The sequence below is a fragment of the Oenanthe melanoleuca genome, chromosome 7 (genome assembly GCF_029582105.1).
Source record: "Oenanthe melanoleuca isolate GR-GAL-2019-014 chromosome 7, OMel1.0, whole genome shotgun sequence".
Lineage (NCBI taxonomy): Eukaryota > Metazoa > Chordata > Aves > Passeriformes > Muscicapidae > Oenanthe > Oenanthe melanoleuca.
The window spans coordinates 28219207-28358671 of record NC_079341.1 but is presented as its reverse complement, the minus strand read 5'-3'; the positions used below and the strand labels follow the sequence as shown (position 1 = coordinate 28358671).

Here is a 139465-nt window from a genome sequence, read left to right as displayed (position 1 = left end):
GCTGTCATTATCCAAAAGTTTGTTGGTTGTACACCAAAACAGAACCATGAAGTATTATATAATTCCTGCTGTTTCAGATGTCCCTAATAGTGATCAATAAATTGTTTGTTCCAAATAAAATATTTATTCCTTTTGATTTCCTTGGTTTAAAATTGTGACTTGTTTCCAAAGAATAAAAATGCAGAGTATTTTTCATAATTTTCTTTTAAATTCAGAGCATATTTATAATTATTTCTGCTAAAGTAAAAATGATTAGTTTTTTGCTATGGAAGGTTTTACTAAATGTACAGTTGGCATTCTTAACTGACCTCTTATATTATAAAGTGTTTTGTGGTTTTTTGTATCCTTTTATTCTACAGAAGCTGATAAATATTTCTACCAATGCAGTAAACCTTCACATAATACCACCCCAGACAATGTATTTTCAGATCAAATACAACAAAACAGTAAGTGTCAGAAAGTCTTCACACTGCTCTTTGCATGCAGCACATATTTTGTGCCATATAGGCAGTTTTTACATGGCTTCTGTCTTGTTTTGGGTCATTTTCTAGCACCGGCTTGTCCCTGGTTTGTCCCTTGTGGTTACTGTTGATTTTTGCCCTGATGAATGGAGGTATTACTATGACTGCATCCGAATTCACTGTGAGGTGAGGATTCATTGCAAAACATAGTTAGAGTTGTAATGGAATTAAATAAGTATTAGAGCATGATGATAATGATAAAAGTATAGTTAGTCTTCTAAAGACACATTTATTCTCAGTGAGTCTTAATTAGAGTATTTAAATTAAAGCATTAAAAATTTTCTCTGTAAACATCCCAGAGCAGTAAGCAACATTATATAACTTATCCTGCTATTCTTTGCCAGTAGATCAGTCTTTGTGACAAATTCATGTAATTAATGTCTTAGCTGAGCAGCTCAGAGGAGCTCTTAAGAGTTGCATAAAGTATGGAAAGACAGAAGCATACTGAAAGCAGGTAGAATATTAATGTTCTGAGGTACAACACAGTGAAAATCTTGAAGAGGTTTTATGGCCATTTAGTGGCCAACTACTAGAGAAACTTTTTACTTCCACAGTAGGCTGAGAGAGTTGGAGCTGGAGAAGAGAAGGTTGCGAGAAGGCCTCATAGCAGCCTTCCAGTATCTGAAAGGGACTCCAAGGAAGCTGGATAGGGATTCCTCATCAGGAGCTGTAGTGATAGAACAAGGAGTAATGGGTACAAATTGAAAGACAGGAAATGTAGGTTAGTTATTAGGAAGAAATTCTTTACTGTGAGGGTGGTGCACTGAATATTTGCCCAGGGGAGTTGTGGATGCCCCAACCCTGTCAGTGTTCCAGGCCAGGTTGGATAAGGCCTTGGTCAGCCCAGTCTATGGGAGATGTCCCTGCCAATGGCAAGGGGTTGGGACTGGATGACCTTTAGGGTTCCTTCCAACCCTTCACATTATATGATTCTATGTTTTACAAATTGTAAGATATAAATATTTGCACTTTGTTTGCTTGTTTGTTTGTTTGTTTGCAGGTAGATGATACCTTAGTTGTTCCCATGCATGCTTACCCTACCACGAATGTTGTAGAATTTCCATCATTTATAAATCTGTCTGATGTATCGATAGGTCAGAGGTGAGTTAAGAACACACATTTGTCTACATTTTGCAAGACATGCCCAAACCCTGAAAAATCTAATTTTCCTCTATTCATACAACATAATGTCTTGAGAGGCTTAAGACACTCAGCTACCATCTGGACTGCAAAATAATTCTGTATATGAACTGTTTCAGGTGCATATTCACCGTAAAGTAAATGCTGTGCAAGCCAAACATATATAAACATGGGGCTGGGTTTATTTGCTTATTGTATTTAAAAGTATTTAATGAGCTAGACTTCATCTTACTTTGTCTGTTGCATGGATGTAGCACTGACTGTTCTCATGAAGTAATCAGTAATAGTTGTTAATAGAAACTGGGAAGGGGAAAAGGAGGAGGCAGATTCTGTTTATTAGGACATAGTTGTGCAGTATATTTGCTACATTAGTTGTAATTATGGTGATTTGTGTTAGTGTAAATGTTTGAGTAAATTCTAGGAAGTGAAAATCTTAGCAGGTGGTTTTGTCTTAGCCTATGAGTTGAAAGCACAGAAATATGAGTTAGGAAGTCACATGCAAGAAACATGCAAAATTCTGCAGTAAAAATGAGCCCAGCATTGCAGAATAACATTTGTGTCTTTTTCTTTGTTTTCTTTAGTCTGTTAAACTTCACTGTATCATAACATTGTGAGTTTTTCAGAGGACTGAAAATAACTCCTGATATTCTGGGGCCTCTAGGCATGATGTGATTCTGTTATTTGCTCCATTTTAGTGCTGGAGTATACAGTGCTGGAGATTTTTCATATTATTAGTACACAGAGAAGATATCAGAAAGAGCACGAAATATAATTTTAAATAATGGGAATTTTCCTTTCAACACATCAGGAATGTAGAAGATACACCTGAGGAAATTTGGAAGAACTCCTGAAGACAAAATTGTGGTTTCAAACCTTAATTTTTACCAGTATTTTTCAGCATTAAACTATTAAAAAGTTTCTTAAAAGGATAGCTTTCTGAGATAGCTAGTACTTTACAGAACCTAAGAGAATTTGGGCTCAATCCATAGCCCATGAAGTCAATGGAAAATTGCCTTTTACTTCCATAAATGCAGGATAAAATCTGTATTCTACCACCCATCATTCTCCTTAGGTACAGAAGGTCCATTAGGTGACAGGTAGCATATTTGGCTTGTTTTTAAGGCACTTTGGTTATTGTTCAAGCTGCACTGTACCCTAAAACCAATTGCCTGCCCAGTCTGCTATTGTATCTTCTTTGTGAACAGGCAGAGAAAAAAGAACATGGCTATTATTGCTTATTTCTTTAGGCATTTTAAAATGTGCTTTCCAGAGGAACACTGTCTGTAACATTCATTTTTTGCTAATCAGCAGGGTAGAATTTCAGTCAGAGAACTGATAAAAAACAGAAATAAGCCTGTGTAAATGGATCTTGATTTGCAGGGTGATGAATGGTGGAGCACCAGTGCTTTTGTGTTTCATTTGGTCTGTGAAAACACTTGTATTAAAAGGGAAGACAGGTTCAAAAGATGTGTGCTAATACTCCTCACACAACCTGCATGAGACACAAAGGGCTATTCTGAAAATTAGGCCCCAGCACCATTATTTCTAGAGTGGTTAAAGTTCAGTCATTCTGATGTGTTGGAGTTTTCAACACTTTCTTTTCTCGTTTCATGGGAAAAGACTGATTTCTGGTTCTGTACTCATTGTGGCTCCAGTTTGCATTGTTTGTACTTGCTAGATATTACAGTGTAAGAATTTGAGGATGGGCATAAATAACTTCAAAAAAGTAATTTTAAATTTTTTTCCATAATTAAATTCTGTATGTGTAGGAGAAAGTAATGTCTAGCATTTAAAACAAGATTTAGCTTTTATTTCCTGGAGGGATGAAAGATCTGAAATATTTTTCTATTTTGGAACAGTGAGAAATTATGATTTTCACATTAATAGCCCACTCCTCTAATGCAGGTAGTTTAGTGCATGGTGTGTATAATACAATTTCTTAGCTTGTAATTGATGAACAACTATACTGTGATTAATTTAATTTTTCCTTTATCTCTTTTCAGTAAGGAGTATGTTATCCCATTGCAGTGCAGCTGTCCCATAGATTTTGAATTCCACATTGATATCATTCAGCCTCACAGAGCCTTCACTGTCCAGCCAACATTTGGTAGACTGACTTCTTTAAAATTATAAATGTTAAATCTGTATTTATTAAGTGTAGTTACTTCTAACAGTGTATTCAGTGCTGTACAGAAAAAACCTTTGCCTCAGGCAAAGCTTTTGCAGGTAAATGCTGCCAGTCATTTGCAGCCTCGTGGCACATAGCCATCGTGGCTGTAAATTTCTTTAGGCAATGTCCAGCTGTGACAAAATTCCAGCTCTGACAAAATACAGGATGTTCCAAATGGTCCGTGTAGCCTTTGTCTTCACAGAAGAATATCCCTGATAAAAGGGTCATCCCAGTAAAACTTAAGTCAGAAATTTTGATAGCCTGAAACTATGGTTGAAGGCCATCTGAAAAGCACTAAAAGGTTTCAGCTCCTACTCAAAGCCATTGTGCTCAGAGTAGTCATAGTATCATAGAATCACTTAAGTTGGGAAAGGCACTGAATGTTTAGGGATATGAATGGTGGTTAAGGTGGTTGAGAAAATAGTGCAATAGGCAGTAAGGAGATAAGGTCAAGCAGAGATAGGTAATGTATCAAATTCAGATGAGTCCCTAAGCTTGGAAAAGCACAGAGGAATATGTTTATAAATGCTTTGCCTATGAAAGCAGAAAGTGCCAAAGACTTAAGACTAGCAGATGCAAGAATTTCTGCATGTAAACAGGCAGTTATTTTCACAGCAGTATGAAATATTATAGCCCTACTGTCAAATTTCTCTGCTATTTCAAAATATCTTCTATTATCTGGCAGCAGACAATCTTTCAAAAACTTCATTTCAAAAATGGACTCTTACTGTTTTTCTTCCCCAATCACAGGAATCATTCCAGGCAATGGAAAAGTCAAAGTAACTGTGAAGTATTCCCCATTTGAGTATGGAACAGCACAAATGGCAATGCAGTTACGGATTTCAGAGTTTCACTCAAAACCCTATGTGTGTGTATTCACAGGAACATCAATACCACATCTGGCTCTGATGTATGTGTGGTCTTTGTTTTTGCCCAGTTCTAGAAGATATTCGTGTAATAGGATTTCATACTATTTTGCTATGATCATTTTAAAGATTAGTTTCTTTGGAGACTTACAATGCACTGATGTAATTCTACCGTTGATACATGTATCTGCTTTTTTACACTGTTTGTTTAGAACATCCTTAATCTATATGAAATAAAACAAACAAAATAAATATAATGAGAAGTTGCATATCCTTAAAGAAATGTTGAGCATCCTCAGCTTCTAGCATTCCCACTCATTATTCTTTTTGTTGAGGCCTTGCAACATGCAGGTGGTTTTGAGCCTTTTGGGCTGTATTTAATTTTTTTTTTTAAATATTGGACTTATATGCCATTTAGAGAGTACTTATGAAAGGAATATATGTTTTTTTTCTGATATCTAGAAAAGACTATTTTGATGAACAACAAAGTCATCCAGAGAAAAAAGCTATGCCTGGAAAACCCATGTTGTGGAGAAGAGACCGGTTCAGCCAACTACAGTCAAAGCCTATTCAAAAATTAAAGGTGTGAAAAGATAATAATTGCAAGTACTTTTCTGGGCTGGAAATCTTCCATGTTTCTGTTGCTTCCTATTAATTTATATCTCATAGGAAATTGAATACCAGAACCTCAAATTCCCCACAGACTTGTCAAATCCGTATGCTGTAGCTACTGTTTTGATTCAGGAACCAGGCAAATTGAAGTTAAAGGACATAAAAGAAGGTAAAGTAATTAAGCAGCATAAACTTGGTTTTAGCATTATTTTTAGCTCTGATGAGGAGCTTGGCTTTAGAATCACTGATGAGACTGTTGTTTCTGTGAGAACCCTCACCTTAGCTTTATGTATTAATGGGTACAGTTATCTTAATGGATGGTTTTCACAATTAAAAGTCAAATCTAGACTGAGGTGTGATATGTCTTTCTGATGTTCCTGCAGCCCTGTCCCAAGGCAAAGAAGGGAAAAAAACCAGACAGATGAAGGATGCTATATTTCAACAAAAAGTCAAACAAAATGTTCAGGAAGAAGAAGCAAATCATCTAAAGTGGTAAGTATTAGTTAACCATGTTAGTTAACCATGTTAACAAGACTGGGATTTGCTTAACCAAGGCCTCTATGAATGATGTATGCAATATCCAGTAGTGCAGAATGCTGCCATTTCACATCCTGATATGTTTAAGCCTGAATTGCTGTTGTTTTATTTGGGTTTTTTTCTCTCCTGCTAAGAGCAGACTCAGTAACCATAGTAATACCTAATGAGGACTTTGATTGCCCTATTGTTCCACTCAAAAAGGAACCTGCTGAAAACCTGGTTTGCCTAACCTTGTTCTCAGGCATCTCCTCTTGTGCCCTTAAGGGCAAAGGAAGATTTTGTGATGGCTGTCAATAAATCCAGGATAAAATGAATAATGGAGTAAGAGCAGCATTACACTTGGAAGTATTCAAAAACATGTAGATGTAGTGCTGATGAATGTGGATATCATTTAGTGGGGTGTTAGGCAGTGTTAGGTTAATGGCTGGGCTCAATGATTTTAAAAGAGTTTTCCAACCTTAATGATTTAATTATTATATTGTACATCAAAGGGTGCAAAGCAGAACACAGTTGAATCTGTAAGCACATCATGGTTTCATTTGAAATCCATAGATCAACTCATATACTGAATGTCATGGACACATAGGCACCACAGGAAGAGGGGATTAAGTCTGTTAGCCTTTGACTCAAACAAACTGTGCATTAAGAAAAGCATTTTTCTTGTCTCCACTGTAAATGCAGGCAAGTTCATAAGGGAAGTGATCCAATCTCTGTGGAGTTCAAAAAAGAGATTATTGAAAGCCGGCAAAGAGAAGAAGAGCAATACAAGGTTAGTCTTTGGTGTTTTTTCTGTAAATTTAAAATCAAACTTACACTTTCAGATTATGCAGTGCATTGTGAATTGTATCAAGCTCTCTACATGTTCAGTTTTTCTTTTTTAATCAGTGCAAACCTGTGCTAGTTGTTACTGCAGTCATATCTTTATTGTACTTGTGCATCACTGTTTCAGGGGTGTTTTTATCTTGATGATAGACAGAGAGAAGGGTAAGGTATTACCAGAAATGTGACAGTATTTGCCCAAATGAACAGATTTGCATCCAGCCACCCAATCTCATCAGAGTGCCACATTTCAGCATAATCCTGTCAGCACCAAGGCCACATCCAACATTCTGTTTGTACTGTACCTCTGAGGAGCTGCTGTCCTGGATGGCTTCTATTCCAAGAGCTAGATCCAGTCAGTACTCCCACACAGAGCCATGGGGACATAATTCATCATGTTGCACTTCTGCATTTTCAACCTCTCTCTTTTTGGTTTCTCCCAGTCACTGTGGACTGCAGATCCTCCTCCACACAAGTGACAACACCAATAAGCAATACTTGGTGGCAGGAAATATTTTTCCCAGCGTGGCACAGCCCTCAGGGATATGTAGAGCCTGTCCCTCTTATCCTGCCTCCTGCGTAGCTTCTGGCATCCCACTGACTTCCAGCTGTTTGTGGGAGTGAAATTATTTATACATAGGGTAAAGGCTTGATTTATACACTGAATTAGGCAATACAAAACATAACATTTTATTTTATACTAAGAAGAAGAAATTGAGTGAAAAAGGGATCTAAATTGTGAGATTGATGTATCACTGAATTAGATGTAGGTTAACTTTGTTTAAAAGCACCTATTTCCTTATTGATATGGCTATGCAAAGCAAACCATGTTTCATTAGGACAGAGATTTGATTGAAACTCAGACCTGAAAAGAAATTTTTTCATTTGTTTGGCTTGCTGAAGGGTTGCAATAATCACACCCTAAAAGGGAATGAAGTCTGTGTTTTGTTAAACACCTCTGGAGTGTTATATTGTGAGTTTCCCTAATTATTGCGGAGGAAAGAATTCACTGCATGCTTTGTGCTGATGTGATTTTTCTTTCAATTAGCTCCAAAGAGGAGATCCTATCATAGAACAGGAGTTTCAGAGGAGTGAAGTAGAAGTTTCCTTCAGACGTGTTACCCGCCATGTTGACCAGGTTTGTTCATATGTTTTTGTAGCCTTCTATATGCATGCTAAATAATCACCTCCCAAGCTAACAAATATCCATAGATGTTTGACACTGAATACTTTTCCTCCTGATATTCCTATTTCTGTGTCAGTGCCTTATTTCACATTTTACTTTTAGGTAGGGCAAGCACCATGCTACATGCACAACTCATCTTGTAATGTTCTGGTCTGAGAGTCCAGTGGAAATCTGCAGGCCTAACATGAGATTTATATTGCTTGTTTCTGAAAGATCTCTTAGGAGAAGTTTTCTCATGCCTCATTGTAAGGTTAAGCATATACAAGATTTCCAACCTTTACATGCAGGTCAGATTGACAGGAACCTTTCTGGTACTTAGATTTTTTTTGCCCTTCTTCTTTGGGTATGTGCAATTATTGGAGAAAGGATGCTGGTCTTGCTGAGTGCCTGATTTGAGTCCTTACAGCTGTTTCAGCTTCATGTCTGTGCAAGATAAAGTGTGTGTTTGGTAGAGAGCCCCTGTCCATTCTCTCTGCTGTAAAACTGAGCATTGAAGTCATAGTCTATGTTGGTCATTTGTGTGGATGCAGACCATGCCACATTATCTCTGCATTCCCCGTGCTCCATCTGCAAATCCTTGGTGATTACCTCCCATTAAGCCCTACAGTGAAGTCTTCTGGTTAACTGCCAATGCTGCAAATATTTTCACTGGACCTAATTTCAGTATTCAGAAATAACACACGGATTCAGGCCAAAGAATGGCTTGGGATGGAGAAAATTTCTCCCTTATCTTGTTGTTAAAAAGGTTGTCCTTTTTCTTTTCTGTTTCCTTTTTTAAAAATATACTGTGCAGCAACCAAGTGTCCATCCCACCTTTAACTTGCTCCACAATAACCCTTGGGACAGCAGAAAGAGGATGTTCAGGAAATTCCAGCAAGCAGCATACAAGGTAAAGTGAACCAGAATGAAGTGTGAGGGCATGACACCTGGGAAGCAGCACAAAAGAATGTGCAACCAGCAGGTAAGGAGTGTTCATAGCTAGCTAGGGATTTGGTAGTTTGATAAATATGCCCCTGCCTCACCAGGAAATAAGGATCTGGAGTAAGTTTTGTATTTAACTTATCTTTCATATTGAAATTGATACTAAATAATGCAGATAAATTCAGACTTTTTAAAATAAAAAATACTGCTGTACAAAAAAGAAGATTTGAAAATGCATATAGAATATTGCACCCAGTTTTGTACCCCTAGTACAAGAAAGACTTCAATAAGCTAGAGTGAGTTCAGTGTAAAACCACCAAGATGTTCAGGACTCAGAGTACTTACTCTGTAATAAGACACTTAATCTGGAGAGGGAAAGCAGAGGGAGAGGACAGCACCTTCCAACTCCTCTGAGATTACTGATATTGGAGGATCTTTCCAATGGGAACAAGGGAAACAACAGGTTGAAATTCAAATAAGAGAGGTGTAGACTCAGAAACTAAAGACCAATCAGTAAAATCCCTTATTTCATTTGGTTTAAATATTGTCTTGCATCACCACTGCTCTTTCCCTAGTAAATCTTAATGTAGCAAGCAAGGTGGAAATGGCCAGTTTGGATATTCTTCAATCTATTAATAATATTAATTATTAAGTGTTCTTTTCTGTATTGTACAAATAAAGAGGTGACCAAATATCCCCATCTGGTATTAGCACCTAGGATTCTTCATTTTTACCCTGTAGGGTATGGACTAAAACACAGTGAAGATTGTTGTTTCCTCATTCTCAAAGCCACATATATACATATGGCCCAGGTTAAATGACTGTTCACCCTCTATTTAATCTGTATATGCCAGTAAACACAGCTGAAGGATTAGGACCTAGCAAAAAGAAAAGTCTGATTAACCTGTAAGACTAGAATAAAAATTTTAACTGTATTCATTGTGTCATGTCATGACAGAGTTGAGATCCATTCTACAGCTTTCCTTCCCATTGTCTCCTGATCAGAAAACTATATTAAAAATTATTAAACAGAGATGTCTAAGTGAGCTCTGGGGAATAAGTACAGGTGTAACATACACAGTATTTCTATGGCTGTAAATCTTAGGGTGTTTGACTTAAATTTAAAAATCATTCTCTCAGATTTTGGTTCAGATTCGCCTAAATCGTTTATTGCTTCTGTTCCGTGGACTGACCAGGGAGGCCAGAGGTCTGGAGGAAGGGTCTGTGTCTGGTAAGGATTAGAGGAATAAGTTGATATTTTGGCCATGGGCTATGATAATTCAGGCTGAGCTGCAGTGTGTCAGGTGCATTACATATAAAGACAGAGTCTTTAAAAAGGAGTCTTCCAGAAAAAATAGAAGTGTGACAAGGTAGAGGCATAGAGTGATTTGGATTGGATGGCCTTTAAAGGCCGTGCACATTATTTACCACGTTTAAGCAATGTGTTTAACTATTCTTAGGAACCTTGCAGTTTATCTACTTAATAACAGGGCAGAAGCTGTAGATACTCCATCACTGGAACTGTTCAAGGCCAGGTTGGGTGGGGCTTTGGGCAGCCTGATTTAGTGATAGATGTCCCTGCCCCTGGCAGAAGGGTTGGACTGGGTGATCTTTAAAGGTCCCTTCTAACCCAAACCATTTTGTGGTTCTACATGTAGGCCTGAGGAGCAGTGAAAGGGCAGACAGGACTGTGTGAGAGACAGTGAAATCAACCGATCAGGTGGAGCCCAGGAGGTGAAAATCATAGGATGAGAGGAGCTTACTGCAGGGGGATGGAAGGGGGAAAGACATCTGAATGTGATGAAGGCAAGATGTGTGAACTCAGTGAAATGAGACAGTAGGAACCATGAGATACATTGTCAGGTGACCAGTACTGGGTTCAATTTTTGTCCTCACTGTTTTCTCATAGAGGTGTTTTTATCAATCACTTTTGTTTTTTCACACTGAAATGAAAATGCTGGTCTGGAAAACTTACTTGTTATTTAACATTATAGAAGAAAACTGGCTGTGGATGGGAGTCACAGTTGGGAAATGGGAGACAGAGAAGAATTTGAGTCTCTTTATTTCCCAATCCCTTGTGGACACACAGTTTGACAACTTCTGAGACACACTGTTCGCTATTAGGCCTTTTCCTGCTTCTGCAGAGAGGCCTCTGACTTGTCAGTGAAATGACTATTTGAGAAAGGGAAAATTAAATCTGTCTGCTATTCAAGGTACTGTGCTTGTACCTTGTAGATGTGACATTTAAAGTCTTTAGGAAGTATTAACTTACTTTTTATATTAAAATTACTAGACATCCTGCTTTAGGAAAAAGGTAAATACATTTTGTGGCTTGATTCTATTTCTGAAACAGTGTATTAAGATATATTACAAAATCTTAATATTTGGTTTCCACTTATGACAGAAAGCAGGAGTTTCAGCAAAGCAGAGAAGACTGAAGAACATAAGGACTTTTCTTTCAGCATGTCTGAAGATCGTATTTTGCCTTTTGAATTCCCCTTTTTCAGTTCCAGTAAACTAGACAGTTATTTGGTAAGTACAGTAATTCAAATGTTAGTCAGTCCTCTAGATAGAATTTTGTTGAAGACATTGGCCCTGGGGCTGGTAGTTCTTTTATTAAAATTTCACAGTTTAACTGGTGCTCTGGGGTTCTGACAAATTAATTCAGGGCTTCAGATTTACTAAGGGTTCTACCGAAAACAGTAAAAAAATCTTTTAATTCTCTTAATTGTACCCTAATACTGTGATCAGTTAATTAATGTTCAGAGATAGTTAACATCCATTTTTCAGAAGAAAAGAAAAAAAATAACTGAAATGCTGGAGTCTAAGAAAGAACAGCAGAAATATCAAACTATATAAAATAAACATTTGCATAATTATTTCCATATGTTTTCTATTAGCTGTGCTCATGGATTGCTGCCAATACAAAACAAAATGCCTACCATATTACTGATTTTAAATACTGTTCTGTTTCAGGCACCTGATGCTCTTGGCCAAGTTCCTATTGAATCTGTAGATGTGAAAGTTGAACACATTCTTCCTTTTTACGACTTGAAGGTGCGTCAGTGCAGCTCCCTCACGTTTCTCTTACCTGTCCAGTTAAATGTTTCCAGCCTGATTCAGTGGCCTCTGCACAGCCCAGTAAAAGTGTTGCCTTGATAAGGCTGTATGATTAGCATGCTTTTATTAAAACCAAATTTCACCAGTTTCCATAAGTAACCAACTTACAGCCAGCAATGGCCCCCTCTCTCCAGACAGACATGAATCACCTCAGCTGAAATTATTGTGTCTCAAAGAAAACTGATTATTGTCATTTCCTGCAGCGCGTCTTTTTTCTTTGCACTTAGGTTCCTCAGCACTGCAACATTATGAAGTATCAACCCTTTTGTACACACTATGCAGCTACAAGTTACAAACCTGTAAAACTTTCCCGACCACTGAGGCAGGGAGCCAAGGTAACAAAGTCACTCAACCCTAAATTTCCACAATTATTTGATTAATTTTGTCTCAACATTTTATACTGAAATATTTACTATACTCTGAAAATCTTTGATATCTGTGTTTCTCAAGGATGAATTGATTCAAGCAGTTCCTTTTCCTGAGGACCAGGTCTCTCAGAGTACGGAGTTTGACAAAAAAGCAGCAGAAGGGGATATTAGCCTGCTAAACCTGGTTCCTCCCCAGGCTTTAGTCCAGCCAACAGAGAGCAACCCACTTCGCATTTTTGTAAGTAGGATTTGACTTCTATAAAGAGCCTAAGAAAGGAGCAGAAGTGTGCTTGTTTCATCAGAAACCTGATGTGGAATTTGTGGGCAGTTTTCTTACTCACATTGGTTATAAAACTATCCAGAGTGAGAGTAATCCTTCATGGTGCAAGCTGTGGTAGACAGGAGTCACAGAGCTCATCCCACTGGCACCATTTCAGTTCAGGGTGAGTTTTGATCAGTTCAGGGGAGGGATGGTAAGACAAAATTGCAGTGATAGCAGAGAAGTGGAAACTCTTCCAGTGTGACACTCCACAAATGATCAATAATCATGGGATTTCTGGGAACACCATGGAACCGCTCCCTCTTCTCCATTTGTTTCCCCATTTGGATGTTAGAGGAAAAGCATGATCTTGGCATCTCAGTCCATCTGTAACCTCACTTTCTTGCACTGGTAGGCAGGACAGGTGCAGTCTTTTCCTGCTGTTCAGCTGGGTGACTACAGATCTGCCTAATCCTTGGGTAAACTGAAAAAAGTGAAGTCAAACTCTGCTCACATTGCATCCTGCTGCCTTACAGCACAGTGCAGCATAGCCTGGAGGTCCCCCAGGTGCCTGTGAGGCAGAGACAGCTGTAGGGCTCAGTGCAGGGCTGTGCACGGGCACAGGCAGATGTCCCAGCCAGCATGGCACTGTGCCTGCCTTGAGTGGCTCTGGCTCCCAGCCCTCCCTAGCTGCGAGGGGCCAGAGCCCACTGTGCCAGTCTGGTGACCTTGGCATAGTGTCTATGATGTAGACTTGTCCTCCTCGCCCGCAGCCAGGACTCCAGTGCTGATGAGATCCTCTGTGCATCTCTTCCATCCCTCTGTCACATCAGTGTAAGAGCCAGGCACAGCTTGATCCCACACTACCCAGCACTGGGCTTTATCCAGAAACAGATGCTAGTGCAGGGAAATGGATGGCAAAATGTTCACTGGTTTCCACCATAGCAAGTCAATTTTCCTTTCTTGGATTCTGAACTATTCAGAGAATCAGCAATAGATTTCAGAGTAATTAGGCAATATTTTTTTTCTTCCAGACTTGGAGACAACAGTTAAATTGCTGTATTTTAGACAGTAGGGATCATGAATAAATCAGACAATATTGTAGGGGAAGATACAGAAAATAAAGGATCATACCAAACAGAACAGTCACAGTGAGACAAAGTTGTGAATCTGGGGAGACTATAAGAACTTAATTTTCATTAATTTGATTTGTTATGATACTCAGAACAATTTTACAAAATAATGTCTTGTTTTTAGAACCCCATTCCAGGATTAGTTCCATTTTTATTTCCTTTGGCCTATTGTGAATCAAATATGGAATACCATCTTTGTCCTCATCCCAAATATACCTTTACCAAGGAATGTCCCAAAGGATCCAGTATTCCAGTCACACAAAAGAAATTTCTGGATCACAAGGTATGGCCTTTTGGGTTTCTTCTATGAGTGCCTGTCTTGGGTATGCTCTTCCTGAGAATGTGCTGTAAGGAAACAAAATGGAAGGTGGAGTCTTTCTATATAGAAGATATTTCCAAATATAAATTATGCATGCACCTAAATAGTCACTACATGGGTCAGAATAACTAGTTCTAGTTAGGCTTTATCCATGTCTCTTATTCATGCCTAAGTGTTTCTTTACTCTTTCCATGTGTTCACTGTTGTATTTTCACATCCTTACAGTGATGGAAGGATCTTTGAAATATTCAGCCCCCCAAATTCAATTCTCAGCCAAGATGCTCTGTTCTGCAAGCCTCCCTCCCCACAGCATTATATATGAGATAATGATGTAAGTGTATTACTTATCTTTTCAGGAAGTGATTTCTGGAGTAATGGAATGGAGAAAATTCTCACCACTGGAGTATTCTACTTTTTCTAATATTCCCACATTGACAAATACAGGACTTGGGTAAGAAACAATTTGTTGAATATAACAAAGAACTGAATATACAATGCCTCTATCCTACACTAATTTCTGCTGTCTGTAACTATATTGATCAGCCACAAATGAAAGTGGGCCTACAGGTGGAACTAATGGCTGCTCAGAAATCCAAAACCAATAGAAAAAACTCCTACTGGATTCCTAGAAGGGTGGGTTAAGAACAGTATCATTAGAAGAAACGACTAGCCCAGGAAGGAGAATTCCAGTCTGGGCTTTCAATAACATCTCTCTTGAGAGCTTGGACTCAGTCCTAGAAGACCTCAGGAGGTACAAACTCTGCCTGTCTGTATATTTAACTTCTGGACACTTGCACCCAGTGGTAGCCAACAACTCTCAGCTCACATTCCCTCATATCACAGCAGTTTCTAGTGCAGACAGATTTTCCACGGATATTTAAAAATACATAATCTTCATTGTAACTGCAACTGCTGTAAAACTTCAAAATCTGAAAATACCATTAGTATTAATACATTAATCCATACCATTTCCATCACAGGGATCCTTACAGTTTAGATATGCTTCCAAGAGATGTACCACCAGTGCTGAATGACTTACCTGAAAGAGACAAAGAGAATGTAATTGACCAGTAAGTTTCTTCTCTATTCTGTATATGGTGTTATTGAGTATGTCTAAACTACTTCTATGGATGTTTCAAAACCTGTCCCAAGAGATCCTCAAAGGCAAAAGCACAAAGTCTCTTTTGCATAAACCATAATTTTGTTCTTATGGGCTAAAAAAATTCTTTCAAAAGGACAAAGGCAAATTGTTCATCATCTTACTACTTTTTAGAGAGACAGATGAAGCTGAGTTCAACATGATTCTTACTCCAGAGATGGTGAAAGCTGAATTTCCCCAGATTGAGGGGGAAAAAGATGAAGAAGAACCAGCAAAAAAAGAAAGGTAGGTATTTTTTGAAATTAGGAGAGAGGAATGAAATCTGAAGTCAAGCGTCCCTTTCAGAATTGCATGGAAAGTCATAATGAGGATGCTCCAGGGGCTCCATCATAAGTGGGATGCAGATCTAGCACTTTGAGCAAATTTGCACTGCAAATTCAGTGGATTTGCACTGCAAATCACTGGATTTTACTTCAGAAAGAAGCTGTGAATGTGATGCATTGGCCTGGATCTCTCTCACTATGGTTATATCAGTATGATCTAACACTTGAGACAGTTTGCTTGCTTTCTCAGAAATGTTCAATGTTCTTGGACCATTCTTTTGCTTTTCATTGACCCTTTTGGTTGCATATTTATTAATGCTGGCAGAGAAAAGGGCCCTTAGAATTTCCCCCTGGCATGGTGCTTTTTTCTCTGGCTTTTCTTAGGAGTGTTTCATGTTTGCTCTGCCTGAGCTTCACGATCCCCCAACACACATCACAGCAGGCAGTGTGGGTGACAAGTGACTGCAGAGCAACCCAGGTGAAAGTGCTGAGTCTAACCTTGGAGCAAGTGAATTCACTTCTGTCCAACAGTTGTCCCCTCTTTAAAGTGGTCATGATGTGGCTTAGATAGCAGGATGTGCAAGATAACCTGAAGCTTTCAGAGCTATCAAGATATTTGAATGTCTGCTTTACTTTTAGGGGGAATAATTTGATTGGCATTTGAAATCCCATTCAGCTGTCAGCCATTAAACTTTAAAACAGTGCTGCATATTGTGAGGTCTCTGACAAAACACTGATTGCTGTCTAGTGATTACTACAGCACTGATTTTTCTGTAAAAGTGTAGATGTGTTGCACTCAGTGCTGTTTTTTACATTTTGTGACACTGGTTGTCACAACATGGGGATTTGGGACAGCTTCTGTAACTAATGAGTGACCTTTTTCCTCCACAGTGATGCAGTGCTTGATGGAGCTTTTCCTGGGTGAGTCATTTTATAACCTTAAGTTTCTTCCTTAAATCTTAGATGTTTTCAGAAAAAAAAAAAATTCAATGTTAGACAACTCTGAATAGTGATATTTACTTGTTGAAATCTTCCCTATTATTTTGGGATAGTAAAAAGGGAAGAAAAAATTTCTTAGCAAACAATGAAGTCCCAATCCTTTATGTTGTCACTGAAAGGTTCTTTGTTGTTATTGGATTGGTGTTTCACTAGATGACAGAGAACATATTGCTCCTCTACAGCAGTTTTATTTTTGTTCTTAAGGCAAATCAGGTTTTCATATGGCTGCTCTTGTTCTGGCAATCACAGCATGTGTTCTTACACGGATAAAATGTAATACTCAGTCAGTTGTGTTTACCTGTCAGGTGGTTAACTTTTCTAACTGGCCAAGCCAAGAGTTAAGTGTTCTTTCCACAGTTTCACTACTTTTCCAGTTCTGTATAAGTAATTGAATACCCTTTGTGTTCTTTATGAAAAAAGAAATCATGAGTGCCTCTTTCTTTGGATTTTGAAGACATTCCTAAGTAGTTTCCCTGATTATTATAAATACAAATGATGTTTTAAATTTCTTGCAGAGACCCACACAATGGTCCAGATGGACGTTTTCAACTCCAGAACAACACGATTGGAGAGAAAGTTCAAAAACATCTGGAGACATTGAAGCTGAAAGCAATTAATAAAACCCTTATTCTGGGATAAAACTAATTTTAAAAAGTGCATGGCCTTGCTCTGCTTATCCTGTTCATGTATGAAGCCTTCCCTGTCCCAGCTACATTTAATTTTGTTCAGTGTTTTGTTCAGCAACTTCACATGCAATGAGAAGAGAACCACCAGTAATGCCACCTCTGTCAAGGACTCTCACTCTGCCTCCTACCCCAAACACAATTATTGCTCCAGTGAGAAACCTCAGCCTTGCACCTGCTTATTTTGTTGTGGTGTGAAGGACCTGAAAACCTCAGTACTACAATGTAAATAGTTCAGTAATTAATTTACAGCCCACAGTTTTCAAATAAAATGTGAAAAGACCTCATGACCAAAATCTTCTGATTTTGTATTTTTTAATTATGACCTGTCCTTGAATTTTTGCAGGTAAGTTGCTAAATCTCTGACTTGACAGTAACCATAAATTTGATGCTTTTAAGGAAAAAGAAGCTTTGAACACCATTATTTTCTGCAAAGACAATGCCCAAACAAGTCTCATTAGATATTCAGGGATTTAATTCAGTGCACAGGTCTTGGCAAAAGTGTGCATGGGTTGAATGAATGAACTACAGAGCTTCATGAGAAACCTATAATGTTCTGGGTGTATTTCCTAGGAAAGGAGATTTCTCAGCATATCATCTTGCAGCTGAGATGTCTCCTATTTTCCAGCAAGCTGGACTTCAGACAAAATTGTTTTTATCCATAGTGAATTGATTGCTCATTTTACAGTGGTCCAGGCTGTTTGTGCTGAAAAGCACAAATCTTCTGTACTAAAAGGCATAGAAATTGCAGCAACACACACTACATTCCTAGGAGCCATGCTTCTTTCCAGGCATACTTAAAACTCCTAAGAAAAGAAGTTTATTTCAGAGAGTGATCCGTGTAGACAAGCTGTAAAATGCCCAGGGAGATAGAAAATGGGAAAGCAGGTTGAAAAAGCTGCAGAATAGCCTGTATTATACTAGCTGCAAAGTATCTCTGCTCTCTTCAAAGAAATAAAAAGCTGTTAAGTTTCTGCTAACTGTCTAATTGACAAGGGATTGTTCAGAATGCAGGTCTGGTTATCTGCAGATTTCTCTGACTACAAACAACTGCTTGAACTTGTACACATTGCTTTTTTTCTGCTACAAGTCCTGAGGGAAGCAGTTGATCTTTTAAGAGATGAGCTAAGAGTTGAGTATGTTTGTTAACATGACTGTGACAAAAATATTATCACAGTTTACAGTGAAAGCATTCACAGTTCATAATTCACTGTGTAGGTAAATCAAGCATAGATAATTCTTTGGAACTGTTATCTATCAGCTAAATATCTAGTTTAGTAAAGATGGAATAAATGTCCAGAAACAATAATGATTAAACAAAGTTAATTTTTTTTTTTCCTTAACAGCAGTATTACCCTGTCTCCCTTCTCCAGAACAGTTTCCTGGTCATCCCAATGGAAATTAATCATGCTTTTCCATTCTCCAGCAGTAGACACCAACCTTCAAAGAAATGAACCCCCTTTCTGTAAAAGTCATCATCCTTTCTGGTTTTTAAGGTTTTTAGGGCCCAGGTTTCAGTGTGCAGAGAAGGTAAGAAAATACTATTGCACTCTACCTTGCACTAAAATCTTCCTAAAATTCAAAGGCTGTGATGGTACTGTGCTGATGTTTGTGCTTTATATCCCTCCAGGATATGGAGGTGATAAGCCATCAGAGCAGGTTCAGCTGTGTCTAAGAACTTGAAATTTGGCTAAATAATCTGAAGTCTTAGGTTTCCATGAGACCACTTAAGTCAACCCCTGGCTAATTACTGAACACTTTCAGAAATGGGACATAAATCTTAAGAATGAAAATCTGCAGTTGCTGGCTTTTCTGTGTTCAGTGTTTGATGAAAAGGACTGAGATGTTACAGAAAATTAATGGGTAGAAAAAGGAGTGATATAATGGCAAATGTGCCTTATTTGGGGAATTGAAGGGTTGCATTTTACTGATGCAAGTGGGAAAGTCAGAAAGTGTAAATTGATGTGCAGAATGTGCAGACAAGTTTATTTCCATTCACTGCAAGTAAAATTGCTACTGCTTCCTTTGTTTGGAAAGGATTAATTAGCTAAATGACAGTGCAACTGTTTTACTAATTAAGATATATCCATTTTGCCTGGAAAAGCCTGTCCTGTTAGCAAGGTTAATAAACTCTGACTCACTCTTCAGCTTTTCTCCCTCTTGTTACATAAATTAGCATTAATCTCTAAATCAAATAAAAGGTACATTTTAAAAATTAAGAAAATGTTACTGTGTGAATGATCCATGAGCTTGAGTGCTCAGTAACAGGATTATTAATCTCACTTACTCTTTCATGATGAGAATACCCATCAAGGTCTTTAAAATGTAAATTAATTATATTTTATAAGAAGGCTGGGAGAAAAACAGCAGTATGTCTGATGTAAAGAAATGGGTGAAATTGTATTTTCAGCTCATAAGAATATTTCATAAACTAAAGAAACCTTGTTACCTTTGAATTTGTAATGCATGGTTCAGTTATTCCAAGGTCCTGTTGAAGGGTTTTTTCATCTGGTCTTTTTTCTGCACAGGTTTTCTTCTGTCTATGCTCACATTGCATACTTTGCCTTATGGAAGCACCTCAAATGCTTCTCTCCAGCTATTTAACCATGAAGAATTTTAGCTCTTGCTGAGGCCTCTCCTGCTCTTTCCATTTAGTTGAAAACAGCACGCAGGTTTATAATTTACTGGATGCCATGCAAATGGTGTCATTTCCTTAGGAGGCTGAATAAAGGTAGAGAATAAGGACTTCTCTGTGTACAAGTGTGGGTAAATTTCTTTGCTAATTTCTATGGGTAATGTAATTGTAAAGTACTGCTATGCAATCTGTGGTTGCATAATTCTTGTGGTTCCTTTAGAGACACCAAACAGCCCATATGAGGGCTTCTATGATCTTTGAAAATCACAGCTGTCACTGATGTACCTAGCTTTTGTATAGAAGTTATTTTAAGGCAGAATTGGTGTAAAAATTGGGGTTTTTCTCCTCTGTTTTCTGCTTCTGCTGTCAGTCTGTGTGCACTGGGTATCAGCACTGTTTGCTTGGAATAAGTCCTTTCCTTCAAGCAAGTGCAGCTTGTTAAGACAGTCTTCTCAAAATATTTTTGTTGTTTTTTGGGAATTTTTTCCTGAAGTATAAAAAGCCTTCAGAGAGGAATTCTAAGCAGTGACCAGTGTCTGCAACTGTTTGGTGTGGTATGGAATCAGCTCTTCCAGCCTGAACAGCCTCCTTGGCATCCTCCAGCTCTGCCTGCTGCCAGTGTGGTCAGTGGTAGCTGCTGTGGTGTAGGGCCTGGAGAGCCATCAGAAGTATGGTGCTACAGTCACACAATCCTTCTCTGGGCCTTGTGGTTTGGGGTATTGTCAGTAGCAGGGTCTCTTGAGTTGCTCAGAAGGACCTCCTGTCATTCCCAGAAATGCAGTTCCATTCATAGCACTCCCACAGACTGAAGGACTTGGTCAAAATTGTCTTCTGAGTGTTCATTTTTATGGACCTCTCAAATAACGTGTCATTTCTCCAAAGCTGGAACTGGTCAGAAGTCTCCCATAAATATTGCTGTACTGAGCCATCCTTTCATTGGCTGTGTTCCTCTGTGTCCTCCAAGAAAGCTGAATTTGGCCAAAAAAAGAAGCCAGGCACATCTGACAGGGCTATCTTTACCACTTAACACCTGCAGAAGGTAATTGGTCGTGAGGGACCTACCAGATTATTGTCTGTATGAACCACAGCAGGGACTTGAAAATTAAATCAAGCAGCTCCTGAAAAACTCCAGGTGATTTCAGAACACCTGCAGGAAGTATTTTTCCAAAGCACTGGTACATCAGAAAACATCTTCTGATGAGCTTCTCACTTGTGCCAGGCACTGCTTAGTTCCAGCATATTCATGTTTTACCATCCAAGGGTTAAACTGTGTTTAAGTGAGTGAGAGCTCTCCGAGGTGAAGAGCAGTAACATGTCCTTCTGCCTTTAAAGAAATAAGATTTCTAGTTCAGGACCCAAACCTTTTGTTAGCTGAGCATATTTTTAAATGGTTACAGTTTTTCCTTGTGTTTCTAGATACTTCAGTCAGTTTCTCTGAGTTTTTAATTGCACAAGAGACCGAGTTAACAGTGCATTATTTTTAATCAGTTCATTTTATCTGGCTTCAGAATTCTGATCCAAATTATCACCATCACCAACTAATTACTGGTTTATAATAATTTCACAGTGTGGAGTCTCCAGTAATCCAATATACGTTGCCTACAAAACAACAATGCACTGTGTCACCTCAGGGATTTTGGCTGTATGTGTCACTGGCTGAATTTCAGAGCACCAGATGAAGAAACCAAGGCTTATTTCCCTTGAGTTTGGATTTGCATGATTAGTTCTCTGTATGTTGTCCTGAAAATGGACATCAAGTATCAAGAGAGAATTGCTTTCAAACAACTCTCTTTTTGCTTGCCTGCCTCTGAAGTACCTTTCCCTGCAGGCAGCATCACATTTTAACCTCCTTCCTACTTCTGGTGACACAGCAGGAACAGATGTCCCTGTGCAGGTACTGTGAGCAATCATGGATAGTTGTTTTCCATATTGGTACAGGAAAGCCCAGGATGCTGCAAAGTGTTGATGAACTATGTCCACCACCAGAGCTGGGGACTGAAAAGCTTCTGATTCCTTGTGTAGGATATAGACCTGAGAATCTCAGATTTCTGAAGTTTGTCTCTTCCTGCTAATAACCCTTCCATGGCAATGTGAGGAGTATTCCCATCCCCTGCTGGAACACAGCATAATTTGCAGTAGCTGTTTACTAACTCTGTGTAACAGCTGAAAGGGAACAAAGCAGCTGTGTCTGCTATGACAGCAAAATCCCCCTTGGTCATTCATTTATCCCTTCTGCAAGCACTTGTCCATCTGCTTGGGTGAACCCTTCCTCTGTGGATCCTTTCCTTCCTCCTGGAAAATGCTAAAGATCCTACTGATGAGTTGTCTTTCAAACCTGCCCCATAGTGCTGAGGTCCTAATCTAGCAAGGATTTCCTATCTGCAGCCTTCCCTTTTAATCTGTGCCACTGGAGATAGTGGTTTATGGAACCAGAGCAATCTTAGTGCTGTTCCCAGTGCATCATCCATCATTTTACTATCACTCAAATTAGCATAGTCACATTCTTGCTTTGCTAAAAGCAGGTGATATAGAGGGTCTGAGCTTCTAATCATGGTACTGATACTCACACATTTGCTGAAATGAAGAGTGATCTAAGCTAACTGAACAGTTCCAATCCTGGTAGTAACAAAGACAGGCTTCAGTGCAGACTGGTCATGAACATCACTGTCCAGCATCCAAGAAGGCTCATGGTGCTTGCATTTGAATCAACCTTGGTTGAAACTTGTGCTGCAGTCAGACCTCCACTTTAGAAGAAACATGCTTGAAGACTCCTCCATTTTGGAGTGCAACTCTGGTTCTTCAGAATTAAAAGTTAACACTGACTAGTAAGATACATAATGAGTGATCCTGATTACTCCATTTACCAGCAGGAAAAAAGAGAGGAGATCTGGAAAAGCACCCCTGGGTATCACCATGAAGCTTCAGCTGATGCAAACTGATCCAGGCCTCTGGAGAACACACAGATTTTCAGTGTGTTAGTGTCGTTCACATTTAGGAAGTGAGGCCAGAAGAGGTTCATGTGATTTCAGAGCTAGGAATGAGTGTCAAAAGGCAAAACTTCTGTCCAGATCTTAGCCAATGTGCTCAGTAATGCCAAACACAAACACTTAAAATTCAAGACAGATATCCAGAATGTTGGAATTATATTTAACCAATCTGTACTTCTTTCTCTTTTACTTCTGGTTTCTGAACTGCAGGTTCTGCTCCAAGTATGTTTTAAAGCCTTTTCTGAAATTGTGAAAGCTAGAACCTTGATTTAATTTATATTAAATATGTATTGCTTAATCATCTGCAAACCTGTTACTTATAACAACACTGTTACTGTTACTGTTACTGCTGATGTCCTAAAAGTGGTATTTCTCCTCTAATATCAATAAAAATTCAGCTTCAGCCAAGGACTAGTTTAGTATCAGATCCCATTTTTATGGGAATAAATGAGCCTCTGAAGAGTGACCATGTTTACATATATAGATTCTTTCTGTCTGTCAGCGTTGCTTCAGAATAGTGGATGTCATCCTCGGTGCTCCCTGGTCCAAAGAAAGTGCAGTAAGGGAGTAGCAGCCCTCAAGGAAACTTCAGCAGAACACCTCTGTAAGAAATAAACTGTAAACAGAGCTCCATTAACATTAAAGCTACTTTTCTGCCATTTCCTGTGGAGACTCAAACACTGTCTTGGTCACAACTTTCTGGTCACATCTTGATTATTGTGGCTATTTCTTGTCATTATTGGATACTTTATCCTGATGTATTATTTAGAAGACTGTTTATACCAACAGAGAGATAAAAGGAAAGTTAGCTTTGCTAAAGCCACATATTGAAGTGTCTTCAGAAGTTCTGAGTTTCAGCTCTGATGTGCCTTGGCTGAAAACAAAAGGCACTGTGTCACTGGCATCAATGCCATTAGCATTAGCCCTTTCAGATTTGGATGTTTCTCACTGCATTAAACATTTGCCATGGACACAGTCCTATATTTAAAGTGATAGATTGGAACTTGGTTCCTGAGAGATCACTTCATCCTGCTAGGCTGGAATGACACAGAAGGGGCCTGACAATAGCCTGCTTCTCTTGGAAAGCCTTTACTTTGTTCTGCTGTTAAATGCTGCTAAATGTTCTCTGTTAAATCCTGGTGTTTATGATGGCATCATATGCTGCTTCAAATCACTGAGGGAGCAGATGGCAAAGAATTCAAGTCCTATCTCCCTCTGATGCCCCTGGCAATGAAGCATCCAAATATCTTCATGGATCTGAGTGCAAGAGCTGTGCCAGAATCCAAACAAAGGAATCTTTAATCTCAGGCATTACAGCAGCTTTCTGATTGTGGACTGACCTCCTTTCAGTCTCTCAGACCTCACAGGTTGTTTGCACTTATTGCTCTGGACTGTTCTAGACTCCCAAAGAGGCAGAGCAACATTACTAATTTATACTAATCACTCTAAAAAGAACCAAAAAGCTGTGGAAAAATATCAGGGAGGAGACAAAAAAAGCACAACTATCCTATCTGCTCCCCTTTAAATAAAGTGAAAATCTCCTTTTTAGCAAAACATGGTGACAGAATTTTGTAAGTATCATGAAAGACATCAAAATTCCCCACTCTGTGTACTGCTGACATCTCACATGGGAGAAGTAAAACTATTCTTGTACTCTGAGGAAAGAAGTAAGAAATTATTGCTGTGCTTATGATTATTATTTAAGTGAATGTCTGTCACAGGAGTTGGAGATGGATGTACAATTGAAGTCACTGCTGAGGTGTTTATGTATTAGATTAAAGCAAATAATCAAGGTAGGGGGGAATAGACAGTGGGAGAAAGTGCTTCCCAAAAGGGTGAAGAGAAAATAAAGACCACAAGAGTGGCCCTCATGAAAAATATTTTCCCAAAGGGCCTCTTCATCAAATCAGAGCAACCCAAGTCTGATAAAATGTTCGTATAGAAAACCAAAAGGGAGCATCTGTGATGGAAGAAGATGTCTGTGTTTGATCACTGGATTTTTTGGCTTTTTGCAGAAGTTACTGGATGAGACTGAACACATTGACCATGTAAGAGGTTTTGACATTCTCTTATCTTTAAGATAGGAGAATATATACAAGTGTGTCTCAGTTAAAATATGCAAATGTGAGGAGGTGATGTTTGCAATCTGATTTTAGGCCTCTGAAAATAAAGAAATCCAGACACAATGACCCAGAGACAAAAGTAACTATTTACATGAGCCCTTATTTGTTTAACCTGCAGGCAGAACTCAGATCAACCTAAAATCATTTATACATAGCTTAGCACTGGAATGTCTTGCATGTGTTCAGACTCTTGTTTGGTTTTGTAATTTCAACATTTGCCTATCTCTTATCTTGTTCCCTTGGAGTATTTGTTGCACTTGCAATGTGTAACAGAAACAGTGTCATAAATACAAATGTTCCTTGGCATAGAATACTCTTGGGAGGCCTATTTACAGGCAATATACCTGAGGTAAATTTTTACACTACCAATAGTAGGACAATGTTGGAATTTCATAGAGAAGACCTAATAATGTTTTATTTTTTATAACTCAACATAATACTGGAATTACTGGTCCTTTGATTTCACCCATGGTAGTCAGATCTCAAAGAGCTTCTTGGACTGTCCTTCAGCTAGAATTCCTGGTCACTCGTAACACTTGCACCTCTGAATGCTTTAAGGAGTGTTGCCTTTTACAAATGTTCCAAATATTTGAAAAAGAAGTGTTTTTCAAATTCATTCTTTGTGTAACATGCCGGTTTGCATTTTCTTGTGTTATACTACACACTGCCAGGGAGATATTTAGTATTTTTATAAAATCTCTCTCTTTTATCTTTGTTTAAAAATGATTATACTTCTGGTTTTCTTCTGTGTGGAAAGCCTGACTGTTTCTCTGACCCATGCCTTCAAGATAACATACTTTCAACTATTTATTTGGCAATTTAACTGTTTGTTTGAGGAATTCTTTAGTGTGTTTTCTTTGATGAAATTAGCAGCAGCAACTCAACTCTTAAACACATCCATAGTTATTACTAATGAAAGCACCTATATCACCACCTTATTCACATCTCCAGGTAAGACTTTCATTAATTCACATTACAGGAAACAGATTCTAATTTAGGTAAAAACTGCAGCTGTTGGCTTGAACAGATGTCTCAACTGGCTTTTAGCAATCTCAGATTTGAGTTGTTCTGATTTATATCCTGATTCTGATTGAAAAAGACTCTAAATATTTTGTGTGACCACTATTAAATACTGTGAGACATCTATTGAACTTACTGACTCCATGGGTTGTAAAGTGTCTCCAGCCAGGCCCTGAGAATTTCTAGTTGATTTTAATATTTGTCTTAATTGATTTCATTAGAGGGCGGCAATTGCATCAGAAAACTACTTGAAATAAAGCTGACTGTCTCTGAGCTATGTTTCTAATGCATTTTGAAATCTTTTAACTTAATGTATTTTAGTTTGTCTGCAGTTACTTGAGTAATGTAAGAGGGAACAGCTTGTTTCCTTTGAAATGGAGATACTGTTTGTGAAATAGCTTTTCCAGGAGTGAGTCACTGATGAAAGCAGGAAGTTTATTTAATGTGCCCCCATGAAAACTGCAAAAGAAATCTGAGTTTTCAGTTTGTCTGAAAGAAAGCCAAAGGCTGATAAAGTCAGGCAGCATTAAATATGAGATTTTCATCTGCCACATGAAATAAACTCCTTCCTTTTGTTATGATTTTGATAGCATTCAAAGTCAAAAATTATGTCCTGCTTGTTAAAGGTTTAACATCTCAAACTGCTGAGCCAAACTGAGTCCTTGCTAGAAACAAGTACCACATGAAGTACTTGGTCCAGTCACATGTAATTAACTCTGAGGCACAGCCACCTCCATGGAAGGAGGGGACCTGGCAGTAAAGAGTGCACAGATTGCAGGTCCAGAGAGTGACATCGGGTGCCCACCCAGAGCAGTTCTTTCCTGAGCGTGCCCAGGGGCTGGTCTGGCTGTGAGCATAGGTGGAGCCAGGCACTGTCCTGCCTGTGCACATCCCATGTGCCTCTGATTGCCTGCACAGCATGGAAAGGACCTGCCAGGAGGCACCTTTCACCCCAGAGAGCTCAGATCACAAGTCCTGCTGGAGGCAGTGCTGCCCTGGGAGCACTGGGAGCCTATGGGCCAGGTTCAGGCCTGGAATTCAGCTCCACTGATTGCAGCTGGTGCTGCCTGATCAGCACCATATGGATCAGTCCTGATGGGATTTGCTGACTTCAACTAATAATTGTCATGTTAGATTTATTTTAATTTTAGTCAATGTCAGAAGCTTCATCTTATTAGACATGAACTCTTACTGCAGCCTGTTTTATAGGCTATAAATTTGTAGTGACTAATCCATTCAGAAAAAAGACCATCTCTTAGTTCTCCACTGTCCAGTCCTGATTGATTCATGACAGCTTTCATTCAGGAAAATGTAACTTTGGTATGTTTCCTCCTAGGCCTTTTCAGCACATTCTGCCAGATTCAGGCTTTCCCTCCAGTGGATGTGTTTTCTGCACTTTGGCCAGACTTGAATTCCCTGTAGGAAAAAACATTATTGAAAAAAACCAACCAAAATCACGTAGTACTACTGGAAAAGCTGGACAGTTTTAGAGGAGATAATAATGGGCCTTTGCCCTGCTCCTCTGAACAAAAAAATTTGTAGTAACAAACACATTAGAAATAAATGCAGGAACTGGGGAAAAAAGGGTTATTCTAAGCTAATTTTTAAGCTAATTTTCAGGAAGAAGAAAAGATGCAAGAAAAGTTGGACAAAGAGAAGGATTAGTTCTACTGTTGTGTCTCCAGTTTGAAATCAATCATGAGTTTATTGGGTTTTATTTATAGTACATGAAACCCAAATTCTGTAGGAATTCTCTTGAGTAGAAGAGGAGGAGGTTTTATTCTTACTATTTTTTAACAAAACAATTAACCTTTCTCTTTTCTGTATCAACAGGCTTTTCCATAGGCAACTCATGGAGTCAAGCACATAAGAGAATGGAAACTGATTGGAAGGTAAGTGAAAGAACCTGGACCTACGATACCTCTCAAAGATAAATCCTTCAGTGAAAGACCTCCAAATTCCCACAGAGAAACAAAGAGGAAAATGCCTGTTATAATGATAATTTTATATGCTTCTAGCTGCAGGAATTTACCCTCTCTAGAAAAGTAAAATAGAGTCTGAAAAGCTGAGTTTTTGCTAAGAGAGAACACCAGGAAAGCAGCCCTATTTTTCTGTTATTCAGCAAATTGCAGACATATGCGCTTTTTTTTTTTTTTTTCCTCTCAGCTGAAGTGCTGAGTAACCAGAATAATATTTTCCATATCTTTGAGAGCACTCCTGTTCACACCTTTACCATAAAAATGCTGTTCTTGGAAAAGTAGATCACTCCCAGCCATGCAGACTCCCAGCCTCTCTTCTTTTGGGCTATTCCTTCAACACCACATAAAGCTGAAGGTTTAACAGATTACTCAGTTTCAAATCCAAAGGCAGCACTCACACCCAAAGTTTGTCTTCAGTAATTTTGATCTGCACCCATCAAGATTTTTTGGGCCATAAATATTTCAAATTTAAAACAAGCAGCTATAGTGGAACAGTGATTTCCAGTGAGAACTTTCTGCTGATGATTAATACAGTCCTGGTGATGTTGTCTCTGCAACTGTCACCAATAAAATATCTATAAAATCTTAGCTGGATTCAGGACTGCTGACATTTAAACAGATGCTGGGATCTCAGTCCTGGCCAGCAGAGGCCACTAAAAGATCATAGGAAGAGCTGTACAAGACCCTGGAGGCCTTGTGGTTCAGCATGCTCACTGCTGAAGAGATAGTATCTGGGATGTGGATCAGGATTTTCCCAAAACCAAGGAATTTTTGGGAGGTTTTACTAACTTTCCAAGATTTTTAAAATAACCTTTGGATGAATATTGCCTTTGCTGCTGGTCTGCTCTCTATGTGGGCTGGTACTTGCCAGCAATGAGCTGGAGCAGGTGCAGATGGAAAAACTCTTGATATAAAGAGTACCAAGATACTCTTTTACTTGTGCCCAGTGCAGTGGAGGAGTTTGTAACTACACCATGCAGTGTGATACAGTCAGCTGAAAAGGCTAAACTCACTAAGCAGAAACTCAGCAGGAGCTGGGAGGTGCAGCCTCACAGAGGGGAAGATGCTGTCATTGCTCTTCTGCAATAAGTTGGCTCAAGGAAAGAGGCTTTTGAGTGGATTCCCAGCTCTGTGCCAGCCTGGTGTGCCATTGCAAACTGTGCCTGTGCTGTCCTTGGCAGCCCACACTCCAAGTGGGAGATGGCAGGCAGGATGTTCCTGTGTCAGGATCCATTACAATGAAGGGATGTTGAGCAGGGAAAATTGGGAACAGCATTCCTCACAGTTCACATGCACTGCCCCTGTTGTTACTCTGTAGGTCTGAATTGGATCTGTGTCCCTTGCTGAGTCAAGCACAGACCACAGACATGGAGAGTCATCTGGCAAATCTAAACTTTCAATGCACTTTAAAGGTGGTGTTATATCTGAATCCTGCAGAAAACAGGAGCAGAAAGTGTCAGGTTTTACCTCTCTCTTTTCAATCTGGGGAGAGAAAGTAGCAGATAATGTATCCATTACTTCTTCAAAGCCTGAGTGTAATAAAAGCTAGTGGAAGAGGGATGGTGTTATTAAGTAAAGCATAGAATCATAAAATCATTTAGATTGGAAAGACCTCTAGGATCATCAAGTCCAATCAGTAACCCAATGCTGCTGAACCTGCCACTAAAAATGTTCCAAAGTTCCATGTCTACACATCTTTTAAACTCCTCCAGGAGTGACTCAGCCAGTTCCCTGGGCAGCCTGTTCCAGTGCTTGAGAACCCTTTCAGTGAAGTAATTTTCCTAAAATATGATTTAGATCTCTCCTGGCACAACTTGCCCTTTCCTCTTATCTTGCCACTTATAATAAGAGACAAATACCCACCTTGCTGCAACCTCCTTTCAAGTAGTTGTGGAGAGCCATAAGAAACAGTTTATTGAGAAACACCTTTTGTTTTGTGGCACTTCAAGTGGAAGGTGCCAGCTAAACAAGATACATTTCCAATGTGTTTCATGAAGGCTGAGCACTCAAATTCCTTTAAAATGTTTCTGTGAGCTCTGTCAAGTCCTTTAAGCACTTGAAACATAGCAAGATCTAAATTGCACAGATTAGAGACTAAGCTGTAGATTATTAATGTAAGATTGTTCTGGAAATTCATCATACACTTGAAAGGCAATTTTTATAGCCTAATATCTGTCAGTACCCTGTACCAGCAAGCTCTTTCACTCAGCAGAATCAAGAAGGATTTAAAAGGATGGGTTTTCTTGCTTACCTTTCACTAATTGACAGCAAAATCTAGAAAATACTTTATCCTTTAAGAAATGTGTAGTGCTAATTTTAGGCCAAAGATATTGTATATTGTGCTCACAAATCCTGTTGCAGAAACTGTTTGAAATTGTTCAAACAGAAAAATTTATTGAATTCATGTTACAGCAATGGCAAAATTTAAGCCAAACAGATTTAACAGGCTTTGCTTCTGAGATTGGAATGTATAGTACAATAACAGAAGTTGTAGTTGGCAAAGACTTTAAAAAATAAACTGAATTTCTTGGGCTCATTGCAGCTCTCTGCTGATTCTTCTGTGTGTAAAATATAATCTAATTTTCTGCAAGATTTGACTTTTCTGGTGGGAATTTATTTTTTCTCAATCCAGATTATAAATGTTGTAATGTTCAGCAGGTGGCACCAGCTGCCCATGGCCAGTGCTGGCTCCAGGATGACACCAAGATGTGCTCATGTGCCTTGTGTGAAAATCTGAGTGGTACCCAGAGCCAGGGAAGTGACAGCTCCAACCCACAGGCCTCCTCCAGCAGCCTGGATAATGCCCTCCACACTGTAAGGGAAGTTTATTTTTTTCTTCTCTCTGATGCCATCATGTCTTGTGCATGTATTCTTTCACATTCTTGTGCCTCACCTCTGCAGTTGCATAATTTGTGCATGTACAAGGCAGAGCTTTTCTCAGTGTTTTGCTGACCCTGCTGCCCAGTGCTAGGGTAGTGTGGGATTTGCTGGCAGGAGGGGCAAGGCTGGGCAAGGGGTCATGGGCCACACCACACTCTTACCTCCTGTGGTGGACACTGCATCCTCCTGCACACCCCTTGCATTAATGACTGCTGTAAAAGAACAAGTGGATATGTGAAATAAATTGCTGTTACTGGCTTTGTTACTTTGTCAGCTCTTCAGTGCCTCTCTACTGCCCACTGTACAAAAGCAGTGAGGAGCATCAGCCAGGCAGACACGAAGCACAGTATGGGGAGTGAGCACAGTGGAGCACAGCCCTTAAAGCAAGGGTCATGTACTCCCAGACTGCCTTTGCACACATTCCCAATGAGAGCCCAGGGCTTGCAGTCTTCTGCTTGTGATTGTTTTTCACAGGAGAAGAGATCCATTAACTTTACCATGTTTATACATAATACCAGTTAGGTCTAGATTTGTATTTTTAATGAAAATGCAATGATTCCCCAAACAGGAGATATATACATAATTATTTTCCTTACCAAATTACAAATATCCAACCAGAGTAATATGCCTGTCTGAACAATGCAACCCAGACTCTTTTGAGTTGCCCAAGTCTTATTTAATTTCTGGACAGAACCAGCCAGCTTTTCCTGGAGCAATGCCCTCCAGATTTACCTGAGAACAGACAGCAGGAGTAGATACAAGGCTTTTGCCCCATGATAGGCAGAGTCTGGATTTGGTTTTGCTTGACAGAGTGAACAGTGCATGGATGGAGAGTATGAAACCAGAGGAATCTAAACAAAAATGCTTTGTCAAGCGTCTGGGAGTACCAAGAGGGACAATAGCTTTAATCAGGTCTTGATACAGAAGTCATTCTGTTAACATAGGGAGTTAAGGTTTTAGCCTTACATAAGTGTTTTATATTTTGCTGTGGAGGCACAGAAAAAAGACATACTGCACCTCTAATATTTGCTAACATTAAAGAGGGAATTTCACAGTGGTCACAAACCCCGAAGCCACAAGAAAGTTAAGTCAGAAAGTCATCTTGAGTAAACCCTTTGATACCTTGTTGGTATGTGTTTCAGTTGATTCTTCAGGTTAACTCCTTTGCATGTTCTCTGTAGTTAAAAAGCGTTGGCAGTTTTTCATAACTCCCCACCTTTAAAATGGGTTGCCTTAGTTACCGTGGCCAGCTTGAGAGACAGCAAATTTAGTACTAATACATTTTCAAATCTCTGCAGTTTCTGTAAAATCTCTGTGTCATAATCAGCTACAATATATACTTTTATCATAGTGTTGATAAGCATAGTGGTGATGCCTAATCAAATAAGGAGAGAAGATTGTCACAGGCCAGAACAATAGCCTTGAATCATTACCTTAGTGACTGTCCTGTGAATATTGGGTGAAACAGCTTGTGGAATTCCCCTGTAACTGGAAATAAGGTTGGCTTCAAGTAGCTCAGATGTCTGGTGCTTGGAAGCAACCTGCTGCAGTCAAGGTCATACTTTCCCCAGGAGGAAATTGATAAATATCTTCTTGATTGGTGATTCAGTATTTCCTCTGGCACGTCAGAAAATCAGAGAAACCAATTAGTATTTTAAAGGTTATTTTTTAAAGGGTAACTACTATTCATGATAAATAGGGTTAACAGTGGTCTCAAAGACTATTGATTTATCTTGGTCTCATCAGCACAGTATTTGGTTTGAGAGCACCTCTCTGTGTAACCTGATGTGATAAAAATAATTTTTCACCTGTACTCTTTTTCTTTTGTTCATATTTTAAAATTTTAAGTAGGGTGAGCTAATGTTTAGTGACATTTTATATTACTTAGGTAATTGTTTAAAGTTCCTAAAACTCATTTAATTACAGAAAGATACTTTCTCTTCTCAGGGTAAGGAGTTGGCAGTAAAGGAACAAGCAGTGCCTGAGAAAGTGTGGCTGTTTCCAAGCTCAGGGTCTTAGGGGACAGTAGAGGAAGGAATTTAGAGTTCTGTTTTCATGGAAGCCTCTCCTTCTCTAAAGAGCAGCTGTGGACTGTGCTGCAGGACTGGAAGTGTGCTGGTCATTTGTACAGAGCAAGTGCTTTTATTGTCCTTAAACCTCAGCCTAGGTTGTTGTGATCAGCTGAGTGAAGAAGAAGAAACCAAAAACTGTGGTTTTATTTATTTATTAAATTTAATGTATGAGATTAGCCAGTATGTATTTCACTGCAGCCCCACTGTTTTTCCTGCTCAATAAATTGACACTTGTTGATGCTTCTAAACTGCATGGCTCTCAGAGTTTGAGATAAATATCTCAAACTCAGTAAGAGTAATAATGTGAAGTAGGAAAACAATTAATCTACCTTTTATAGCTTCTCCTAGTAGCAAAAGCAACCTTCCAAGTCTTCAAATCTCTAAAAGAGCCCACTTTTTCTTAGAAGCTTCTGTTTTTCTGAAAGGTGGGCCTGAGTCTATTGTTGTGCAGCTTCACATGGCTGAAATGACTTAATGAATATGTTTTACAAAGCTTTAAATGACAGTGGGGAAAAATAAGCAACAAGTCAGCCTCAGTCTTTGGTCACAGTTAGGACAAAACCAGGTGGTTTTGTGCATGTAGATTTATCTCCTGAAACATGTAATTGTGCAAACTGACCACTGTGTGGTTTTTAATACATGGTATCAAGAGAGCAGATACTCCTTCAGCTTCTGTCAGTTTCTGGACGTTCCTTCACAGCTTTACAAACAGAAATGCCCTCTGGGGTCAACCCACTGTCCAATTGTTCCCAGTGGTGTTGCTGTTTAGGGGGAGGCATTTCCTGCTGTCCTTTCCCCCCAGCTTCCACAGCTGTTGTGTCTATGATATTAGGGAATACATTTATGGGCCCTTTCCTTGAGAATGTACCTAATCCCTTTTTGAACCCGTTGATACCATCTGCCTCACAGCCTCTTTCAAGTTTTTGAGATTTACTACCCACTATGTACTGAAGTACTTCCTTAAATGCATTTTATAATGATTTATCTTTGCAACATCCCCAGGAAGAAGAGCACAGTCATCCTCATTTGACAGTAGGGAAAGATTAGGAGGGTTGTTTCCAAAAGCACCTGTTAATAGATGTCTCATGCATGAGTTTCTCTAATGTGAGGCATTTGAGTTTTCAGATGCCTGAACTGATTTCTAGCCCAGAGCAGTCATGTGCAATGATTAACAAACAAATGAGAATCGCTTGTGGTGTTGTTTGGTCTATCGACTGACCCATAATTAAATACTAATTCCATAGCAAAGCAGAGACCAAACTTCGTTCTCCCAGTCATGGTCAAATTCTTTTTCTTGGAGGTTTTTATCTGGCTCATCATTTGTTATCTTGTGCAGCCAGTATCAGAAAGGGGCCACGATAAAGGCTGGCATTATTCACTGATGTTCCAGACTTATCCACAGAACAAAGAGTGGCATTTGCCTGATGCAGGAAAAGCTGCAGTGGAAAACACAGTGTAGAACTCTACAATTACAGCCTGTCTGTTAAGGCATATATATATAAAGATATAGAATTAATATTGATTGCTAGAGGGGAAAGCATCTCAAAAACTGTCTTTTAGAAAACATGCTTTACAAGGAATGGCCGAGGGAGCTGGGTTTACTGAGTCTAGAGGAGATTTAGGGGGGACCTATTCACTCTTTACAATCATCTGACAAGAGGTTGCAGTGAGGTGGGATCTGTCTCTTCTACTGTGCCTGCAGTGAGAAGCCTGGAGGGCAATGGCCTCAAACTGAGGCAGGTGGGATTCAGATTATATGTCACGAAAAAAACTTCCCTGTAGTCTAGGGATGAGAGTGCTGGATTGATGGCTGGACTTGTTGATCCTAAGGGTCTCTTCCAACCCTAATGATTCTATGATTCAATGATTCCATGATTATCAGTATTTCAGGATCTAAACTCCTAAAACATCCCCATCAAAATCAAAACAGGACGAGACGAAAGTGCCAAAGAAGAAGGAAAGCAGCAAGTGTCCAGAACCAACAGGTGGTGTGCTGTTGAACATCCAGCCGTGGCGATGGGTCGCAGGGTGTCCGCAGCGCCCCGGGTGCCGGGCTGGCCGGGAGGGGCGGGCGGCGCTGCGGGGCGGGGCGGGGCGGAGGAGCCGCGGCGGCGGCGGGGCGAGCGGCTCGGCAGGGGCGAGCGCGGCTCGGGCTGTGGCGAGCGCGGCTCTGGCTGTGGCCGTGGCCAGCCTGGCTCGGGCTGTGGCCATGCCCCGCTCGGCCGCCCCGCGCCCCGCCGCGCTGCCGCGCCTGCTGCTCTCGTCCGCGGCGCGGGCGCTGCTGTGGCTCGGCCCCGTGTACCTGGCGGGATACCTGGGGCTCAGCGGCAGCTGGGTGCTGCTGGCGCTGGCGCTGTGGCTCTGCTGGGGACTCAACCGGCGGGGGAAGCGCGACCGCCTGGCCGCCGCCTTGGCGCTGCTGGAGGACGAGCGGGAGGCGGTGTGCCGGGGCCTGGCCGCCCGGCACCTGCCCGCCTGGGTGAGTGGGGACCGCGGGCTGCGCCCCGCATCCCGCCGCGCATCCCGGGATGCTGCGGGAGCGAGACAGAGAGCGGCCGAAGGGGTGGAGTGTGCCTTGGGCCGAGCAGTAGCGTCTTTGGTTTTGAAGTCTTGCTCAGGAAAGCGAGGATTAAACTAGAAGTTGTTTTAGCCCAGGAGATGTGCTGTAAGTGGGTGTGTAAAGTAGACTGGTGTATCGCCAGAGACGCCTCCCTTCAAATACATGTTGTTGCATTGCAGGTATTTTGCTGTTGAAGATACTTATTTTAGACTTTCTCATCCAGCAGATTTTCTCCCCTTTACTGCCATTTGAAAAGAAACAAAAATATGTAAACATAATAGTCTCTTCCTGCTAAAAACCCAAATATTTAATTTTAGGGAGTCATCTCTGGATGGTACAGAAAGCCAACCGCAGTTTGTTGTTCATATTTGTTTCTAGTCACCCTACGTTTCAAAGTGAATAAACTAGAATTTCTGCCCGCACATTTTATTCTGCGTCTTGGGTTATTTATTGGGCAGCTGTGATTGGCTAATGGAAAGGATGATGAGGTGTTTGGGTCTTTTCTCTTTTATCGTCATTTACTTAGCATTTAAAAATCTGTCAGGGACTGGTAGGGAAATGTTTTTCTTATAAAGAATGTTGCATAGAGGCATTTATAGTCGGCAAACTTTTATGTAGCCTACAGCACTTGGCTCTCCTTAATTCTGTGGGAAATGAAGGCAGCTGCAGTTCTGAGGAGTGAGGCCAGGATCTCCTGCCAGGGTTGATGCAGCTCCCTGCACATGTTCCCTCCTGCCAGGCACAGAAGTCTGTCTCTGAATGAGGTTTCTGCTTGTTTGTATTGACAGAGCGTAAAAAAAAAAAAAAAAACAACAATTCAGGGCATTAATGAATGTGGTGGTGTCAGCTCTTGTCCTGATGCTGAGAGCAGTGTTGTGTTTTATCCTCAAGTGCCCTGAATCATTGTAACCAGAAATTGAGCCTCTTAGTCACTGTTGAAAAATCAGCCTTGCCCCCACAGTGCACACAAATTCAAAAAGTTCCATTAGGTTTTGTGGTTGGAAGTTTCAGGCTTCGTTAGTGTGGGAGCAGGTGGTCCATTATTGATTGCCCTGTACTTGGTCTTCACAAGGCTGCATGGAGAACACTCTGTGCCCCAACTCAGGAGAGGTTTGGGGAAATGGGGAGACTGCAGCAGGGGCCACTGAGATGGTCAGGGTCTGGAGCACCTGGTGTCTGACAGCACTGGAGCTGTTCAGCCTCCCTCAGGAGAAGGGAAGGTTTAAGGGGTATCTCATTTCTATCTCCCACTGTGCTCATAGAGATGGTGGAGTCAGACTCTTTGCAGAGGTCTGATTCATGACTTGGGAATCCTTGGATCTTTCTCCTGGAAGGCAGGATGTAGGACCTAATGATAAAGAGGCTGCACGGTGTGCTTTTAGTTTTATCTGTATTGCCACTTCCTTTCCTTTAGTGTCTTGGTAACTTTTGTTCATCAGTTGGGTGTTTGCATCCACATTACACTTGTCCTTGATGCTTTGTAACTCCTCAGTTTTGATTTTCCTTCCATCCCATCCTCTATTTGATCTACTTCCATGTGCCCATCTTGGAGGCTGATTCTCAGCTGATGTCTATTCAGTTTATTCTCTGTGGTGTTGTCTTTTTTATCTTTTGTTTTTGCCTTTCAGTGTTCATGGACCTCTAAAACTGTCCTCTGAGTTCTTCTCTCCTGTCACACAGAGGTGGCAGTAGGAATACAGCTCAAGGGGAGCATGGCTTGGATTTATGGTGCTGTAATCTTAGAAAGTTTCTGAAGGTGTGAAATGATGGCAGTGTCTTGGGATTCATAAATCTTTGTCTCTTCATGTGGTCTGTAATAAAATGATTGGGATCCATCCAGTGAAGAGTTAAGAGCAATCATTGATTGTGCTGCTGGTTAAAAAATGTTCTCCCTAGGAAGTAGCTTTAAATTGGCTTGGGTTCTGCTCAGTACTGTATCAGTTGTAAGGAGATAATACAGAGTGCAGCCTTTCCTGTAGGGGGGATGCTGAGAGGGTTTCCCTAATCTACCCAACCATCTGCTTTGGAGAATTTACAGGATTGTTTTGCAGCACCAGTTTCTTGGCTGAAACCAGCCAGTGAGTTTGGAATAGACGCATTCCTGTGCTAGACAGTGTACGTGGGCAGGCTGTGCTTCCTCAGGAAACCAGGCTGGAAATCTGCTCATGACAGGCAGTCAGATCCATGTCTTGGAGGGTTGAGACCCTCTGACTTCAGCCTTTGCAGCCTCTAGCATGCCTTCTGCACAGGCAGTGCTCAGAGCAGAGGTAGCCAGGCTTCCACCTTCATTCCAGCTCTTGAGGTTGTAGTGACTGCTCTGTTGCTTTTGCCACTGGTTATCTGGCTGCACATGGCAGAATCCAAGTATGCTGCTTTCTTCCTGATGTTAAACTCCTTTTACCAGGCAAAATACTTCTGGGTACAGAGCTGTCCTTTTAAAATGTTGTCTTTTGTTCATACAAAAGCTTTGTTTACATTTCTTTTTTTCCTCCTGTATGAGTAGCTAAAAATCCTGATTTTTTTGTAGAAAGAAATAAACAAAGCACCAAAACCCCCAATAAAACCCAAAACAAACAAGCAAAAACCCAAACCAAACCCTGATGGATAGATTGCTGTGTTGTATTTGAACAGAATGGTGCTGTTGTGTCAGACATGGGTTTTGTTGTTGCTGTGATCTTTGGTGTGGCTTGCTCCGGGGTTAGGTGGAGTCATGCAGAATTTACACATTTTCTTTACGTGTAGTAATTGCCCCTTACCTAGTGCTTTTGATCTTCAAAGCTCTTTTCAAATGCTAAGTAATTTTTGCTGCATTCCTTAAACTTTGGCAAGAAGTTTGCCTGCTTTTTTAGATGGGTAAAACTGTTTCTGATAGTGGGACTTGCCCAGGGCTACAGGATTAAATCTTACTCTGTGTTAGTATTAACTTTGGCAGCTCTTAGTGTCTGGTTCTGGGCTTAGTAGGAAGTGTTTTGGGCTCCTCCTACCTGTGCTGTACTGACGACAAACTCGGGACAAGACTTTGCTGGCGAGGCTCTCACCAATAGCAAGGGCCAAAAGTGAGCCAGAAGTCCAGAGCACATGGTTCTGTATGAACCAAGAAGGATGGAACTGCAGATGATTTTATTTTCAAAACATATTAGGATAAGTTAAATTCTTGGAATAAATGGTTGAGTCAAGGAAAGAGCTTGGTGGTGTCACTGGGCAGAACTACATGCTAGCTAGCATGCATGTTATGGGGATACCCCATGGGTAGGAAAGGACTTGCTCAGACCTTATGCCTTACTACACAGTGGATAATGCAGTTGCAGCACCTGGATACCAAGCTCTGCTTCCTCACAGAGCTGCTCATTTAGTTCATACCATTGAGTGGAGCTGAACTTTGCTTCTGAGAACCCACTGAAATTTGGTGGCCTGTCATAAAGGGCAGAAAGCTGGTTTTCACCAGAGTCATGTAATCAGCCAGTTTCTGTGATGTAAGCCCAGTTGTGTCAGCCCAGGAACACCTGGTGGTCCTTGGTCCCAGCCTTTGAGCTCCAGCAGTGCCATTCCTTCCATCTGTCAGAGGAAACAGAGGCACCAAATGCCTGGGTAGGAGCTGGGTTGCAGACACCTGAATGAGGGGGTGTCAGGTGGGGTGGAAATGTACCACAAATGTCTGCTATCACAGCATCTGAGGTGTGACACAGTGCACTGTGATTCATTGCAGTTGCTTCAGGGATTTGCTGTGGGCTGTTGATGGTTTGAGTGTCTGTGGCACAAACAATAAATTCAATTTTACTTTTTTTTTTTAAGGTGGGTCTACCTACAGCCTCATTCTTGTGGTTTTTGCATCTTTCCTGATGCTCCTTTGTGCTGTTTCAAGTCTCTAGGAGCCTTGCCTCTAGTGAATAATCCCAGATAACTTTAATGGTTTATAGTGGCCCTTATTTCTCCCCTGCACATATGGGCTGTGACTTTCTCACTGGGAAGGGGTGGCCTCACTGTTGTCCTGTCCTTTCTTTTGGGTCACATCCCTCTCCTGTCTGTAAGCTGTTTTGAAGAACAAGCTCACCATGCTGCTTCCATCCCTGCTCCTGTTCTTCCTGCATCTGATCCCAAGCTGATGCTGCAGGATGTTAGCACTTGGCAATTACATTGGAGCTGAGAACCCAAGATTTATTTATTGTTATTCGGGTGGAGAACCTTTAGGTGGAAGATGAAAGGCTGGCAGGTGATGTGGAGGTCCCCTGATTCACATAATCTGCCTTGCTGTAAAATGTCAGCAGCAGTTTGTCTGTGTTGATTGTCCCTTCAGGTGCTGAGCTCTCGCTTCACTGTGCAAATAGACCTGTGCAGGCTGACATTTCACTGAACTTCTGTTGTCTTATTTAATGGAAAAGTTGCTATTTAGAGCATCAAAAGAAATTTCTTACAAAGAATATGATAATATTGCTTTGGAGTTTTTTAATTAGATCATTTGAAGCATTATTTGAGCAAGGAAAACAGGCTCTTTAATCATCTGTGTACTAAAAAGCAGGCTACTGTCCATTCCCTCCAAACATCTCTGAGCACCTCTCTGAAAGCTGATGAACAGTAAGCCTTTGCCTGAAAAGTGTAATTCACAGCTCTTGTAGGAGGAGGTATTGTCCTACCCAATTACTATTATCAGGCTAGATGACAGTCAGATTTCCTTTGTATTTGGGTGCTCTAATGTCTATTCTGAGAAGCTGCTGCAGTGTCCTTCCCTTCTGCAGTAACCTGCTACCAGCTTGTAACACCAGCTGTAAATATCACATCCATAAGGCTTTAATGTGTGATTGTAGTAAGGTGATTGTAGCTTCACTCAGCAGCTTCTTGCTGGGGTCTGAGAGATCAGTTACTTGAGAGTTGTGTCCTACCAAGTTGTCCTGTTGGTGATTAAGCAAGTCATTACTTCAGAGAACTGGTGGGGTTTTATAATGGATATATACACTTCTTGTTGGCATTTGGTGTGTCTAACTTGAAAACATGATATATAAGTGACTATTTAATTTTAAGTTGTCCTTACCATCTTAAAATGTTCTGAGGAGTGAAAACACTGGACTGTTATACATCATAGTGTATGCTAAGAGGATTGAACTCATACAGGGCTTCTTTTCCTTGAAGCCAGTGGCACCATGTTGATATTAGCAGAGAAATGCTGCCACAACCATAAATTGAGTTTCCCAAGCAGGTTCTTGTTTTCCAGAGTGTGGTGTCCTGGTTGAGGTGAGCGAGTACAGGAAACAGGTCCTGCACAGCTCATGCTCTTAAAGAGCAGTAGGTTCTGGTGGCTTCCCAAGGCATGACAAAGAGAAGGATGAGAAATCTAATGCTGCTTTACATCATGAACAGGATATGACACTTGCTTTAATCATGTAAATGTGCCCAGAGGCATACTGATACATCAGTGCACGTGGGTTCTTTTGCCTTTTACTATTCTTTACTGGTTATTTGCAATTTTCAAGGAGGTAGTAAATTATAAAGGATGTATGTATGAAGGCTGAGGGATCTCAGCTTACTCTAACACTTGTTCCACATTCCATGATATCTTTTGCATGTGTTGCAGTGTGCTCAAACAGATGGCATGTGGCACTCACTTTACTTTTCTTTGCATCCAGGTTCACTTCCCTGATGTTGAACGAGTGGAGTGGCTGAATAAGGTGAGGAGCTCTGAACTCCAGCTGGTGAGGCCACCTGCTCTGAGCTGCATCCCTCCCATCCAAGTCTGAGAAAGTTACCAAATTACTACAGTCTAGCTCAGTTGTATCAGTGTCTGTACTGAAGTGTGGAGTCACTTAAGTGTGGGGTTGCCACTGAGGTTGAGAGCCAATGTGAGCCTGGTTGATACAAGTTTGATAAATTGAACAACACTTCATTCTGAGACTAAAAAGAAAAAGCTGGTGTTTGTCTGTATATATGGATACATACATGTGTATGTTATTATTACTGTTGTAGCAAACCTAGTGGTATCTCCTCTTACCAGGAAATTTCCAGAGTGCACTGAGGCAAATGCTCCCATCAGCAGGTGTGGTCAACCTCTCAAAGCAAAACAGCTGAAACTTGCAAATTAGCATCCTCTTTTTGGTGTGTTTTTTAGCAAATTTTCTTTTTATATAAAAGCTCATCTCAATACTCTCCAAATAAACCTAACTCTAGGGAACATTGAACATTGTGACACTTTAGAGTAATTAGGGGCTATTGTACTTTAGAAATTTAACCCTGGGCTTTGTTGACTCCTGTGGTTAGAAGCAGCCTCTATGGTGCTGAAAACTCTCTCTTCAGTTCCTGAAACAAATTCCAATCCTGAGGAACAGAGATGGATCCTTCCATAAAGATGACTTAAGTGCACAAAGTTCACTTGGTATTTTAGAAGGGCAGATATTAATGGCCTGGGTTCTGTAATGGGTGTGTCTGTTTCACAACAAAAGGTGTCTTGCTCAAAGAGTCTTCAGTGTGTTCCTGCTTTCACTGTTCTCTAGATCCTTGTACAGGCTTGGCCATACTTCGGAACAATCATGGAAAAAACATTTAAAGAAGTTCTTGAACCAAAAATCAGAGCAAAGAGTGTACATCTGAAAACATGCACCTTTACCAAGATCCACTTTGGCGAGAAGGTTAGTGGCAGTCTTTTGTAACACTTGTGATTTGCTCTTTCCTGAAAGGTTCAGGTGCAGGGGGAGTGAGGTGTTCAGCTCTGTAATAGCTTTGTTCCCTCCTCATGTTGACTTGAGCATCTTCACCATGAAGGAAGGATTGTACAGGGAAGACACTCATCTCTTCCCACTTGCTGTCAGTATCCTGGGAGTGGAGATAGAAAAAAAGGACCATATCCATATTTATTTTATTGCAGCAGGAGTTTTCAGTGCTCTCTAAGGCTTGTAGGATGACCTAGGGCTACTTGTAGCTAGCCCTGTGTTTGAGGACTGCCAAGGCTGTTCTGTCTTTAAAGAAAAAAAAACTAGCATGGTATACTCATATTTTACATGCAGTTTTGCAAAGTATTTAATTAATGCTTCTGTACTCAAATTCAACAAATTGAGTTGGACTTTCCACTTGTGCTTAGCTTGATAGATATTGTATCTTGTTTGTCTCAATTTCAGTGCCCTAGAATTAATGGAATAAAAGCCTACACCAAAGAAATTGATAGAAGACAAGTTACCCTGGACCTGCAGATCTGGTAACGTGGCATCATTGATTATGTTGATGGTTCTTAACTTACTGCCTGTGGATGTGTCGTGCTGAACTGGGCATGGTGCACCAAGATGAGCTTAGAATGATGTGAGATAATCTGTCTCCCAGCTGGATGTCCTCAGTAGTCACAGAAGTGAAATGTGCATCAGCCATTAGACCAGAAATAACCTGCCCAGCTCCAAGTGTTACCTGCTCTGGCCCATCACAGCTGCCATGGGTATAAGCATGTGTCCCTTGACTTTGCCATTGATGGCAGTGAGAGCCCAAGTTTTCAAACTGTCTTTCCTGTTCTCAGAAAAGCTCTCAGGTCTGGTGGTGCTCAGTCTGTCTTGCACACTATGGTTTCTCATTAGTCCAACCTCTCCTGTTCTTCCAGAAGTACTTGCACTATTTATTTTTTAATTCCTTCCTCTAGATTAATCCTCTGTTTTAGTCATCATTTGTTCTATGTGCCATCCAACCTATTTGCTTTTTTGATTACAGCTGTTCTCTGAGCAGAATATTGCCTCAAGCTCTATTAACAACAACAACAACAAAATTAGATGAAACATTTAATACCTCCCAGGCTGTTTTGAATGAGTTTGTATGTTTTGTTAACATCAGAGCCATTGCAGAGCTAAACTCTCTTGGTTTAGCCCTGGAGAATGGAATTGCTGGGGGAATTACCACTTGCATGCTACTGTAGCTCTGTAAGTTTAGTGGGTGACTGAGCTGCCTAATATAAATGGCTTTTCATGGTTATGCAGGGAAAAAGCTGTGAAATTATGGAATGTCTTGGCAACAGCACAGAGCTCCTCAGAACTGTGCCATGTTGAGATTGAGAGATCTGATGCCTGTTAAGCCTTGAAGAAGGTTGCTGCTGTTCTCTGCTAAACTGCTTCTCCCACATGCTTATTTTCACTGTCTTTTGACAAATCTCTGCAGAGGGGTTCCCCCACCTCCCATTCCTGTCCCTCTGATACCATCAACATCTCCAAACTGGCCAAGCACTTCTGTTCCTCATGCTGATGCTGATAACCTAACCCAAGCTGATGACATCTGATAACTCCAGTATTTTCTCTCTTCACACAGGAGTGTGCAGTTTGCCTTGACTCTCTGATGGGGGTCTCTTCTCTAGGGCTGCATTAAGGCTTCAGCTTCACTTATATATATGTTAACATAAGTGTCTGCAACTAAGCTGTGTTGTGCATCCTGCAGTGTCTGCAGGACACTGTGTGTTGCTTTCAGGAACAGGGAGAGACAAATCTATGATTAGTGCTATTATTTACCTGCCTTTTTCTAGATTACCAATAGAACAAGCCTTTTTGCTACTTAGAGGAGATGGACTTGAGTTGCCCCAGTGTGAGGCTGCCCTTCACTTTATCTCTTGGTCACTGTGCTGGGGAGGTTTAAATGACTGATCTGTTTACAGGGCTGTGTGCTGGCATCACAGCACTGAAGAAGAGTGATGTGCTGTGGGTGCCTGTGGGATGCACTGTGCATTGCTGGCACCAAAGTGCTCTTGGGTTAGGTTTCAGTGCTCTGTAGATGCTTCTTGCTTTCAGTCTCACAACAGTACAGAAGGACAGATTTTTTTGAAACACCACAGCTCTTGTGTTAGACACTTGAAGAAGCCAAATTAAATCCTCTTGGATTAATTACTGCAAATTAAGGAAGTAATTTTGCCTTCTCATTTAGAATTTTATTGTAACAATGCTCTATTAGCACTCAGTGTAATGACCTGTAAGATAATGTCAAAATTGTAGAAGTTAACAGACATAAATAAGTTTTATTATGTCCCTAGCTTTAAGAAAGATTGTGTTAATTTTGGCATGGTTTATGAGGTTGGAAATAAGAAATAAGAATGCTCTAACATTAAGGGCTTTATTCTGTGTGTTATGAGCTCCTAGAATTCTGTTAGGTGACTATCTGTAAACAGATATACAAAGAACCTTGCTTGCAAAGGTTGAGGCAAATTCACAGGGTTGCATAGTCTTGGCACGTTTTTTTGGGGGTGGCAGGGAATCTGTCTATGTGCAAATTACAGCTCGAATTTGTGGCAACTGCAGCACTATTTGCCCATATAGATGTGGTCAGAGCAGAGCTCCTGCCCTTTTCCTTTGATTATGGAATGAAGCTATGCATGCAGGCACAGCACATTCACTGCTGCAGTACCTTTACACCCTGCTTTACCTGCAGGCTGTTTGTGTGTCTGCAGCCAGAGCTGTTTCTCAGAGTGCTGAAAGGGAACTTGGTAGCTCCCTTCAATTGTTTTCTGCCAGAGGCATCAACAGATCTTCGAGGTTCTGCTCCCTGGGGAGTGGCTATTGGTTTCTCCATAAGGGAATGTTTGTACTTTAATAAAAGTCTAAGGTGTTTTCCAAATTGCCAAAGTACCACATTGAGCATTTGCTTTATTTAAAGCCTGATGTTCTCCATGGCAACTGACCAAAATCTGATCTGAGTTGTTGTCTTTGAATTCAGCCTCAAGGAAACCAAGTTATTTTTAGTGATAAATTTGTCCTTCAGGTGGGTTTTTGGGTTGGGGGCAAGGGTCATCTATGGGTTTTTTGGGTGTGGGCAAGGTGGGAACCCCATAAGTAATGGCAGGATGGGTCTGCACCAGCTTGGAAGCTGGTTGCCAGATTATGGGGTGGGATCAGACTTTTGGCAGAGAAGGAGCAAGAGGGCAATTGAGCAATTGCTCTGACCTCGAATTTTGAATGAGCATCTTGGTCCCCTTCTTGGAGCAAGCTTGCTTCAGCCTACCACCAGTCTTAAGAATGGGAAAGTAACCTGGAAATACAGACGTTGTTTCAATGTTTTACAGGTACATCAATATCCCAGCTGACTGCAAGGTTTCTCTTGTGAAAGATCTGACCTTTGTTCAACCTCCCTTTTTCAGTCACTTGAAAATCCATCTGTGCCTGTGGGATCATGTTGTCAATCCTTAAACTGATTTCATTTATACTCTGCACAGCCCCAAATCTCTCACAGAACTATTGCAAACTGTGGAATAATGTGAGAATTTTCTTTCAGTTACATAGGGGACTGTGAGATTCACATGGACATATCGAAATTTAATCTTGGCGTGAAAGGTGTGCAGGTGCGTGCAGTGCTAACATTGTCTGTTCAGGGCTGTGTGGGGCAGGGGGTAGCACTGCCCAGTGGGTAGGTCATGACACTTAGCTGGGAAACCAGCAGCTCTCAGGCTTGGAATGATTTGCTTTATCTCCTTGTTATTGGGGAAATGAGGGTTTCCATGGAAAGCACTTAAATACCATTTCTGAGCTCCATAGTGTGACTCTTAAACAGGGTCGGTGCAGGAGCATTGAGTATGTGGGGGGGCCAGCATCTGCACTGGAGTTCAGAGGAGCTCAGAGTGCTGGTAGAGAACTTCAGAAGAGCCATGATGTCCATAAACTGGTGTAGATTACACCAACAGCCTGTTCTTAGAATGTTAAAAACTAATAAACAAATGTCTCCATTGTATGACAGGATTGCAGAGAGACTCCACAAAAAATAGACAGCATTGCCTGGTATCAATAGCAATGGCTTGGGGGAAAAAGTTTTTTGTTATTAAATTCTAAATAAAATTACTTTAAGTAGAATTTCTAAAATTATCTGCATCACTGAAAAGCTCACAGTTTTGAGGCTGCATTGTGAGAGTACCCTAACACTGAGCTTTCCTGTTGTGTTTGCAGTTGTATGGGACACTGAGGGTGATCCTGGAACCTCTCCTAACCGATGCACCCTTTGTTGGAGCAGTGACCTTGTTTTTTATGCAGAAACCGGTGAGTCAGGAGGAGCTGCTCTCTGCAGGCTTCTTGGTCTTTAGTGCTTGGTCTTTGGTGAGTGATACAGGCTGTCCATCACTGATAACCCAAACTGCATAGCTGTGAATACCTCACAGTTCAGGTGCTTCAGTGACAAATTTCTAATTGTGTAGTGTTTCTCTTGAACTCTGGGAGGATGTGAATGAATTCTCTCTATACTTTTGTGGTAGTGCCTAAACAGTTACTTGCTTCACTCTAAGGATGGGAAAACTATCTTGTGGTGGCAGCACAGGAGCTGTTGCTGCAAGGTTTCTGGTTGATGATTCTTCCCATTCATAGATTTTAAATGCAGTCATTTTGGAGACCATTCAGTCATGGTTGCCTTTTAAAAGCTTGCCTGTTTAAGGTCATGTCCCTTGTACTCAATTGTGGTTTAATAAAATATGAGAAACCTTCTAGTCTTGTAAGAACCAGCTATCTTACAGCACATAGATTTGCCTGTGGTTTATACTCTGCTTGAGTTCATGAAAGTCATGCATTTTTGATCTTGAATGGTGTTGTGTTTAGATGTAGCAGCATTATTTTAGCACATGAAAGAACCTCTTTTTGTTTATTGTATGAATACAGACTCTTAAAACCGGTGGTATTTGTAAATCCCCCTGCCTCAGAACATAGGCCAGCCCCTTAAGTGAAAGGATGAGAAAACAACTTCAAGTCTTACTAGAGTTGCTGAATTTCCTTCATGACCCCAGGGTATGGCCGTTGCTATGGACTGAATGCTGACTTTTCTTCTGCTTGCAGGTTAAGTTCCAGTGATACCCTCAATTCAGGATGGCAGAGAAAATAGATAAGGGAATTGATACCAGTTGTTGATTCTAAAGCACACATGCAATTGGGTGGTGCAGGTTTTCCTTTCTTTAGACATCTAACTTTGTTCTAAAAGGGTTTCCCTTTTATATTCTACATTTATTTTGAAATAAATTTTAATAGACCTGTATAACATTTTCTCCCTGATCTTTTTGTAGCATTTGGAAATCAACTGGGCAGGCATGAGCAACCTTCTGGATGTCCCGGGGATTAAGTGAGTGTCTGCTTTACTTCATTCTCTGAAAAACTTTTGGAAGGTGGGATGTAGTTCTTGGGTAACCATCAAAGCTGTTGTTGAGAGCATTGTGTGCAAGGTGGTGTGCTGATGTTCATCCCATCATATCTGGCTGTGGCAAAACCTGAGGAAGATTCCTTTTAGATTCTGTCAAAACTGTTTCAATCACTTCATTGCATTTAGGATGGAAATAGTAAATCCCCCAAAAAACAATAAACTAAAAAACAAGCTTATAAACTAAAAACAAGCCAATTCCCATGTGCCAGTTATTTGCAAAGGTAGATGAATTAGGTTTAGACTGGCAATCTACTTATTTTTATTTGCAGTAAGGTGTGAAAAGGCAAGGTATCACAGAGTTGCCAAACTGACAAACTCAAGTACCATCCATGATAAAGAGAACTGCACCAGATTTATAAAGAGAAAAGTTCTTTTTTGTTTCTATGTAATCTGCTCACCTTTTAGGTGTAGATCTTCTCCAGTGCTTATTAGGTTAGTATTACATACATAAAATTTGCACAGGATGAAAATCTTAGTGTGTTTCAGTACTGTTTCAAACTGTTCTGATTGGGGATTCAGTTTGTCCTTGATCTTTACTGTAATGAGAAAATTCTGTTGCACAAGAGGAAAACACTGCAAATGCAGACACTTCTGTTCCTCTCTGCTCCCCTGCAGCTCATGGTTTGCAGACTCATAGGAAGTGTCTGGCCACTTTAGGTGCCAGTTTATTCATTAAAGATCCTCTGAAGGCTTTTGATGTTGAATGAGAGGAAGTTTCCTTTTTGTCTTAATTTGAGGCCTGAGTGGCCTTTGCCCTGAAGTTTAGCCTGAGAGCTCCAGTTTTTATCAGAGGAATTAATCTGTTCTTTTCTAACTTGGTTTCCCTAATCCTTGCAGGAAGAAGGCATGTAGGTGTTCCAGCCTACAGCCTCTCATATAATTAAGTGCAAATTTGGTGTCCTAAATTTTTACTGCCTGGTTCTCCCACAGGGATTTGCACACAGAAACCTTTGCTTGTTCCTCAGCAGTGCAATGAAAGCTGGGAGCAAAACATGCCTGACCATGAATGGGCTGAAGTACAGGTTGAACAAGAGCCCTCCCTGTCAAATTAATTTTGCTTACTTAAGATAGGAAAGAAACTGGATGCAGTCATCTGTCCTCACATACAAGCTGTGTTTACTTGGGTGTACCCTGAGACTTGAGAGAGGGGACAATTCTGTGACATTCCTGTGGTGTTTTTTTTACTTGAAAGCCAAGAGCCTGACCAATGTTCCTGGCTTACTGTTTGGAGTAGAAGACTTTCCTTATGCTCTTTATGTGTGAATCCACCCCACTCTGTGAACTGGGACAGTTTTGTTAAACAGTCTTATCCTTATAAGCACTAGATCTATCAAGAGGATGAGTCTTTCCAATACTTGGGTTTTCCTCTTAATATTGTTTTTTGGGTTCACACCAGGTTGTAGTGGTGTGTTGAAATCCTCTCATGAATCACCTGGAGAGTACTTGGACATCTGTGATAACTGCACACTTCTTGTGCCTTCTTCTGTGCAAAAAGCAATTGTAAAGAAAAGATTTGAACTGAAAAACTAGAAATATGGAAGTTGTAATTAGGCTAGAAAACTCCTTGAACTCCAAAATAGTGCCCTCAGTTCAGCAAGTGTGATCTCCAATTACTTTAAACGAAATTTTCCTTCTTAGTGCAAAATCTGCCAAGATCCAGAACCTCCTCTGAGAAATGAGCTTGGCTTTTTTTTATTTACTTTTTTTAAATGTGTCTGGCTTCTTTAATTTTGCAGAAAGGTCTCAGCAGGTGGCCAAGAGTAGGCAGCAGTGTGTGCTTTGGCCATTTCTAAGTTTAAAAACAAGCTACCTCGAGGTAGCCTCCTGTGAAATGCTTTCCAATTCCCTTCTGTCCTTGTCCATCTCTGGTGTCATTCCTAAGGAAAGCCAGAAGGCACTTGAGTTTGACACCTTTGGGTGTGTGCATGAAGATTTCACACAGCCTAAGCTCCCATTCATAGTTTACAATGATGAGCCAAATTCACACCCTGCAACAGGGACGTTCCATATTGCAAACCTGCACCACAAAATTGAAGTTGAATGGCCACTCTGGAGCTCTTTTATGGAATCATAAACTTTGAAAAAGGTCTTTATAGATCACCAAGTCCAACCATTAACACTGCCAAGCCCATCACTAAACTATATGCCTAGGCACTTTTACAGGTCTTTTAAATACTTCCAGGGATGGTGATTCAGCCATTTCCCTGGATGTCCTGTTCTAATGCTTGACAGTACTTTGGGGGGAGCTAGACCTCAGCACTCACTTTGCAATGCCCGTTTCTTCTGCTGTCCCTCATTTTTCCGTTCCAAGTTGTGACCGATTGTGGAGATTGAGGTTGCTTTTTTCCCCCACCTGCAGTGTAATGTCAGACTCACTGATTCAAGACTTCATTGCTGCACGGCTGGTTCTACCAAACAGGATCACAGTGCCTCTGAAAAAGAACATGAACATTGCCCACTTGAGGTTCCCTGTCCCCGAGGTGAGTTTTTTTCAGTGACATAGTGTTTATCTACCTGAGTGTGCAGCTGCCACCATTGGATGCATCCAAGCTTAGTGTCTTTGGATGATGCATCAGCTCTTTCAGCCTGAATTGTGGGCTTTCAGTAGGTGGTATTTCAGAAATATAAAAGCAGTGTTGGATAGTTCATAATTTGGGTGGGGGAGACAGGGGCACTGGGAGTTCCTACATGTCATAAGGAGTCTGTTTGTACTCTGAGCTCATTTACCAATTAAACCTTTAGTCTGTAACTGCAGATCTGTGGTACATGCAAATGAGAGGATAAATACATAAGCAATGAGTGTCAGGCTATTTATTACTTTTACTAATGCTGTGAAGAGGTAAATAGGGAACTTGGAGGATGACATCTCTTTATTACAGAAAAAAAAATCTCCTAAATACTCAACATATCCAAGTCTTCAATCTCCTTCATCCATTAAATACTTAATACACTTACTAACGAGGATAAATGTGAGTGACAAAGGCATGGTCCCAGTTGCAAACTTGCATCATTAAATTGAAGTGGAATGGTTCCTGTACAATAAAATAAGAACCTGCTAATGAGTGCTTAGTTCCTCCTTCAGTCAGTGGGAGTTGATCCTTACACTTGATTTCACTGTGGCTGTAATGCTGTGTGCATATGTATACTTCTGATTTTAAAATAAATTTAATAACATTTCCTACACAGTTATCTAGATTGAATTGTTCATCTGTTTAAGGGGGCTTTTTTCCCCCTCTAGGTAAATGGTAGAAAAAGTGTTTTATTTCAGCTGTCATTGGAAATGTACTGCATCAAACTGCAGGTCTTTGCAGAACTGTCATGGTGACTACCCTTGCTGCCTGAAATAAACAGTGTTAGGAGGCAGCATGTTATAATTATTCAAATTATTTGAATTTTCATGACCAATTCTGTATCTTATTTTATCCAGGGAGTAATAAGAGTTCATCTGTTAGAAGCTGAAAACCTTGTCCAGAAAGACAATTTCCTTGGTGCCATCAGGGGGAAGTCTGATCCGTACGCTCTCCTCCGCGTTGGCACCGTGCAGCATCGGAGCAAGACGGTCTCCCGAGATCTTAATCCCATTTGGAATGAGACGTTTGAGGTACTGAACCTTTTGATCTTCCCATCTCTAGGATGCACAGCCATTTACCTCCCTGTGCTTGCAGGACCTTCTCTTAGCTGACTGCACTAGGGCAGATGGACTTCCTTGTTTCTTGGTTGAGGCATTTCTGTCCCTTAACCAAGTTCAAATTTACATTGTAAACTTGAAATGTCATTCAGGTTGATCTGATTTACATGTGTGGGTTTTTGGAGGAGGTGCAAAGCACTGCTTTAAATATCAATTGATGCAGCTGCAGGCTGCTCTAGCATTGGTTCCTCTCTGCTTATTAGGGATACCAGTTTGAGGGGTTTAACTTGTAGCTCAAAAACAAGCAAAGTGAATGTGAAATATTTTCACCTATAATCAATTGTATTTGTTATGCATTTAATCACAAGAAAGAACATGGAATGTCCTTTATGTGTTGGACAGCTATCAAATGTCATGTTCTTGTCCACAGCCTGAGCCTGAATATGTGAATGCCTTTTATTTTTAATCAATACCTCTTTCTCTTCCAGTTTGTTGTTCATGAAGTGCCTGGTCAGGACTTGGAGGTGGATTTGTATGATGAAGATCCAGATAAAGATGACTTTATGGGCAGGTAAATCAGCAAGACCTTTGATCGGGGTCCAGTAGCCTCTGCTGTGGGACATCTGAATTATTCATACTGGAAATTTAATACTGTTGGAAGTGATTCCCTTTGCACAGATATTGATACCATGTAATTAGTTCCTAGTGCAACTAATGTTGAACAACGTTACACTCCTGCAGGGCATCCTGGGAAGCCATTAAAAGTGATAGTTACTTGAGATTTACTTCAAGTTTATTTTAGTTTTGGAAATATTTCAAGGGGGAGACTTCAGGAGTATAAGCATGTTCCTGCATACATGCACACAGGTAAGGTGGAGAAGTTGTTGTTTGGAACAGACTTGAGAATGGGCTCTTTTGGTGGTTTATGCTGTGTGTCTCTATATATACTGAAATTTGCTTTTTGCCTTTCAGCTTGCTGATAGGCCTAGTGGATGTAATGAATGACAGAACTGTTGATGAGGTAAAGATCACAGCTTATTTCTAAATGAGGTTTGCACGGTATTATTTTCACAAAAAGGTAATACCAAAGTAGCCATTACAATAATTTTTACGGCCAGGCTGGTAACCCCAGAGAGCCCTGAGGCTCTGCTGAGCCAGCACTGGGGTATCTTGTTGATACTTTGTGCCCCATGGGTACCAAATGTTTTGTACAAAGCTGCAGATAAAGTTTGGTGAGGCAGCCCGTTTTCTGAGGGAAGAAATTAACTGACCTTACCGTGGTTCATCCTGCAGCCCAGCACTCTACAATGCCAGGGTGCCTGTCTTGTGCTGCTGCTGGTTGGAAGTAACCACATGCTTTGCCTGTTTATGGGCATCTTATTTTAATTTTCTTCTGCCTTGTACCAAAGCAGATGGACGTGCTGCAATCTAATTGTCAAAACTGCAAGCTAAGGTGCTTGGAGTAAAATTTACATTGTCTATTGTGTGCAAGCCTCAGAGTCTGCAACACATGCATAAAAGCTACTGTGCCTCTCAGTTCTCAAGTTGCTCTTTGTTATCTCCATGTAGTGGTTTCCCTTAAGTAAGACGACAAGTGGACACTTGCATTTAAAACTGGAGTGGCTTTCACTGGTAAACGACCCAGAAAAGCTACATGAGGTGAGTGTATTTGCTCAAAGGATTCAGCTACTCTGATCCCTGTACAGTCATCAGCAAAGGAGTGTGTAAAATTAGAAACCCCAGGCAAACTCAGGAGAGTTTATTTTTGTCTGGCAAAGTTTTGATGTGATTCCCTCCCTGCCACTCCTGCAGAGGAAGGGCATTTGCTTGCCCCAGGTCTCTTGGTAATTCAGGTGTAACTCAAATCTGGCAGCTCTTTTTGCTTGAATTAGCAAACCTTTGTTTGACTCACTGCAAAGTGGTTTCTCAGGGGTTCTTTTCTTTCACAATTGGTCTCCTCCCTCTTCATCTAGGATTTGTTTAGGATCCTGGATCCCTGAAATAATCTGTACTAGTCGTAGGCAAATACCCAGCACTGGTGCTTGGTAGGACTGTGTTTCCAAATGATGTGTTGTTTGTCCAGCAGAATTGCTTGGAAAAAGCCCATGTCTCAAAGAGGCTGTTTCTTCATAGCCAACCAAAACCATTTTGAGTTCCACTGAAGTGAATAAAATTGTTCCCAAGCTTTGTTCTGCTGACACTGGATTCATATTGATGTATGTGGTTGAACATGTTTTTAGGTGTCTTGCTGGGAGAACCCAACCAGTTCTGCACAGAGAGATTGACAAACATTAAAGGCAATGCACTGAAAAGAGTTACACATCTTTTTACTGGTGTGCTCAGAACTGTCATGCTGTGTTAACATGGGCTCCTCTAAATTGCAAGTTTTAGGAGAAGGGCAGAGAGCTGCTTAGTCTTCAGAAGCTGTCCTTGGAATTTTGCTATGTGTTGCATTGTCCTTGGTGGGTGATCATGACTACTTTGTGTTTTGGTTTGTTTTATCTTTCCCTGCCTTTACAGGATAAGAAGGGTCTGTCTACAGCAATTCTGATTGTCTACTTGGACAGCGCCTTCAACCTTCCTGTAAGTACAAATTCCACACAGCAGCCTTCACTCCTAACCTCCTTTTTTTGAAGACAACAAATTAATTGCTTTAAATATTCTTTCACTAATTCAGAAAAACCACTTTGAGTATTCGAATGGTGAATGTGGAGCAAAGAAGATCAAAAATAACAAGTACCTCAAGGTAAAATTTATATTCTTCTCCCATGCTTGTAAAGCAGTGTTCTGGATTAAGTCATGTCATAGGAACTGAAACTGGCAGTGCATAAAAAGAAATAACCTGTCAGAACCTAAGTGAGCAGGGGTTCAAAATAGTGACTGAAAGCCCACTCCAGTGAAAGTCTAGGAGGCCAAAGTGGGAATGCAGCACAGAAATGTTTGATTGTGTGTGTGGTTGTCTTTCTTCTTTACGCAAAAAAGAGCCTCCAGACTTCAGACTAAGTCCTAATGTCCTTTCTGTTGCTGCTGCTCTTTCTTCCCTTGCTGAGCTTTTCCAGCTTGACATTGAGCTGGGAGGAATATGCTCATTTTTGGTGACTGGAGACTTGACCACCAGATTCCTCCCCCCTTGGCTTTAGAGGAATTCAAGGCCTCTCTGTCATTCCTACTTTCTCTCTCATGGCTTCTGTTTGCTTTTTCCCCCAAATATTGCATTTTGATACTGTGATATAAATGGCAGGTGTAGGGAAGAATGTCTTTCTCCCTTCTTACTTGAACAGGCTACTCACAAGTAAGCTCTGAGCTATGGAGAAAGCTTCCCATTCTCTCCAAGTTGCACCTCTCCTAAATACCATCTTTACAATTTAGATGTGTTGCCAGCACTGTGATACACATCACGTTCAATAATCCTTAATTCTGGACCTCACTGTTTGCACTTTGTGTGTAGTGTTGTGCCAAGACCAGATCCTCAGCCTTAACTTCTATAGCATTAGTGCAAAGAGGTGCAAGAGGTTCAGTATTGTTGCTTCCAGACAGGAATTGTTATTTGATTCCAAATACTCACTTCCAGCTGCTTTGGAGCAAGTCCTGAGCCTTGGAAACCAATTCTGAGAGTCGTGGTTCAGTCAGGAAAGATCAAGACTTCCCACTGAGCCTTCAGCTCTCCTCCCAGTTTCTGACAAATTTTTAACTGCTCACCTGTTGAAACCTAACTACATAAAACTTTGGCTTAAATGTGTACTCTTGATGGTGGAGGGTAAGACTGTGCTGTGTTGTGGCTGGAGGCTTCCCTGGGTGTTACACTCCTCAGATGTCCCACATCCAGAAAATCCTGTCAGCTTTCCAGCAACTTATTTCAAGTAAGAGTAGTGGTTTGATATTGCTTCCTGAAAACTATAAATTTCTTAATGTTTTTCTGTCTTATTTTTTTCTTCCGTGTATTAAATGACAGAAGATGGAACGAGAACCTTCCTCCTTTGTCCTGCTCACAGTTGGGAGCAAGACTCAGAAGAGCAAGGTGAGGCTATTTAATTCTTCTACTTTCATTAGATACTTTCCATCTTATTGGTGACTGTCTCCAAATATCCCCTAGGAAGGGAAGGACTTCATGTGAAGCTGATGTGAAGAGCTGTAGTGATAGCTGCAGAGCCTGGGAGTGGAACCACTGTGTCACTGAGTTGTGGTGGTGGAGGGTGGCTGATCAGCTGCTGTACACCTGTGTTGTTCCATGCCTGTGTCCAAGAATCCATGTTGGCCCAGACACTCTAGTTCTGTAAATCTCCAATCTAGCTCAGATCAGGATGTCATTTGCATCAAGCTGGCCTTTATTCCTTCCTCAGAGTATTTCCTGGCTCCTGTGTATCACAGTTTTACTGTTTTGTTTTGTGGGTTATTTTGTGTTTTGTTTTGTTTTGTTTTGTTCTTAAACCCAGACAAGATGGATCTGCATGTCTTCCACTACACTTTCAGTTCGTTTTTCACTATTTAAAAATGACTTTTGCCTCATGAATATGAGCAGCAGCTGAGCTCTGCTCTCCCAGTATCTGACATGTTCACTGTCCTGCAGCTGGATGTGCCCTTTGTTCTTTTGGACTCCCAGCAAACAGGACTGAATCCTGTTGGCTACACATGAGCATACAGAACTGGCATCAATTTTCCTTTGTTCTTTCCACCTGCTCCACCCAGCAATTGGGTTCTGCTTGCATTTTTGCCTTTTGTGGCTTTCCCTTTCCCTACCACATCACCTGCCTCTCCTAAGTTAGGTCAGGCTTCCAGGCTTTCCCTGCTCCTTTCCACTTGCTGCCAGCACTCATGGCCTGGCAGGGACAGCTGGTTTACAGAGCAGCCACAGTCCCTGTGGGTCCTTTCTGTGCTCTTTCATCTTTGAAGTGGATGCTGCTGAAGCTGTGCCCTCCTACTCTTCCCACGAGTTCTACACCCCTGAAACTGCCCCTCCAGCTTTCCTGCCCTTCCTGTCAGCTCACTGCAGCTTTGGGAGCTGGCTCAGAGTGCTGCAGGCTGGAAGCAGTGCTCTGGCTCTCCCTGGGTGGGAAGGTGGGAGGGAGGGAGCGGTGCCTTGCTGCAGGTGAGGCAGGCTGCTGGTCCAGGCAGCGCTGCTGGGGCCAACTGCAGCTCACCAGACTTGTTCTTTGGCATTTCCACACCCCAAAGAACTTGTTCTGGTTTTGCCAGAGACTGTGCTTCCATATGCTTCTGACCTGGAATTTCCACTCTCTCTTTACAGCTGTAGCATCACTGAGGGTCACCATGGCCCTCTCAGGTGATCAGTGTCATGGATTGGATTCTTTGCTTCTCAGAGACTAAGCTAATGTATGTTCTTGTTGCAGACCTGCAATTTCAGTAAAGATCCCAAGTGGGGCCAGGCTTTCACCTTCTTTGTCCACAGTGCTCATTCCCAGTCACTCCACATTGAGGTGAGAGAAAAGCCTTTTCTTTGAAGACCAACTATACATCTGTAGGGAGAAATGGAGCTCAGTGCTGGTTGTTTCTGTGTGGGGTTGTCACATACTGGGTTCCTCCTACTAAAGGTGGAAGAAGCACCCGTTGCAGACAATTCTGTATTAGGTGGTGGTGTCTCCCTTTTTTTGGTATCTGCCTTTGTTCTAGCATCATGTAATGTGCAGTGTCTTAGTTCTAAATGTGGGATGTTTCTGGCTGCAAAGTGCAAAGGACGTTTCATACAGGTCTGTGTGTAGTAAAGACATAAATATTTTCTGTCAGAAGTTGCAGCCTTCATGATTCTCAACCAGAGCCCTACCTCTTCACCTCTGTGTTCTGGCTCCTTAAGCAACCCTGTCTCTCATTAGTAGCACTGCAGCCACAGCCAGTTCTGAGGCTGGTCACTTGGATACAGAAAGGAATTGGACTTGGAAAGTCTTGAGGTTAAATAGGCTAAACAAGCTATTACTTAAAATACATGTGAAGATTTAGACCACATGCCATCTCAGCTGCTTAGGACACTGTCCCCAGAGCAAATAAGGAAAATCAAGTAAATCTCAGAGCATGTTTTTTCTGCTAAAGCAGTTCTTTCTCTGCATAGTTAGAGATGGGATTTTTTTCTCCAAATGTACTAACTTGTTACACTTCTGTAATAATGGCATCACCCATTTGGATGTCACCATACTGAAGCAAATAAGATAATTTTGATTTCTGTCTGAAATACCTTCTTGCTTTGCTGTTCCCACTGACTTGCTTCCCAGTTTGCCAGCTAATAAAAACTTTTGTTTTCTTCTGTCCTCCAGATAAAAGACAAGGAGCGGGATAGTGCCCTGGGAACTTCTGTGGTGTGTCTCTCCCACTTACTTAAGGACCCAAACATGACTCTGGATCAGAGATTCCAGCTGGACCATTCCAGTTCAGACAGCTTCATTAAGATGAAACTTGTATTGCGGGTGAGTTGTTCTTTCCCATAGTCTCTCTGTTTCCCCTGCAGAAGCATCCAGTTGTAACCAGGAAAAAGAGATGAAAGGTGGGAGTGGAGAAAGGCAGCTTTGCTTCACAGTTGAGTAGAAAGTAGAAGCGTGACAAGGTATTTAAGTGAAATTAGGAGTGTATGGTGGAGTTGAGAGATATCCCTGAAGCTTCCTAAAACTTAGTGCAGTGCCATGGGTGAAAATTTTCTCACAACAATATAGAGTTGGACTGAGAAAATCTAAGCTAGGGAAGTCAGCACTGATGCTTAGTTGTTTCCTCACCATGCTCTGGATCAGTGTTTATACACTGCTGAGTACAAACACAGTAGGACAAGAGGAGAGAATACCATAGTGAATCCCAGGGGCCCCTTTCACCTTTAATGGCAGATTCCTGCTGTTACAGTTTTGTGGTGAAATTTCCTTCTGGGTGGTAAAGCTGGCATTCACCCCAATGTGGGTGAGCAGCACTCACTGTCTTCCCTTGTGATTTTTAGGCACTGAATGTTGAAGAACCTGATCCACAAAGAGTCAAGACTGGTGTCAATGCCTCAAAGCCAGGTCCTGTGCATGTCACAGAAAAGGCTGGAAACCAACAGTTTGCTTCTCCACCACAAGTCTCAAAAGTCCCTCCCATGAGCAAAGACACTGCAGCACTTGAATCTCTGCCAAAAAAGGACAGTGGAGAAGACTTGGACACTAAAGGCAGTTCAGAAGCCCCTGTGCCAAGTGAAACTGTGTCTGGCCTTAATGAAGCAGAGGGCAAGCAAAATCCAGAGCACGGCCCACCATCAGCATTGCCCAGCGGAGCAGTGGCTGTGCCCACACTGCCTGTCCTGCAGGAAATGAGGGTGGCACCCAGTGTCACTTCACTGGGGTCCCTGCCTTCTTCCTGCTTTGAATTAAGTAGCAGCAACCTGGACATTCATAAGTAGGTTTTCTTCCAGCTGAATTGTTCTTTTGGGAAAGTTTAGGTGTTACTGTTGCACAGAGGTGAATTCAAGGCTGCTAAGTCATTTGGGGTCTTGGGTCTCAAGTCACCTTACAAAGAATTAACCTAAGTATTCCAGTCAACAGCAAAGTAAATTACAGGGCACTGTCAGAGCAGGTGTAAAGAAAAAGCATTGACTCTATGGCTCTCCTAAGAGTGCTGCATGTGTTGGCTTTATATTGTTAAGGAGCTTCCCAACACTCATTGAGCAACAGGATACTGGAAGTCCCAACATCTCACTTCTGTAATAACTTAAACACTTGATAGGCACCTCTGGCTGCTTAAAGCTTTGAATGCATTTATCCAGCACATTTTCACAGATAATGCTGTGAACAAAGTTTTTGTGGATAGGTGTGCTTGTGTGTGTCCTTCCCAAAGTACTCAGTATGAGGCTGCTCTGTCAAGCAGGATGGAGAGAAGGATTTGTGTCTCCTGGGACACAAGAATGGAGCTTGTGGAAACCTTTATAAACAGAGGTTAGAAAGATCCACCTCACTGAAGAGAGTATCAGAGTAGTTACAAACTTGAACATCAAACTCAGCTCCAGCTGCAGTTAGGTGAATAGGTGACTGGTGAATTTTCTAGCTCTTAACAGGGCTTAATTTATAAACTATTTTGGAACTATTTTTAAGCAATGCTTTGGATTTTAAGCCACTTTAATAACATGCAGAATGAAATATGACAAAGGTCCCATTTTGCATATACAGACATTCCTGAGGGAATGTGTGACACACTAATCTGTACTTTGCTGCTCCATCTACAGTGGGCCATGTAGGGGCTTTTTTGGCAGTTTTTGTTGTGGGTCTGAAATCGGGTACCTGCAGAGAAGGCAGGGATGGGGCTGCTGTGGAACATCTGTGGTCCAGCTGCTTCCTGGACAGCAAACCTTAGAATGCCAGGAAGAAGGATGGTGCCCTGAAAGCTGTTTTAGTCTGCCTGTGAGCTGTTCATGTTTAAAAGGCTTGCCTGTGCCATGTCTTGCAGCGGGGCTGAGATGCCTCTGGGGGAGATCCAGCTGACGGTGCGTTACGCTTCCATTCGGCAGAGCCTCGTCGTGCTGGTCAACGGCTGCAGGTAATGCTTGTGGTGGCTCACAGAGGGAAGAGCTCTCTGAGCTGTGTCAGTCATCCAGCAAAGCTGGAGCAGAGCCATGTGCAGCAGGAGATGCCTTAGCACTGGCTGGCTTCCAACTGTGCAGCCTTTCTGTGCCCAGCTCTGGTCAGTGCCAGCAGCAGGTCAGGGAGAGAACCCAGCGAGTTGTGCTCACTGTAGTAAATACTTCAACTGTCATCCACCCAAAATTTCCTCTGAACAGCACTGACAGTGTTAGTGTTGGGGTATTGGGATAGGCATCGTGACAAGGATTTATACCTATGACTGAATATGAAATTGCTAATTTAGGAACCCCAGTGAGCAGCCACACCCTCAGGAGTAAAAATTTTACTTAAACAACCTTAAGTTTTATTTACTTATGTTCCGACTCCTGAGATTAATGTTTTTGGCCTGTGAAGGGTTGTCTAATGCCAACAGAGCCAAGGTATTAAAACACACAATGGGAGAACCTGCCTTGCTTGTCTGTATTTCTTTTAACAGAAACTTGGTACCCTCTTCCAATCGTGGAGTCGATCCATATGTTCGTATATACCTGCTTCCAGACAGAAGATGGACAAGCAGAAAGAAGACTTCTGTTAAGAAAAAAACTCTGAACCCCCAATATGATGAGAAGTAAGAAAATGTAAATTATTATTATTATGGTTGGAATAGTTATGATCTCTGTGTAATGACAGGGCTTCCTAAGATGTACTGCTCTAGCTCCTAAGGACAAGAGAGTCCTTAGGAACTTTTGCAGCTTTTGCTTTTGCAAAAAGCCATTTGCAGCTTTTCTGAAACAAATGGCACTTTGACTGTGATTTACAAGTACTTGGGGCTGGCCTTGCTCTGCCTGTGGTGTTGCAAGTCCCCCAGAAGAAGGGTACACCTTCCCTGCCTTTGCAAACTGACATTCTCCCACCGTGTTTAACTCCCTGTCACAGCAGAGGCAATCTGCCCATTCAGGCACTCCCAGAGCCTACTGCTCTGTTCACACTGCTTTGCCTGATGCTTATTCTGACATCTTTCCAAAGGTCCAAGGCAGAAGTACAGAGCCTTTTGAGACTGGACCATCCTTTGGGCACACAGGTGGATGTTGTCATCAAGGCCTGGTGGGAGCAGGGTAAAATGCTCCCACCTCTTTGCTGGCAGTGTCACAGCTCTGCCATTGAAATGGAATGTGTTTTGCATAAATCCAAACACAGTAACGCTTAGAAGTAGAGCTCTTTTGAGAGGTAGTTTTAATCCCATAATTAGAGGAAGGTACATGTGAAAATATATGAATATTGGGTGATCCTGGGTGGCTTATATTTTCCCTGTGTTGTGTACTTTCTGTGTAAATCAGAAATGGATAAAAGATTTTAAAATATTCCTTCTTAACACTCTAAACACCAAAGCTGAGGATTCTGCTTATCTCTATTCTTAAATAACTGCACTGATTTAGTGCCATCCCAGCAGTTGGGAACTGCATCTTGTTTTCCTCATCCTCAGTACTGACGTATCCTGTACATCCTCAATTAAGGATAATGCTTAGCTCCAAAACATGTTACCTGTTTCACAGCTCTGACTTGAAGAAAAGCTATTCAGGTGGGCAGAACTGGAGTGATTTAGCATGGACAAAACTCACTTGACATTAGCCATGTGTGCCAGAGGCTTGAGTCAGAGCCATTAAGAATTTAATTGCCAGAGGTTTCAGCCTTTGTCTGTTCTTGGTGTGGTGGCAGGGTGCTCTCTGAACTTGGGGGTTGGCTCATAACTCTTTCCTCTTGAGTAATGAACATTGCATGGAAAATATGCTGATCTTCCATGGAGAGGGGAAAATGATGTTAAATGGCATTTCATCATGGATGCATGTTTTTCCTCCCTCCCCTGGCACAGTGGACAGTCTGAACACAGTGTTGTCATCTTTCATGAGGCCTGGAACAGATTTCCTGCAATGTGAATAAAACCTCACTCTAGAATTGCCTTTTCTGTGTGTTCCTTCCCTGTTAATGTCCTGGCCATTGATGCTGTACTCTGTCACTATATCCTGCCCACTGGTGCTCACAGGATTTTACTTTTTGCCTCAAGTCTCTTCTTTTTAAATTTTATTTCAAGGTTTGAATTTTTCGAATCTTTGGAAAATGTCAAGAAAAGGACACTGGATATTGCAGTGAAAAACAGCAGGCCATTCATTTCACAGGAGAGGAAGGAGCTGGGGAAAGTAAGTTTAAATAATCTCCAATACAGATATAACAGAGCTGAACACTCTGGGCTATTCCTGAAATTCTGAAATGTGGCTCCTGATGTGTAACTGATTCTCAGTAATAGGACTGGCAATCTGGAAACAACTTTTTCCTGCCAGATTTTCATCTGAAATGAGGCTGTATCCACGGGGAAGCTGTGTGGTCTCATTTCAGAAGGGTTCTCCTGAATTAAGCCCTGGTTCCTGGGCCCTGGTGCTGCCTGTATAGGGAATGGCTCTAAGAGCACAAACACAGAGCTGAGGAAGGCCTGGGACTAAACCCCACAACTTGCCAACAGTGCTTTGAGCTTTCTGTGAACAATTTTGATTCTGTGAAAAGTAAAATGCAATTACTTCTTCAGTGACAGATAAATTTCCAAGTAATACTATAGGAAACTGAGCTGGTTCATGCCTGCACCATCCTGGGGATGTGGGAAGCTCCATTTCTCCTCAAGCCTGAGCTGCAGCCCCACAGCTGGAAAGTGGGTCTGACCTGGGAGGAGTGGTAGCTTAACTAATCAATTTATATGCTACAAACAAATGAAATTTGCTTTTTAAAGGTGCGCATTGACTTGTCCCAGGAGGATTTAATAAAAGGTTTTGCACAATGGTAAGTACTCATCTCCATACTTCCAAACCCTGCCCATTGCTTTGCTGGGAGCTTGCCTGACTGCTGTGGGAGTGAGTGGTGGTAACTGGGCTGTGTTTGGGTGTTCATTTGACCTGCAAAGGCAGGACTAACTTGAGTTAATCTGGTAGTTCTATCTAAGTTGTGTGTTAATCCATTGGCTGTGCAATGCCTGCCCTGTGAGACAGCTTTAATGAGATGCCTGTGTCAATTATAGTCTTCAGCACATTTTAAGTTGCCATAAAAGCCACAGGGGCACATAAGCAAAATAATTTTGTTTATTAAAGTAACCTTGCAACAAATTTTAACTTGAATAAAGATCTCAACTAAACACTCTGATCAGCAATATATATGTATGATAAAACTTTAATTACAAAGCATTTATAGAAACTATTATAATAAGCCACTTAAGAGTTTTGCCTGTACGTTCATTGTGGTTCTGAGGTTTGTATGTTCCTGGTCTGAGGCAGAACAGAGAACCAGGCTTGGGTGTTCTTTTTCACTTCTGTGTCTTTAGTTAATGGCAGGAGTTCTTCCTTCCTTCTCCTTCAGTGGAGCCCAAGGAATGTAGTGTGGGTAGTCCAGGAGCTTGCCATCTGCACAGGCAGTGAGCCAATATTCCAATAGGAAAACCACATTTCCCTGGCCAGCTTGTGTGTGTGTCTCAGGGCAATTATGGGAAGAAGAAAAAAGGATGCAGCCAAAGCTCCTGGTGAAGAGCTGAAGTTTGAGGCCATCTCTGGAGCCTCCTTTGCTGTGCTGCCTGTGAAGCACAAGCAATAAAGCAGCCCAAGTTCTCTCTACTGTGCCAGTTAAAACTTTTAAGAAAGTTTTCAACTACTGTAATTACTTATTGTGTCTGTCTTGCAGGTATGAGCTGACAAGGAGCAGACGGAAGAAAAACTGATTTCTTCTCATGTACATAAGTGACTAATTTTCAACTTTATATGAATGTACATATCTCTTGTAATTAACGTGTTTTGCACAGTCATTGCAAATTTGTAGCAGGTTCCAGCTCAGGACATGCAAATTTAATGATCCTATTCGGGGATTAGTTCTCACTGAAGTTAAACATATTTTCCCCCACATAAGGAATAATTGGTCCTTAAAGAATAAGTCCTTTATTTTTGCTATTTCTGGCAAATCCCCCCTCAAAGGACCTCTAAGTATGAAACCTCTCTTAAAGAAGGGGGTTGTACCTGGAGACATTTTAGACTGTCAGCCAAGTATCATTACTTTGCTTGGCAGTCTGGTAGCCCTAGGAGCTTGTTCATGTTGTTTTAACATGGAAGTGGTGTACTTTTAAAATAATACATTTTGAAACAGTATTCTTCAGTTGTAAGGCTACAGAACCTGTTAAAAGAGAAACTCTTTAATAGCTATTTTTTTTTTTTGAGAAACTAAGAAGTTGGTAGTCCATTGTTCAGCAGTACCTTAGCAGACTGTGGCTGCAGGTATGTAAATAATGAGCTTCCAAAAGCAGGGAGATGAATTTACCAAGATGTCATTAAGGTTTTAGTTTGTGACACCTTAACTAGTTTTGTCCTTTATTACAGTACATTTCAAAATCTTGTAAACCCAGATTCTGTCTGAGGAACAGCAAAGTTTTGTAAACTAAGCCTTAATAATATTGAGGCAAAATATTTTTGGAAGCTTGGTGTACTTGTTTCTGTACAATAAACTTCTAATTATCTTGCATAAGAGACTTGATCTATTGCCTTCTAAAACTGATTTTTGAAATACAATGATGGTAAGTTCAAACCATCACCTGAAGCAAATTTCAAGTATTTTTAGCCTAGATTACATTAATCCAGTGTGACTCATTCCATAATCAGACAGAATGCTCACTGAGTAAAAATGTGTTCCCATCCCAAACTGATCTGGAAATGTGAAAAACATTTTAAAAGAGGCTCTCCAGAAAACCAAGATTGAGCATCTGTGTAAGTGTGATGGCTATGGCAGTAAGGGCATCTTTACCTCCTACTTACTGTGTCAGCAACATTAAAAATGGTTAGTGGTTAGAGTTTGCCTGGTGGTGTGCTGGGTTCAGCTTCCTGGACTGATACAGAGTATATTGGTTCTCTCTCTGGCACTGAGTAGACCAGTTGATAGCAATCAAAATTTTTCTTATATTGACTAAGAATTAAAAAAAAAAAAAAACCACTTTAAAAATGTAGCAACTTTTATTTATGTTAAAAAATCTGGAATTGTTGGAGGTAGCTGCAATGTAATATGCATCAGCAGGTACTTTCACAGGTAAGAGAAATCTTGACTCTTGAGCAGAGTCACCCATAACCAGCTCCCCATTTCAGATTTTGCACTGCTGGTAAAATATCATCCACATTACTGATCTCTGCAACAGAATGGAAAGCAAAACTGTTAGGCTTATGAACCCAGAACACCTTTGAGTTCAACCAAAATTCTAACTTAAACAGCTGGTAAATTAAATAAACTCCTAAGACCTTTTAATGATTTCAGAAAAAAAATCAATTGGGCTTATAAGTAATATGCTTAAGTAAATGCAACCCCATGTTCAATGAAAAGAAAGTCTTTTGGTTACTTCTTGAGGAAAGGTGGAAAGGAAGAGAGTGAGACAAAAGGCAGTACCTTCCCTCACTCTCCTTCTGTTTTGGCACAGCAGGAGTAAACAAAACACTGCTTAAAGTTCTATGAGGATAATTACTGTTGCAAATATTACCGAGAAGACACAGCAAATCCTGAACGAGAGCTTGAAAGGGTGGAAAGAAGCGGTCATGTTCTTCAAGCTTATTGATGATACTGGAATGGAAAGAGACTATCAAGTAAGAGGTGCAAGGACATGGCAAGTTCATCCCCTTGGCCGTTTTGTTGTTCTGTGCCATGACTTTCTGAAAATACTGCTACTTAGTATATAAAACCATGGACACCAGTGTTCTGTTCTCCAGTTCTGAACCCTGCAGCCAACACGGGAGCTGTCATGAGAATCTGTGATTTCACTACTAATGCTATATACACATCCATCCTTCCCCCCTTACACAGCACGAGGTAGTCTGGCACCTGGAACATTTGTCTGTGTATGCTAAATATACTGCCTGGGGGTGGCTGGTGTAACTGCCTTGGAGGTGGAGCAAGAAATGCTTTATAAGCAGCTTTCTCCAGTTAAAACTGAGAAATGAGTGCAGAAAGGCTGAGGGAGTGAGTATTGTTAACTCAGCATGTGTCAGACTGGCTGCCTGCTCCCTTTTTAGTCTGTCTGTGAAGCACATGCCAAATGCAAGCCCTTAGGGTCTGCTACCACCTAGATGTGGCTGTCATCTGTTGAACATGTAGCTGGATGTGTCCAGTTTCCAAAGTATTTATAGACAGCTTGAGGCAAACCCTGCCTTAGCAACTAGAACACTTCAGTATTACATCTGAAACTTGCATCACTTTCTCCTCCCCACCCAGGTATAGGATTTGTCTCCTGATTAAACATGTATTCCATTAAGGCTTGTTTGGTCACATTATCCATGCAAACCAGAGGGTATTTTGGAACCTTCTGGCCTCAATTTTACCCTCTGTCAGCTTTGTCCTTTTGACAGGATTCAAGATTTGTTTCAAGCAAGACAGCCGTAACTAAGAACTGTGCTGTCACAGCTCACTGACTTTGTAGCAAATGATGAAAGTTTCTTTCAGCATCAGTTTTTGCCAGTTGTTAATTACTATACTTGATGTTTGAAGAATGGTCAGCAGTGGAACAGCCCCACATACCTGTGGATGTCTTGGGTGCCCAGAAGCTGCTGTACCTGCTCAGTCACGTTCTTATTAATGATGTCACACAGTTTCCCAACAGTATCCACTACCACAGTGGGTGGAGCTGAACTGTCTGTGGAAAAACAAACACCTCATGATTCTTGTAACAGTAATAACAGGGAAGTGTTTTAGACACAGCTGGATTCTTGCAGGTGCACAGATTTTATTTGGTTTTCATTGATCTAGACATACAAATTCAATCATTCAGAGAAAACAGAGTGCCCATGGTCAATATTAAACAAATGTTAGCTAGGAATGGGGATTCTCTCACTAATCCTTTAGCAGTCAAAAAAATTTTGGCAGAGCTGCGTGTTCACAGCATAAAGTGTACTAAAGTGCACTCTTTCAATGTCAGTGGAAATCAGCCAACTGAAATTACATATATAAAGGGCTTATTCATTAGGTTCTTGTGACACAGCAGACACACTATAGGGGCTAGGCCAATAAGGAACCTGCTTAACAAACATTTTGTTGACACCCAGAACTTATTTTGGTATGGAATTTTAACGTGTCCCTAGTGCTGTGACTGAAGGTAGCAGCCTCCTTGTCCTTTCCTCCTTCAATTGCAGAAGAACTAGGCTTGGACAAAGCATCCTCTGAGCTGCAGCCATTAGAGGGAGTTGAGTTTTCCTCATCTCCCATGCTGGCTGCAGGCAGGAACACTGCTTCCCTCCTTGAATGAGGCTCAGCAGCCCAGGAGCCTTGCTCTGGGGCTGCACATCCTACAGCCCAGCCCAATCTTTTCACCCAGGAGCAGCAGCAGCTGCTGTTCTACAGAAGTTCCCACCAGAAGGGAAATAACCAACACCTCTGAGTACCAACAGTTTTTGACATTCAACAGCTTGTTTTGATTTTTAAGTTTAGCAGCATAAGATGGAACTTTCTGAGGACTGGACCCATTTATGCTTGAATGAATTACTGAGTAGAAATCTGAGGCTAAGTTATTTTCCTCCTTAAACTTGTTATCTTTCAGTTGGAAAATGAACAGCAATTATGAAGTCAGCTCACCAAAGAAAATGTTTTGTGGAAAAAATAAAAATTCTATTTCCCCTGTTATTCCCTTCTTCTGCCTCCCTGTAATTCCTTAGCAACTGCTAAAGGCTTACAAATAATGGGGATTTGCTATTTGAACTGTAAATTGACAGGAATGTATTTTTATCTTCCCAGTAAAGTAAACACCTAGTTAACTCACTTCTCAGTAACTCAACATTATTTTCTATGAAGGAAGACAGCTTTTCACTTGCTTCCTTTCTTTGGAATGGTGTGAACAAGCAGCAGGTGGTAAGTCTTTACCTAGTTCCAGGAGCTCCTGGAGATTCCTCATGGCATTGGTCATTTCCCCCAGCTTTACGTAAACCTCATTCATCCGTGGATAAACACCACTCAGAGAATTCACATCAAACAACTTCTGGAAGTGAGAGACTATGGCAGACAGGGTTTGCAAGGAATGTGTCTGGCTGTTCTGGAGCAAGCAGGAAGAACTCATCAATGGTACTGCTTAACAAGGCAAGGCTGCTTTTAGCTGTGAAACATTCTTAAAACTAGTCTGGAGAACAGGTGTAACTTCCCTTATGAAATCTTAGGGTTTCAAATATTTTTAAATCCAAAGACACAGCTTCAGTACTTTTCAAGCATAAACATACACCAAACCTAAAAATACTATTTTGAAAGTTTTCTTCTCTGTTGCTGAGAGAAGCATGTACGTATTCTCAGCCCTGAGAGACAGAACAGGATAATTCCTGAGACTACAGGGCAATGCAAATTCACTGCTGGTCAAGTGCCTTTGATTAAAGCAGTCTTCCCCAAGGTGAATTTATCCATTATGTTAAAACAACCTTTGACTATTGAATGTCTTCAAACAGGTATTTCTTAAATGCTGCAAGGCTTTCAAATGCACTGATCTAATCACTGTGCGAAGAATGCATTTAAGAATTCTACAGTAACTTGTGATTATAAACTTCTGGTAAAAATTACCTTTTCCTTATGTTCTAATTCTTCCAAAATTGCATCTACCATCAGCTGGAGGTCTTCAACTTGTAAGGATTCTCTATTATCCTGTGGATCTTTAGTGTTCCCAGGCAGCAGTTCCAGAGACAGTTTTCTCAGGGACCTATGCAAATCCTTTTAAAAGAAGGGAGAGGAGCCAACTTATTTTAGAAACTGCTTAAAGTTGTTTTTCTTATAGAAACAGGCATTTTTCTGTTTCTCATATGCAGTAACATTCCAGCACTGAGAGGTTAAGGTTTTAATTTTTATTAATTTAAGTACAGTGTCTTGCTGACATTCTTTGATTTGAAAAGAACAGAGTAAAATATATTACATTTGCTATGTATTACAGTTTCAGTGAAATAGGAAGTGTTGCTCACGAAGAGCTTGGCTTTAAACAAAAGTATTTGTATCAAAAATATTTGTATTTGGATCAAAAAGTCACTGTTCTGTTCTGGTCAGACAAAAAGAAGGAAGAGAATGCATCATCATTAATGTGTGAAGTCCAGACTCTAAAGCTTAAGTTTCTTATCAGGGACTCAGTTAATAAAATGACCTGAAAGATTTACACAGAGAAGTATCTCCAGTACATATTTCACATGGACAGCAGATTATGTGTAAAATTTATCACCAAGTCAGGCAATAACAAAAGCTACACACAAAAGCCCCCACAACTACACAGAGGGAGGGAAGGAGGAATGGAGAGCATACGAAAGGAAGACCAAGAAGCAGAGCACAACAGTGTGTTGTTACCTTTAGGGCAATGAGCTGATCTGCCCACATTTTTATAGTGAGTGGAAGGTGCTCAAATCCACACCCCTGACCATTCTCTTTAATGCAATTTTGCACTGGTCCTTTGCTGGACTGGAATATTAATGGAGGAACTCTTGGGCTTCGCAAAATAGAATCAACTTGGGACAAAACCTTCAACAACAAATAACAAATGTTATTGCTCAAATATGTGTGATGTTTTGTAATAAAATCCTTCTCTATCACAGCCATGATTGCCTAAAATTAAGCCATAAATAGCTCAAATATTACTATTGATGAATTTTACACATGCATTCAACATGGAATAGACTCAAAGATTTAAACATATACCAGCTAAATGATATGTAAAAGTAATGCAAGTATATAGCTTCCTTTGAGGGATAGTTAACATTTATCCACTCAAGGCATTGTAACTTCCACAGTTTACATTTTGCTAAGTTTTATTATATTCAGGCTTTTTAATTAAAAGAAAAATAAAGGCCACTATTGCCCAATATCTTGAACAAATGCCATGTCCTGAACAGACTTCAGCTAAATCATATTTACCAGCCTAGTGTCTGCTGCCTTGCTGTGTTTTCAGGTAGTTTACACTGAGACAGAACAAGAATCAGCCTACACTGACTGCCAAATCCAGAACATGACTCATTTTGCATAGAGGATTGATAGGCACTCTTAGCCTCAGATCAGCACACTCCAGTTGACACAGCTAAACAGAACAAGAATAATATTTCATTGTAACACTGCTAGAAGCATGCAGAACAGATATAATTTGAGTACCTGCAAGTATTGCTGACAAGTAGCCTGCAGCTGATCCACCTCTGCAATTCTCCCAGAATCTTTCTTTTCTTCTCCGTCTTCTCTGGTCCTGCTCCCTGAAAATCTGTACAAAAATACACACAGTGGGTCACACAAGCAGCCTTAGCTGCTACCTTTTAACTTGATGGAAGAACCAGGAGTGTAGCACTTAACATACAAAGTAAATATGATGCTGGCCAATAGAATTCCATCAAACCAAGTAGCACAGACTGACATCACCATACCTAATGAAAATATCATTAATTTTTCTCAAGTCTCCAGGCTGAGGCTGTGCCAGACTGCTTGCTGATTCAGAAGGGACATCACCAGCTTTTCTGTTGCCAGAGTTCTACTATGGCTGAAGACTTAAAATACAGAATTTTACTCTAAAGGTTCAAATTCCAAAGTCAGTTGTTATCCACTTCTGCTGGAACATCCTTCCTGGCTTATTATACAAAGCTCACTACTACTCTTCATCTAAATGACACCTACTGCAGAAGAGAATAGACCATTTAAATATACACAACATGTATATTTATTTTAAAGTTTAAGTGATGTTTTTTTCAGGTTATAAAATATTTAACATTCAGTATATGCATGGACAAATGACTAAGTGAAATTACAGATAAAAACCACTTTGCTAGTACTGGATCTTTTATATCTTCCATGTATTTTCTTAGCAATATTTTAGAAAAAAAACCAGTCAATTTCTAAGATTAATAAGGACATTACTTCAATAGCTGCAACATTTTGCCAACTCACACTTTCAGATTCCTAATCCATAATGAAACCAGTAGCTTCCTTTACAGTTTATGGAAGCAGCAAACACCATGGATAGGCCTGTACATATTGCCAGCAAAAGAACTCAAATCAAATCCAGAAAGACAAAATTAAATAAAAAAACCCACACTGCTGTGCCCCTATTTGGAGACCCTGCCATAATTTCAGAAATACAGAGGGCTTTAGAGGTCCAGCAGCACTTGCCCATAACCAGGCTCCAAAGAATGCTGATAAGGCACATGCTCTATAAGCTACTCTCTACACTATGGGTTGCAGGGTAACTTTGCCTTTAGAAGTCCCGAGGATTCATGAAAGTCCCTGAAAGAATATGCTTACTGGGTAGTTTTCTTTAAAGTTTTCTGTAATTTCTTCACTTGGTGCTTGTAAAATTTTAAGTCCTGTGCAGTTGGCCTGTTAGAAAGAAAAACTACCATGTAATATGTCTTGCATTGGAAGGTATCTATGAAATTCATCCAAGCAAAAAAGTAAGAAAGCTTTGCTAGTGCCAAAACATCATTCTGGAAATGAAACTCTGCTACATTTCTACATGACAACAGCAATAAAGAGCAAACTAACCATTAGCAGCTGTTATTAACAGTGCAGGAAGACCAATGCGGCTCTTGCTGCCATATCTCCTTTCTCTGATCAGATTTACACTTCACTTTTACAGCTGCTGGTGCTTTGTAAAGCAAAATCTACAGAATGGCCTTACAAAGGATGATACTTATCCTTTCTCACCTTATTTCCAAATCTTTCTTGAGACCTGTATTTTCAAGCAAAAGCTGTTTGTTCTTGGCTTTTGATTCAGTAAGCTGCTTCTGGAAAGACTGCAACATAGACTGGGTTATTTCTTTTATTGCACTCCTCTCACAATGAACAAGCTTCAACAATTTATGTACAATTTAAGAAAGGTTCCCAATTGCCTGGACAGCAAAACAGCATGGATGAGGAATCAGATGGTTAACACTAAAAGCCTGGTGCATTAGACCCCAGGTGGAGCACTGTGACTAAAGAGATCTATGCAATCCTCAGCAGACTCACAACATTTTGCTGAATCTTCGCACAAGGACAGGGAACTCTGCCCACAGAGGTTACAAATTCAGAAGACATGGCAAGAACAAGGGACAGCAATCAAACATGTTTATGTTTCTATGTGGCTCTTGAAGGGTTACCATTGAGAGATCTCCACTGACTTATTCCTGGCAGTTCCATACCATGAGCAGTGCTTTGTAATTAGGAGTAGCATCTAGATTTAAGAACTCTTCCTTGTTTTTTACGTCTCTCTGCACCTCGTCTTCATCTTTTTTATATTTCCTATTGGGAAAAAAAAATTGCTTCAGCTTACTGCAGTTCAATTAGCTCAAAAATTTAAGTTGGTTTAGTTAGCAGTTATGTATGATAATGCTTCCATAAACTACAAAGTAAATAGAATAGAAATTCTGCCCTAAGATCCATGCTCTAATTTCTGGGAAAGCTGTTTCATATGCTAATGAAGTGCACTTATCCACAAGAGAAACACCAGTACAAGCAAATCCCATTTTGGTTTTCTCAATAGTAATCTCAAGCTACAGGAATATCTTGGGGATCTGTTTGTTGCTTTGTGCCATGCAGGCTGGGACAGAGCTGAAAACCTTTAGTTTTTGGAGATCAATCAACTGAGCACAGCTAATGCAGTAATTCTGCCTGTGAATCAAAGCAAAAGAGAATGGGAAGGGGGAAGGAAAAAAAAGAAAGAAAGACTTATGGTTCAAGTAAATGAATACCCCAAACTTCCCAACTGTCCTGGTCTCCTGACTGAGAAGCTGCTTAGTCTGATTGCCAGTTATTCTCTGGAAAAACCATTAATATATTAAATCCCTTTGCTGTTTCTTACATTCTAGTGATACCTGGAGCACAGAATATTTACCAAAAAGATTTAAGAACAGTAAGGGCTAAGAAAATCTTGAACAGTAGAACCACAAGGCATTCAATGAGACCTACCTCAGCTCCTTTTTAATCTGACTAATCTGAGATTCATAATAATCAATTAGACAAAGGTACCTGAAGAAAGGAAAAATGTTAATTTTGAATTTCAGTTTCTCACAAAACTCATACTGTGACCAACCCAGAGGAACAGGTCAGCTTACACACCTGAATTGCACTTTAGAAGTGGCTGCTCCAAACAGTGGAGTTACTCTTATACTAGACAAGCATGGTCACACTTAGCCAAAACAGAATCTGTACTAGTTTAGAAGTAGCAAAATATTAAGAGGAGAAAAAAGTTAAAATCTGCCCACCAGGCTCCTCATCTTATGTTCGTGGTTACCCAGCAAGATAACAGAGAGGCACAGTCAAAATAAAGTGTCTTGAGCACTCTCTGAATTGTCTGGTTTGGAGAGACAGATGAGAGAGGACAGGGAACCAAATTCAGTGATCTCTCCTCTGATACAGTGAGGACTCAAGGAAAAAGCTGAGCACACACCATCCCTCTTAAAAGCTTCCCAGTTAAACATTGCTGCCCAGGCCTAGGAAGCCAGGTGATACCAGCACAATAAAGCAATGGCTACCTGAGGCCTAGGAATTGGCAAATGTCTGATTGTAGCAGAGCTGTGGAAATCCTACTAGCAAGAGACATAGCTTTGTGATACTTTGGGAACTCACCTGAAAGTACTTGGAAGTCCACAGAAAGCCTGCAGTCAGCAGTTGCAAACATCACTTCCCAAAACTGGAAAGGTTCTTTTTGGGGGGGCTAAGGATGGTGTTCATGGGGGGGAGGGGTTGGGGGTTTGTTCATTTTTAACATACATTTTTAAATATTAGAATTCCAGGATGAGCTCATCCTAGCCAACACTGCAGCTACAGAGCAGAGTGAATAATTCCCTTCCCTTTGCTGACATCTAGTGTGGGAAGTGGGTGGCAATTTTTACATTTCTGCCATGGATTTATCTCGCTTACAATTTTACAAAATAAAAACATCATTGCACTGAGGTACCTTCTCAAGAATTCATTTTCATTTTTTAATCCTAAAGCCTGCAGATTACTGTTTTTTCACATATAAATATCAAGAAGCATTACTTTAAAATCTGTTTCTCTAATATTACAGGTTCAGCAGCAGAAGAGAATCACTTACCGGTGATCCAGGAGAGACTTGGAAACTCTTTTGCAAAACTGACAAAACATTTTGTTTTGAGTGGCAACTCGCTGCTGCTCCTCCCTCCCAGCTCTGCTCAGCTCCTTCTGCAAGCGGGCAATAGTCTCTTCCTGCTCTTGCAGCTTTTCCTGCTGCTGTTGGTATTTTACCTGTGAACAGGCAACAGGAGTGTTATTGAATTGTTCTGACTCACAAGCTGACTGTACTGTACAAGCCCAGGTACATACTTGGTCCCAAAGAAGATGAGCTCTTGGGTTTTAGATGTGCTGAAGAGATAGTGGAAGAGAGATACAGATATTTTTCTAAATTATTTCTAGAAAACTCTGCATAGTTCAAAAAACTTAGCTGTAAACAGTGTACTAATCCTGTGACCCAAGACTCATGTTTATTTAGATCAATGTAAACATTTTGAGACCTTTTATAAGTCAAAAGTTTGAATCCTCAGGCAGCACCATCTGAATTACCTGTGAAGCCTGTTGCTCATTTTGAAGTTCCTTGACTTGGTTCTGTTGCTGGCATGCTTTAGCTATTGTTTCATCTTCCAGCTGACAAATTTTGGCCTTAATGCTTTTCACCACATTTTCCAAATCATTAGCCCGCTCCGTTTGCCGAGATGCCCGACCTTGTTCCAGTCGTATCACATCTCTGAAAAAAGAAAGAAATCCTTGATTTTAAATTAAGCTCATTTCACTATAGACAGTGCAGGAAGCACACACCTGACATTATGTGATAACCTTTGATAACATCCTGTGGCAGCAGGTATGGGAAATACAGTGACATGAGAAGAACCAGCAGATGAAATAACAGAAGAGCTTGAAAGGAACTGGGACAACATAGCTGCATATTGAACAATAACCTCAGGAAAAAGGTCTTAGGCCAATGGTGAGAAAAGATTACCGCCACACTGGAGATGCACACTGATAATACTTTTACCCTGCAGGTAAATTCTTCCCACTGTCTTACCTAAGACATCGATTTGCCTCCATAAGTCCCTGCATCACCTTCCGCTGTCGCTCAGTGTCTTCCACCAGCGTTTTTAAAGCAAGTCTTATTCCTAGAGAAGACTGACAGTCTAGGACAAACATATCTGGAGATAGAAAACATAAGCCAAGTCACAATGAAAGGGTTTTAACAGCCGAAGAAGACTGCCTGTCTGCTGCCACTAGGAAGTGACAGCTTTGGAGATGCCTTATGAAGTTAGGGTTACTATTTCTGAACACACAAATTACATTTCCTTACCTGATCTATCTCCGCAGCAGCTTTGGGGGGCAGCAAGCCTCACAGGTTTCAAGCCATGACGCACTAATACCTTGTTTAGGTTTTCCCACTCCGCCTTCTCCTGCTGCGTTGGGAGAAAAGGGAAAAAGAGGCAGAAACCTGAGTTCTTCACATCAGCTGTGCAGCAGAAGGTACCAAATGCCCACAAATTAAAGCAAACCAAGAGACTACAAGTGACCACTACAGGAAGGCTTGTGAAAAGCTCCAATAGGATCTGCAAAGCACATTGGGGAAAAGCGTACTTAACAACACACAGCATGATCAGTTTTCCTGATCCCTTTAGAAAGCAAAACAGGCGCATTGAGTTAAATTCGCGTCTTCAGGAAACCCAAAGAACCGGCCCTCGGGTCCCTCCAACGCACCCGGGGCGCAGCGGCCCCGCCGCGAGCGGAGCCCTCAGGGAGGCGGCGGCGGCTCTGGGGTTTCACGGACCGTCCCACCGGGTTTTGTCCCGCTCCCACCACCCCGCAGCGCCAGCCGGGGCCAGCAGAGTACCTCGGTCATGGCGAGGGCCGCGGGGCAGGAGCGGGCCGCTGCTCAGGCCGCGGAGCCGCGCGGGCGGGAGCGCGCGGGCGGGGCGCGCGGGGCGGCGGGGGCGCGCGGGCGGGGCGCGCGGGGCGGCGGGAGCGCGCGGGCGGCGCGGGGCGGGCGCCGCCATCTTGCGGCGCGGGAGGCGAGGGGAGGAGACCGGGCGGAGGTAGGAGCGGGGCCACGGCGGGAGCTGCGGGGATAATTAAACCAAAAAATAAAAACAGGAAAAAAGGGAAAACAAGCTCGTTGCTGGCGGTAACGGTGGGAGGCAGATCTGCCGTCCTCGGAGCTCATGCGCTTCCCGGTACGCCGCCCCCGATGAGCGCTGCCGGGATTAGGTGGATGGTGTGGGAGCCGTAATCCCAGCCTGGTGTTCAGAAGGAGCCCTGCTGTAAAGGAGTGAATATCGCCTTGTGCAGCCGCGTTGATGGGTGAGTGGAGGCGGTGGGCGCAGCCCTGGTGCGTGTCCCTGGCTCCGAGCAGCGCTCGCCTTTCCCTCAGGACGCGGGGGGCTCGGCTGGCCTGCAGCGAACACCCTGCCTAGAGGCTGCCTTCGGTCTGGGCTAAAATAGATGCGTATTGCTTCATCGCCATGATTTGAGGGGGAAAAAATTAAATAATCTCTGTGTGTTCTGGGATGCTTCCTAACCCTTTCAGCGTTGATCCTAAATGATGCCCAAACTCCACGCCGCGGATTGCGGCCTGCGCGGGGCGATGAAGGCTCGGGGCTCTCTGGGACTCCTCTCTGGCATCTCCTGCGTGCCCGAGGCCGCTCCCTGCGCTGTCCCTGCCGGGGACACGCGGGGCTGTGCCCAGCCTGCTCCTTGCAGCAGAGGAGGGAAACATTCCCTGCCCGGCTCCCACCGTGTGCCCGCCTTCGCAGGAGCCAGAAACTCCAGGAAAGGCCAAAACAATCTCCTCGGCATTTATAAGCACGCTTGTTTATTGATAGGCGCAGACAAGGCAGATGAGGATGAAATTAATGAGTGAAAATCATACATTAAAAAACAGTGGTTGTAAAACACTAAGGTCTAAAATCCTCTTAAGTAAGACATTAGTTCTTTGTGGCTCACATACATTTTGTGACTGAATTGCCAGGTCAAATTTACTAATGTGCTTGTTGAAAGCTGCTACAGTGGTTTAGAAAAGGGAGGAGGTGAAATTACAGCCTGTGCTATTTCCCAGTTCCAAATGCATTACGGTCTGGGACTGAGATGGACAGCTCTGGATTGGGTTCTTGCTTTGGTCAAGTTGTTAATTTCTAAGTTTTGTTTCACAAATCAGGCAGCCCATTTTTCCATCCAGTAACTGACAAAGTTACAAGGAGCTAGTAAAGTTAGAACAAACTACACTTACTCAGCTTTGTAAAATATATTTTAAAAATACGCTTGTCTTTCTGTCTTAGAGAAAAATAGTTGAAGTGTTTTTATTTTATCATATGTATGACAGCACTGCATGTTAGTTAATGATGCTTTTAAAAATGTCCTTTATCTTAGCTGGAGAAAATGATGAAAGTTTAGACCTCAGTGCTTCTCTGCTACTATCCTGCTTTTCTATTTTTTCTTGCTGCTAATTGGATTAAAAGCTCTTTTGGCTTCTATGGCATCCGATGAGGAGATTACTGTCTGTGACGATGAAGTAAGGTAAAAAATCAGAACTGTGGTATGAGCAGATTTGGAAAGATATCAACAGTTCCAGTGGTCACTTATGACTGTATCTAAACTTTAAAAATTACTTAAATAAAAGGATATCTTGCCAGATCTCTTCCCCTGTGTCTGTGTGTGGTGTGCAGTTGCATATCCAAATGATGTAGGCAGTGTTTATGAGATTACAGACAAATCTGTTAACACAGCAAATAGCTAAACTAGTCACACTGTTTTTTCAAATCTAAAAAGCTGAAACATTTTCTTTGAGACCAATCAAATAATATATTTTAATGCCTACTAAGAAATAGCAGAACTGTCTAGGAGTATCTTAAAACTAAATATAATTTTGTTACCTACTGTCACCTGAAATGGAAGCTTTACAGGTTAGATAGGTAGCTGTTGTGTCTGTACTTTTTGGCAAAGTGAGTCTGTTTAACTGTTTGTATTTTGTGATGTTTTGTCATATTTGAATGTCTGAAAAACATGAAAATATAAGCAGTTCTGTAAGCTTATTCTTTCAAGTCTCGTTTTTTATTTGTAAAAAGTGACTTGCCCAGAAGCAGTAAAGCTTTGAACTGCAGACATCAGGACTTGAACTTTCAATGACAATTAATTTACTTTGTTGGTTTCTCCGTAGGTCTCGGTACAGCCACTTAGAGAAGATGACAGATTTGGTGGCTGTTTGGGAAGTAGCTTTAAGTGATGGTGTTCATAAGATTGAATTTGAACATGGGACCACTTCAGGAAAGCGTGTTGTCTATGTTGATGGAAAGGTGAAATTGCTATGTCCTCAAAATTCACTGTGATACAGATTATATGAGTGCACTTCCATGCAACACACATCACAACAAACAAGACTAATAAATGCAAGTGATTTAATAAACTGCATCATTCTCTTTTTCAGTTCCAATTAAGGTGTGAGTATTCATGAAGTGCTTTGCTGTCCTTAGGCAGAGGCACTGCACACAAAGCACCGTGTATGCATTCATTTCTAAAGAATAGTTCAGTTCTGAGCTGTCTCCTGAGTTCCAGTTCAATTTTTTAATATTAAAACATGCACTCAGATTTTTCAATTAATAACCACTGTCTTTGTTTTTTTCTACAGGAAGAAATAAGAAGAGAATGGATGTTTAAATTAGTGGGTAAAGAAACATTCACTGTTGGAGCTACTAAAACTAAAGCTGCCATTAACATTGATGCAGTCAGTGGCTTTGCATATGAATATACTTTGGAGATCAATGGAAAGAGTCTCAAGCAGTATATAGAGAACAGGTTAAAAACAACCAATACTTGGATATTGAACCTGGGAGGTATAGACTATAGAATTGTTCTAGGTAAGTAAACATTGAGTGACTACATGTTGCTGCCTTTGAATAAACTTGTGTGCATTTAAAAACTGTTAATTAAGAGAAAGCACAGTTCAGTGGGTAGCTCTGATGCAGTATAAAGTCCTGGGAGATGTGGAAGTTTGGAATGAGATGCCAAGAACAGTCTGAAAAATAATGGTCTTGTTAATACACATGTGAGCCTATAGCAGCATGGCCTAGATTTAAGGGGGGGGGGATTTAAGAGGCATTACTGCTGCCCTAGCAAGGCAGTTCTCCAGATGAAGCCTGTTAGAGAAGTTTTGCCTACTTTGTGATCAAAGTGTATGTCTAAGTTCGTTCAGCAGGTAACCAGGTTTTCCTTTCAAAAATCATCAGCCATGGTCAAGAAGTCTTTATCTGAAGTGCAACAATGTTATTCCACATTTTTGATAGATTGATGAGCATCCTTTTTTCTGCATCACTTCTTATCTACAAACTTAAAACCTTCCAGTGATGTTCTTTCACTTTCTTAACAGCAAAGCAATAAATACATTGCTTCTCTTCTACCCCCCTCTTTCCCAGTTACATTACAAGCAGGTGAGAGGAAGGGATCCCTTGAGGAATTTGTCCATGGCATCTACTGGGAAAATTTCCTCTTGGGCATTGCTGTATGGTTAGAGCTGGAGACAAGAGATCTCAAACTATGATTTCTTCTTAAACCTCAGGACAGAATGAACTGCCCTAAGATGAAGGGGAGCAATGAAGAAAGACAGTTTTAGTGCCAGAAACAGATAAGTCTCTTCACAGAATTTTAATCTCCCTATGCTTACTGGAAAGGCAAGCAGGGTTCAGCTCTCTGCTGATGTTGTGTGAATCACAGTGTCAGTAAAGGGAGTTTTAGAGCAAAGTAATTTAAGGAGGATGTGCTGGGAGAAGTAAAAGAATATTCTGTTTCAAATGCAAAAAAAAAAAAAACAAAAAAAAAATCAAAGATTTGTATTTAAAGTGGTACTTGGTGCTTTCCAGATGTTAAGAATACAAACAGTTTGATGGATGTCAAATAATGCTGCTTTTGAATTAAATTGACCTGGAAAAAGAGTTAGAGCTGTAGTGAAAAAAGAGCACTTAAATAATTAGCAGAAATTACTTCACTTTTCTGTCTTTTAATTTTTTTTCAGTTTAAGACTGTCAGAGTATCTCTGGCACTATTCAGAACAACACTGTTAATAGCCAGCGCTAGGGAGGGGTAAAAATGTATCTTCAAAGCAAAAGTTGATGACAGAGCCTCCTCTGTCTCCAGTGTGAGAACAAACCCTGTAGCTCAGATACTATGGCCACTTTGGAACTTCTTTTGGGAATTGAAAGTAAAATTCAACTGTAGATTTTTAAAATCCCTAGATCCTTGTTTGTAGGGAGAAATAAATACTTTGTTCTACCTTGTTTTCCTTTTCCTTCACAGAAAAGGACACTATGGATGTGTGGTGCAATGGTGAAAAAATGGAAACAGCGGTATGTGATTCTTTCCAAAGGCTCTTCCAGGGCTGTGGATATGTATCCAAAGCTTGGCAGAATAAGCCCCAGAGGGGCACATTATCTCCCTCTACAGAGAGGCTGAAGCAGCCAGGACGATCCTGGTCTGCTCCAAATAACCTTCACTGAATTTTATAATGGGCAGTATTTCAGTTCAGATGCCAAACATCTGCTTTTTAAAGGATAAATTAGGCTTTTCTTTACGCTTTTTAGACAAATGAAAGAAGTGCGGTTCAGTTGTGCAGGATTTTTAGGGAGAAAACTTTCTGGGGATTGGGAAGGATTTGAGTTTGAGCAGAGTGTAGAGCCACTGCATCCAAACCTGCTTGTCACTGAAAGCTGAACACATGTAGTCTGACTCATGCTTTTTTCCATCTAGAGATGTTCCTAGTACTTAGGGTTTAAAAACCTCATTGAAACAAGTCAAATCTTTTATCTTGATTACATCTGCATGAATTTTTAGAGCAGGCTGACACCTATATGGTTTAATCTGTTTGGTGTCTTTCTGCTTAGGATGGCTCCAAACATGCACACTAGGAAGGCTTCCCCATCCTTGAAGGATGTGCTTTCTCACCAGGGAGGTGTCAAGTTTGTTACTGCTGCCACAAGGAAGCCCCTGGATGAGTACAAATTGTAAAATCAACAGTTCTGCTATACCTGAGAGTAGGATGAAAAGGTTCAGCAAATGTTTGCTTAGTAATCAGTGGAAGAAATCTCCTCTCTCAGTAAATCAGGACTTCTTCTCCTGATGGCTCAGCTTTTTCTGTAATGTACTGAAAGCACTCAGACCTGTCCTTGCAGTGAGTGCAGGTTTAGTGCCAAACTGTGCTTCCATTAGAGCAACACAGAGATTGTTCTGCTGTCACAAACATCATGACAAAAACACAGCCCTGCTGGCAAAATCTGTAACAGGAAATTACAGAACTGCAGCAGGAGATGTGTATCCCAGATACACAATTGTTGTACTTGATTCAGGGAACTGCTGTAGAAGGTGTCCTAAATACTTCACTTTTCACTGCCACTTGAGCATAGGTTTGTGTGGCACCTACTGGCTGTGCAGGACAACTCAGCAGGATGCTGCCTTTTCTGGTTTTGTTTACTGATATGAATCAGTAATATTGACTCACAAACTCCAACTTTACCATTTCTGATTGTGTGAAATTTTCATCGTCATCTGATCCCCACAAATCTTTAACTGGGCACCTTGACAGAGCCCTGCCTGAGATTCAGCAGCTTTGTTCAGCTTTCAGGCAGTATTTGTCACAGGTACCTAAAGCTGCTCTGTGGGAACTGCAAGTGATCTTGACATTGATGTACTCGAGCTTTTCATTTATTAAAATATCACCTGTCTGGTTTTTTTCTTGTCTCCTTTCTCCCAGGGTGAATTTGTGGAAGATGGGACTGAAACTCACTTCACTGTTGCTGATCACAGCTGTTGCATTAAGGCTGTCAGCAGTGGGAAACGAAAGGAAGGAATTATTCATACCCTTATTGTGGACAACAGAGAAATCCCAGAGGCTGTGGAATAGCCTCTGGTTAACTTTATAGTAGGACTAAGATCAGGAATTTTCAATTACTGTGGTAATTATTTTAATATGTACTACTTGGTACATCTAGTTTGTGCTGGGTTATTTTCTAGTTTCTGTACACGAAATTATTCTTTTTGAGGACCAGATGAAAATAATTATGTACAACCTCTTACATTACCAGTTTTTTAAAAAAGCTGTATATATCTAGAATATATAGCATATCACTATGTTTGGAGAACACTGGTGAAATAGAAATTATACACCAGGAAAAAAATCATGCTATAATAAAATGAAAGATAAATATTAAGTAACACTAAATTCTTAACTGTAGGTATATGTGGAGGGACAAGAAAGCCTGTACTGGGCACAGGAGTAAGATGTTAAAAGCTTTCTCTATAATTATTTTTTCTATTAAACTGACTAGAGACCTTTTTCCCATGCAGTTAAGGGGAGTGACACAGTTAATAAAAAAGTTAATAATGAAATACATAGTTACCAATATTTGTGTTACAGTATTAAATTAATACTGAGTTATGAAAGCTGTTCTTTATTCCCACTAGGAGCAAGATGTTACATTGTGCCAAAAATAACATTCCTTTAGGTGTTCTGAAAATGATGCTGTAGTTCAGAAACTCTTTACTGAGTTTTTTCTAAAAAGAAACAGGAGGAAAATAAATTCCTGCCATGAAACCTCTTTAAAAAATGACATCTCTTGAAGCATGCTGACATAAGAACTTACCTTTGTTCAGTGCTAACAAATCTTAAATCTACAACTACGTGTTTTCATGGCAGTAATGTGTGAATCAAGAAATATGAGGAAACAGGGGACAGAAATGGAAAACAATTGATTACTTTAATGGAATAGTTAAAATAGGAATAGACTAATTCTGTTTTCAGAATTGCAGCATCATTTCTAAGAGCAACCTTTGGATTTCTTGAGAATAAACTCTTGTGTTAGAGACCCACTACAAAACTACTCTTTGCAAGAGCAAGCATAGCTAATCTTGAAAATAATTTTTAAAATCTCAAAATATGAATATATTAATCTAAAATTTTCTTTTGTAATGGTTAAAAAAAATTCCACTTGTAACCTCAGAATTAAACTTTTACAACTTAATTTCTTTTGGACTTGTGAGTGGTTCCTAGCACTACAACTACTAGCTCAGGAGTTGCAGGTGCAGTACAAGCATCCTGGGAATCCATTAACAAATTATTTTGAAAAATTTTATTAAATGCTAATTTCATCTGTGTTTTAGAGATCAGACTGCTCCCCATCAGCAGGCTTTACTAGAGGAAGTTTCCATGTACCCAAGTGGTGGACTGAATCCCCTTTTACACTGGAATTATTGTAACAGCTCTCAGGCTGTTCTGTGTATTTGCTTCAGGTCACTGCAGAAGCAATGTGGGGATACCTGGCTACAAGGCTGACACTGTAATCTTTAAAAGATGTTGGTAAAGGTAGACTAATTGAAAAACAATTTCAAGCTGTAGCTTGAACCAGTTCTCTACTGTTTTGTAGCCTTTCAAAAAAATTGAATGTTGCTGAGAAATCTGAAGTTCATGTACAGTACGAATCACATTCTTAAGATTATAGAAAAATACAAATTAACAGATAGTGACATTCATACTTTTTATTTTGAATATGTGTCTCTACAATGCTTGAAGTAACTAATAAAAACTGTACAGCAACCACTGTAAGAAATCATGAAGTATTGTCTCAGGTTTGTCAAAACTGTATATAATAGCATGTCCCTAAATAGAAAACAGCTCTCACATACTATATTCTCCTATCTTAAGTCAAAAGAAAAGACTCTAAAGGCACAACCAAGATTTCTCGTGTTTCCTTGACATCTGGAATATGTCAGATTAAGTAAATACAGTGGAAGAATGACAGCCTACACAAACATCAAGCATATAGTTACAAACTGGGATCACTTTAAGGAATAAAGTAAATGACCAGGTATGTTAAATGTTAATGTTAAATGTTATACTGTGACATAGCACACTACTAAGCAAAGCAACCTCTTAAGTCTAAGCACTAGACTTTGTTCTCGGAGGGTTTTCGCCATAGATACAGTTCTGCTTTATTCCCACTGAGGGTCCTGCTTGTTTCCTCAAGGAGCTACATACCTCTCAGTCACTGGGACACAAGTCAGCAAATACTGTGGAAGGGCTGCAAAACCATTGAAAATTACAAAGGTCTCAGGACTGTACATATCATCTACTAAACTGTCATAGAATGTAAAGGCTTTCCTGTCCATTACTGGTGGCATAATACAATATGGCTTGCCTGTAGTGTATGTGCCAGTTACTACATCAGCCTCAAACACGTACATTTTAGAATCCATTTCCCATGTAGCTTTACCCTTGGTCAGGTACCTCAGGTTCTTTGTAAAGTAGATGCCAGCTCCGTATTTTTGTTCTGGAAAGAAAAAGAAAAAATTTCAGAAGACAGAGCATTTAGCAATTGGTTCTTTCAGGGTGTTAATTCCAGGAGATTGCTGCTTGATTCAGGGTTACAAGTGATGTGACTGCTCAGTGCATGCCAACCTTCTGGAAGTTAATTTGCATGGAGTGGCTCTGATGCTTGCACTGACATCCCACTAAAACCACGAGCAATGACAGCTGATGGTCATTCCAATTAACTGTTCAGATTTATCTGTTAATCACATTGAATCATTGATGTCTAAAGAATTTATATAAAATAAATATATGATTCCCACTTCACTCATAATGTATGAGGGACTCTGATAAACAACAAAGGCAGCAAAATCTTAATAATGCAAACTACAAAACAAAGCTTTGAGATTTATATGAAAAATGTCACATAATGTGCTGTTACAGTATCAAATGGAACGGTGCAAAGAAATTAGACTATCATCTTACTGCTTTTAAAGTGTGGAAATCTGCCCTGTACATTGCATAGACAAAGAAAAGCTAATCTCCACTTTTTGAAGTTTATTGCTTGAAATCCCTGAAACAGTTTATTGCCTGAAATCCCATTCTGCAATTGACATGTAAAATATACACTTCATCTACTACAGGATGAAGCACTAAGTGCTTATTCTTTCCCTTTCTGAAAGCATCTGTCTACTACACTGTCTACTATAATATTTAATGGATTCACAACTTTCCTCCAAGTGTACTTTACTCCAAATGGCAGCCCAAGCAATGAGATTTTCTGCTGTCTCTAACCACACCTGATCTGAGCAGAGGCCTCAGAAGCCCCTTCCAGCCTCAGTATTCTGTGATGCCCTGAACATGCTTTAGAGTATCAAGCTGCTGAATGCATGTTTGCAGCAGCTACATAAGGACACTGACTTCCTTTACAAAGATGCAACAAAATAAAACTTGGACATGGGATTATGTGTATACTAGTAATTCTGTCCAGTATTTGGGCTAGGCTTGAATTCAGGCTTATCTTCCTAGAGCCTTGCTGGCTCTACAGTATCAGGAAGAGAAATCTCACTGTATGTAATAAAGTAAGCTCATACAAATCTAAATACAAGAAAGAGTCCTTGTTTAGGAATGCCATTTTTTCCAATTTTAACCTGAGTTTAGCAGTCAGTCACTATTTATTGATTAAAGATGCCAAAGGAAGTTATTACCTTTTGGTGGAGAATACATCCTGTGAAATCCAACTTGGCAAACTGAGGAACAGAACTCAGCAGGAACATCCTGGTACAGCCTGTGAGTTAGTTTGGAGCTACCATCTACTTTTTTTTTCATTTGTTGGAATGCAGCAGACAGAAATTGATTATGTATCTTTTCAATCTGTAACATAAATAACAGTGTAGCATAAGCAGATGGAGACCCATTATGCAATCCATAAGTGCTTTTATTCAGGCTGTGTTCTTCAGTGCAAGAACCTTTGCTTTAGCCTTTATGCATTGACCACATAGTGGACAGGGTATCTGAAGCGTGCAACTGATCCAAAGCAAAGAACCACACCGCTATCCCATGCTTCCCATTGAAATCACTGGGAATATTTCCTGGTGTACTGACTGCCAGTACTTGAGTTGTGCTGAAGAGATTGAGCCCACCTCCTGTTCAGTAAAGCAATGATACCCAAGCTTTTTAATCAGATCACGACTCTGGCAAATTCAGGTGGTAATTTTTGGTGTTAAGCTCACAAAAAGAAAACAGACACTGAGTAAGTGTCCTGGAATATTGTACTTAATTTACCCTACCAATCTTGTATTTCTAGAGTCCTATAAAAGAGCATTTGAAGCATGAAGTACGAGGGAGAACGTAAAGTACAATTAAAAAGACTTCTCAGAATTTAACCACTTTTTGAGTGATTATTTGCATTACTTTTAAAATACTTTTCATTAGGATTAAAGACTTGATCTGTTTTAAGGATGAGGTTGATTTGATCTTAATTTTTAGAAGCAATGCATTGAAATAGTTCATCTGAATTTTTTAAGCTTACTTATGTTATTTTTTAACATTAAATATGTTAGTTCAAATACGTGAGCTGAGATTCAGTTTTTCCATAAATATCCTCTTTACCCTGAGAACACGAAGTCCAGCTTTTTCAAACTCTTTCTGTTTGTATTTAAACTCCTGGAGGTGACATTCTACTGGTGAAATGTGGATGTAGTCAGCAGTACTTTTCATGACGAAATCTCCTTCTGAAAGCTCGTCTGCTTCTGGTTGGCCTGGATATGAAAAAGGAAGTAAAATTTTCATATATCATCCTGTCTGAAGCAAAGGCAAGGGGTGCAGATCCACTACTTTAGTTGGTGGTTTAGTTAAGAACAAAGAATGTTACATATTCTCTGAAATAATGACAGAGGCTAATATTGAGAGGGACTAGTATGTGTATATATATATATATAAATGTATTCTATTTCTCTGCATTTATTATAAAGAAACCAGGGCGAGAAGAAGCCAAAGAAAAGCAATTTATGCTTTCCATGAGAACTCTCCACAGCTGAGCTTTCATATAAAGGTATCTATATTGAATGATTATCCAAACATGAATTAAAATTGATCACTCAGTAGCTTTCTGTAATGCCACTGGCTTTATCAATTTTTCAGGACAGCCAAGGACTCTGTAAAAAGTCCACTGCTAAGCCCTGCAACAGTGGTCCAGCTGTAGCCAGCAAGAGCTCAGCAAAGGATTGTTATTAAGTGCACATTTTGTAAATCTGGCCAGGCTTTAAAGTGAAGGCATCCTGGAGGGAGCTCCACTACTGGATATACATCATGGCCAGCCCCTGTATAAACTGTGCCCTACTGGGAACACTGCCAAGTGAGTGACCACACCTAACAAATGGTGTTCCAGGGGCTCACATGATAAAAGTACAGGGATATCAGTAATTAAACAATACTCAGTACTCTGTGTGTGAACTGAATGTACGCCTGTCCACTCTCAGCAATATGAGATACATGTTGCTTCATACTTGACCTTGTGTAGGCACTTATTTGCTTAATTAGTGTTTAGGCACTATTTACTTTACATACACATTGAGTAGAGCAGTTTCTTTTGTTCAGCTATAGTCTTCTCTTGCATATGAAGCAGTAATTCTTCAGTTGCGAGCACCACATCAATCAAAACATCAGGAGGCCCCTGAAATTTCAGTTTTGCTTGTCCATTTCTCACTTCTTCTGACACACATACACTAGAAGGCTGCTTGAGAGAGAGCTCTGCAAACTCCTCTTTACCAAGGCAAAAAATGTAGTTGTTTTCAATAACAGCATGGTGACCTTCCTGAATCTTTATTATATTTTGGAGCCACGATTCTGCTGCTCCCAGTGCTGTGGGTGTGCTCCCTCTAAGTTCAATCACAGGTTCACTGCTTGCAGTCTCCTTTGCAGTCTGACTGCCTGACTCTGTACCTGGAAGATATATTTTTTTTAATGCAAGTGCATTGGAAGAGTTAGGAGCTTTCAAGGATTGATGCAAATTCCTACTTGTAATCCCAGCTGTACAGTGCAAGAAACACATGGTATGCTCAAAAAAGAGATTAGCTACAGGAGGTAAGGTTTCCAGGATACACACACAGACACACATGGAGAACTTATCTGCCTTTCATAGACTTCCAACAAGTTAGGTAATAACAATGGGGTTTAAGTCTTGATAGGGACTGTGCAATTCCACTCCTATAAATATAAAAATACAAAGTGCTCACGAGTTTTTGCTTCCTCCTCTCCCGAAGACACATATGTAATTACTAAGTTCCCTATTTTAAAGGAATGTGATTACAGATTCTCAAATTGGGAGTACTCATTTACTGGAAATGCCCCTTCTGTTCATTACTTACTCAAAGGATCACTTCTGTTTTCCAGTTTGCATATTGCTGAATAACATTTTCTCAGGACAACCTTAAAAGATAAAAGTTTGCAGTTTGCAATCTCTTATCAAATATGCAATTGATCTTTTCAAAATTCTGTTAGACAAGCAGTTTACACCCTCACCTCCGATTCTGGAATTGTTAACACTGGCATTAGTCAGCTCTTCCCAAAATGTAATTCCTGAAAATATCAATCACATTCCTGTTCTTCTGCATCTCCTAAGGTAACATATTTTACCAACTCTTTGTGATTGTGGCATTATCTCATGCAAGCACATAAGGTAAAGGTGTTCGTTACTTGCAGTTTAATGCTGATGCATCCTTACTCAGTTTTAAAATCCAGACTACTCTTCTGCCTGTCTACTTGGAATCGTTCTATTATGTTAGCTCATATAATCTGTTGATAATGTTTTGCCTTAGGAGCTCCATATAAAAAACCAAAACTGATTGAAAATATTTCCTGAGGAGAAACATTTGTTCCTTTATGAGTTAAGAGTAGACTATTTCTTATACATTCACTGACAGACAGGAGACTTTTGAAGTACTCTCCCCTTTTTATCAGACTATAGGCTGAAGACATCTAGTTTAGTGAAGAGAAAATAAGTATTTGCTAAGATTGAATATCTATTAATGAGAGTAATAGTTTCATAAAGGGACCTGCTGCTCAAAATTGTTGTTAGTATAGAATAGACTATCTTAATTTTTAGTCATCTGTGGAAATATTTTACAGTTTTGTGTTTTCCTTATGAGTAGTTAACAACAAATTTGTTACCTCACGGGCATGAATGTCATCTGGGCAAATGACAAATTGCACTTCTCTCTTCTTTGTAGGATGTTCCCTAGCAAAACTTAAAACTGCTTCAATCATGGTCTCTGCCACTATGTCAACAGGCAGGTCTGGTGACCAATTTACTGGAAAAGAAACTGAGGGAGGTGAGTCGTCCTGAAAATGACCTAGACATCTTTTCACTGCATCCTTCAGTTCCTGCAGGAAAAACAAAACTTTTCAGTCCTCACATCACCCAACATGAAAATCCATTAAAATCCAAAGTAAGTGATCATCACCTCACACTGTAACACCGGATGCTGGCATTTCAATACCACGTGCAGTACAAATGTAGGGGGCAGCTCACGCCTTTTGGTTACTATGGGGTCCTTACAATGTGCTGGATGTCTAACACGACGCTGAAGTTCCCTCTGAAAAGCTGAACCCTCTTCTTCCAGCAGTCGTCTTGAAGATTGAGAGGAAGGCTCACCCTTTGCATTCAGGGGGTTAACAATGGCTGTATTCTGCAAGAGTGCAAAATTCAGTGTTCTTCAAACTGACTATTTGCAAGCTTTGCTATTTATAGAGAGCACTCTTTCTAAGCACAATTCCTGTACAAAGGCCTGAGTGCCACAGATCAGCTGATTGAATTTCCCTACTACTTACTACCACAGCACTGGAATACATCGAAGTATGCACCTTGCAGTGGCAGTTCAGAAATCAACAACATGCACAAAGCTGTTCCAGTCATCAAGAGTGTATTGAACAGAATTATTACTCTCACTATCTAAGTGACCCACATGCCAATAATGAGCAGGAGAGAACTGTGGATGTGGCTGTCATCCCACCTTAGGGTAGCAAAGACACATCACCAAAATAGCAGTGTCAGTACACACAAGGGAACTGCAAAGCTATGATTGTTTTCTACACCCAGTGGAAAATGCAGATTCCTATAGTAGCTGCCCTGTATTTCAAATATGGAGAACACAACTTGTTTACAGAATGCTGATAACAGCAGTAATTGTTCTAACCTTAATAGCTGAATATTATCTAAAGACACAAGAACATGTTTTCCTCACGGTCTTGAGGACATGTGCATCGTTCAGTGCTGTAGAATTGGTTAATAAAATTCCCTGCAAGGTCAGCTTTGCAATCCTTTGTTCTTATATCAAAAAAACTAACTTCCCTTTCAATTATGATACTTCTTTAAAAGAAAAATTGTAATGCCCTATTTAAAGGTGGAAGTTATTTTCTGTTGTGTCAGTGTTTGCTGAATAATTCCAGTAAAGGAGTTATGAGAACATAAATTATAGGAAAAAAAGCAAGGCAGAAAATAAGAGAATATTTCTGTGGAGTGCAGGATAAAGTGTGAATTCTGACATAATAAGAAGATAAATCTTAACATAGAGATGTATTATTGCATCATTCAGTCTTCAGCTGCTTCCTATTATAACAGCATGTACACAAAAATGAAATTAAAACATTCTAAAGTTCAATACCTATGTAGACAAAAACCAACTCCTTGCTACTGTGATTTAATTACCTTGTGTAAATTCTCATCAAACTGAGAAGAAAACCATTTAGTGGACTGATACAAACAGGACAGACTTACCGTCAGATTTTCAGGGCGGTGTTGTACGATGTGCAAGCAAATGCTTCTATACACGAAGTGAGTTGGGAACTGGCTTGGTGAAGCTGACTCCCTGTCCTCAAGTGAACTGGTATCACCCAGAATCTTTTCACAGGCCTTCTTTATTTCTGCAACTGTAGACTCCTCAATGTTCACCAGGCGGATTTCCCTGAGATGGCTCGGTGGACTTGCCTCAACAAATGCCCTTACAGCCATGACAATCACTTGAGAACACAAGTCAGCTGGGAAGGCATAGATACCTGAACTCACTGCTGGGATAGCCACAGACTGTAAAGCTTTTTCTGGAGCACTAACATATCGCAGAACATTCCAAATAGCTTCCTGAAGTAGATAACAACATCTTTCCTTTTCACAAGGATTCCACTTTGGACCAACTGCATGAATAACTTCCTTACAAGGAAGCTTCCCTGCACCTGTCACTGCTATATTGCCCACTTGGACTTTTCCATTCCTTTGAATAAAAATCTTGCTTTGCTCTGCTATTTCTGGCCCTCCAGCTTTTACAAGGGCAAGAGCAAGACCTCCTACATGTTCAAGATACTCATTGGCTGCATTCACCACAGCATCGACCTTGTGTCGTGTGAGATCATCCTTACAAACACAAACATCAATGCCCAACCTTACTTTTTTCCTGTATACTTCAACAGCACTTTTTGTTTCTTTTCTGAAGGCCAGCATACAAGCAAACTTCTTGGAAATGAGATAATTTAGACAGTTGTCTCTTCTCTTAAGAGCTTCATAGGCATCTTTACTAATAGGGACCATCAAATTGACCTCATCCATTACCATGCTTGACCCTAGGATACAGAATAAAAAGTGAAACAGAAGTTATTACTATCAAAACATTTTGTTTAATCTAGAAGTGTGGTTTATAGCTCTCAATTTTATCCTACTGTCATTGCTAAACAATATTTTTTTACACACACTAATCTTTTCTCTCCCCTTTTCAGAGGTTTAGAAAACCCAAGAAAGTTCATTTAACTGTGCCACAGAGATCTTATACTGAGTTTTAATCCTGTGACTCCCATTTGGTCTGCATTTAAATCCCACAAGCAAGTTCTTTCTTTGTATGGAACTTTGTGTGAACTCAGAAAGGCTTTTTTAACCACTTTTTTTAAGGAACAGTTTTTACATTATTGCTACGGCTATACAGCCCTCTCCTGGCGGATGTCAGCAGTACTACAATGCAGCAGTTATGTTAATTAGTTAAAATCAATTCCTCTGAGTTTAGTTGAACTTTCCTCCAGGCCTTGCTACCTGCTTGTAAAAAGTCTGACGTTTTGCACTTATAAAGTATGCATGCCGACTCATCAAAACACTTCTGAGCTCTTGCTTTTAAAAGAGAAATGCAAGCAAGTCCTGTTGAAGTAATTAATAATAATGTTGATTCATAACCGTGTATATTTTACATTAATGATGAATTTCAGGTTTCTTTTTACTTTTGTTTTCCATTTGCTGGCAGTTTTCAGCTTACAAGTACATACTTCGCAGACGGCTAAATGAGAGGCTTACCTAAAGCGGGTTTCCCTCCGAGGAAACTTGAAAGTAAACTCTGTTGTAATAAAAAGAGAGAAAAGGAAAAAGAGAAAATAAATGTTACAAGCAACAAAGTACGTGGGCTGCCTTCCTATGGCAGTACCAGCTTTTCAAATACCTGCACGAAGTTTTCTAGTTTTTAAAATGCTGCTCGGAGCCGCGGGTGAAGTTACCCACAGCCTGCTCTGGCTCCGGAGAGCTCGCAGGAGGGAGAGCCCCTCCCGAGCGCCAGGCCAGAGCACGGGACTGTTTTCTTCTCTTTTGTTCTGTTTTGCTCCCCTAAACCCCGCCGGGAGCCGCCGCCGCCCCCGCCCCGCGCTCCCCTACCTGTGCGATCCCCATGGGCCGGCTGGGGCGGGTCCTCAGCGCCCGGAGCGGGAGCGGGTCCGAGGCGGCTCCGAGGCGGCTCCGAGGCGGCGGCCGCGGGCGGAGCGGGAAACGAAAGCGAAAGCGGCGGCGGAGCGGGAAACGAAAGCGAAAGCGGCGGCGCGGCGGGATGATGGCGGCCGCGCCGCTGCTGGTGCGGGTCAGCCCCGCGCCCGCCGGCGAGAAGGCGATCCTCAAACTCCACGCGTACTTCCAGTCGGGAAGGCGCTCGGGGGGCGGCGAGTGCGATCTGCGCGCCGGCCCCGAGCCCGGCACCTTCTGGGTGGAGTTCTCCAAGGAGCAAGGTACGGGACGGGCCGAGGGGCTGTGAGGGGACGGGAAATGGCGGCCCGGGCGCCTCCGGCAGTCCCTGCGCGGGGCGGCTCCAGGGCCGCCGGTAGCTGCCACGTTTTCGGGTAACTTTATAGCTTTGTGTGCCTTTGTCCAAATCCAGAGGGGATCTCATTAGTGCGTGTAAATATCGCAAAGGCGTGCCAGACTTTTCGGTGGTAGCCAGCGACAGGACAAGGAGCAGAGGGCATAAACTAAAACGAAAGAAGTTTCACGTTAACACGAGGAAGAATTTCTTTACATCGAGGGTGGCAGAGAAAGGAACAGGCTACCCGGGAAGGTCGTGGAGTCTCGGTCTCTGGAGACGCTCCAGGTGACCCTGCCTTGGCACTGATGTTATAAATGAGAAACAAGTCTCGATATTCAGCAAAATTTAGATTGCTTTATTTTATACAGACAGAGCAAGCAGCGCGCTGGGGATGCATGGGGGCCACTGCCCTCTCCATGCTCCACCGTACTTCGGTTTGCAGCTCCCCTTTTTAGCATGGTTTCCTTGTAGTCATCAATAATTGTTATTTTTTTTGTTGTCATAATTTTGCCAGGTAAGCAGTGGTGGTCCGTGGGATCGGTGGATGACGTTTCTAGACAATTTGTCAAGTCCTATAGATAACCATCTGCTCTTGGTAGATAAGGAAATGGCAGAAGTCAGGAAGTCTGGTCTTAGGGATAGGCTGCAATTGATTACACAAAGGCAGGAAACCTGATTTTGCAGAATCTGTTGGGCTGTGTGAAAGCTTTGTTTTGCAAGCTGTCAGTAGATACAACTTATTTAGAAAACATAATATTCATAACAGGGGGATTTAAAACAAAATTATTTAATCATATATTTTCCTTTCTTTAGTGTCATGCTTCATTTCAAGTACTGTGGTTTATACAAGCCCCAGTACTTTTGTAATTAACACAAATCTTTTATCAGTTATCACACTGGGATTGGGTGGGATGATCTCCTTCCAGCCGTAACAGTTCTGTGATTCTGTCATTCTGGAATTACCACAGACAGGAAGAACGTGGAATCCCGCCCGAAGCACACCCTGGAGCTGGGTGCAGAATGCCTGGAGATAGTGATCCTGCCGGGAGAAGGGATCAGGAGCCAGGTGCCAGCACGGGGCCCTGCCAGCCCCGGCGGCATCGCTGCCAGCTCTGCCCTGCCCCAGCAGGAGCAGCGGGACCGCGGTGCCTCTGCAGCCACAGCCAGGGCACACCTTACCAAAAAGGTACATCTGGAACAGCAATGTCACCACCTGCCCTGCTTGTGGTTCCATGAGTCCTGTATGTTGCACTTCAATATTTCAATAAAATGGGTGCAAGGAGTGACATTTGAGTGCAGGACTAGAAGTCAGTCTATACATGTTTACAGGCAGCGTGTTTTCCAGCCTGACTCTGGCACATGCCAGCCACTGTTCCCCAAAGCAGCACTCTGGCAGGTTTTGGGAGGTAGTATGCACCAAGGGCTGCTCCCAAAAGGTGGAAGAACTGTATGAGATTTGGATCCTTTCCACCTATATAGACCTCTGACACTTTCAACATGGTTTGCACCTTGAATCAGCCCTAAGTATCTCCATCCCTTTATTTCAGCATTAAAAAAGTCTGCTGTGATGTGATGTAGCACTGTAAACATGATTTCAGACACTTTGTACTAGAAGTTACACAGAAAAGATCAGCTGTGTTTAGGAACATGGGATATGGCTGCGTGATGTGGATGTGGTTCTACCAAGACTGATATCTGGCTCAGAGGGTTTTACCCTGTTTTCTGTGGTAACACAGATGTAGCTTTTGAGGTATAGCATGTGCTAATGTAATGTTTACCTGGCATCTATACTGCAAATCCTTTTGTCTGTGTAAAGTAGAGAAGTGAACAAGTTTGTTTTTTTTTTTCAGAATCTTTTTTTCTGCCCTAACTCTTGGAGTTATTAAAGCATGACTTTTGGGAAAGTTTTAAAGAAAGATAATAAGTGAAAAGTAGGAAGTCTAATGTTAATAAAAACAATGAAATATAACCTATAGGTCGTGTTAAAATATATTGTATCTGTGTAACCTGGCTCTAAGGGGCAGATTCTTCTGGGGATCCTTGGCAGAATAATGATGGCACTAAGATGTAGTTACAATTAACGCTTTTTAAAAAGGGTTTTATCATTAGTATAGCATAGAGTTAATGATCAGAATACCACAGGATTTCTACAAGCAGAATCAGTGTAGGACAGTTTTATAAATAGTGTAGCACTGTGTTTGATAGCACAGCTTAGCTTATGGTTTCCAGTCACCTGGACCCTCTGCAAATCATGTCAAATCTTGCAACTTGGGTTGCTGTACTGATAGAACAATCACAATCTGGACCTGAAAACACATAAAAGCTTATGTGTCATCCAGTCAGTCCTCAAAGGAAGTGGAGGGCAGTGGGGATCTCCCTGGCCACCAAGGGGTCCCATGGGTTTCATTGGCCAGCCACAGCTGTGGTTCAAATTCCCAGTTAGGACTTGTGACTGGTTCATCTTGTAGGCAGTGCCACTAAATCTGCCTGCTCTGTGCTGCAACAGCGCCGGGTTGGCAGAGTACCTGGGGCCTTCAAGGCCAGTAAGGAGGGCACCAGTCAGCCTGGTGCCTAGAAACCTTGAGGATGGTGGGGAGGGAAAGAAAAAAATCTGTTTGCTTTGTCTGCTTGGTAGGCAGGACTTTTAGGGCCTGATAATGATGGAAAACGGCCTAACACACAGTGAGCTCAGAGGCTGTCTGCCTTTAGTTAAGCAAAACCCTGTTGTCAGAGGTTAGCATAACATGTTAGGGAGCTGAGAGTGCTGGTCACAGTGTCAGCCTAAGTAGCAGAGTTACTGTCTTTCCTCCTGCAATTCTGGTGACATTAAGACATTTCATTTTTGCTGCTGACTTAGAAGCAGATTGTGTTACTTGCCTGTTCATACTGTTAGTATACATGACATAAAAGAAATACTGTGTGCAAAGTTGTTTGTCATAATCTGGCACTACTGGGATGGACAGAGCTTTTTCTTGCTGAAAATACAGAAGCAGCTAGCAGAGAACATTAGAGAAAACTAATGTTGATGTATTTTTGTCTTTTCTTTAGATATTTCTTACAGTATCTGCTACTTTGAATACCAGTATGTTCACTGAAGACCAAAGGGAGAAAATTACCATTATGTGTCCAAACTTAAAGAGAGAAGGAAACCCTGGCATGGATGGCTCTGAGAAATTGACAGGAGATTTTGCAGATATTGAAAAAGCTTATCACTATTTTGAGGCTATCCTTGCAGGCAAAGACCCAAACCATGATTTTTCACATTCTGAATGTAAGAATGGTTTGAAAGATGAAAATGGCCTGAATACTGAAGAAATGCCTGAGTTTACAGTTGTGACAGCTCTCTATGAGTATTTTAGTCATACCCGCAAAGAAGAAATCAGAGAACTACACAAAAGGTTTGGAGCATGTCTAAGAATTAAAGGTTATGATGAGAATAACACATTAATATACATATCTTCTGATAAAGGTCCTACAATGTTACAAGCAGCTAGTGATTTTTTTATCAAAACTTTTCAGGAAACTACAAAAGATCTGACACAGGAAAAAGTTCCCATAAGAAACAGTTACACATTAAAAGAGACAATAACGAAATTAAATGAAAGGTTTAGAAATCTTCTTGCTAAAGAGGAAGGGAATCAGTTGCTACTCCGTGGTCCAGGGAGTGAGATTTTAGCTGCCCAAAAATTCCTACTAGAGGAAGGTAAGAACAGCCAAGCTGAGAAGAATATGAAAATATCGTCTGAAGGGTACAAATACAGGAATGGAATTGAAGTTGATGCTTCTGTGTTGAAATTGTTGGAAACCATATTAAGCAAAGAAATTGAAAACATAAATCGCAAATTTGATACCCTGGTAGAAATAAAAGAGAATTTATGTGGCCATATGGTTGTAATATTTAGGCCTAAAGCCAAAACTTCTGATATGTCATCACATGCTACTGAAAGTTTCATCAATGCGTTTCAGAGTGCTTCTGCAATGTTAAGAAAAAAAATCATCAGCATGAGCCTTTCAGAAGATCAGAAGAGAAAATTAAATAAGCTACTTAATGATAAGAAATTGGAAGACTTTAATGTAAAACTTTGGAAGAATGAAGATAAGTTAATCATAAGTGGTTTACCAGACCATCTTTGTGCTGCTGAAAAGTACATGGAGGGCCTTTTTAACATTAAAGACCCAACACAAACTAAAAATAGGGCACCACTGTCCTCCCATCTCAGTTCTCAAGAAGCTACAGGAGCATCTAAGAAGTCCAGTGTTAGGCAAAAGAATAATCTTTCTTCTGGAGGACAAACTCAGGCAAAGGCAGAAGAGAGCGAAGAAGATAAGTGTCCGATTTGCATGGACAGAATTACAGATAAAGAAACACTAGAAAAGTGCAAACATTCATTTTGCAAAATTTGCATTGACAAAGCCATGACTTTCAAACAAGCTTGTCCTGTTTGTAATTCTGTCTGTGGAGTCCTGACAGGAGACCAACCAGACGGAACAATGTCATCTAAAACTCTCAGTTTCCCTCTTCCTGGTTATCCCAATTGTGGCACTATTCAAATTGACTATGCTATGAACGGTGGTATTCAAACTGTAAGTATACTTAAATATTTCTTAAAGATATTTTTCTCACAACAAAACCAGTACTGAATATAAAATTAAGTATTTTCCAGTTGTTTTAATGCATGTTCAGGCAATATATTTCTTTGTTTTGTACAAATCTGCAAATGTTTAATTCAATGTTTTTGGGTGCAATTAAGTAAATACAGTAGGAATGAAATGATCAGATGGTCAGTCTCCATTTTATATGCACCAGGGCACAGGTACCTGTCTTTAATTTGTACATTGGGATTAACTGAAATCTATGCAGTGATATCATAGAAGCAAAGTTTTGCAAGTATAATGAGCATTTCTGTGGACACCAATGGACAAAAATAAATAGTGGGCTGGCTTGGTGAGAGCTTTCCAGGTAAGAAATCTCCTTATGTTATGTGCTTGGATTCGTGACTAGGATTGAGAATGGAGTAAATTAAAAAGTCATGGGTGCAGCACCATGCATTTGGAAGAGAAAAAAGGGAAAAACAAATTTAAAAATAACAATGGATGCATGAGTGATGAAAAGAAGGTGTGAATGAAATTTGTATGAAAGAAAGTATCTAAAGAGAAAAAAACTCAGCATCAGTTATCAGTCATGCTATGTCCTTCTGAATGATTTATGATATACAGTGTGGTTTTGTTTTGTTTTTCTACAAAACAGGACAGCCATCCAAACCCAGGGCAGCGTTATGAGCCAGTTCACCGAATAGCGTATTTACCCAACAATAAGGAGGGACGAGAAATTCTGCAGCTCCTCAGAAGGGCCTTTGAACAAAAATTGATTTTTACAGTGGGGCAGTCACGTACTACAGGTGCACAAAGTGTTATCACATGGAATGATATTCACCACAAAACTTCTATAAAGGGAGGACCTACCCAGTAAGTAGTCTTCTCCTTATGCAATACTGTTGGTACTCAGATTTGTCAGGAAGGCTGCCTTGAATATATTCCACATTGAGAGCTTTCAGATTTTGTCACTGACAGAGTGATTCTGGAATGCCCTATTGATCCAGACGTTAATCACCTTCCCCAGTTTGGACAGTTGGAACAAGGATGAGCTTAGTGTTCTGCTGCCCCTCAGGCTACTCATTCACCAGAGCTTGTAAGGCACTTAGTTAATAACTGTTTTGATTAGAACCTACAGGACAAAAAGCTCTTGATGACACCTAAGGTTGGACTCGTGATCTGTGCCTCTCCTGTTACCTGCTGGTGTGCACTGGGAGGTGCTGGTCCATTATGATCCCAGGGAAGATGGCACTCAGACTTTGTAAAACATGATTTGAAATTCTACTTAACAGAGCTAACAGCAGGAAGTGAGATTGTAGTACAGATATGGTCATGCCCTCTTAGATGCTAGGAACCATGAGTTGTGCAGCACTTAGTGGGTCAGAGCATAGGACATAGTGACAACCCCATCTCTAAAAAAGGTTACCCCATTTTGGTTGTTCAAGCTGTCAGAGGATTTTCTGAGTAGATGACAGCCCTATCCAGTATTTCTTGAGGACTTGCTGCACTTAAATGAAGGGAGCAATCACCAGTACTGAGTGTGAGCTGCCTGCAGCAGAGACTTGGAGAGAGGGAGGAGGGAATCTTGGACCAGTCCTTCCAAGCTTGTTGCAGCCTCTAAGGAGTGGGTGGTGTCCTGCGAGCTCTAAAGGCTTGTGTCCTTTGTGTCCTTGTGTCCAGATCCTCCTGACTGGGCTAGGATCATTAAAAGAGCAAAAAGTATCAGTTTTACTTTATCCTCCACTCTGCAAATTCTTTCTCGTTTATCACTTGCTTCATATGCGGTTCTGGTGTTGCACTACTTCAAGTCCAGAGGTGGCATTATGTTTCTAATTTGAATGCTCACTTGGGTATGCTTCAGGCCTGATTTTCTTTTTAAAAAGTTGTATACCCAAACACCTATCATTTTGAAGTGAGGCCCCAGGCAGCTTTGAAAATGAACTTCTTAGTTCTTAGTGTCAATTTGGACAACAAAAGGTAGCCGCTCCTTAAGTTTGTAGCTTTAAGTTGTCTGTATCACTTCTGTGACTTGCAGTATGGGTCTATTTTCTCTTTAGGGCAAGAACTGCATAAAATTTGTAAAGAGATTTCTAAAAAGGTTTTGATGAGATAGTTCTCTAGAATTGTCAGGTGCTTCATTGCAGAAATAGCCCAAACAATTCTTCTCTTCTCCTAGGTTTGGTTACCCGGATGATTCTTATCTGCAGCGCGTTAGATCAGAATTGAAAGCAAAAGGAATTGAATAAGGAGATCTATCAACTCTCAGCTCTTGAGTGTAATGACAGAACATGCAGCAGTTAATGTTCAAGCTCTGAGGGAAGTTACTTTGTTTAACTGATTTAAATGATTTGTTTAAACCATTTGTATTTCATAGTTAGCTAAGAAAAGTAATCTTTTATGATCAAACAAAATAATTTACTTCCCTACATATGTAGCCTTTACAGAATTTGGTTCTTTTGAGTATAGTATCAGTACTGTTTGTACTTTGTAGATCTTGCTTTACTGGCAAATCTGATCTGCACTTCCCCCAGCTCTCCAATCTGATATCCAAAACCCTTAGATCCACTACTGGCTTTTATTAGATGAAATACTTTTCTTAGCTTTGCATTATGATGTCTGTCAGCATGGCTAGAATCATGTAACTCATCTAATGAAAAATGTTTATGTAGCTATGACAGTGATAAGGCTATGGAGTTTTGCTTCTTTTCATGGTAGAAATGGCCTTAGTGATTTGAGTTTTGCACGTGAAATTAGCCATGGATCACGTACAAGTAGGTACATGGATGCTTCTGTATTTTTAGCTCTGCAGAATTGCTGAATGCAGAGAGCTGTGTTGGACCAAACAGGAAGTAACAATGTCTGTGGCCATATCTGATAGTGGGCTCCTGGTTTTGTGCTTGCCATTGTGCTTAAACTTAAATATGACTTTTAAATCAGTTTTTCAACTGTAAAACTGTATTATTTCAATTGCATCCAATACAGGTTTAAATTGTATTACAGAACTACTTTGCAGTGCCTAAATAATCTGCTAATTACCTGTGTGGTGGTGTCACACACACAGACATCATTTTTAGTGAATTGAATAATTTCTCTGAGGCTATTGAGTACAATTAATAAAACAAATATAAAAATACTACTTGTGTTTCTGCATTCTTTGGTACATGTTTTTCCTTCTTTTTGCAATAGATATAGCTGTATATTTTTTTTTAAATTTAGGAGCTTCCCTGCAGCACTGTGTTTTGGGCAGTTTGGACACCATGCCACCCCCCTTTTTAAAAGTGTATTTATTTTTTTAAATTTAATTTAAGATTCCCAGCAGTACAACTTTGCCGCCTTGACTTCCAGGTTTAGTAGTAGTGGGCACTGTTTGGTTTCCGTGTGGGTTGGGATGTCTTTCCAGCCCTGATTTTGTGTCATTGTATTTGTTTTAATATTTTACATTATTCCACGTCCCCCCTCCCTTTTCCATGCAGTAAAACACCAACACTCCAGTTGTTTCTAAGTGACTGAGCTTTTCTGCATATGGGAACGAGCTGTCGTTGTGCTTCAACCCCAGCCAGCAGCTGCGCACCACACAGCCCCGCAGGCAGAGAAATGGAAAAGTAAGCCTTGTGCATTGAAATAAGAACAGCTTATTCATTAAAACAAAAGTAAATATACTATTACTAATAGTTGTAATGAGAAAGAGAGATGGGAGAATTGAGAAGGAGAGATGGGAGAATAAAGCCGACGAGAAACAAGTGATGCACAGTACGGTTGTTCACCCGCCACTGACCGATGCCCAGCCTGTCACTTGGTGGCAATTGTCCCCCTCAGCTGACTGCCCCCAGTTTCTGTTCTGAGCATGATGCTCTGTGGTGTGGAATATCCCTTTGGCCACTTTGGGTCACCTGTCCTGGCCATGCTCCTTCCCAGACTCCTGTGCATCTGCTTGCTCGCAGAGCATGGGAAACTGGAAAGTCCTTGGGGTAAACCCTCCTTAGCAACAACCAAACCATCAGTGTCTTGTCAACATTGTTCTCATACTAAATCCATGACACAGCCCCGTATCAGCTACTGAGAAGGAAATTAAGTCTATCCCAGACCAAGACAGATGTGAGGATCAAATCTCAGTTACTTTTGGTCTCTCCTTTCACTTTCTGTCCTGGTAAGCCACTTCACTGATGTCAGACCCCTTTTGGGTAACTCACCAGCTCCCATTTTGTCTGTGCCAAAGTTTGCAGGCTGAATTGTGCAGCAGAGTCCTCGTAACTGTCATGGAAAGCTCCTGAAGCCTTTAACCAGCTGTACAGACCTTTATTTTCTAATCATAGTTGTACAGGTTAGGATTAAAAGTACTCAATTTACAGTCACAGTCAGAAATTTTTTCAGGGTTACAGCAAGGGAGGAGAGCATGTACCTGGGCTAATTGTGGCAAGGACTGTGCATTAGGAAATAACAGATAAATCAGTTGCCCACCAAGAAACAAAGGCATCCCCATGGGTCACTCAGCAGTGTCTGATAATATGTAGGCTTAGCTGGATGGTTATAATTTTTAATGACATTTGGTTATCTATGCATTTCTTCAATGAACATTCAGTGAAGTTAGGGGGGAAAATTTCATTTATCTGCTATTTTAATGGCTGCAAGGGTAAAATACACAGCACTAAACTAACCTTTGCAAGGGAAAGTTCTGAGCACTCAGTTGAAAACTTCTCAGCTAGCTGACAAGTTGGTCTGAAGTAAACTCCCATTGCAGACTTCCACAGTTGTGGAAGCACCTCTGGCAAAGAATGATGAAAACGGTGATTTTAGTTCGCATCATGACTTCATTGGAAAGGGTAAGGCAGAGAAAACGAGTGTTAGCCAGTGGTTAACCATTGTAAGTTCAGAGGCTGAAAAGACTGTGACACTTGGTTCCTGTCCGGCTCTGCGGAGGCACAGGGCACAGCGCAGCCCGGCGCGCTCCGGGGCGGTGAGCGCCCGTCCAGCCGCCGTGGGGAGGCGCGGCCCGGGGCTCCCGGCAGTCCCGATGGAGCCGGAGGAGGCGGCCAGTTCCCGGCACGGGGCGGAGCCCCAGGCACCGCTGCTTTCGCCGCCGAGAAACGAAACCGAAAGCGGCGGGAAGGGGAGAGCAGAGCCGGGTAGCCATGGAGGGGCAGCGGCCGTGCGCCTTCCCGCTGCTGGTGCGGGGGGACTGGGGCCCCGCCGAGCCGCCCCCCGCGCTCAGGAAGAAGCTGCTCTGCTACTTCCAGAGCCAGAAGCGCTCGGGAGGCGGCGAGTGCGAGCTGCAGACCGGCACCGGCACCGGCACCGGGCACATCATCGTCTGCTTCGCCCGCCCCGAGGGTGAGCGGCCGCGCCGGGGCGAGGGGCGCTGGTGGCGATGCCCGCGGCTCGGGCGGGCGGGGGCGGCCGCACCGCCCTGACCGGTGCCTGTTGTGTTGGCAGTGAGGGAGCGGGTGCTGCACCATCCGGTCCACGAGCTCGTGTGGGGGTCCGGAGAGCGGCTGTCGCTGCGGGTCACCGCGCTGCCCGCGGACGGCGACCCGGCGCAGGTGAGGCGGGCGCGGGTGAGGCGGGCGCGGGTCCGGGCGGGGGAGGCACCGCGGTGACCGCTCTCCTCTCGTTCCGTGCAGGAGGCGGGAGCGGCCGCCGGGACCCAGGCGCCAGGTAGGAGCTGGGCAGGAGGGCGGGGGGCTCCGGGGCTGGCGAGGCACCGGCCCGGGGAGCCCCGCGGGGAGCGGGGATGGGGGAGCGGGCGGAGCCGCCTGCTCGGCCGGGCCGGGCGAACGGCGCTGGAGCGCTTTGGTTCTCCTCCGCAGCGCTCCCCTTCACTTTGCGAATCCCAAACACGATGTGATTCTGAGGTGCAGCCCCCGAGCCACATCCCAGGCACCGGACAGACCGACACACACGCGGCCAATACACAGCTAGTCAATATGTGACGATAAGTACACACAGAAGTAATCCTTATACACGGGGCTAATACACACAGCTCGCTGAGCTCTGCTTTCCAAGTACCTGCTTGTGCCAGCGGGGTGATTGCACAGTGAGGGCTGAGCCTGCAACAGCAGTTTGGTCAATCTTACCGTTGTCTTCCGTTTTCTCATGCAGCTGTACTTCCTGTTGTTCCAAACTAGGAAGTTGAGTTTGAGTCATGCCGAGTCAAGTGCATCCTGACAGAGGCTCTTCCAAAGGTCCCAGTTTTCAAAGGCACTTCCCTGCCAAGGGCAGACGTGCTCAGCACTTCTCATGTTCAGAGCAGCTTTTTGTGCGAGGAAAGTGCCACAGTGCTTGGCAGGGCCTGCTCATGGTGGTTCATGCAGCATGGCTGTGTGTTAACATTATATCCAAGGCTTCTTGAGCTAAGAGTGTTCTAGAACCAATTCAACATACGGTTTAAAAAGAGGAATCTGTGATTCTGACAGTGTCAAATGTCAAGCTGTGTTAGCTCCTGGGTGTACATTAATGTGTCCATTTACTTCTTGATGTACCCAGCAACTGAGAAATCATTGTCATTTTTCTCTAGTTAATGAACCCAAGGTGTCTCTTCCCATCTGCCAGAATAAGGAAAGTCCTGTGTGTACTCAGCAGGAGAAGACAGGTAAGTGTGTCACTTATCCAGTGGTGACCATTGTTTTCTTGTTCCTTTGGTTTCTTGGACCCCTCTGCTGCAGCAGTGTCCTGGTCACACTCGTGGCTTGTGTTGTTTGTCTAATATAGTGTAGGAATTGTGATCCCAGGCTAAAATAAATAAATGTACTTTTTCCTTTCTGTGAGTCCCTTCAGAGCCCCCACTTCACTGGCTGCCTCAGACCAGTTCCTTAGGGAACAGCAGCAGATGCTGGCCTTTGTTCTGGCTAAGGCTGTCCCTACCCACACCTTCCCAGCTGCTGCCAGCCTTGCTGGGGCAGCCCTGTGCCAGAGCATTGGGAGCTGTGTACCCCAGGTACACCTGAGCAGCCAGGGCAGCCAGCAGCTACAGACCCCAGGTGACCCACAGCAATGTCTGGAACAGGGAGTGGTGAGCACTGGTTCCCCTCATTGAGTGCTGGTGGAGAAACTTTTGTGCCTTTTACTTCTGCTGTCCTTGCCTGGTGAACTGAAGCATTTCCTCCCTACGTGCTGATACAGCAACTCCCACTTGTGATATGCTTCACTTGTTTGGGATTCTTACTCTCTTCTTCTCCCTGACCTTAAGTGTGATTTGTGAGCATGAAAGCTTGGAAGATGGGAAGCTTGGTTTTTTTCTTAACTTTTGCCTAAGGCATTAGGGTATGATCTTTTATTTCAGAATCATGTGAGAAATTGGAAGCAGAGAAAGCAACCTCTGGGAATTCTGCTGTAGTAATAACCACTGCCTTTGGGGAGGAAATAGAAGATGAGATTTTGGAAATGTACTTTGAAAATAAAAGGAGGTCTGGCGGGGGGAACATTGAGTCTTATGTCAAAAAGGATGAGCAAGTGATCATCACCTTTCAGGATGAGCAAGGTATGTTATGGGTATTACACTGCTTAAGCTCCCTTTTAAAAATAGGCCTTTGCTGGTGCAGGATCTCTCTGTGGGCATTGCTCCAAGCAGAAATGGTGTATTATTTGTATTGTTTAACATTCTACTCTGCTGTGTTATCTTTCTTTTTCTGTGGGACTAGATGCCCAAGAAGTTTTGCAAAGAAAGCATCACTTGAAAAATATTGATCTGGTTGTGAGGCCGTGGCAAGTGCAGACTTCCCAGGAGTTGTGCCAAGTGGAAAACGCTGAAGAATCCCTGCTCCCCACTGCAGTTGTGCTGGAAAATGTGAAGGAGACAATGAAAGATTGCATGTTAGTTCTGCTGGTAGAGAATGTCAGTGGCTTGTCAGAGGATGGTGGTGACTTCAGTGTGGAAATGATACCTGAGTTATGTGCTGCTGTAGTTACTTTTACTGGAAATACTGGTAAGAAGGAGTCAGAGTTGAAGTTCTTTCTTATGAGCTACATGTGTGTGTGTGTGTGTGTGAGTGTGTGTGTGTGTGTGAGTGAGATTAAGCTTCATATTTTTAAGGCTTGATCTGATATTATGTCCTTTTAAAGCAGGATTTACTCCATAAAGTTAATGCCATAACCTTTATCTGTGAGGTATAGAGACCAGTGCAAGTCAGAAAGAGAGCTAGCTCTGGTTTGGATAGCAAACACAACAGGAAGGACTAAAACCAAACTATAACTTAAAACAAGCAATGAAGGATGTACTTGGTCTGAGAAGAGATTGATGGTAAAAGCTGTCCTTGCCAAAAGCTGTCCTTCAGAGAAGGTGTAGGTTTTTCTGCCTTAGAAATGATTTGTCTCTCTGTTCATGCTGCCGCCCTAAATTTTTGGTGTAGCCTTTAGGAAATAAGGAGATCTTTGAGAAACCTAATTGTTTTTCCTTGACAGATGAAAAAGTGATTGGACTCTTTTATTGTGAGGATAACAGGGGGAAATAGCCAAAATGAGAATGTATTTATCATAAAACTGAGACAATTTGAACTGTTAACTTGTGTCTTAGTAGTTGTGTACAAGCCATAGCCAAAAAATGAGCCTGATCTTGTTTTCTGCTGGGCTTAAAGAATCCCAGTGGTAGTCAGTAGGAAAACTAGTGGCAAATTTTGGCTGTGGTCATTGTAGTCAACAATTGTGATCAACCATGAGGGGAATAATAAGTGACAGATACTGAATATGTGGAAAGAAGTAGTTTTGTGGGCAGCACTGAGCTGAATTTGTAATTCAGTGCTTTGATCAGTGCACACAGTGATAATTCTGCTAATAACATGGTAAGAAAACAAGCTCCGAATTTGATCTTTACTTTTTACTTCTCCTTTCTCTTTCTAGATGCAAAGGAATTTGCTAAAAAGCTGAATCAAAACCCCAGAGCAAGGAAACAAAACATTACTGCACGGTGCCTTGAGCAAACAAAAAGTGTTAGGGCTGAAAACATTCCACCCAACACCCCCAGCCACTACATAACCGTCTACTTTGAGAACGAGAAGTACGGAGGTGCACAAACAGTGGATGTTCAGCTGCTGCCTGATGAGGATGCAGCTCTCATTACATTTGGTAACCCAAAAGGTAATGCAGAAATGCAGAGCTCTCACTTCTCTGAGAACCTCTCACTTGAAGATTTAAAGAAAATGTGGATTTTCTAGAGAAATGCCTCCTTTGCCTTTGTAAAATGGCAGATCTGGTGCTTTGCCCACAGGTCTCATGCTAACTGGAGTGCAAACTTCAGTTTTGGACCAGCTGGGCATAAGGCTTAGAATTTTTAATTTTCTAGACAGTTTAATTCACCCAGGCCTTGATCCTTACAGAGTGCAGGTTGCAGTTTGAGTTCACAGTCCCACAGGCACAGGGGACTTCCCCCCACCTGCCATCCTGACCACCAGCTGCTCATGGCAACATGTCCTGTCTGGCTCACCTCAGGACAATTTCTTGAGCAGCTTTTTGGCTGGAGAGCAGGTGCTATGGGTTGTCCAGTCAGTGGCAGAAAGATGAGTGACTGTGAAAAGTGTAGGACAAGGGAGAAGCTGGAGGCATTGCAGTGAAGGAGAGAGATGAAGGGGAGGTGAAGGAAAGAGATGGTCTTTTGGGGGAAAACAGAGGAGCTGTGGTTTGAACTGCTGAGTAATAGCCCAAACAGCTGTGGAGCTGGGCACTTCAAATAAATCTAAGAGATTATGCACGCTCCTCCCAGAGGTAGATGCTGTTGTGTTTGACTGTCTCTCTTCCACTTAGTTTCTGGCATTTAAAATAAGTAATTCTTATAAAATTTGGAATTCTTTCTATGTAGGAAGGGGAGCAAATTAATCTAAACTGTTCTTAAAAATAGCAAACATTATTACATAGAAAATATAGTTTAAAAACCCCCAAACAATGACAAAAAAAATTAAAAGAGAAGATTTTAAGTGCTGACATTTATAACTTGTTTGTTTATTTGTTTTAGATGTAACAAATATCCTGGCAAAGAAGCATTCACTCAACAAAAAACCAATCTTTGTCTATCCTTACTATGCCTCACTGGAAACAGCTCTATATGGAAAGGAAGGGCCACAGATAAAGAAGCCAGATCCAATTACATTGCCTCTGGATCCTTATATCTGGAATTATTTGCAAGGAAATAGTAGCTTAATTGAGGCAATAGATCATGAAATGGCAGAGTGTAATTGTGTGCCAACGTGGCCTGAGCCCCTCTGTGCAGATCCAAAAGTTACTTTGCATCCTTCAGCTATTTTTTCTGAGCGGAAGAGATCAGTATCTCGATTGGTCAAGACATGGAAAGAAAAAGTTTCCACAGCATTCTCACACAGCATATCAAAATATGAAGCAATTCAATGTCAAGTAAGCACAGAGGTGTGGGAAGCCATTGAGAACAGCTTTCTCCATGACGAAGTTCTGATGATCCCACATATTTCTGAGGATTTACATATTCTAGTAGGTGAAAAAGAAGTTGTGAAGAAGGTTGAACAAGAACTGAAGCTTCTGATCCAAAAGGCCACCAGAGAAATTGAAAGAGAAAAGCAAAGAACTGAACTGAAAGTCCAGACGGTGAATCCAGGGGAATATGGAATTTTACAGATTATTGGACTTGAAGAAAAATTTCATACAGAGTTCCCAGACCTGCGAATAACTTATGATTACGTGCAGAAGTGCATTAACCTATCTGGAGTGCCTGAGGAAGTTTATAAAGTAAAAGGAGAAATACTTGATCATGTACACAAAATGGCAAAGAAAACAATAAATATCCACCCTTACATTCTTCAGTTTTTAGAGCATATTGATAATGAAACCCTGTCACAGAGCCTGTTTGTATCAAAACAAATCAGTGCCTTTTATGAGCTTAGTGCAGGAGAGGTCATCCTGAAAGCGAGTGATCCTGAAGATCTCCTAAAAGCAGAGGAAGAAATAAGGAAAGAACTGGCCCACAAAAGTATTCCTTTGGACGATGAATCCATCCTCCAGAAGAAGGAATGGCAAATGCTAGCCAAGGCAACCTGCTCTAATGGAGCTGTAGCTGTCACTCAGGCAGAGACTCAGATCGTGATTGCTGGTCTTTCTGAAGCAGTAGCAAAAGCCTTTGAGGAACTTTCCAGCTTTATAGATGAAAACACACAGGTGCAAAGGGTCATTGAAGGAAAGCCGATGGCACTCATAAAGTTCTTTGAGAAAGAGAAGGTTGATGTTTTGGCTCCCTTACAAGAAAAAGGTGTGAAAGTTGACTTTAGCACACAGAAAAACTGTGATGTTATATCCTTGAGTGGGCCAAAAGCAAAAGTGCTGGAGGGAGTCAGCTTAGTTGAGCAAATTTTGTCTGGCCTGCATTTTAAGCATGTGGTAATTGAATTGCCAGGAGCCAAGGCATATATAAAAGAACAAGCACACTTTTTGGATCTCCATATAAAACAAGTGTTCAAGTGTTTAGTCCTACTGGAAGAGCAGCCAGAAAAGCAGCTGGAAGAACAGAAAGTACACAGTAACAGAGGCAAGCTCTGTACGCAGGTGACCGTGGGTAGGACTGTAGTAGCGCTTTATGAAGCTGACTTGTGCACTCATCCTGTTGATGTTGTGGTGAATGCATCTAATGAAGACCTGAGACACATTGGTGGCCTTGCTGATGCCCTGTCACGAGCAGCTGGCCCAGCACTGCAGCAGGAGTGTGACGAGCTGGTGAGCAAGCACGGGAATCTGCAGCCCGGCTGCGCGGTGATCACGGGCGCCGGGAACCTGCCCTGCAGGAACGTCATTCACGCTGTTGGGCCCAGGTGGAACGAGAAGGAGTCACAGAGGTGCACCTGGTTGCTAAAAAAGACAGTGAAAAAATGTCTGCAATTAGCTGAAGCACACAACCATTGTTCCATAGCTCTGCCTGCTATAAGTGGAGGGATTTTTGGCTTCCCACTGGAAGTGTGCACTTACTCGATTGTGTCCTCTGTCATGGAGACCTTGGAAGAGTTCAAGGGGAACAGCAGCTTGAAGGAGGTTCATCTTGTGGGTTTTGCAAAGGATAACATTCAGGCTTTCAGAAAGGCATTTAAAAAAGTGTTTCCAGGTTCTTTACCTGCCTGCAGGCCATCTCATGTTCCTCAGCATAGTCGGAAGAAGCGCATTAAGAACTTCCCAGTCATAACAACTCAGGAAGGCCTTGACATCGTGCTGCGAACAGGAAACATTAAAGATGCTACAGTAAGTCTTCTAAATTTTCTCCCATTGAAATATCAAGTGGGTTCTTTTGTGTCTTTTTTAAAACTAATAAACATGAAAACAATGTCATTGGTGAACCCTGACATGAAACATGCAGTTGGTATTGCACTTCCTGTGGAGAACCAGTGTCATTAATTGATTTCTAGTTGCCTCCTGCATTGAATTTCTGTTAGCTGGCTGATAGATACTTTAATGGGATCACCAGTATCGAAAGCAATTTGGTGCAGGACACTTCCTGAAAGGGGCCTGCAAAACCTCTGAGGAGTGGATGCCTCCCACAGCTTGTGCATGCAGCTCCTCCAGCTGGCCAGGGCAGAATATATGTTAAAATGTGTATAGGGGCCCTTCCTGAGGAGCTAAACATAGGGTTTGACATGATGGTCAGTGTCCTTCGTATTTCTCTCATTCGTAAGTTTCTGCTTTTTTCACTTCTTTCTCCTTAGATTACTCCTAGTCTTGTTTGTCTTCAGCATCTGCTTGTCCCCCTAAACTAGCCATGCTTGGGAGGCTCTGCCTACCTCGGTGAACTCAGATTTTGGTCTGCAAGCCTCTCTTTGAGAACAAACTTGCACAAATGTTTTTCCAATGGAGGTAGAAAGAATAAGCAATGAAAGCAGAATTGGTATTTTTCTCTCATTAGGTTGAAATTAATTTCATTGTTAACTCAGTTTTGTGTTTCTTTGGGCAGGTTCGTGATATTAGAATTGAGCATAATTTCTGCTTTATTCCAAAACTTTGTTCACTCCAGTTGCTGTCCCAAAAATTTACTTTGTAAACCATCAGGCAGGCTGTATTTGATCATCCAATGCAAAATTAAACTTTGATACTTACAAGCTAGAGTTTTTGCTTGTGTGTTTTTAGACATCCATTGTTGTCGTCAGCGTTGGCAGAGATCTCCAGCTTGACAAAGGGCCACTTGGTAAAGATTTGCTAAGCAAGGCAGGGCCAATGCTTCAGGCAGGCTTGCAAAAAGAAGGTGGAGGAAGAACAGCTGAGGAAGGATCTGTTTTGAAAACTAAAGGCTACAATCTGGATTGCAATGTTGTGCTTCATGCTGTGGTACCTGGGTGGTCCCAGGAAAACAGACCTGCAAAGGTAAAAGGGTTTTTATTTGCCTGAATTTGTCTGGGACTTATAGTGTGTTTAAAGTTCACTTTTCCTTTGAAATGGGGGACAATGTCATAGAAGATGAGAGAGTTTGACTTTTTCTTTTTTAACTGTGGGCTGATCCCTTGTTGACTAATAAATTCCTTGTGAATTCCTTATGTATGGAATTAATTGTATTTTAATGCCAAGAGATAGCAGAAAGGGAAAATGTTACATTACACATACTGGGAAAAAATTATCTCCAATAACTGAAATAATAATTGTGCTTTGCAGGTGTTGGGTGACATAATCACAAAATGCCTGGAGATTGCTGAAGAGATGTCTTTGAAATCAATTACTTTTCCAGCAATTGGGACAGGGAATTTGGGATTTCCAAGATCTGTTGTTGCTAAGTTATTGTTTGACAAAGTATTTGAATTCAGTAGTGAAAACAGAGTAAATTCTCTTGAAGAAGTTCACTTTCTGTTGCACACAAAAGACACAGCTAATATTCAGGTGAGTTACTGTGGTTTCCTCTCTCTATTATATTATGGGATATCTGAGTCTGTCTCATGATACTTGGCTATCTGATGGTCTTCAGAGAAGCCACAAGGCGCTTGTTCTTATACTAAAGAAAAGGTTTGCTGACAGTCTCTCTCATCTATACTGAAAGTTCTCTTTTTGTTCTACCCCCGCCATGGTTACCCACATACTGAGAACAGTCCTGCTCCCTTCCTGTCCTTTTCTGTTTCCTGGGAGTGATAGATACAAAAGTGTAATTACTCTTTAGCTAATGAACTCACCTAATTCTTCAGTCTGTAGGTCAGATAAGTTTGCTGTAACTCCTGCTTCAGTGCCTTGCACCCTTGGAAAAAAGGTGTGCTTTTAATGGAGTGCTGGTGTCTTTCTAGGAGGAATTACTGTGCTAGGATTGCTGTGCTGGTAAACTCCTCCAGTACAAACATATAGGTATTCCTCATCCGCCTCTCTTCAGTGTCCCATTAGCATAAATTTTCTATATCCATACTCAGGTTACTCATTTCACATTGAAAGAGAGCAGTCACACTGTGAATTGATGTCCAGATAAGTGTTTCTACATCTGTTGCCTTCTGTACTTTGTGCAAGAGCTGTTACATTTTGGAAGGCTAAACTTGAAGGCTGCCGTGTCAATGCCCGAGCTGTTGTGCACAGAGAAGGGTGGCATTACCTGTAAGAGCTGAGCTAGTGTGAGCTGCTCACTCACTGTAAGGATGCCTTCTGCTGCTGTATCCCTGTGGAATGCTGACTAGGGCTTTGACTCAGTTATTTGTGATTCTTGTGTGCCTTGCTCTCTGAGAACAACATCTGTCAGGACTTGCCATCAGTGTCGTGGCAGATGATGTGAAGTAATTTGCATTTAGCTCTTTTAAAATGTTTTTTAGCTTTGCTTTTCAAACCTTTATTTCTACTGTGTGAAGATTCTACAGGGATTGATTGTAATTTCATTCTCTAGGAATTTTCAGATGAACTGGAAAACAGGTCTGTGGCTGTTAAAGGGCAGAAGCCTTCTTCAAATGACACTAGCCAAAGCCTGGGTAAGGTTTATTCACAGAAGCTGTGTGCCTACTGATTTTTTTTTTCCAAGTGTTCCAGGGAATTCATTCATTATGGATATTTAGGTGCTTGCCTGATGAGCATGTCATTCCCAAAATCTGAGTGGCTGCTGTAAAGGCAGTATTTCCAGGCTGAGTGTTTGTTATGTCTGAAGTAGTGTTAGGGATGCAGAAAAAAAGTGTTCCTGTGATTCCTTATCTGGATAGCACCCCTGCAAATTGGAACAGCAGAAGCTCTAAGATGTCAAGGGTATAAGCAGTGCTTTTTCTTTTATTCCTGCAGCAGTAGATTAAACTGTGAATGAGTCAGTGTCTTCCTCTGTCCTGGGAAGGCAGGTGAGACCCTGCTTATGTGTGTTGAAATACTCTTAAATCTTTTACGTGTTCAGGTGAATAGCAAAATGTCTTTGGTATTATCCATCTGAATGGAACTGCAGCCTGTAGAAAAATAAGTTACATGTTGAAAACTTAATTATGATTTTACAAATAACACATGGGTAAAAAGTTCCACCTTCTCAAGAAGTAGAGAACCTGCCTGGAAACTCTGTGAGACACAGCAGCAAGGGAGTGAGACTTGGAAAGTTTGCTGCTCTCTTACATTGGAGTTTTGCAATGGTGAAATATAACTAAGTAGTGTCTGCATACCAAGTGTCACATTTTCCCTGTCATCCTGCCATGATAGAAATGATGGGAATGATTGCAGGTTGAGACTCCTGTAAGAAGGAATGATTTTCATTTAGCATAGCAGGCAATTCTTTGCACAGACTGGCTGTAGCCAAAGTGTGGTCTCTGTAGGCATTGTACCCAAATAAAAGTGCCTTATCTTTTACATCATCACTCCCTTCTGCTCAGGGTCTGTGTTTCTTTCCCTGCAGCTTTTTCTGCTATCTCTTCAACCTCAGCACACAACGTGCTTGAAGTGACAATTGGCTCCCTCGTGTTCCGGGTGGCAGAAGGTGATATTACCAAGGAGGAGGGAGATGCCATTGTAAACATAACAAACCTAACCTTCAACCTGAAAAGAGGTATTTTAATTGATACTATGTGTGGAAAAGTATGTGTGTTTGGAAGGGTTGGGAAAGAAGAGCAGCAAGTACTTTTCTTCAATGCTTTAAACCTGTTTGTTTGACAGTGTAGTTTCAGTTTTGTTCTTAGTGTACAAAAGTTCAACAAGGAAGTGTCTGAAACTTTATTCACTTGTTAATCTATGTTACTTATTAATCTATTTTTCTTCAATGCTTTAAACCTGTTTGTTTGTTTGACAGTGTAGTTTCAGTTTTGCTCTTAGTGTACAAAAGTTCAACAAGGAAGTGTCTGAAACTTTATTCACTTGTTAATCTATGTTACTTATTAATCTATTTTTCTTCAATGCTTTAAACCTGTTTGTTTGTTTGACAGTGTAGTTTCAGTTTTGCTCTTAGTGTACAAAAGTTCAACAAGGAAGTGTCTGAAACTTTATTCACCTGTTAATCTATGTTACAGGACAGCGTGTTTAAGACTCTGTTGCAGAAAGGGATACTAATATTTTTTATATGTGTATATAAAATCTTTGTACAGAACACCTGTCAGACTACAGGAGGAGACAAACTGCAGTGAGGTTTTGACCTTAGTGAAACTTGTTAGATACTGAAAACATCAATTTGAATTGAAAAGCATATAAGGCTAAAATTTTGGCTACTGTGTTTTTCATTTATAATATATAATGTTATCAGGATTGAGATGTTTTATATGTGGTGAGGCATACAGTTCTGCCTCAGATAGGACTTTAACAGCAGTAAAAGTGGATTCATGTTGCTCTTCTCATTTAAGGTGTCTCCAGTGCAATTCTGAAAGGTGCTGGAAAAGCAGTTGAAGATGAATGTGCTGCACTAGGTATGGTACAACATTTCTGACCTTTCCAAAAATGTTAATGCATGACAGAGAATCTCCTGGAATACTTTCTCAGTACTGACTACTGTAGTTCCATCTATATTATGCACTATGTTACAGCAATTTGTTTTTAATCAGTTAATGTGATATTTATGAAACATCTAATGAGGGAAGGAAAAGAAAAATCTTCAAGAGGAGACAGCTTCTAAGTATACATATAGATCCAAATTTATTAGTTATTGCATCCTCTTATTCCAATAAAGATTTCCATGATAAAAACAGAGTCAACATCAAACAGAGCCATGAGCAAGGGGAGATACTGGCAGAAATGTTAATAGAGAAACCATCTCTCAGTGGAAACAACTGTGTAGCTGCAACTCCTTTTGTTATTTCTCAGTGAGAAGATGTTTGCTGTTGGCCTAACTAGTAGCTCAGTACCACATCCTCTGGGTGACTGCTTTTCAGTAGTGTGAAGCTGGATTCCTGCCTCAGAAGAGGCATTTATTTGTAGGCCAAATATAGCTGTTGGACAGAACTGTAATAAAAGAGGAGTAAAGATGGATGAGCATGTGGTTTAAAACACCAGAAGATGAGGGAAATATGCAGGTATGGACATCAGCTTAGAAGACCAACCAAAAGAAAAGAATTATGTGGAAGAGATACAAGGTAAACAAGCTTCTGTTGCACAGGCCAAGAGGTAATTTTGGGGTAGGTGGTCTGCAGGTAGACGGCACATTTGTGTGTGTGTTTGTGTGTGTGAAGACCAGAGTGCCAGTCTGCATGAAGTTCTCCAAGTTTGCTGAGTAAACCTGACAACTAAAGGCACACACGAAATTTGCCAAAGGAGGCAAGTATTTTACAAAAAGAAACTGAGTTCTTGTGCCTTGGAAGTGAAAATTGAAAATTGAGTGAAGGCATTGCTCAGTTTATGGAAGAAGACACAAAGCTTATCCTGGGACATATTTGTCACCGTTTCTTATTTCCTAATGAGGACTGTACACATCTATAATGGAGATAATTGTTGATCATTTTCTCCTATTTATATTTCAGCCCAGCAAACTAACAGCAAATACATCATCACCCAGGCAGGAAACCTGCCATGCAAAAATATAATTCATGTTGTTGCCCAGGATGATATCAGGTCCCTGGTTTCCCAGGTGCTCCAGGAGTGTGAATTGCAGCAGTACACCTCCGTTGCCCTCCCAGCAATTGGAACAGGTCTGTGTCTCCCTTTTCTGAAAAGGGTTCATTGCATGTGATTCTGCTGATCTCAAGTGATGAGTTTGATTTATCTGGAGAGGTTATTATTTGGTGAAAATACATTTGGAAATACGCAGTCTTTAAAAATCTTATTAGAGACTTATAAAAGCTAGAAAGCTTCACTCCTTACAGTGATCTAGTACACAAAGAGCATGAGTTTTCTAAAGCCAGCACTTCCTTACTAACAAGGATTCAAAGGTATGTCTGTGCTTGCTAAAGAAACTGCATCCTGGTATGTGTGGGCAACTCATCAGAGAATAGCCAGGGACCTACTTCTCCACTGCTGAAATCAGTAGATGGTGGAACAGCCAGCAGCTGCACAAGTAGGGTTGATACAGATGGAACACAAACCTGACAAAAACCCAAATTGTCCCTTTTCCTTGTCTTGTTATTTTCAGTTGGTTTGGTAGAAATCCCTGGAGTCAGAGGATCCAGAACTGCACCCCATGCGCATGGGAACCTCTTGAATTAATAAAACCAGGCTTGCATTTTGAGCAAGGAATGGACTACTGGGCCACTGAGCAGCAGTGGCCTATTAGTTACCCAAGCCATATCATCTGCATCATAACCTGTTTAGTTGCCAAGCCAGTAAAAGGAAGCTTCCATTTTTCCCTTGCTGGAAAGGTGGTCCCCAACTTTCTTTCCCTGATACATACAAATGTTTCTTAATTGCCAGCCTGACATTACTCTCAACCAGAGATCCAGGTGATTGTGGGTATGTTCATAGCTGTTCTTTTAAAGATGTTTTAATCATCTGTAACAGTTATTAGCATTTTTCAGAGCAAAATATCTGCAACTTTTTTTAGGAGAGGCACGCCGCAATCCAGCTGAAGCAGCTGACAGCATCATAGATGCAGTAACTGACTTTGCAAAAAGGAATCCTGCTACGTTTGTGAAAACTGTTAAAGTTGTCATCTTTCAGCCACATCTGGTGGGTGTGTTCCAAGCAAGCATGCAGAAAAGAGAAAACTCTACTGCAACACGAATCAAATCATTTGTTTCCAAGGCACTTCAAATGGGTAAATGTAAGTAGATATCACTTAAGTGCAGTTATAGACCAATCTATAAGGATTAATATTAATGACAATATTTATGTATTTCAATGTAGCACTCTGGAGCTCTGAGAAACATTCCCCAAAAGAAAAAGACAAAAGGGTTATGGAAAAGAAAATCGACCTGGCTGTTGTGCAGATTTGTGGTGAAAATAAAAAAGAAGTGGAAGAAGCTGAAAAGTGGCTGAAAAGTGCAATTTTAAAAGAACAGTCTACAACAGAAATTGTAGATGAGTGTATCTCTCATTTCGGTGAAGAAGAGGAGGAAGAACTGGATGACCTACAAAAGAAATTTAGAATTTATCTTGATTTGAAGAGTACCTCTATTGAAATTTCAGGGATTACAAAAGATGTCTGCCAGGCTTCTGTAGATGTTCACAAAATGATCCTCAGGGTAAAAACTGCTAAGGAGACTGAGGCAAAACATTTACAAAATTCAATTGAATGGAAATACTCTGAAAAGGATTCTTATGTGCCCTTCAACAGTCTCACAAATATGGATTTGGAAAATGCTTACCAGGGAGGGCAGAAAACTATTGAAGTCACGATTGGTGAGAGACTATACACAGTGGATTTGGATCGTAAGGCTGCTGTGGATGCCCATGGAGGACAGATACCCATTATACGGATTGACAAATCTGAAGGTAAGTAAAAGCATTTTTCACGTGTTCCCATGTGAAAACCTGGTTGCATCCAGTGAGAGAAAGGAGAAGGGAATGAGGACAATATTTGAAATATATGTTAGGAGCTTTGTGCAAGTGCTTTTCTGGAGAATGTATAAAGGAACCAAACTGGGAAATAAAAGAACCTTGCAGCTATTTAAATATTTTGAAAAGAGAGTAGTGCATTCTGATGTTCTTAACAGGTTTACTAGCAATCATTTTCTTGTAGAAATTGTCATTGTACATCTTGGCTCACCTCTGTTCTTGAGCCGTACACTCTTCCATTTACTACTGGTTCTTTGCAATAGAAGGAGATACCTTTTTCTGAGTCATCCATAATCAAGATGTATGGATTTCTAGAAGGATTTGTAGCAGATCATGTTTAATTTTAAGCAGGGGATTTGGGTGAATATGATTGATTGTGTTTCTTCTGCAGATCAAAAGTCAATAGGGCTCCCTCCAACATGGGACCCTATGGAAAATGAGCGAGTCAAAATAGTGGAACTAAAACCAGACTCAAGAGAGTATAAAGATGTGCAAGAAAGGTTTCTGCAGACCTGTCAGTCATTCAAAATTGAAAAGGTAAAACAAAAGTCATCATTTCTGAGCATAACTAACTTGATGGCAAATGATGAAGGACACTGATAACAACAAATAAAGAAATTCCCCTGGGATTTCTAAAGCTGGACAAGCCTTTCTGGCTGTCACTAACTTTATTCAGCTTTAATCAGTTTAATTCTGCAGTTGTTATATTTGGAGCAGCTCTTAAGCAGTCACTTCTTAAGCTCCAGGGAATGTTTTTTTCTGTAGCAGAGCACATCTTTTGCCCACAGAAGCCACATTTGCTGTACTGGCCCAGCAGGCATCTCTGGCCTGGAAACCTGTGAAAAGCTCCTGTGTTGTTTCCCAGGAAGTGTTTGTCTCATGGTTTGGGCTGGATTCTGATGTCTGCTGTGCCAAAGTTTGTAAGGATTTGACTAACTTATTTCATCATCTGGTATATGTGCATTGGAACTAGGAGGGGAATCTTGGAAGCAGATTGAATGATTGATATGCTGATTTTTTTCATGACACCAACCTACTTACTCTCTTTCTTTCTTTCGGTCTTACTTTCAAACTTCACAGATTGAAAGGGTACAGAACCAATATTTCTGGAAAAACTACCAAATAAAAAAGTGTGAAATGGATAAAAAAAATGATAACAGAAATAATGAGAGGCTTCTGTTTCATGGGACGAGTCAGGAGTCATTACAATTAATTAACCACCATGGATTTAACCGGAGCTATGCTGGAATGCACGGTAATGTAACTTTCAAAACAACTCTTGTTTTCCTGTGTAGGGCTAGGATTGATTTGCCATGCCATGTAAAGGGCTACCTTGAATGCAAAACTAATTATTTTGATGCATCTCCCTATTGCAAACACAGAGCAGAGTTGTTCAGATTCACTGGCTCTGACGGTGGCAGATAAGGAATTGCTGCTACTGAGGCACTCACAAACCTTTGCTTTTCTGACTACAGCTGCAAACTTTGGAAATGGAACATACTTTGCTGTTAACGCCAGCTATTCTGCCCAGGACCTCTACTCTAAACCAGACGTGAATGGGAAGAAGTACATGTACTTGGCCCGAGTCCTTGTTGGAGAATATTCTCTGGGGAAAAAAGGATCCATTACTCCAGCACTAAAAAATGCTAGCAACTCTGTAGATCTGTTTGATAGTTCAACTGATAACGTGAACCAGCCATCCATGTTCATAATTTTTAATGACATTCAGGCTTACCCAGCATACCTTATCACTTTCACTAGGTAATAATTTTGATTGCAGCCACAATTGCCTGTCTTTCAGCTTTATGTAGGATAGAAACACCTGTAACAAAACACGTAACACAAATAATAAATAATTGTGTCAAACTAAATTCTGTCTTGATTTAAGCAATCTCTGGAAATTTATGATCCCCCTGAATCTTGTTTACACTTGGAGCAGCTAAATGTATTAACACTCAAGCACAATACTGTACTGCAGTCCTCTTTTAGATTACATAGTGAGTCTTTGTACTGTATCAGCTTTTCCACCCAGCCTTGGGGCCTTTGTAATTGCTGGTGGGGAATTGGAAGGGATGATGCAGCCATGGACCTTTCAGTGTTGCATTCTGATGCCTTCTTACACTCTGTGTAAGACAATCTTATAACGAATTATGTTAGAGCAGTTTTCAATAAAAGAACCAGTTGTATTTAATGGCTTGTGTTTGTGTAAACTTCTTTGAACATTTAGCATTGGTTTTTAACAAGTGAGCTTCAATGAACTTGACATTACAGACATGGATTGACTTGTTTTTTATGCAATAACCCTGCTGCTTTGCAGCATCCCCAACTTTGAAAAGCCCTTGTCTCCTCTGAATGTATTGGATATTAATTTACTTGGTTGTATGATTAAGAAAAAAAATCTTCCAATGCTTTCTTTACATAGTTAGGTTACTGCTAAAATTTTACCATGGGTTGGTGTGTCCATATGAGCAAGAACTGTAGGGTAACTGTGGCTAAGGGAAGCCTTTTCTAGGGAAGGTGGTGTGAAATAACATGAACCTGCGAGTCAGGTGTCTCAGTAGAGCCAAAAACCTCTGGCTGTGCATTTGCACCCATCCCATCACTCCTTCTGTGACAGTGCTGGAACCTGACCCTTTGGTCTTTTTTTGCTTTTTACTATGCTTTTTACTAGTTTTCTAACCACTTAAAATTGCTGACTGTTGAAATCAAATGTGTTGAAATCAATTTAACCTAGAGCTGGAAAGCCAAGTATTGGTATGGGGGCCAAAAGTCTTAAGTTTTGCTTGTACAGTGAATAAAATTTATTAAATCCCCATAACAAATACCTGTGGCCAGTGGTTCATCAGTGTGCCAGGAACCAGAGGAGATGGCTCCAGGTGCTTCATTGCTGCTGATGGGTCACTGGTACCAGGCTCACTGTTCTCTCCAGGAGCCAGTACTACATCAGGTCCCAGCTTCCCCAGTGCCACAAGAAGCTGCAGAGGACACCAAGGTGTTTTTTCACCAGTGCTTGCATTACAGGCACCTAGGGCATCAAGCCTGGAGCAGAAACTTGTCACCCTGGGCTTTGTGCAGGACATGAGTAACAGATGCTGCTTTTTCAAACGGGGTTGTTCTAATAGGCAAAGGCAAGAGGCAGGAGTGTACAAAGGGACTGAGAATCACTGAATAGCCTGAATTGGAAGGGACCCACCAGGATCATCGAGTCCAGCTCCTGGCCTGCACAGGACATCCCCCAGAGTCACACCATGTGCCTGAGAGCGTTGTCCAAATGCTTTATGAATACTGTCAGGCTTGCTGCTATGACTGCTTCCCTGGGGAGCCTGTTCCAGTGCACAGCCAGCCCTCTGAGTGAAGAACTTTTTCCTGACATCCAACCTAAATCTGCCCCAGCACAACTTGTTCCACCCTGATCTTGTTTCTCTGGCAGCAATGATGATAAATGTGGAATATGTAAAAACTTTCTTAAGGACCCTTTTTTTTTGGTGTTTCATCTTTGTACGCTTTCAAGTTTAATCAACAAGAAAGGAGATTTCATCCAAGAAACAGGTAGCTAGCAAATAAGCTCTAACTGATGTGCAGGTGTTAGGAAAACAAATTACTTGTTAGAAGAATTGCCCTGTTAAAGTTTAGGGCTCAGCGTGTTTCAGTGATTCGAGAATTAGAAGGAGTTTTAAAAAGCTTGGGAAGAGGGATTTATCACTGATAGTGGGCACAAAGAGTGCAGAATTTACAGGCCACAAGGACATTTGGCAGAAGGCCCAAAATAAGGAAGAAAGTAATAGACAAGTCAACTCAGCAAGCATGCTGAATCAGCTCTTACTGGGTTAGGTAATTCTAGCAAGGGGAGATCATGACCACCAACTCACAGCCCACTGAGTAAAGAAACCCACTGACCCAAAAGAAGAGAAGGACTGAGCATGGAGACTAATTGGCATGAGAAGCAAGAGAATCATTAACCAACAGACGGTAGAATACTAATTAACAAGAGAACTAAGTAACTTGCACCAAATGAACATTAATGCCTTTTTTTTTTTTTTTTTTTTTTTGTTTTTTTTTTTTTTTTTTTTTGCAAAAATGTACAAAGAGTGAAAAGTTTTGGTAGTCGCCATGCTGGCTTTGTGTATTTGCCACCCAGTCCCCCTCTCTGTGCAGAGCTGTGGATGAATGAATTGCCTCGGCTCTGTGTGGATTGGCGCTTTGCACAGCGGCTGGAAGAACTTCTCTGGGGACAACAGCGAGACGGGCTGCCAGCTCCCGGCAGAGGGGCGAGCAGGACATTTGGTAAGGCGAGGGGGGTGCTCGGGATGTTCGGGGGAGGCGCTTTGGATATTCTGGAGCGATGCTTTGGATGTTCTGGTGAGGGGGCGCTTTGGATGTTCTAGGGGGAGAGGAGCGTAAGGCGCAGGTGTGCGGTTGTACCTGTCGCCGAGGAGGCGACAGCGGAGGCACAATAGGCACGTGCTTGCCGGGAAGTGCCGCGTCCGATACGCGGGGAAGGGAAACCGAAAGCGGCGGGGAGAGCAGAGCGGAGCCGAGCCGGGCAGCCATGGAGGGGCAGCGGCCGTGCGCCTTCCCGCTGCTGGTGCGGGGGGACTGGGGCCCCGCCGAGCCGCCCCCCGCGCTCAGGAAGAAGCTGCTCTGCTACTTCCAGAGCCAGAAGCGCTCGGGAGGCGGCGAGTGCGAGCTGCAGACCGGCACCGGCACCGGGCACATCATCGTCTGCTTCGCCCGCCCCGAGGGTGAGCGGCCGCGCCGGGGCGGATCGGGGTGGGGGACCCGGCGAGGGGACGTGGGTTAGTGCGAGGGCTCCCTGCGGAGGTGTTGGGGTCGTAACTCACAAATCTAAACTTTCTGCAAGTTAAAAGATACATACTAACTTAGTTGTTACATACGGTGTAATAATATATCTCGTCTGGTTCGTGATGTGCAGTATCTGTAACATATAATACGTCGTATACATCCCCTACTGCACAATATAGAATTGACGGTGTGTAAATATGGTGTGATTCTTGCGGATGTCTTGCGCAGGTCAGAAAGTCGGACTCGATGATCTTTGTGGGTCCCTTCTAACTCAGAATATGGTATTTACTTATATATGCTTAGATTTGGTGCTTCGTACTAGCTTCGGGATTGTGTTTGGCTTAAAGGCTGTAAGCGAATAAATATATTCTAGGAGGAATGTATATATACATACTCATCTTGATGCTCAGTAACATTCTCTATTCTGCACTCGGAATAATAAATCCTATGTTAATGTAACAATTAGATTAATTACAGGTATATATATATATACATATATGACATCTGTAGCATGTACATATTTTTATAAACATGCAGCAATCTGGAAGTTGAGTTAAATGTATACATACTCGTGAACATACGTGCAGAAACACACAGATACCTATACACATACCTTATATACCATTTTTCCTTTTCTTGCCTTAACATGCTTCCCAGTTACTGGCTCTCCCGGCTGGTAAGTTCAGGACATTCAGCCCCAAGCCATTTCGGCACCTTCTAGAACAGCAAGTTCAAGGCGTGACGGGGGGTACCGGGACTCTCCGGGTACCACCATGAAACCGTGGCAGAGCCGAGTTTAGCATCTCTGGCGGTTTTTCGCAGGAGTAATGGCCTCTGCTGTTTTTCCAAGTTTTTTTTAGGAAGAAAGCCTTGTGCATACTGCGTCAGTGTTATGAGTGTAGCTCTTTCCTTTTGCGGGACAGTGTGTCTGTATATCCTTGCTGCGGTCAAGGCGAGGTTAACTTTTCCGGGATCGTGGAGGGGCACAGGCAGCTCCCTCTTCGGTCTCACCTTAGCCATACTCTGCGGGCACGGAAAGGGAGGGATTTATCCGGGTTTTGCCAGTGCGGGATCAGGTGAACAGCGGCACATGAATCGTTCATCTGTCTTGTCCACGCTGTGATCACTATCAGAGCTGTCCCTGCTCGCTTTTCTAACTTCATTGTTGTTTGTAGTCTATTGTTCTCATCTCGTTCTGTAATCTTTAACGTTTCTGTGCCTTCAATTATCTCCTTCCTTCCACGGCGAGGGGAGGGGGGAAGGAGGGGGAAGGGAAGTGAGGGAGCGGCGAGGTCTGGCGTGGTTCAGTGGGAACAATAAATGGCAGAATGCCATTCCTCAAACCGCGACAGTGTGGGATGGTGGAAAAGCGCATGCGATGTGTTTCCATTCAGATTTTCACAGGGGTTTTTTGGTTTTATTTAGTCAAGCAACGAGTTCTTGAGAGACAGTCTCATCAGTTGGATTTGGGAGGAGAAGAAAATTTGACATTGATCGTCACAGAGCCTGAAACAGCGCTAGCTACTGAAGAGGAGAGATTGGAAGAAAAATCAGTTCCCACAAAGGTGAATAAAAATTGTAATCCTAACCAGAGCCTTGAAATAGCGATGAGAGTGTCTAATCTGATATTTGGCTTTCATTTTATTTTAGGCTTTGGATGCCATGAGCAGCCTTCAAACAAAAGGTAAAATGTTATCCATCACTGTGTGCGGATTTTTCGTAAAACAAAAATGTTGGTACTTTTCTCCACACATAAGTTCCAGTTCTCCAAGTTGTCATCTGAGAGCAGCCTGGAAATCTTCAGGCACTGCTCTCAATTGCTTCATTGGGTCAGCCTGGCTCTCAGTTTTGGCTTTTTGGTGTTTTCTTCATTGAACAGAGTGGAGGAGATGACTCCTCCAGCAGTCTAGAAATTAGTAACTAGCATCTGAAGAACTGTTGCTGCTTATTTCTTTAGTTTTCTTCTTGTTTATAGGGGTAGGCCTTCAAAGGCAGCTGTCTTCTGGAAATGTTATGGGTTTGGTATCAGTAGTTTTTGTCCCTTGGTGAGCAGACAGAGCCAGCCTGTTGGTCACTCCAGTTTGGAGGTTCTCTCACACCTCTGCCCTCATCTATCTGCAAAGCTGGAGATGTGCTTGCCTCTGGCAGACACTGGACTTCTGGGATACTCAGTGGGCACCTCTGTTATTTTCTGTTTGCAAAATGTTGCATCCCTGTCAGCCCTTTGTGCACATGGGCCCTCCAGTGCTGCCATACTGCACTGATGGCAGGGCACAGTGGTCATCAGGAGGTTTCACATCAAGTCACTCAAAGGTTGTGCCTATGGTGCCTGTGGATGTCCTGAGCCATGTTCAGGCTTGTTTTGCCTTCAGGTGGGCTAAGAATCAGATGCAGAGGCTGCAAGATCTCTCCCAACCCGTACCAACATCTGAGCAGCTGTGGCTATTATCTCAATGGATTTTAATTTAGTTAATCTCTGACTCAGAGAGGTACCAGTGACCTTGGACATGTTTACTCGGGTCTGCTTCTGTGCCACCAAACAAGCTGCCTGCAGCAGTGCAGAAAATTGCATTTGGGCTGTTTTGGATCTCAAAATGTGCAGTGGTACCCTGCAGTATTATTTTTGGTTAACTATCTCTTTTCTTGGGAAAGGAAAGGAGAGATAGGATAAGAAGAATCTCTTTATTCCAGGAAATGTGCACCAACATCTTATGTGGCTTATCTTTCTGCTGCAGATGATACAAAAACCTTGAAGAAAGCAGAGAGTTTTGTTCCAAACAGTGAACTCCAGGAGGAGGTTGACTCTCCAAAGGCCTCACCTTCGGTGGTATTTGAGAACATAGAGAGATGTGGCCCAAAACTCTTAAAAATGCTGTTGGAGAACATCAGTGGCCTGGCTGTAAATGCTGACTTTAATGTTGAACTGATACCTGAAATAAATGTTGCTGTAGCTACCTTTATAAAAAGTATTGGTAAGACAGATTGACACCATTATTAATTTCTGTGTATTAGCATGAGTAATAACTTTCAGAGCTTGATTCCTCTCCCATTAGAGATCTCGACTATTTTTAAAAAGTACCTGGACTGGGTCTCTCAAGAGAAATGTCTTATATACAGCTCCAAAAAAGTGCCTGTGATCCAAATATTAAAAAAAGAAAATTGTGCATCTTTATTAATTGAAATTGAGTAAGAATGTTTTGTCATTTTTATCTTATTTCTGACTAGATGAAGAAGAATTAAAAGTGCACTGATTATGGGGATTATATAAAGTCTCCTTTAGAGAAGACAGTATACTTATGAGATGGGAGCAGAGACATAGTGGTAATGAATAGCAGAGAGTAACATGGTTGTGTGCTTTTCCCCTTTTTATTGCAATACAGAGTTATTTGGCACCATAGTTTTATTCCAAATACAGGGAGTATATTGCTCATTTCTCTGCCTTCAAGGGATGGCAGGGCTCATAATGATACAGGAAAACACTGTCAGTTCATACTACTCTTCTGTTTACAGATACTAAGGAATTTGTCAAAAAATGTTCAGAACACAAGAGAGTCAGAGAATTCAAAATGACTGTCAGGCTTCTTGAATCGACACAGACCATCAAGGCTGAAAACCTGCCAGGCAGCATTTCCACGGACTACCTCACAGTGTACTTTGAGAACGCACGGAACGGAGGGGGGCCCGTGTCAGATGTCCAGCTCTTCCCCGAGGAGAACTCAGCCATCATTACTTTCTGTGACCACAAAGGTAACACTCTCCTTTGCCTGACCAAGGTACTCACAGGCAGATGGCTTGCAAGAAAATTACTGCAAATGTGGGCATTAGGAAAAGCCTGGCTTTGTGTTGCTGAAGTCAGTGTACACTGTCCTGTTCCTAGGAAGTGCTCTGGATGTAGAAATACTGCTGCATGTCTAGGGCTTCAGTGTCTAATGGGGGTTTGCTTGTTTGTTTGTTTTGTTTTTTGTTACCGGATATTTTATTTAATACCTGCCTTGTGTATGGGTTTTTCTCACTGCTATTTTTTCTCCATTTGCAGAGGATTTTATGTGCAATATAAAATTAATTGTACTTACAGGTAGAGGGAGAGAGCAGAATCTGTCAATGACTTCAGCTTGGACAGCTAACTTGCAGAAACTAAATAAGATCAAATATCCTCAATAAGTCGAATATCTTCATTATCAGGGGAGAACAGAGCTAAAGAACAATCTTGTTACTATTTCTTGCATTGCTTGAATCACTATCCAGTTTTTGTGCCAGTGCAACTTCTGGTAAATATCTGTTAGGAGACTCCTGGCTTAGTAAATTTACTTTGAGAAAAAGGTTTATCTACCAGGTGATTTTCTTATGACTTCTCAAGATTTTCTGAAGAATATTTTGTACATTAAGTTGAAATATAATTTGGAACATTGTAATGAACATACAAGTTCCTGCAAATGTTATCATTTCTTTGCTTAGTCAATTCCAACATAAAAGTAAAACTGCACTGGCGCTAAGAGTTTTATTTTAAGTTGAAAGAAAGGAGTATTTCAGAGTAGAATGTTGATAAGGCCTTGCTCTGTGGAGGAGTTTCTTTGGGAAAGGAGCGGGGTGTAGCTCTGCATGGAATGCAGATGTGAACACATTTACCAAAGAAGTTGGAGCCAAATTTTTTATCTTGTCCCCTACAGAGTAGTTTGAAAATAAGAAAGACATAAAAACAGCTCTTTGAAATGAAAGAAAAAAAAAAGGAAAATCAATGTGATAGTTCTAAAAACAGAGACATTTGCCTGATTTGAAATTAATGATATATGTTTGTTTGTACATATGTGTACTAACTTCTAGATCTAACCCTGGTCTTGGAAAAGCAACATTTACTGGATGAGACACTGATTTCTGTGCATCCATATTACCACTCCCTGGGAACAGCTCTCTATGGAGAAGAAAGACCAGCTGTCAAGATGCCAGATCCCATTGGGGTGCCACTAAACCCATATGTATGGCAGTTTTTACAAAGGCATGCCAATCTGACCCAAGATATAAACCAGGAAATGGCAGTTTGCCATTGTGAGCTCCAGTGGCCCCAGGCAGACTGTGCAAACCCAGAAGTTATGTTGTGCCCATCACCATCTCTCTGCAAGCAGAAAAAGCCAATGATTAAGTTGCTGAAGACATGGCATCAAGATGCTTCCACTGAGTTCTCACGTATCATGGCACGTTACATAGCTATAAAGTGTGAAGTCAATTCATCAGGTTGGGAAGATGTGAAAAAAAGGTTGTTGCAAGATGATGCTCTGATCATAACTGATGTTTCTGAGAAGATGGTGGTGATTGCAGGCAACAGAGCAGCAGTGGACAGTGCAGAGAAAGAAGTGAGGGAATGCATGAAGCAAAGTGAAAGGGAAAAGCAGAGCATAGAAATTTCTGTGCCAGTGATCCCAGGGAAGTATGCTGTGCTGCATAATGCTGGGTTAGAAAAGAATATTCAGAAGGAATATCCATGCCTAAAGCTCTTTTTTGATGACAAAAAAAAGACTGTTCAGTTGCGTGGATTACCTGCAGAAGTATATAAAATCAAAGCTGACTTACTGGAAAAGGTAATGAGTATGCCCTGTACATCAGTTACCATTGATCCCCATGTCTTCCACTATCTACGGTGTGTAGATAATAAAAAAATATCAGATATGTTATTCATTAGGGAAAAAATTAACACTTTTTATGAACTTCAGGATGATACTGTGTTGCTATATGGAGATGCTCCCAAAGATCTTCTAGAAGCAGAAAAGCGAATAAAAACAGGTTTAGAATACAAGTGCATCAATGTGGGGGATGGTGAAGTCATTAAAAAGGATCTGTGGAAGAATCTTCTTCTCTCCTTGCTCAAGACATATAATTCTTCCCAGGAAATGATTATCACTTGGCAGTCTGTTGGAAAAGAAAGTAAAATGATCATTGCTGGGTTTTCTAAGGCAGTAACAAAGGTTTATCAGAGACTTAATGATTTTGTAGACAGAAACACAGTCATTGAAAAATCAATCTCAGCTACTTCAGTAGTGAATGTGCAGTTTGTAGAGAATGAGAAGTCTGGTGTTTGTGAAGAATTGAAGAAGAAAGGTGTGACAGTACATTTTGACACCAAGACACCATGCATTTCTCTGAGGGGACCAAGAGCAGAAGTGTCAGAAGCATTCATCATGTTTGAAAAAATTGTCTCATCCCTTTGCTCAAAAGATGTGCCAATTGACATGCCAGGGGCAAAGGAGTTCTTCATTGAGAAGAAAGATTTATATATTTTAGAAGCAAAACAGAAATTTAGCTGTTTCATTGGGATTAAGGAAGAAGAAAAACAACAACAACAACAACAACAAGAGAAGGGTGGAAAAGTCAGTGATAAAGTGAGAAGAATCGTCTGCTATGAAAAAAACCTGCCAGGTGGAATTGTGGTAGGAGTGTATAAAAGTAACTTGTGTAACTACCCTGTTGATATTGTGGTGAATGCATGTAATGAAGACCTAAGACACACTGGTGGCCTTGCTGATGCCCTGTCACGAGCAGCTGGCCCAGCACTGCAGCAGGAGTGTGACGAGCTGGTGAGCAAGCACGGGAATCTGCAGCCCGGCTGCGCGGTGATCACGGGCGCCGGGAACCTGCCCTGCAGGAACGTCATTCACGCTGTTGGGCCCAGGTGGAACGAGAAGGAGTCACAGAGGTGCACCTGGTTGCTAAAACAGACAGTGAAAAAATGTCTGCAGTTAGCTGATACATACAACCATTGTTCCATAGCTCTGCCTGCTATAAGTGGAGGGATTTTTGGCTTTCCACCACAGATGTGTGCGGATTCAATTGTGTCCTCCGTCAAGGAGACCTTGGAAGAATTAATGGAGGGCAGCAGCTTGAAGGAGGTCCATCTTGTGAGTAATTCAGAAGAAATCATTCAGGTTCTGAGCGAGACAGTGAAAAAAGTATTTTCAGCTAAATCATTCTGCCCAAAATGGCTGATGCTGAAAAAAAGCCAGAAAGAGAAAAGTAAAGAGGATCTGAAGATGGTTACAACAAATGAAGGACTTTGCATCCGAGTGGAGAAGAAAAATGTTCAGGAAGCTGTGGTAAGTCTTTACTTTTCTGACTCCTTTCTAATTTGATGGTAAGATCTTTCAACTTGAATGGAAAACGAAAGACATTAGGTTTTACAAGCACTTGTTACATAAACAAAGAACAGCTGTGTGCTAGCTACATAAGGATGCAAGGTTGCAAAACTTGAGTGTAGGTTGAGATCTGTCACTGCAGCCATTTCTAGAGGGCAGCTGTGAATTTCAGGATGTTTCAGTTTCCAGCTAGATCTTGTTTGTTTTCCAGATCTAAGGTCAAAATGGAAAAGAGTTTGTTTGTTTTTTTCCTAAAGGGGAAATACTAAAGTACTTTGTAAAAGTAGCTATCTTGGTTGGATATTAGGCAAAATAGGTACCTGTCTGGGCTGCTGTTTTGGGTATCCATTGGCATCTTGTTTCTTTCACTGTGTGTTGCATTGGTAGGGCTTTTAATCTTGGTGCATATTTTTGCTATTTTCGTTGTAATCTTGTTGCAGACGGATGTTGTTGTCAACAGTGTTGGCGCAGATCTGAAGTTTGGTGTGGGGCCTCTTTGCAATGCCTTGCTGGGAAGAGCTGGGCCAGGTCTCCAAGATGAGTTTGACAGTGCAGTAAAAAGTCAGGTGTCTGGTCCTGGGACGGTGCTCTGCACCACTGCATGTGCTATGGCCTGCAAGTTCATGTTTCATGCCATACTACCTGTGTGGGATGGAGGACAGACAGAGAAGGTATATTTTAATTATTACGCCCCCATCTCTCCCAGCTACAAATTTATTAACCTCATTAATTTTGATGACTTGACTCCGTTTTCTTCCGCTGGACTGACCTTAAAGATGCTTTGATACTCAGAGCTGTTTGTCATACCAGTTTCTTTGGAACTAATAATAAATTATGCCTTTTGGAAAATAAAGTACCTTTGCTGTGTTTTACAGGTCCTAGAAGATGTAATCAATTTGTGCTTGAAGAAAACTGAAGAACTGGGACTGAAATCGATCACTTTCCCAGCTATTGGGACAGGAGGATTTGGATTTCCTAAAACCATTGTTTCCAAGTTAATGTTTGATGTAGCATTCAGGTTCAGTAGTAGCCAAGCTTGGAAGAACCTCCAAGAAGTTCATTTTCTTTTGAGTCCAAAAGATATTGATAGCATTCAGGTAGTTCTTCTCAGGACAAAGCTGTCTTTGTAACATACTGCTCTAGTTACACCTTGATAATCTGTTTTACTTATACTGCTTTCTAAGGGAATAATTTGGCACTTTCTTACTGCTGTGGGCCATGGGATGTCTTGTGACAATGGGATGTTTTTCCAGTGTCTCTGAAATGCAAAATCCCAGCAAGCAGAAGCTGCAGACAAAATTTGCCTTGCTTTTGGCACTGTAGATGCTCCCTCATCTTTTGACAGAGGAGTTTCAGCAATGCAGAACTATCTCTTATCATACTGTCCACACTGGGTCTTGCACTGTTATTAACACTTAAATATGACTATAAAATGTGTGAGGTGCCTCAGCAAGAGCCACGTGACTGTTAATATTCACTACAGAAATATTCAGTGTACATACTGTGAAATACTATCTTGTCTACCTTTTTTCTCATCTTAGGCTTTTACCACTGAACTAAAACTTAGGGCAGATGAAAGTTGCAATTCTGCAGCAGCACAGCCAGGTAAGTAGTGTAGGGGTGGGACAGAATTTAAATACTATTAAGTGGTTCGATGTGTATCAGAAAACAGAAGAAAAATCATCAGGGCACAGGGCATTTATTTCCCTCCTAACGGACTTGCATTCTTAAATATCATTTGCAAAATTCCTAAGGAGGAATTTCTTTTATTGAGGGCATGCTGAACTCTCAGTGGGGCCAGTCTTATCAAAACAATAGGAGACACAGTAGTTTGTCTTGCTCAAAGAATTATAAGAACTTGCAATCACATGGCCAAACAAGCCATGAATAAAATGTATTTCTCTAGCTTTAATCTCCTACATATTATATTTTCATATATAAATAGAATATTTATCTTATATTTAATATATTTATAATAATATATATTAATATATGTGTATATATATATACAGAATGGATAATTTCCTTTCCATTTATTAATTGACAATAGTGGGGCACAATAGCCAAAACATGAGTGTACTGCATCAAGAGCAGAAGCTAATTTGTAAGGATAGAAAGCTCTTCCTTCTCAGTTGCTGAGTATCAGAGAGACAAAGTTTAGGGTGGGCAGATAAAATATGAGTTAGATAAGTTTAGACTAGAAAAAAGGAACAGTTTTATATCCATGAAGGTAAATATTAAATAACTTACAAAAGGGATATGATCTGATCTCTGTTACTGGCAACACTTAAGCTGGATGCTCCACATCTTGTAAGAATTAATTCAGGAAACTCTGTTGCAGAGCTGGTCAGGTCAGATAAGCCCCGAAGCCATTTTCTGAATTCACATTGCATAAATTTACAGGAATAGAAATGGTTTCACTTTCACAGCATTTAAACAGGAAGAATACTGTGCCTCCCAGCTTTCAGAAATAGAATAAAAACAGAGGCACTCTACATCTATCGAACTGATCTAGAGCATATTCCTTACAAGGATAAGTAGAAATTTCAATCAATTTCAAACTAAAGGAGAAGTGTTTTAATGTTTAATGTATTTTTCTTTCCCTTGCAGGTTTCATTAGGCCTGATTCTGCTGAACTATTGGGAGTTCATGAAATGAAGATTGGTTCCATCACACTCCAAGTAATTAGCGGAGATATTACCAGGCAAGATACAGAGGTTATTGTAAACATATCAAATCCATCATTTGATGCCAAAACAGGTATTATACTGATTATGTACATCCTTAGCAATAAATCTGGGCTAGTTTTTAGAAGGGGATAGAGGAGAGAGTTGTCCACAAGGGGAACTTTTATTTTTCAGATGAGAGATGAAGAGTTGTGATTAAATATATACTAAACAGGTTTTTTACACATCCTGAATATTTGATTTAGTTTCTAAATAGAAGGCATCTGAATATAGTTTTTTTGCTTAAAACAAAAAATGTTTGAACAGAATTTTTAGATTAAGTATAATTCTGAATAAATGCTCTTATCCTAAAATGTTTCACTGTAAGACAAAGCCCTGGTTAAGTAAATTGCTCTGTAAGAAGGAGAGAGTTTTGACAGTGAATTGTAATGTAGTAGTGGTGATGTATTTCAAAGCTATTGGAGCATTGGTGAAGGGCATATGGGTTTGGTGAGTGAAACAATGAAATAGGAGTTGTTTTTAATGACTTCTAATCAGCAGCGAAGGAAACATTCTCTCTGAAGCCAGTGCAATGTGTCACAGGCAGTCCTTAGGGAAACTGTCAAGGTTTTGAACTTTGTGGTATCTTGCCATACAGGAATTTAGGGTATGTGTAGAGCACAGAAGTTGGGTAGAGTTTTGAGTAGAGATAGTTAAGGAGATTTAATGAGTGTGTATGCTTTTGTTGTGTGATTTAAGGTGTCTTCAAAGCAATTATGGATGCTGCTGGTTCCCAGGTAGCAGATGAATGTGCTCAATATGGTATGTTAAAGCATACTATTTTTTTGATAATTCTTTTTATGTTGTTGTCATTCTCTCTGAAAACTTAAAGTTGCTTTATAATTCTCTACTCTGATGACATAATTATTTTATCTGAATAACACAGCTTTCACTTTTAGTAACTTTGAAAAGTCTCTTTCTGTTTTTGACATGTACCTTGAGAATTTTTCTTTTCTTTTCATAGTTGTTTAGCAACAGCTAAAACATCAATATGTTACACACTTTATTCTCATAATAGATTCAAAACACAGCTCTGTACTGGCTACTAAGAGGAAAATTAACTCTATCCCAGCTGAAATCAGGACAACACTGATCATAAGTTCCTCCATGGTTTCTCCCAGACCAGCAGAGCAGTAAAATTCCAGCTTACTGTAGCCTCTAAAAAAAGAGACATTTTAGATGCATAACCAAAATGTTCCTGCTCTTAGTCTGGAAACTGGCTTTCAAGATGGAGTTTTTTTTCCCCAGCCTTTGGCTCTGTAGAACATTTGTACAAATACACGTGTATCATTAATTTGAAATAGGCAAATGTCTCTGTTTTTAGAACTATTACATTGATTTTCCTTTTTTTTCTCTTTCATTTCAAAGAGCTGTTTTTATGTCTTTCTTATTTTCAAACTACTCTGTAGGGGACAAGATAAAAAACTTGGCTCCAACTTGTTTGGTAAATGTGTTCACATCTGCATTCCCATGCAGAGCTACACCCCACTCCTTTCCCAAAGAAACTCCTCCACAGAGCAAGGCCTCATCAACATTCTACTATGAAATACTCCTTTCCTTCAACTTAAAATAAAACTCTTAGTGCCAGTGCAGTTTTACTTTTATGTTGGAATCGACTAAGCAAAGAAATTATAACATTTGCAGGAACTTGTATGTTCATTACAATGTTCCAAATTACATTTCAACTTAATGTACAAAATATTGTTCAGAAAATCTTGAGAAGTCATAAGAAAATCACCTGGCAGATAAACCTTTTTCTCAAAGTAAATTTACTAAGCCTGATCTCAGTGCTTGCAGAGCATCTTGCAGGTCATCATGATCTGTGAGGTGGCCTGGAACTCTGTGCTCATCAGTCCATTCATCCTCACAATATGACTCAATTTTGTATGCAAACATGAGTGCTCTGGGAAAATACAAACATCTTTTTAAAAATTCCGTATCATTCTTGGATCAGTTGGTCATAATCTTAATGATATTATTTTAACCACTCAGCTCTTCTGTAATGTGAGAATTGGGGGTTTTAAGGAATAAGTGGCATAAGAAAGGTTTTCACATATAAATTAATTTGGAATGCTTTTAAATATAGGTGATACGTATTCAAACTCATCATAAATTCTTATATTGTACTTAAAAGGAAAATACTCTGTAACAGAGATCTTAGGAAATTAGAAAACACACATTTACTTGAATTAATTTCTCAGAGACACTCTGCAGACTACTTACAAAGAAAACCAGAATCAAGTAAATGCACAATAAAATAGCTTATGGTAGATTTCTTTCCACTTTTCCACCTCTCGTGTAGCACCAATATAACAATCAATATTACCTAAAGAGATTGCCACTTCGTAAATATTATGTCTCCTTCTTTATCTTCTCTCTTCCAGCTGGGCAATATCAAAGTGGCTTTATTACTACACAAGGTGGGAACCTGTTGTGCAGTAAAATCATCCATTTGATTTCTGATAACCAGGTGAAGAGTCAGATTTCTAAAATGCTTCATGAGTGTGAACGAAGGATGTACAAATCTGTTGCCTTCCCAGCTATTGGAACAGGTTTGTGTTCTTTGGAAAGCAATACATGATGGGGTAATTCAGAAACAGAGAGACTTAATATGAGTAATACTAGACTTGCACAAAAACTGTTCACTGATATGTGCCTTTTATTTTTGTTTAGGTCAAGCAGGACTGAGTTCAGCCAAGGTAGCTGATGAAATGCTGGATGCTATAATAGAATTTGCAAGACAAAATTCAGTGCAGCAGTTACAGACAATTAAGATCGTGATCTTCCAGAAAAATATGCTCAGAGACTTTTATGAAAGCATGAAGAAAAGAGAAGATTCAGATTCATCCACAACGGATCCATATTTATCTATGCTAAAATGTAAGTTGGTGTGTTTTTTCTGTGTGCAAACAAATAAAACTGAAGTTCTTTTATTTACAATTAATAATTGACATATTTATCCACAGCCTTTTTTTGGGGCAGAAAACAATCTTCTGAGAAGAAAAAGGTCAAAAATTTGGAGAAGAAAGTTAATTTAGTCACATTTCAAATTTGTGGAGAAAGCAAAAAAAAGGTGGATGAAACTGAGTCCTGGATAAAGGATTTAATTTTAAAGGAACAGCTTGAAAACACTATTTCAGATGAGGTAATTGAAAGTTTTGATGAGACACAAATTGCCATTTTGGAAGATCTCCAGAGAAGAATGCAAGTCACCGTGCAGTTTAAAAATAACCTTTCTCCCCCTCAAATTAAAATTTCTGGTATTAGCAGGGATGTCTATTCCGTTTCTCAAAAAGTTCAAGAAATGATCCAACAAATTAAATCTTGTGAAGAAGAACAATCCAAGGCAGAATTTCTTTATAACCTGGTAGAATGGAGGTATCCAGGAAGCAACGATAGCTTTGTTTCTTTTGATAAACTGACAAATATGCAGCTGGAGCATGCCAGAATATCTAAAAAACTACATCTGAATGTCAAAATTGAAAACAGGAACTACAAGGTGGATCTGAATACTCTAAAGGCTACTGATGACCAAGGAAAAACTATAAACCTTCAACGTGTGGGAAAGTATGAAGGTAAATGACACTTTTGTTAAATAAAAAAACTTGGATAGTTATTATTGAATGATGATTCAGATAAATGCAAGCTCAGGTATCCCAAAAAGTAAGGTATTCCTTAGCTTTCTTCCCTTTTTTTTTCCCCCACAGCCAGCAGTTTTGAGTTTCATAATCAGTGGGAAGTATGAGTGAAATCAGAACATCAGTTTTAAGTGCAAATATTATCTGCATATATGTGACTGGTGAACATAGATTTCATGTTTAAGTCTGACAAAGGAAGTGGTGTATGGAGAATACATTAAATTCTTCTGGGGTTTTAAAGCTTGTTTTAGTTAGATATTGGTATCTTACCAATAATATAATAATAGATAATTAGACAAAATGTAAAGCCTTTACAGTGTATTACAGAGAGAGTGATGTTTGGAAGAGCAAGAGTACTAGTTGAATAAAGTATTGCAGAAGGTGCTGTCCTCTTGGTCCTCTCATTGCAGGTGGTTTTTAAGATGTGCCTATGGAGCTGAGCTAGTTGTCTGTCATAATAATGCAACCTGTGTTTTGCAGATATGCAGTCCATAGAGCTCCCTAAGGAGTGGACAGACATGCAAAATGAACAGGTCAAAGTGGTGGAGCTCAAGCCTTCGCATCCTGAATATAAAACAGTTGAGAAGAAGTTTAAGACAACATGTGCTGACCTTACCATAGAGAAGGTGATATATGGGTTGGAGAGGGGGGAAATGTCAATGCTTGGGTAAGAAACAATATACTTCCTAAATATGTGCTTATAAGGTGTCTTCAACCCAATTCATCTTTTATATGTCAGTCTCTGCAGCACTGTTCAGGGTGAATATAAATCAAAGCAAGTTTCCTAAGAGCTGTTCTGCCATTTCTGCCATCTAATGGTACATAACCAGTGACTGTCAGTCTTCAGGCTGACTCCTTGTTTAATTAATGTGCTACTCTAGTTAATACGGTATTTGCAATTAGGAAAATCTATATTGAAATGGAGGCATGAGCAAATGCATTCAGAATACAAATTAAAATACAAAATTCTTGCAGACTGACACAAAGTTTTGGACTAATTTACAACTTCTCCCCTGTCATCCTAGAGCCTTTCAGGCTTGGCTGTCAGTTTTAACCAGTGTCAGTATTTGATCCTGCTTATTTAGAAGTCTGCAACACAATGCACAGAGATTTAATTGCCAGGGAGAAGATGGAATTGTTCAGAATCAAGAGAAGAGATAAACAGAAAATACAGTCAAATTAGGAGTGAGAATAATGTTTTAAAAATTTTTTCTTCCATTATGAGCTTCAATGAGCATAGTCATGAAAACACACAAAGAGAACAAAATATTCGTGTACTACAGAAAAAATCAAGTAATGACATTATATCTTTTTCTGTTAAAAATGGAAAGCCGTTACAGAAATGCCTTTAAGGTTATACTTGATGCAGAGACACTGCTTCCCCTTAAGCTATATTCACATTTTTGGCATAGGAAGCCAGCAACATCCATCCTCCCACTAAGTGATTTTTATATAGTAGTTTCTTATGGGTTGCTAAGCTACACATTAGAGGAAGCAATTTTGACTTGCAAGCTTAAATCAAGAAGAGAAACTTAAACTCAACATAATGCTACGGCTACAGTCTGTCCCTTAGTGAAAATAATCAGTAAAGATGATTAGGATGTATAGAAGTCATCTTACATCATAGCTCCTAGCAGTGGTGCAGCAGCATGTTTCTAGAAATGACAATGCACAGCTACCATGACTGCTGGGTACCTGCTATACTAGGCAAGACAAATGTATACCCCAAATTACTGAGCTTAAAACTCTTTTATAAGCTCCTTTGGTTTGTGATTTTTCAGGAGGTCTACATATTCAGTTCCTCTACCCAAATCTCATGCTAATGGGACATAGTGAACATTGCTGTAATTGTTTCAGTTTGATTTAATTTTAATGCTTTCTTGTCATGATAAATATTCATCCCTACTCTATTTATCCCTAGTATAAATATAGTTAATTTTGTAATTTTGCAGATTGAAAGAATACAAAATCGCATCCTCTGGCAGACATACCAATTAAAAAAAAAATCTATCTGTGAGAAGAACAAAAATCAAAATAATGAGAAGTTGCTATTTCATGGGACAGCTGCACCCTCATTGATGTCAATTAATTCCTATGGATTTAATCGTGGGTTTGCTGGAAAGAATGGTGAGTCATTATCCAAATCAGTTAATTTCCTAGGCATACATGAGTGCTACAGGATGTCAACATTACAGTGCTGTCAGCACAACATGAAACCTGAATGAAATGAGAGAACACAATAATAAACAACTCCTGAGATTAATCTATATGGACAGAGGAATTATCCTGTTCGTTAATCACTTGTTGCTGGATGCCACCATGTAAAAGGTGTCAAAGAGCTCACCTACTCTGAAATGAAGCCTGGGCAGCTTCTGGGAATTGTTTTGTATCATTTACCTAGAGAAAGGAACAAGGAACACCGTTCAACATCCTCAGCTGAGGTAACAGCTACTAGCTGATGGTATCTCCTCTCAGACAAAGACAGGCAGCAAAGTAGAAGTGCAGACACTTCTGTTGCCTCCAAAGTTTAGGACAGCATAAGACCCCACATCTGTACCAATTTTATGCTCACAAAATCTATTAGATCCATTCGTTAACTCCTAGCCTTTAATAGTTGCTAGAGACAACGTAAATATTTAGCATAAAGATATTCTGCATTAGTTCAAAGCTTCTTTTGTCCACTTCCTCTAGTACAATCATGTGTATTATTTGGTAGCATTCAAAGATGAAGGACAGGATCCAAAGAAGTGGAATGTGTACTGAATTGAGGTGCTGGTTGCTTTTAGACTTCAAAAGTCCTTAATTTTTGTTCTTAATGTTTTTTTTTTTTCCTTAAGACATGCCTAGGGCTGATTTGATCTTGAGAGAGCTGGCCAGCTTAGCTCAGATCTAGTTGACACTTCAGTGTAGATCCAAAAGTAGACCTTTCTCTGTCTGGATCCTTCGGAAGTACTTACTCCTAGATTTTCTTGAATAAATGAAGCCCAGCATACACAAAATATATCAGGCTGTGCACAGGTAGGAATGGCAGCCACCACTTCTTTTTAAAACTTGGCCAGAGGAAATGCAGTTTTGCTTTCCTGCTCTTTGGTAGTATCAAGAGGTTGGATTTACTCAGGAAGCAAGAGCTCTAGATCCCCATGTTCTCTCTCTTGTGGGTATTGACATCCACCTTTTCATCTCAGCTGTGATTAATGATTGGGAAGGCACACTTAGCTTCTGTCAGGCTGGGTAGCCAAGCAAAAGTATCCAAAGATCAGGGTAGCCAGGTAGGAAGGACCTGTTTGACTTGAATTGCTTTTTACCAATGTAAAAAAAAAGAAATCTGTCCTGAACAAAGACACGTGATTCCTCTAACTTGCTGGGAAGTGTGACTAGAAAACTGTAATTACAATTATATAGTCATTGCAATTTGATGGATTGCAGGCTAAACCATGCTAAACAGAGAAGCACTTTTCTCCACAGGAAAGGGAAGACAAAACTTGGGTGTTGATACCTTCTATCTATGTGGGTTCATATTTGATTCTTATACAAAGGATTAGTACGAGAATTTTTTTTTTAAACTCTAACCACATTTATAGCTAATGCAGAGCTTAAAAAAAAAAAAGTTTCAGAGATTCTCAGGAGGATAAGAACACTAACTATATTTGAAAATGTTGTCTTTCCTAACAGCTGCATTCTTTGGAGATGGAACCTACTTTGCTGTCAATGCACGTTACTCTGCTCAAGGTATTTACTCTGTTCCAGATGTGAATGGCAAAAAACACATGTACTTGGCTCGGGTCCTTACTGGGAAGTACTGTGCTGGGAGAAGAGGAATAAAAGCTCCACCACCAAGGAGCCCAGCAGATCCTACTGACCTGTATGACAGTGTGGTTGATAATGAGTCAAATCCAAAAATATTTGTCATATTTAATGACATTCAGGCATATCCACAATACCTTATTACTTTCAAATAACAGAATGATCATAATAGTCTAGAAAATTTTAGTGCCTTTTACATGTAACAATTTACAGGGCAATTTTAAAATTCTTTTTACATCAAGGCTTCTTCTTTATTGATCTATCCATGTGTTGAAAAATGTCTTCAAATTATCTAGGACTAACCTAAGCAAATATTTTAGAGCATGCTATTTCAGTAATCACATTTCAAGTTCAGTTATGCAGAGATGTAGGCAAGAGCTGTGAGAACAGCTCTGACTTCTTCCTAGGCAAGGCAGAGGGGAGTGGTAGGAGAGGAAGCTGCTCTGCTTTACCTGTGGCCAGCAGTAAGAGGTGTGGGGTAGGTCAGGGCACCTCTGCATGTTCCTGTTTCCAGCAGTCACCATAAGGCACCTTCTTGTGAGGA

General features: G+C 41.0%; 8 protein-coding genes across 17 annotated transcripts in view; 6 read left to right on the top strand and 2 right to left on the bottom strand.

Moving 5' to 3' along the window:
• CFAP221 (cilia and flagella associated protein 221) overlaps positions 1-17367 on the top strand; it is a 21003-nt gene extending 3636 nt beyond the window's left edge. For all 3 annotated transcript variants that reach the window (XM_056496343.1, XM_056496341.1, XM_056496342.1), the window contains 22 exons: positions 360-446; positions 552-647; positions 1522-1622; positions 3665-3768; positions 4582-4741; positions 5160-5280; positions 5367-5478; positions 5693-5801; positions 6528-6615; positions 7714-7803; positions 8645-8740; positions 9913-10003; positions 11177-11304; positions 11749-11829; positions 12120-12227; positions 12343-12498; positions 13777-13935; positions 14328-14422; positions 14952-15041; positions 15245-15355; positions 16285-16314; positions 16908-17367. In XM_056496343.1, the coding sequence (XP_056352318.1) occupies positions 360-446; positions 552-647; positions 1522-1622; positions 3665-3768; positions 4582-4741; positions 5160-5280; positions 5367-5478; positions 5693-5801; positions 6528-6615; positions 7714-7803; positions 8645-8740; positions 9913-10003; positions 11177-11304; positions 11749-11829; positions 12120-12227; positions 12343-12498; positions 13777-13935; positions 14328-14422; positions 14952-15041; positions 15245-15355; positions 16285-16314; positions 16908-17031 (2337 nt within the window). In that variant the 3' untranslated portion in view covers positions 17032-17367. The remainder of the gene's footprint in view (positions 1-359; positions 447-551; positions 648-1521; positions 1623-3664; positions 3769-4581; positions 4742-5159; positions 5281-5366; positions 5479-5692; positions 5802-6527; positions 6616-7713; positions 7804-8644; positions 8741-9912; positions 10004-11176; positions 11305-11748; positions 11830-12119; positions 12228-12342; positions 12499-13776; positions 13936-14327; positions 14423-14951; positions 15042-15244; positions 15356-16284; positions 16315-16907) is intronic.
• A 17507-nt stretch (positions 17368-34874) lies between these two features.
• Positions 34875-64124, top strand: ESYT3 (extended synaptotagmin 3). Its single transcript, XM_056496679.1, has 23 exons — positions 34875-35250; positions 40950-40991; positions 41811-41945; positions 42432-42508; positions 45541-45607; positions 46206-46295; positions 47303-47358; positions 49796-49916; positions 50864-51037; positions 51553-51635; positions 52037-52085; positions 52634-52723; positions 53585-53647; positions 53742-53810; positions 55017-55082; positions 56413-56499; positions 57328-57477; positions 57993-58426; positions 59471-59560; positions 60080-60211; positions 61673-61778; positions 62360-62409; positions 63298-64124. Exons 1-23 carry the CDS (start codon positions 34981-34983, stop codon positions 63332-63334), a joined length of 2538 nt encoding a protein of 845 aa, XP_056352654.1. The 5' UTR covers positions 34875-34980; the 3' UTR covers positions 63335-64124.
• On the bottom strand, positions 64076-75606 carry CEP70 (centrosomal protein 70). Of its 4 annotated transcripts, XM_056496684.1 has the most exons (16): positions 75434-75606; positions 74900-75002; positions 74624-74747; positions 74125-74305; positions 73640-73809; positions 72511-72570; positions 71745-71844; positions 71269-71357; positions 70867-70941; positions 69733-69835; positions 68938-69108; positions 68173-68319; positions 67492-67660; positions 66157-66271; positions 65126-65205; positions 64594-64780 (listed from the first exon to the last, which is right to left on the bottom strand). In XM_056496684.1, exons 1-16 carry the CDS (start codon positions 75440-75442, stop codon positions 64713-64715), a joined length of 1764 nt encoding a protein of 587 aa, XP_056352659.1. In that variant the 5' UTR covers positions 75443-75606; the 3' UTR covers positions 64594-64712. The 4 variants fall into 4 exon arrangements, with proteins under 4 accessions (XP_056352660.1, XP_056352659.1, XP_056352661.1 ...); XM_056496685.1 differs by lacking the exon at positions 72511-72570 and having other exon boundaries at positions 64076-64780; positions 75434-75518; XM_056496686.1 differs by lacking the exon at positions 70867-70941 and having other exon boundaries at positions 64595-64780; positions 75434-75518.
• FAIM (Fas apoptotic inhibitory molecule) lies at positions 75547-83186 on the top strand. 3 transcript variants are annotated; one of them, XM_056496689.1, is made up of 5 exons: positions 75547-75635; positions 77753-77888; positions 78221-78449; positions 79882-79931; positions 81332-83186. In XM_056496689.1, the coding sequence occupies exons 2-5, from the start codon at positions 77778-77780 to the stop codon at positions 81479-81481; spliced, it is 540 nt and encodes a 179-aa protein (XP_056352664.1). In that variant the 5' UTR covers positions 75547-75635; positions 77753-77777; the 3' UTR covers positions 81482-83186. The 3 variants fall into 3 exon arrangements, with proteins under 3 accessions (XP_056352664.1, XP_056352663.1, XP_056352665.1); XM_056496688.1 differs by lacking the exon at positions 75547-75635 and adding an exon at positions 75652-75900; XM_056496690.1 differs by lacking the exons at positions 75547-75635; positions 77753-77888 and adding an exon at positions 77911-77981.
• On the bottom strand, positions 83098-92364 carry PARP9 (poly(ADP-ribose) polymerase family member 9). Of its 2 annotated transcripts, XM_056496681.1 has the most exons (10): positions 92061-92364; positions 91710-91749; positions 90159-90994; positions 88846-89070; positions 88553-88765; positions 87751-87811; positions 86951-87325; positions 85994-86142; positions 85090-85255; positions 83098-83903 (listed from the first exon to the last, which is right to left on the bottom strand). In XM_056496681.1, the coding sequence occupies exons 1-10, from the start codon at positions 92073-92075 to the stop codon at positions 83596-83598; spliced, it is 2388 nt and encodes a 795-aa protein (XP_056352656.1). In that variant the 5' UTR covers positions 92076-92364; the 3' UTR covers positions 83098-83595. The 2 variants fall into 2 exon arrangements, with proteins under 2 accessions (XP_056352656.1, XP_056352657.1); XM_056496682.1 differs by lacking the exons at positions 87751-87811; positions 88553-88765 and having other exon boundaries at positions 88941-89070; positions 92061-92130.
• Positions 92074-100204, top strand: DTX3L (deltex E3 ubiquitin ligase 3L). The gene is made up of 5 exons (XM_056496683.1): positions 92074-92404; positions 93447-93664; positions 95527-97062; positions 97727-97944; positions 99248-100204. The coding sequence occupies exons 1-5, from the start codon at positions 92074-92076 to the stop codon at positions 99315-99317; spliced, it is 2373 nt and encodes a 790-aa protein (XP_056352658.1). The 3' UTR covers positions 99318-100204.
• A 1939-nt stretch (positions 100205-102143) lies between these two features.
• Positions 102144-119653, top strand: LOC130255710 (protein mono-ADP-ribosyltransferase PARP14-like). Its single transcript, XM_056496676.1, has 19 exons — positions 102144-102399; positions 102502-102608; positions 102690-102723; positions 103583-103657; positions 104348-104545; positions 104706-104990; positions 105901-106137; positions 107009-109245; positions 110125-110358; positions 110644-110865; positions 111842-111923; positions 112817-112966; positions 113751-113813; positions 114861-115028; positions 115877-116095; positions 116179-116766; positions 117221-117366; positions 117910-118084; positions 118305-119653. Exons 1-19 carry the CDS (start codon positions 102201-102203, stop codon positions 118592-118594), a joined length of 5709 nt encoding a protein of 1902 aa, XP_056352651.1. The 5' UTR covers positions 102144-102200; the 3' UTR covers positions 118595-119653.
• Positions 119654-120928: 1275 nt separating this feature from the next.
• Positions 120929-139164, top strand: LOC130255711 (protein mono-ADP-ribosyltransferase PARP14-like). Of its 2 annotated transcripts, none has more exons than XM_056496678.1 (17): positions 120929-121113; positions 123058-123197; positions 123283-123316; positions 124368-124604; positions 125143-125379; positions 126454-128714; positions 129194-129424; positions 129629-129850; positions 130295-130358; positions 131364-131513; positions 132179-132241; positions 133864-134031; positions 134153-134359; positions 134446-135054; positions 135598-135743; positions 137070-137244; positions 138790-139164. In XM_056496678.1, the coding sequence occupies exons 1-17, from the start codon at positions 120993-120995 to the stop codon at positions 139074-139076; spliced, it is 5352 nt and encodes a 1783-aa protein (XP_056352653.1). In that variant the 5' UTR covers positions 120929-120992; the 3' UTR covers positions 139077-139164. The 2 variants fall into 2 exon arrangements, with proteins under 2 accessions (XP_056352653.1, XP_056352652.1); XM_056496677.1 differs by lacking the exon at positions 120929-121113 and adding an exon at positions 121197-121571.
• Positions 139165-139465: the final 301 nt, after the last annotated feature.

Excerpts from the sequence above, each read along its gene's own strand:
- PARP9 (XM_056496681.1), bottom strand. Across the intron at positions 89,071-90,158 it reads ACCGCCCTGAAAATCTGACG|AATACAGCCATTGTTAACCC; the intron begins GTAAGTCTGTCC and ends GCACTCTTGCAG. Across the intron at positions 83,904-85,089 it reads GATGTATTCTCCACCAAAAG|AACAAAAATACGGAGCTGGC; the intron begins GTAATAACTTCC and ends TTTTCTTTCCAG.
- DTX3L (XM_056496683.1), top strand. The coding sequence starts at position 92,074 with ATGGGCCGGCTGGGGCGGGTCCTCAGCGCCCGGAGCGGGAGCGGGTCC. Across the intron at positions 93,665-95,526 it reads GGGCACACCTTACCAAAAAG|ATATTTCTTACAGTATCTGC; the intron begins GTACATCTGGAA and ends TCTTTTCTTTAG. Across the intron at positions 97,063-97,726 it reads TGAACGGTGGTATTCAAACT|GACAGCCATCCAAACCCAGG; the intron begins GTAAGTATACTT and ends TCTACAAAACAG.
- FAIM (XM_056496689.1), top strand. The coding sequence starts at position 77,778 with ATGACAGATTTGGTGGCTGTTTGGGAAGTAGCTTTAAGTGATGGTGTT. Across the intron at positions 78,450-79,881 it reads AGACTATAGAATTGTTCTAG|AAAAGGACACTATGGATGTG; the intron begins GTAAGTAAACAT and ends TTTCCTTCACAG. Across the intron at positions 79,932-81,331 it reads GTGAAAAAATGGAAACAGCG|GGTGAATTTGTGGAAGATGG; the intron begins GTATGTGATTCT and ends CCTTTCTCCCAG.
- ESYT3 (XM_056496679.1), top strand. The coding sequence starts at position 34,981 with ATGCCCCGCTCGGCCGCCCCGCGCCCCGCCGCGCTGCCGCGCCTGCTG. Across the intron at positions 47,359-49,795 it reads CTGGATGTCCCGGGGATTAA|TGTAATGTCAGACTCACTGA; the intron begins GTGAGTGTCTGC and ends CCCCACCTGCAG. Across the intron at positions 61,779-62,359 it reads AGAGGAAGGAGCTGGGGAAA|GTGCGCATTGACTTGTCCCA; the intron begins GTAAGTTTAAAT and ends TGCTTTTTAAAG.
- LOC130255711 (XM_056496677.1), top strand. The coding sequence starts at position 121,379 with ATGGAGGGGCAGCGGCCGTGCGCCTTCCCGCTGCTGGTGCGGGGGGAC. Across the intron at positions 123,198-123,282 it reads AAAAATCAGTTCCCACAAAG|GCTTTGGATGCCATGAGCAG; the intron begins GTGAATAAAAAT and ends ATTTTATTTTAG. Across the intron at positions 130,359-131,363 it reads TTCTGCAGCAGCACAGCCAG|GTTTCATTAGGCCTGATTCT; the intron begins GTAAGTAGTGTA and ends TTTCCCTTGCAG.
- LOC130255710 (XM_056496676.1), top strand. The coding sequence starts at position 102,201 with ATGGAGGGGCAGCGGCCGTGCGCCTTCCCGCTGCTGGTGCGGGGGGAC. Across the intron at positions 103,658-104,347 it reads TACTCAGCAGGAGAAGACAG|AATCATGTGAGAAATTGGAA; the intron begins GTAAGTGTGTCA and ends CTTTTATTTCAG. Across the intron at positions 117,367-117,909 it reads AGTCATTCAAAATTGAAAAG|ATTGAAAGGGTACAGAACCA; the intron begins GTAAAACAAAAG and ends CAAACTTCACAG.
- CEP70 (XM_056496684.1), bottom strand. Across the intron at positions 73,810-74,124 it reads ATGAGCAACAGGCTTCACAG|GTAAAATACCAACAGCAGCA; the intron begins GTAATTCAGATG and ends GCCTGTTCACAG. Across the intron at positions 68,320-68,937 it reads ATCAGCTCATTGCCCTAAAG|GATTTGCATAGGTCCCTGAG; the intron begins GTAACAACACAC and ends TTCTTTTAAAAG.